Source organism: Lethenteron reissneri, chromosome 16 (genome assembly GCF_015708825.2).
Source record: "Lethenteron reissneri isolate LAM-NWPU_2019-01 chromosome 16, ASM1570882v1, whole genome shotgun sequence".
Classification (NCBI taxonomy): Eukaryota; Metazoa; Chordata; class Hyperoartia; order Petromyzontiformes; family Petromyzontidae; genus Lethenteron; species Lethenteron reissneri.
In genome coordinates, this window is record NC_083794.1 from 12,624,547 (window position 1) to 12,768,725 (window position 144,179).

General features: G+C 43.5%; 1 protein-coding gene and 1 long non-coding RNA gene across 4 annotated transcripts; one reads left to right on the plus strand and one right to left on the minus strand.

Annotated features, from left to right (window-relative positions):
* Window positions 1-7,556: 7,556 nt before the first annotated feature.
* LOC133343005 (uncharacterized) lies at window positions 7,557-16,138 on the minus strand. Its single transcript, XR_009755213.1, has 3 exons — window positions 15,925-16,138; window positions 13,599-13,655; window positions 7,557-9,114 (listed from the first exon to the last, which is right to left on the minus strand). It is a non-coding gene; the product is annotated as an uncharacterized LOC133343005 (long non-coding RNA).
* Window positions 16,139-39,585: 23,447 nt separating this feature from the next.
* On the plus strand, window positions 39,586-101,986 carry LOC133342997 (protocadherin-9-like). Of its 3 annotated transcripts, XM_061552418.1 has the most exons (5): window positions 39,586-39,950; window positions 41,381-44,988; window positions 72,378-72,702; window positions 79,853-79,886; window positions 97,440-97,646. In XM_061552418.1, the coding sequence occupies exons 2-5, from the start codon at window positions 41,497-41,499 to the stop codon at window positions 97,474-97,476; spliced, it is 3,888 nt and encodes a 1,295-aa protein (XP_061408402.1). In that variant the 5' UTR covers window positions 39,586-39,950; window positions 41,381-41,496; the 3' UTR covers window positions 97,477-97,646. The 3 variants fall into 3 exon arrangements, with proteins under 3 accessions (XP_061408402.1, XP_061408400.1, XP_061408401.1); XM_061552416.1 differs by lacking the exon at window positions 79,853-79,886 and having other exon boundaries at window positions 97,440-101,986; XM_061552417.1 differs by lacking the exon at window positions 79,853-79,886 and having other exon boundaries at window positions 41,388-44,988; window positions 97,440-101,986.
* Window positions 101,987-144,179: the final 42,193 nt, after the last annotated feature.

Consider the following 144,179-nt stretch of genomic DNA (forward strand, 5'->3'; position numbering starts at 1 on the left):
TGCAGCGGTTGGCACACTGGACTATGCACCGAGTATTGAGTTTGAGTTCTGGTCATGGTTAACATCAGTGGCATATAGATCAACCCACACCTACCATCCTGAAGAAGCAATTTGGTGTGGCAAGGAGACCTTTAGTCGGCAGTAGATTGGCAAAGGTCCATAGATTATTATTATTATTGTGAAAATAAGGGTTATAAAATCGCATTGTTATTGATGACAGTCACGTAAATATTTAATTTGCATGCTGTTGAGCTATTTAAATAAAATAAAAACACGAGATGTGTCTATTATAATTAGATCACCAAACCTTCCAATGTGCCAATTCCATTCTCTGGACGCCATCCTGTGACACAAAGATAATTTACAAGTAAAATAAATGTGTTGTGGCTAGAGGTGGCAATGAGCCTACACGAAGAGATAATCCCTTGATATTTCATGGTGACACGAAGTCATATCCACCTCGTTTTATTGCTGCGTCTCCCACACATCACCACCACGTTTTTTCAGCCTGACAACCACGATCTTCTTTTCCCGTTGGTAAGTCCCAAGTTGTTTTATTTTCGTAGACACACACAAACAAAAAACACGAATTGAATAGTGATGAAATGTGGACATATTTATAGCACGTAGGTTTTGGAGCAAGCATTGCCATTAATAAATGAATTTTGAGAAATGTCACGTAATGATCTGACCATATATATGTCGTCAACACTCCTCCACACAACGCAGCCAAACAAAAACAAAGTATCTATGAACCGCAAACCGCAATCTGTAGAAGTTGGTGAAGCTAGCGCAGAGCTGCAGGAGCGGACCATCAGGGAAACGTGGAGGTAAGGGTTTTTGTTTTACTATCTGTGCTGAGATGACTACTTGTTGTATTTTTGTTTACATGGATATTAAGTATACAAAATAGAGATTTTTTTTTACTTGAACCCATATGGCAGATTTGCACTATTTGAGTTTTGGAAAATCTCGTCACCTCATAATCTGGGAATATTTTGTTGTTTTATTTGCGGCATACCACTTTGGCGCGAATGTGTTTTTCCATATAATAGAACGTAAGAGGTGAGACGCGGATTACAGGATTCAAGACATGGTCCCCCCTGTATCTAAACAAATTAATTTTGAAATAATTTCCAATGTATTACATTTCTTTCAACAACATAGTATCATCAATCAGCAGTCATAAATGTTCAACATACCTCAAATGTTTCTGTTAGAACCCCGATTATAATTAAGTGCCTGTACTTTTTATTTATTTGTTCGCCATGTACTGCTGCATGTCTCTCTATCTCGTCTTTCGTTTTTTTTATCCAGAACACTGTCATGTCATTTTTTTTCTCTCTCCAAGATATATAATGAATACAAAGCAATTCGTAAAAAGCATAAAAAAACCAGACTCATCCGGAAAATTCAATGCACCCGCAAAAGTGAGCTATTCTGCAAATGTTCATTACAGTGGAATAATGCTGCAGCTAGACCAAGGGTCGGCAACCAAAATAACAAGAAGAGCCATTTCTTTCCAATTCGGTACAAAATTCAGTATTTCAAGAGCCGCAATGCATCTGAGTACATACTGTACGTACGTACATATCGTCAAGAAGCAGCCCGTAAAGAGCCGCATGCGGCTCCGGAGCCGTAGGTTGCCGACCCCTGAGCTAGACCATGCGCTTTCGAAAATCAGCCACGAAACTTTCAAAAAGATCCACTGCACAGTTGGTGTTGTCAATGTCCTCATGATGTGTCATACATTTGCATGTGCAAAGGTGAATGTTCGTTTGTTTCCATAAATTTAGTAAATAAAATAAAAACGCACACAGCCATATAAGGAAAGTTCATGATATTAATATCAAAGATTTTGTAAGCAAATTATTTCACATTTCCAGCCTATGCTAATGTCACATCTGGCAGGAATGTAATAATGCGTGCATCCAGTTCTATTAAATGTCGGTGTGCTCTTATTCACACATTTATAAAATATATATTGCCTTTTCCTCCACACTGTGTTATTCTACTCACCCATATAACCCGGTTTTTAAACAGTTAGGGACACATTCTGTGACTCGGAATACAAATTTATGTTTAGCTGCCATGGCCTCAATTAAAGGGTCATATGCAGGGAAAAATTTATGATAACCATCACAGGTAGATAAGCAGTAATAAGATTTTTTTTTTGCTCAAGATTTAATGGAATGGGAGATGGTTTAAAAGCTAGCCATCTTTGGCTTGCTGGCAAAATGCGTCATTCCACATAGCATAAAGCCTCTCATTAATAATAGAGCTATGGACCAAGTCCTGCCAGTTGAGGAACATTCAGGCCACGAGGCCTGAGCAGAGAGCCACGAACTGGCATGCGCATTACAATTATGGGGGCATTCAGCACTTAACACAAGCGTTACAATGCATCCACAGAGAGGACGACATTTCAAGGTTTTTTCTTGAAAATGCCTTGTAAAACTTTGCGCTGGCACAATATTATCAATACTATCTGGAGTTGGGAATATGTGTATGATCATACAACTGTTTCAAGGTTAGAAATCGAGCCGACCTTTACATGTGACCTTGTGTTTATGCACGCTGCCACCTGACACACCATTGAGTAGCGAGGTGGTGCCCAAACACGGATCCGCGAATGCTTTACACGACCTCTCTCTCCGCTCTCGCCCTCCCACTGCAGCTGGAATGAAGGCAAATTGCAATTCCAGAGTCTACGTACAGAGGATCCACAAAAATTAACGGCGCTATGATTGTGTTAGTCTTGAATGCTAGCATTTTAATTCGCTAATTGGTATCCAAACGTTAGAACAACTACAGTATGATTGTTGACGTTGTTGAATCCAAGCAAGGACGTCATGAAATTGAGCCGATTACATTAATCGCGCATGCGAAAGATAACCTTTGCCCAAGTACCCAATAGACGTTGCCCTTGAAATACTGCTGCTCTGCATCTTATCTTCCTTATAAGTTAGTCCCAATGATCTTCCGGGCGTTTTCCAGAGGATGGTCCAATACGGTATTTAAAATATTCCTTAAATGGACCAACATCCTCGCACTAAAAAAGTACGCTCTAACCTTCATGTGAAATAATATATAATTAAAATAACAATACACGGCTAATAAATGGTTCTTGATAAAAATGTAACTCAGTTAATGTTCCATATCGTGCTCATCGCATGCTTGCCTTGTCACAGTTTTTTGCCCCCGCCCCTGTCCACTGCCCTCACCGTGTCATGCGTGAATTCTAGGAACGTGATTAATCACCTCCACCCACCAGCCCCCATCGTCCTACCCATCTCATCATTGTAAGTTTATGAGACGATAACCCCCAAACACCGCCCACCTTAGCTTCAACACTTCTGAGGCTATTAAATAAACATCAAGCGCTATTATTTATGGGCTACCTATGGCTGCCAGATATTTAGTGGCGTCAATGCACTTCTAGATTTGAAGCTTTCGTGACTGCAAGGATTCATACTCTTAGTTCTTTCGGTAAAGTCACGTAGGTAAAAAATTAAATTAAAATTAATAAAAAAAATTAACCTGTAAAAACAAAGTTTTTCACTATAAATCCTTTATATGCGTGGTGGCTAGAGTCCTCTCGTCTTCTGGCTTGAGATGGCTGCAACCTATGGGTCAGATGATTGCCTGCCACCATTAAGCAATTGGTAATTAAATATAAAAAAAATCCTAAAAAGTGTAACATTTTGGAAAAAAAATTTCACGAAAATAAATTGTCACGCACAACGAGTCTGTGTGCAAAATGTCAGCTCGATTGGATAACGGGAAGTGGGTTAAAAAACGACCGAAAGATTTGCACGGTCGTAAGCGCGCAAGCAAGCAAGCAAGTGAACTTAATATAAAGGATTTAAAATGCAATAAAATCACGACGTGACTTTACCGAAAGAACTAAGAGTATGTGTCAAAGCACTTCTTTAGCACGAGTAGAAAAGAGAAAAGCTGATGATGAAAACACGTTTGCTGGGCCATTTCTCTGGCCCAGCGAGAACCTGCCTGCTCGTCAGGTTTGACAAGAACAAAAGATATGCGTTGAAATTCATGGCTGAGAAAGAGGATTCCTACTCTTAGGTTTTTTTCGGTAAAGTCACGTAGGTAAAAATAAAAAATAAAATAATAGAAATAATAGTAGAAATAAAATGATAAATTACGACGTTTCGGAGGCAACACAAGTCTCCGTCATCAGGTGGGACCGTCACAGCTAGATTTACTGTATCAAGTGGGGCAAAAATTCCAAGATACAAGTTCTTAAATACAAGTTAAGGGGGGAGGAGGGGGGGAGGGGCTTATCTGAGTGTGGTAGCCAATGAATGGAACGTATTGGGGGGGGGGGGGGCTAAAAGAGAACAACAGGTGCACACAGCGTTGGTGTACAGCAATATTTTGCTGTCTTTTCTTGGATTTTCTGTTTGCACTTAGTCACATATTCACTTTAAGATGTTTTTGTTCATGTTTTTGTTTTTTGTTTGTTGCGGTTGCACCCGATTCAAGAGCCGAATGGCTCACAGGGCTACACCTAATACATGAACTTGAACATGTTGTTTTACCCAGTGTTGGTTGACAATCCAAATACAAAAAAGGAGAGTACTGTTAAACGCTGGGGATGTCAACACTCGGTAAAGTAGAATAGTACCTGTCAAATAAGATGGTCCAAAAATGTGTAGTTAAATCTTTTTTGCATGGTTAATAACATATTTCCAATGATTACTCAGTTTGTACCCATCATCAACAAGGCAGGGCATTCAAACAGACTCTCGACCATCCTTTCAAGAGCGTGGTTATTAAATGTTATAGAACACTCCGGAAACATTTACCAGCCACACACAGTAGCAGAGGGACAACAATGTAAACAAAAACTTACACCAGTAAGGGATGCTCACCCACTTTGGGTGTCATGTGTGTCCAGATGCCTCCATAATTTTTTTTCCTATGACGAAAAGACACCCAAAAACTTTTGGGGAAGATATATAATGGTTAACATCAGAAAACACAAAAATGTACGATCCAATAATTCGCCGCCTCCTTGTAACTTGCGGATTGCTCGACGGTTTGCGACTGCCCAAATAATCATCGGCACGCTGCGCGGCAGATTGAAAACGAATCGCAAACCGTTGATGTGGGAGACGTCGCGGCACGGTTCGAGACGAGACGAGCTGCAGCAACGGGCAGGGTTCACGGCAAGGCCGTAGCCATGGAGTCAAGATTGGGGGGGACCAAATCTTCCAGGGGGTCTGGGCCCCCCCAGAAAAAAAAATCGAAATTTGAAAAGAATTTCCTGCCTAAAAGATTAAAAAAATCACTAACACAAAGGATGTTTTTTTGTTACAATAATGTCTAATAGTGTATTGTATTACATTTCTCTGTTTTTTATTTTTTACCTTTTCTTGTTTTGTTGTATGTAATGGCAGAGATTAAGGATTAATAAAGTACAACTATAACCACAATAATATAACCAGAAATCTATTTTATAGCAATATATTGGGGGGGACATTTTGAGCATATTTGAATATTGGGGGGGGGGGGGGGTGCTGTGTGTGTCCCCCCCCAATATATATTATAATTACGGCCTTGGTTCACAGAGAGCTCGACAGAGAGTGAGTGGGAGGCCCGCGTGTTCGCGGCCGCGGAAGACTTCGGGAATCGGTTTTCGACTCAGCCGGAAAGTCTCTGAACCATACTCGACCAGAATGTCACCCTTTCCCCAAGGTTGAAAGTGTGGCTGTAGCCCTGGGTGTATACATGGCCAGCTGCCCTCCGAACCAGTCGTAAACGTCTTCTTGGTTCTTTCGGTAAAGTCACGTAGAAGGGAAATATTAAAATAATAAAAATAAAACATGATAAAATAATAAAAATAAAACAAAAAATATGTTTTATTTGTATTATTTAATTACTTCCCTTCTACGTGATTTTACCGGAAGAACCAAGAAGATGAATCCCTGCAGTCACGAAAGCTTTAAATCGAAATTCAGTCGTAAACGGTTCACCATTGTTCCGCCAATGAGGGGGAACCACAACTTGCAATGCGACAAACCCGAGGTGGTCATGGCAGGAGATGAACATCGGAGCCTGTGTTATAATGAAGGCACGTCTGCTTCCAGCATGAAAAGTTTAATCTGTTATTACTTTTAAATGGTTAAATGCTATATATGATAATTTCGTAATTATTGTTACATAGCATCAATACAATTTTGCTTAAAACGTATAAATATTGGACCACATACATAAATCCATTACCAAATACCACCTCGCATTAAATACGTGCCCCAAACGTATTTTCTGCTATCTAAACTTAGTGTTGCCAGCATCATATTGAGTAATTACCGCTAAACTTGTGAATAAGTAATCTTATCTTGAATAGCATTCTAACAATGTTTTGAAATAAATTGCCTTTTTTTTTGCTTGAACCAGAACCACCTTAATCGAGACACTCGCTCCCAATTTGGAGCACAAATTACGTCTCCGATGGCTCGTCAAGAAGTGCGGCGTCTGCTCTGTGATAGAGCGACAAAAAAAATTTTCACGACTCGTTTTGAGGGATTCTGGGTTAGTCTCTGTCCATAAACAATGTCCGAATTACTGGCCCAAGTTAATGAATACGTTGATGAATAACTGAGCCCAGTTCAATTTCCATTTAAAGCTTTCGTGACTGCAGGTATTCATATTATTGGTTCTTTCGGTAAAGTCACGTAGAAGGGAAATAATAATAAAAATAAAACAATAAACTTATCGCGACGTTTCGATTGCAACGCAAACAATCATCATCAGGTGTGAAGAACCAGGAATATGGGCCCAGTTAATGAATAAGTTAACGAATAACTGGCCCAATTCAGACCAGGGGTGAAACTGGTCAGGCTCTTAGCCTGAGTTATCCTTATGCCTGAGGCAGTGTATAAGGATAACACTGAGGCAGTGTATAAGGGTAACGCATTAAGTGACGAAGGCAAGATACAGTGTAACTGTATTTAAAAAAGAAATAATTATCGAAATGCATCTTAATGCACGATTTTTAATGAAACATCTGCACATGTCGTATAAAGCAGTTGATGTTACACAATATGGAAATACATTATTTTGAACTCAAAAGTACGTAATAGAAGAAGAAAAAAACCACCTTAACATTTCCTTGCTGTGGGTAAACCGTTTTGCTGGTTGCATATACACACACACACGCACACAGTTCCATCTAAGTAATGAGAATGCAAATTAGCTGATTATTTAGCTATTGCGACAGGCTAGAAAGATTTGCTCCGAAACAGCCGAGAGACGTTTTTGTAATTTTCAGAGTCAAAGAATCAAGAAGCATGATAACGAAATTTTTGCGAAGGGAGGAGGGGTGTTTGGGGTGAAAAAATATCCCATGTTCAGGATGTGCCTTGAACACCCAGTGGCTCCGAAGAACTCATTTGATGGCTTTGGCGCGTGTCCCAAACAGCAGTGGTTGTGGCTCAGCACAAATTAGCCGTGCAGCAAAAAAAAGAGCAAGGGGCCTCTGACAAGACGGAGTGATTTTTATTTTCCAGCTCAAAAAAAAAAACCCGAACCACAAATCGCAGTTTAAAAAAGAAAGGACATCCAAAAATAAATCAGCGGCTTCCCGTCGACACAATGCTACGGCATCGATCACTTGCCATCCACGAGATTGCGGGCAAGACACATCTTCCCACGAGTCGTGTCATGCGTGAGCGTGATGTGCTGCCCTTACAATGCATATATTATATATATTATGGAGGGAACAAAGCGACACAGTGGCGTGCTCTCACGATTCAGGCATGCAATCGCGTCCCTTCAAAAACGCTCGAGAAAGGAGCTCTCAATAACCGTGTCAAAACGTTGCCATCACGTGATGGATCAATAGCGACGGAAACGTATTATTCCGTAAAGAATGTCTTACAAATGTGTATGGCCAACGGTAGAGTAGTTTATCCAAAGTGATGATTAGCGGTGACTTATTTGAAGTTTCGGATTCTCACGCTGGCGGAATGCCTGGGAGAAAGTTAGTATTCTATTACCGTTCTCTGCCAGAGCAAAGCAAAAAATACAGTTAGAATGACATCCACATTGTTTGTGACTAAAATGTTGACGCCAGTATTTGAGGCGACGGATACACGTTTCGTGCAATTAAAGTACAAAACACTGCAGTTGGATGCCTCAGTGAGCTACCCCTCTTGTTCCAGAGCATGATTTCCTAACTTCCCAGGAGACCTTACGTTTAAATCCAGCCCATGGAGGCACGACTGCAACTCATTCCCCTCTGGTGGTTGTTTGATTCCATTATGCTACGAGCATTGTGCTCTCATCCAAAATATATGTGTACATAAGCCAGGCATGAAAACCATTTTCAGCTAAAACTGTTCTCTACTTACACTTGATATGGCATGCACAACACTAAGCAGCTTAAAGCGCAGGGCACTGCAGACAATTGCTAGATAGTCGAGTGAAAGACCACTCTATATGGATATCCAAGGTAAGGCTTACTGACTGGACATTAGGACAATCTAAAATAAACTTGGTCCGTACGTAAGAATGACGTGATATAACACCTCGATTGGGGAGAGGTCCTTGAGGTCAACTCTGCTTCTGCATTGTCACTTATTATTCATTCGTAACCAATGGGTCTGGCACGTAAATGTAAAGTGCTGTTTCCATAGTGTTGATTACGTGGGGATACAAAATACAATTATGGCAATACATTTAATGAAATGCAAATTTCGCTGCACGTTAATAACGTGTTTATTTTGCAACTATTTGCTATTTTAAACGGACACACGCACACTTTGCGTGCATGGCGTGTGTGTGTGTTAATGTTGTGTGGAGAGTGGGAGTGCAGCGGTTAGCACGCTGCCCAATGAACCCAGAAACCCATGTTCAATACCCACTAATAATCAACAACGGTGACGATTATCCGAACCAGTCCGTAGCATCCCATAGATCGACTTGGCCTTAAATGGGTACTTGGTGCAACGTGTAAACATCACCACTCGGGAGACAAAGGTGACCGGGCATGGTGCTGGCCACACAACCTCTTTGTGTGCCGTGCCGGCCTCCGTAGGTGATCGCGAACAGCACTCGCCCCGACAGTCTTGTTAAGTCTTCTTGGTTCTGTCGGTAAAGTCATGTAGAAGGGAAATAATAAAATAATTAAAATTAAACATAATAAAAGAATTCTCACGACGTTTCGGCCACAACGCAAGCAGCCGTCCTCAGGTGAAGAACATGTCTGTCGGGGAGACAGCATCTTCAGACACCGAAAGAACCAAGAACCAAGAAGATGAATCCCTGCAGTCACGAAAGCTTTAAATCGAAAAGTCTTGTTAAGGCTACACGGGCGAGCTGAGTCTTCGTGCATGCACTTCCAGCGAGATGCTTTCCTTTTTCCACTCTTATCCGCCCCCCCACCCATCCTCCAAACAAATTACAGGCATTATGCATCATTACAGAGCACATCAAAAAAATGTTCCAGGACTTTGAAAAGTTGCTGACATTTTTATCTGACCGGAGCGCGATGACATCTGCGATAACGGTCTCGCTGCCGAGGGGTCAACCGAGCGCGTCCTGCGCGTTTGGCTTTGGTTTTCATCACATCACAGCGCTCGCACGGGGGAGAGGGGGCGGGGGGGGGTGTGAATTTCGTTTTGAGGCTTACAGACTGGCAAGTGGTCCTGCTTGCGTCTTCCATTGAGCGAAGGAGAGCTGGCAACGATAAAATACAGTTCGGCGGATGCTGCTGAGGTCACCCAGATCAAAGCCAAGCGGAACACACCACATTACTTTTATATTGCAGTGTCACTGAGCATATCAATCTGCATTGTGGTCGTTCGGGGAGCTGAAACTGTATTACATTGCTTTTTTTTTTCTTAGATCAAAGGGACATGAAATGGAACAAGTGGCTACATATATTTTTTTTATAAAGTTTCAACCGCTATCAAGCTGTCTACATTCAACAATGAATTCTGCGGTACAAGACCTATTTTTGCGGGAAAGTATTTGCCCGTCACTGTCGACCGAGTAGCCAAGCATGCGAGTTTGACGTTCTGTCTGGACCCCGCTATGTGCCTGTCTGTTTGTCATTGCAGCGCCCATTCCTGCACCCCATACGTTTTGTCACTTCGGGGGGCTGCATAGTTGCAAGTTTTGTTGTTGGCGGGAAGCTGTACAGGTAATTTTGACTTAAAACTGTACAGGTAATATTGTGATGAGGCTGCGATGAAAAAATTCGCAATGCCAGTGTATTGTAACTCTTGTGTGTTTAAAATAGCCGGGGTTTAATAACATTCGAAATGAAAATAAGAAAGGTAAAGAACCATTTTGAATCTTGGTAATGTAGGTAATATATTTCTGTGTCCATATTGTGAGAGCCTAAACAAATGATTCTTTAATAATGCTGTGTTTCATTTTTAAAGACCTATGATAAAATGAGAATTTTTATTGCTCAGCACAATTAAAATCGTTACTCACACCTAAAGGTTACAATGGTACAGAATTGGTGTTGGGGGGGGGGGGGGTCTAATTTAACGCATGTAAAACATATACACACATTCATAAACAGCAGAAAATACATATTGAGATGATAATAATAATAAACACACTAATCTGGTTCAAATATATTGCGTTTAGAAACATTGCAAAGCCACTTGAAGACCAGTAAATATACCAAAACTAAATAAATAATAGGTACGATCACCTCCAAAATTACTGCAATATTGGGCTTGTTTTTTTCTCCCTTTTCCACGATAAATTATTAAGCAATTTTTGTGTCACCGCTGTAAGATCCTCCACGGCATTACAAAAATTGCCCACCAAAATGAACACCATCCCCTCCTCACACAATTAAACCCATTATTCAGTCTGAGGCGAAGTGCAGAGTGTGTGCGGCAACGCGATGGGGAGGGGAACACACGGAGTGCAGCAGGCCATTCATCATCTGGCTCCCCGCATGTCTGTATGAGCTATCGTGAGCTTCCGGGGCACCCGCCCCTCTGTATTGTAATTTAACGAATTTCTTAATGCGGACATTAATCACCGCGTGTGGCTCTGGGGGGGTCAGATCTTATGGGCGTCGGATGGGAGGTGCGCTTGTGGTAAGAATTGCACATTTTTCTTGGGACACTATAAAATGGTAAGATTCCGTCCCCTCATCTCCAACAATGAAGAGATTTAGCAAAGCTTGCGCAAGAGCGGCCGTCTGGAATGCTCTTCCTTTCGATATTCAAAATCAACTGGAGCTAGGCACTTTTAAATCATCCACATTGAAAACTCATTTGTTTTTGTTGTGTTTAGTTTCTTGTCTTTCCCCAACACCTCCGATTAGCACAGTTGGCTATTTGCGATGCGAATGAAGTTCAGCATACGTACACACACGAGCTAAATACAAAAGCAGCATGCAACGCCGACCATGTGAAAGGAAACCATATATTATACATTATATTTTATTGTCAAAAGGATTTTTTTAAATCCAATACATGTTTTTTAAGCCACACGTGCATATGAGTGTAAATATAGAATTATTAAGTGTGATTCTTTGAAAGATGTACTTTTTAAATATAAAATAAAGAATGGACATCTCAGCTCGGTGGTCTCCATTGTGAAAAACATAAACGACCAGTAAGTCAATATTTTGAGTCCCTTTGTGATTTTGATGAAAAGATAATTCCAGCTTATTTGTTTCATTCCAGTTTATTTGCTGCTATCAGTATGCTATCATTACAGCAACAACAGCTTAATTAAGTGCTGTGTTTATACCACACGGAAGTTCAATGGCTCGAGAACTGCGCTATTAACCTGAATTCGATTCCTGGCCACGATGAACATCACATTAGTGATGTGTGATATCTAAACCAGTCCTACTGCCTCCCCACTTCTGACTCCCCCCCCCCCTCAATCTCTGCCCCCCCCCCACGCCCCCTCGCCCTTCCCTCCCTCCCCACCTGCCCCATCTCTCTCTAACTTCACCTATAACCACTGACCAGAATTGCGAAGTCTGGTCAAATGAACATCCCCCATGACTGATATGGCGAGGGAAGTCTGCCATCATCCAGGAGTGATTTTACAAAAAGGTCTGTAAATTATTATTTTAATTTTAAGTCAAGATGATTTTAATTTATTTTACGTTGACATCCCAGTATTGCACATTCGGGGACATGCCCATCAAATTGTCACATTGGCAGGTCAAACTGGGGGTGACATGTTCTGCACCCACAGGGAGGTTAAGTGGTTAATTAATCCATGTGTCCACGGAGTTGACATTACTGTGATGATGTCATGTAATAAAAACCCATAGAATACACAATGTTCGCATTGCAAAGACGTCCTCCCAGGATCAATGTATTATAACTGTGCTTATACGTAATATAATGCATTCTATCAGTTCATTATCATCACAAAACCGTGATCCATGCACTGCTGGATGAAGGCCTTGCTAAGTCATTGCCATCTCTCGTGATCTCACAGTGAAATAGATCCTTATAACCCCTGTATATGGGATGATCTCGTCACTGCAGTAGATGTCCACTTGGCCATTGCATGATGTCACTTGACCAACAGCCATCAACCCTGCCTAAAGAACATTTGCCTTTATTACTAACTAGTATATCTCTAACTTCGTTCAGTGTCACAAACACTGACATTTTTTTCTAGTCTTAATGCTTTTCCATGTGCTTATATAGACCCATGGCCAGCATTCAAATACAATCAAAGGTTTAATCAGCTCCGCTTAACTATTTGTGAACAACATTCTGTATATGTGTTATTTTAAAAATGCTACACATGTAGGTCATTAGGTGGCCCTTCAAAAAGCTGAAAAACATGAAAATCTGTTTGATTCTAGATTTGTGCTGTACGATGGATGGGGCAGCACAAGCCACCTAAATGGTGCAATTACCTTGGCAGTTCTTGATCTTATGTGTATTCTAGCATTGCTGTGTTGGATGATAATTTCTGCCATATAAGTGTCTGTCCTCATTTGCCAGAGTCTCAAAGCAATGTGTGTGTGTGAACAATTTATAAGGAAACAACAAAGGCTTGCTGAGACGAAACTAAAAGTAGGAGCCATCACTTTCGGCTGTCACTTGCACGTAATAATTTTAACACGGTTTGTTTATGTGCTCAGGTGGTGGGATCACGAGGAAGGGCGGAGGCCTTTATCCACCAGCGGATGGATTGAAGGTGATGAACGATGATGATTTTACTAATTCTAGTTATGTAATGATTGATTGAATCCTCGATTAAAAGTTGATTGTTCTTACAGTGAAAAAAATCGGCGATGTACAATTCATATGGAAAGTGTTTGCTAATTTATTGAGCACAATTGGAAAAACGAGGCACACGTTTTTTTAAATGCCATTAAAATGTAAAATAGAATTAAGCCATTAATACAATATCATCCTACAATTGTGACTAATCATAAAATCACAAGTATATTTGATGATATTTTGTAGAAAAAGTAGCAACTTTGCGATGGTGATTTTCATGTAAATGTTCTCCTATGTGGGAATATGTATACATGTGTGATAAGAGACAACCCGTATGTTTGAAAGCAGGATTTGAAAAGCCTCGTGACAAACATTTACAAATACCAAAAAAATTACCTTCCAAATGATCACACTCTTATTCTGGACCGATGCATTCACTGTAACACTAAAAATCTGTGGAGACACGAAATTAATCATATCACAGCTGAAACGGGCACCAAAGTGATATTGTGCGAAAGAAAAACCGCACCTCACCTCATGTGGTGGATTATTAATTGAATGCTGCAATGCTTTCATAGCGGTGAGTGTTGTGTTGGCCAAACGTATTTGCACATGAGACGATGCCACGGCTAATTAGTATTAGCACGGCGTGGCTGTTAACAACTAACCAGGACAAAGTTGTGTCATTGTAATTGTATTTAATTAAAGGAGGCTCCATTGTCCACTACACTAAGCAATGCAAATGTATCGAAAAAGACTCAGTGACCGTGATGAAAACAATGCATAATACGCTCAACTTCGAGCACAAATTAGTTTCCAATAAGCAGGGCTTTACCAAATGCTTTTTAAGCTGCCAACATTTAAGGATTGAATCGTGGTATTTTTAATGAAAACTTTTAAATGCTATGACATATTAAAGCGGACACCTTAAACATCCTTAATGTCAACTGCGTAACAAAGACTTTAATATCCTCAGTGCAAACACTGGGCCCAAACACTCATCAAAAAAATATGGAGCAGAAAAGTGTAAGGCTGAATGCTTAAAGCATGTTTTTTGATAATTTAAAAAAAATCACAAATACCAAAGGGAAACGTGTGGGTGCTATTTTTTGTGATAAAGATTTATTGATAAAAAAGACTCATATTTATGAATCAATAATACCTTAAGGTATAATTGTACAGTTGCTTTTCATGCTATTTCGGTGACTCATATGCTCATCCCATTATGGTTAGAGGCGAGTTAGGTCATTCAGGGATGAGGATACGCTGCGATTATAACATTCTACACTATTTCCTAGGTTTGCCGTGAGACAGGCGGGCGGGGGTGGGGGCAGGGGCGGGGGGGTGAAAAGCAAAACAAAGAATAAACACCGTTCATTTTGCACCGTTGTAATTTGAGGGCAAAGCTGTCACCCAACGGGGCATCATGCAGCAGTGTGAACATACGGTTGGTGACTCCACTGCTTCCAGGGGTTGACTGGCTCGTCTCCCGACAGCACGTGCGTCGTTGCACGAGCGCGCGTTTATCAGTGTGTGCATGTGTCAGCGCTTTGGCGCTTTGCCAATACGGCCGATCTGTCGTTGGGGAAGAGGCCTGACCTGTGGTATGACCTCATTGGCCTAGGGGCAGGGCAAGAAGCAATGCTGGCGCTTCTCACATGACGCGAATCAATGAGACATCCTATCAAGGCCAATTAAAACCCTCTTTGCTACTATCCTGCCTAAAATGGCCCTTTCCACCAAAAGCTGCACTCGACCTGAAATGCTTCGCCACACACACAAAGGCACAGTAACCTTATTGCATTTTAGTGATACTGTGGACAAAAATGTATTAAACCTGCCAACCCTGCTCATGTCCTTTCTTTTATTGCTGATATACCCCTACAAGCGATGTGCAGCCAATAGAAGCCATGGAAACAGTAAGGTGGCAGATTTGCAAAAGGCAGCTAAATAACTATCAGCTTCTGGAATAGGATTTGCATGCTGTGCACACTATGTATACTCATCAGTAACTGACAGTGTAATTTTGGGGCTTGCTGTAATGGGATTTTTTGTGATTTGCAATTTAAAATGCACGATGTGGATGTTTGAGTTATTGCTTTATTATGTTCAAGTCTAAACACCACATTTGTTCAGCCTATTATTAGACGGGAAAAGTTTTGCTCACGAGCCCGACTAATGAAAATCATTATATAAACACAATTATTACAAAATGATCATAATATGCAATTTTTTGCCGAGAATGTTTTATTTGCTGATATTTGCAGTCATCAGATAGCGATGCTCAATTTGCTCCCAGCTTGAAATGCGACATTACACGCTTAAGTGTTATGACTCAGGAAAGACAATAACCCATCAACATCAACAATAACAGAATCAGCAGCGGCTTCAACAGCGTGCAGTTTTCAATCCTCGGGACGAGAGATTACAGTAGTAATCCCCAAATATCCTCTTATGAAAGCCATCAATAAATGCTGGCTGATTGAACAAAAGGTAAATTGTCAAGTCGTGAGTTCCTCTTGAAATGTATGAATGACGCCCTAATGGCCCACCCAGAGCCCCTGGCAGTGGGTAAATTGGTATATAATGCACGGTGTCTCAGGCTTGGCTGTTATTGTTCTAACTGCCTGGGGATCGATGGGTTGCGACAGAGACATATGCGTGCGGCCTGCAGGAAACACAGGCAATCGATGAGCACTCAACAAAACAACATTCAACCCACCCTGCTCCTCCTTGCATCCAAACACCAACACCGGTGGAGCTACATGCCCCGCTCCCAACCCAGATACCATCCCCTGCCTTCACTGACCAGCACCTGCGAAAAATAACAAAAAATCCAGGTCACATGACACAAGCATGCCCATGCTGTTCCTTAAGTGGCAGCTGTGAGCACATCCCTTGTCAAGTTCATGGCAGATTTATGTTTCAAACTTACAACATCAGATTGAGCGCTGTTCACAAATTAATTTGCATAAATGCTACAACGAAGTATTTTTTGCTGAAAATACAGCAAACAGCGGGGTGAGTGCACAGGCCGATACAGGGGTCAATACCTTTCTGTTCGTATCCTATTAGCTGAGGATAGGTTGGTTTGGCAGATAACCATCATGGCGAGCATGAGGGGGAAGAATATGGCTGAGACAAGTGATCTCATGCATAATCCAGTTAATGGTTTTTGAGTGACTTCGACAGAACTGGCTGAGTAACCCGCGGTGCAGACCCATCCCGCCAGACTTCCCCATTATGTCCAGTGATGTGCTGACCGCGGCTGTCCATTAATGCCAGAAACACCATGGCAAAGGGCCCAACACTCCAGGGCCCACAGCGAGCAAAGGCTGCAAAAGGCCTCCCCACCACTCCGTGAGATGATGAGTGCGGGGGCCAGACCAAGGGCCCAAAAAAACCCCACCCATCAGGGCCCAATTACCCAGTAGCCAGACTTCTACCTGTGGGCCCAAGGGGGTCCAGGAGAGGGGCGGAGGTTGATTGCAGACTCAAAGGTATGTGAAACGGGCTCAAAATAATGTAAATTTAGACCTTCTGGCATGGCCGAGTGGAGAACAATGGGAAGATTATTTTTTTTTTTACAAACCTTGCAGCATAGGAGGTAATGTCAAAGAAAGCTTATTGAAAGGCTCTATTTGGGCTTCAAAACAGGTTGTTTGCCTGCAGAGGCAGAGGAATGTGCTCGTGAAATATAAAATGTTATTGTTAAACTTTTGTGCATAGGCTAAAAATGAATGAAAACATTAAAAGTACAGTAATTGCAACAATATACCTCTCCATACATCTTTGTGCAATTTAAAGCTTTTCTTAGATTTTTTTCCAATGTATCTGTCGTTGCCTATACTTCCTTTGCCAAACAATGCACATTGTTATAGCAGGTAACATATACTGATCAAAAACGTTTTCCTAGGCAAAACGATATTTTCAGTTTTTTTTTTACAAAAGCACTCCTATATACTCTCATCCGCCTGTCATCGTTTTGATCCTGGTTCTCATTCAGTAACTGCCCTAGCTATGCACACTGATGTGTGTTTTTACACTTGTGTTCTGCTGAATAACAGCTTCAATCGTTTGGATGAACTTGTGATGCGTGACTTTTGTTTCTCTCTCTTATGTATTCTGAGCCCCGCTAACCAGCCTTGTTTATGTAGTCCTATCATTTTGCGTAGTTCATATCCATTGCGTTTTATTGATTTGGTTACGTCTCAATTCGACACGAGCCGGGTACAAGACGGGGGGGTCTGGGCGCTACAGAAATTCCGCAGACCGAGGTCCGAACTCAGTGCTCTTGGGTTCTAAGAGGAGGAGATTGAGCTCACTGGTCCCTCGCACGTGGGCACTGTGTGTGACGAGATGTTAACTACCTCGCCTGGCACACGGGAGGACACGGGTTCAATCCCGACCCTGACGATGCCTGTACATTTGGAGGTTGCATGTTCTTCCCATGGTCACGTGGATTTTTCTCCGTGTCCTCTGGGTTTTCCCTCCACATTTAAAATCAACATCACGCATTTAGAGTATTTGCCTGCTATACATTTCCGCATGATAAGCCACTTCGTTGAGCTATCATTTGTGGCCAGGTCACTTCTGAAAAAAAGCTACATAGCTCAGTGGGCCTTACCTGGTCAAATAAAAAATTGTTATATTGGGAAGGGAGGACAAGGCAAGAGGAACTAAAGTAAAGGAAGAAAGGGGTGGGGGTGGGGGGAGTGTACATCACAATATCTACCAAACAAAATAACCTACACGCGCATATGCATTGCATTTTAGAACAATAATTGCCAATCTCCAATCTGAAATCTATAGTTAAGAACTGACACTAGATCTAAATAATCGAACCAAAAATAAACGAATTATGAATTTACAAAATGGCTATTCATGTAAGCATTCATACTGATTACATTACTTTTCTCACATATACATTATGGGGAAAATATATTTTAACGTTTCTATGAAAATCTTTGGAAAAAAAAGTGTCCGATTCTCTTCATAAATTTTGATTTTACTTTCTTCACGCAACCCTATTTTACTTCTTAAGTTTCTTCATGTAATAAATAATTGTTGTTATGAGAGCATGACAAACTGCATCAATGTCCACTGAGTTAGTCATGAAGACATGCATGTTTGGCATCGTGTAAGTTAACTATATTGTTACCTGCCTATATGTTGAAGTTTGGCTCCTACATTTTAAGTGTATGCTCTTATATTCACTAATGTCCTATAAATAGTTGATCTGCAGGCCACGTGTGGTGGGGTAAAGTGTGGGTTCTCCCACCTATCCCAAGAGGTATTGGGATAGGTTCATTCTAGTTGAGGCCCTTCTGCCAGCAGTGGCGGAAGAAAAATATTGTACCCTTGCATGTTATCACGAACTATGAATATATTTTGAAATAAAAGTGCCTGTATTTGGCAAACAAGTGCCCTTGGCCGATATTTTTAAAGAACATTTTTTTCCATGATTGGGCCACGGTTCATGCCCCCGGTCTTGTACATCCAATATACAACCCATTAACTTGTCCAAGCAGTGTGGAGGATGCACATCAGTAAACAACAACAACTCACTCACTCACTCACACCCACCCAACATCCCTACCTGTTTTCAATTACATGCAAACAATGCGTCATGATGGCAAGTGGCCAACGAAGGCCATAGTTTTTTCACGGATGTTTCATTTTGTAACGGGAAAAAAAGGTAACCGATAGTATTATCAATAATAATAACAACAACAACAACAATGCGAATCAGGGTTTACTTCCCATTATTTGATATTACAATCGCTCGGCCCTGTGAGAATGTAGCTTTAAACCAAGGCTCGGGCCCTCATTTGCGATCCCCTAGTGAGGATTTTCATGCTGCCCTAAACCGTTTAGGCATTGGTAATAAATCGGGTTAAAAATCTCCAAGTTCCCGCTCTGTTCCCGATGCGATGCATGCCCGGTGTGCGTAGCAATCAGGCAGGGGATTATCCCGTGTGTGCTTGTAATTACAGACTGAAATGAACCAATCTAATTACGTGGGCTGCTGTTATAATGCCGACGCACGATTCAATAAGCACTACTGGGATAAACACACAACTCAGCGGGAGGACCTTTGCCTTTCGACACTCACGCACAATTGTACAAAAAGGAGCTGACAATTACCCAGAAGTCTGTACACGCAGCTGTACATAAGTGACCATGACAACACAACACACGCACACAAAATCTGTCTCTTTGGTCTTTCAGCTGTTCGGTGCGTTTGATCTCGCAAGAACACAAGGGAGGGGGCGTGGAAAGAAGAAAAAAAAACTCATTGCATGCGATGCATACGCAACTTATCATTATGGAAAAAAAAACATTCAAGGTAGTGCCGTTAAAACGCAACTTTAACGCCCCATATTCCACGTATCTCTTTCGGAAAATAAAACGAACTTGCATTTATTGTTGTTCGAATTGCATTAGGATACCTGGCAGCGTTTGACGGTTACTTCATAAGCGGCAATTGGAAAATGACCGCTTTTATAAACCCGTTGAATGTGAGCGATACAACGACGCGCGCGGCACATTTTCCTCTCCTTGACGGTTTGTGTTCTTACATATGGAGGTAAACGTACGTGCCCTTTACACTTAACCCATGATGGGTGGCCTTGTCATTAATGTTTGCCCGTGGGTTTGGCGCACGGGAAGATGTGCTTGGAAAGTGAGGAAGGCGGCTTGCAGGCAAGATGAAGTGTGGGAGGAGGGAGGGCATGCGGTTGGTTAGTTAAACTGGCATCTGGCCATGCAGCGCCGAGGTGAAGAGTGATTATTGGTGGATTTGCACGGAGGGACATACGGCACGCTGCGCTGGTCACAGCATGAAGTGGTTGGATTTACTCCGCTAAAAGACTTTTTGCAAGCAAAAGCGGACCCCACCTGATTTAAACGCTATGACTGAATGTCCCATTGTTGACTGGCCTCTTTACGTTGCTGTTTGTCTTCTGTGCTGATGCACAGCTGAACCTTATGGCAGCACCCCGGGGTCCCGTAAGCCCCCGGCTCTCGCATAAACTGCGTTGCGACGTTATTTTATGTCTGTTGCAGGCGAACGATACGGCAAAATCTATTCCTCTCGACGAGCTCAACACGATGCGCTAATCAAAGTTTCAAATTTAGATGTAAAGCTTTCGTGACTGCAGGGATTGATATTCTAGGTTCCTTCGGTGAAGTCACGTAGAAGGGAAATAATGAAATAATAAAAATGCTCACGACGTTTCGGCCACAACACAAGCAGCCGTCCTCAGATGAAGAACAGAGCTGTCGGAAAAACAGCGTCCTTATTGTGCTGTCTTTCCGACAACTCTGTTCTTCACCTGAGGACGGCTGCTTGCGTTGTGGCCAAAACGTCGTGAGAATTTTTAGTATATTTCGATTTAAAGCTTTCGTGACTGCAGGGATTCATCTTCGTGGTTCTTTCGGTAAAGTCACGTAGAATGGAAATAATAAAATAATAAAAATAAAACATAATCAAATAATTCTCACTGTGAGAATTTTTTTTAATGTTTTCATTTTTTTTTTATTATTTCCCTTCTACGTGACTTCACCGAAAGAACCAAGAATACAAAGTTTCAAAGTTGTGTTTCTTCTGCGCATTCGTCCTCGCTGCTGCGCTTGGACACAACACGACACGACAAAACGATCCGCGCCACGTGGGTCGCGACGTTAATGTACGCGGTGGGACGGAGTCGCTGAAAATAAATGCACAGTAATTGCGATTTTGACTTTCGTTTATTCGGGACCCCGGGGTCCCGCCATAAGGTTAAATTGACCTCCCTTGCAAACTAGCTGGGTAACTGGCTAAACGGGACTTTCCACTTAATACGTAAATATTGATTGATGTTAACACCTGTGGTGTGCTGTGTTTTGTTAACAGGACTTACAATAAACGCCATATCGCCACGTGCTGTGCGTTCTGTCAATCAGTGATGATAGAAAATGCACTTTAACTTTTCATAAGCATGACAATTGTTCGGTAGGGACTGTTTCCTTCATTCTGTCTGTCTGAACATGATATGTTCTGGGTCATTCCTAATTAAAAACATTCACGACTTGTTTACTTGGCTTCCTCACACGATGTTCCTTTTCCCCTTCCTGCCGACTGCGATCCCACCCGAACACCCGCCTCTCGCCGCGCACAATATATTCAGTAAGGTCTCTAACGAGGTTAACTTAATGATGCTGTCAGCGTGAAAGTGAGGGGATGCGATGAGCAGAAAGGATGGCGGGAGAGGCGGTGATCTCGGCAGCAAGCAAGGGAGGAAAGGGGACAGATTTTATTGAGTAATCTAGAGGCCTATTTGATTTATTTTTTATTATACCGTGGACGTTATAAATGCATTTTGTATTGATTAACCTTCCGAGAGCCTGGATATGTTGCAAAACTAAAGATCACAAGCTTCAAATTAGCAAAGGCGGATCTAATTGTTGACAGTCCAATATGGAAATGATGCTCCATTACTTTTAGTATACTGTACAGTACTTCTTGGTTCTTTCGGTAAAGTCACGTAGAAGGGAAGTAATAAAATAATAAAAATAAAACATAATAAAATAATTCTCACGACGTTTCGGTCACAACGCAAGCAGCCGTCCTCAGGTGAAGAACAGGTTTGTCAGAAAGACAGCGTCTGAATGAACACCACCAGGCTTGGCAGCGTATATTTAAGCTGGGTTGGAAGGGGAAGAGCGCCCCGACAAAGGAATTCGCATATCAAGAGGAATCTAGCATACCCATGGGAAATGCAGGTATGCGACCAGTACCACTTATGCCCGTGCATTATGCAGGAATAGCAGCATCAAAGGGAGGGGATATGGGAAATGCAGGTATGTGATTAGCATACCTGCATTTCCCATGGGTATGCTAGATTCCTCTTGATACCGAACGAACCAAGAAGATGCATCCCTGCAGTCACGAAAGCTTTAAATCGAAACTGTACAGTACTCTTTTCAAAGATTGGAGACATCATACATCTTTATTTGGTTACAATAATTTACGTTGTACTGCACATATACATGCTTAGCCGAGTTGTGTAAGAGAAATCCTGTTGTAAATAAATCCCACGGCGGGGAGGGCGGGTGTAATGCACATTAAAAAATGTCTTTTATTTGTGCGAGTAAAAGAAAGAGGGGTACACGTAGATTAGAGATTGTACAGAGGTCAATGTAACAATTCAATATGTTCATAAAAGTGAGCTTGGGCTGAACCAAAAAGGACTCGCGTGTTAAACCACATTGCCTTAACATAAATAAAAAAAATGTATGTTTAATCGATGCCATTTTTGGGATATGGCCCTTCTTCATAGCACTAGTTTATGTGCTATGAATAAGGGCAATTGTTGTCAAGTGTGTTGTTTTTGTTGTTAATTGCGCTTGTGCACCAATGCCAACGCAGCAGCGTCACAAAATAAATGTGTTTAATATTGGGCGTAGGAGACATCGCTGGAAGATATAATGGCCGATAGCCGAGGATAATGATGGAGAGGCAGCCAAGGAAGGGAACGTGTCCGATCGCTCCATCTCCTCGTCCACCGAGGAGATGGAGCCGTGAAATCGGCTCGTGTGCGGGTGCTGGGTGGATTATTTCGAAGTCAGATTGTGAAATATGGCGATGACTCCATGAGGATAATAATGAAGAGAAAAAAAACTACTTTATTAAATATAAACTGCAAATGCATAACGTAACATAGCCAAACTGCAACAACATTTTAATTGCACTCTAAATATATTTTATAAAATATAAAAGCATACTGTCTGTAGATGGTAAATCGAAGCATTGTGGAATTTTCTGTCAATGTAACTGATAAACCATAATACATCCATCATACATTTTTTGGGGGGTTAGATCGCGTAAATATATAAATGTGTCGTTAAGCCCACCATATTTACGTGATCTAACCCCCAAAAAAACCTGTATTATGGATGATATTGGTCGCGAAAGCCTACGTGTTAAAGTAACTGTGAACATTCATTATACATTTTCAGCACGTGTAATGAGTATTTACTGCTAAATTAATACCAAATTTTCACTCACATTTTTAACGATCATATCAGTGTACTTGCCAAGAGGAGAAATATTTAACTGGTCCCATGTCAATTGATCCACCTTGAGAAATGAGAGTCCTTCATTACTACGGCACACAGACACTGCGACATCACTGAGCAGTTTACAGCTCCGGGCAACATGCGGCCAGAGAACGAATGTGCCCAGAAGCAGTGAACTACGATGGTCAAAATGTGCCCGGGTCCTTGTGGTCTGTCTGCCCGGCGTGCCGGAGAAGGATATCTCCACTTTACAGCTGGGTTACGAGCCATAAACAGGCAATGAATTATTTATCGGTTACGGGAAGGCTGTCAGCACTCGGGGCGGGTGGATGGCCCGGGGAATTTGAAAAAGAAGAAAAAAATCCGGCACATCCTGCGCCCCACGCGCGAAAGTCGTGTGCCACGTTTTCGGGGGTTATTCGGCTCTATGCGCCAGTTGAAGTGGCCTTCAGAGGATAGCAGATGTACACGATATTATTGCTCTCTCTAACGCTGCTCTCATTTTGTCCGACCGCGCACTTTCTGCCCAGGCTGAGATTATGCCACTGGCATTGCTAATGCCGTGCAAAATTGAATTGCGCCGAGATTAACTCGACGGCAATGGCCATCCTTCCGTTATATTAAAAATACACAATGAAATCCAATAATTGACAGTCATATCAAAGCTTCCGTTTAGTCTTCATTTTGCAATATAAAACTCCTCTTATTAATATATTGCAGCGATGGCCGAAGAAGGCGGAGGAGGGGGGGGTTGGTGCGCGAGCGAGTGACATACAGTTAAATAAAATGTGCGGAAATCATTCAGGACTGTGAGAAAATATGTTCCGCACAGACATAGCATAAGTATGGAGTTGGTCTAGAGGGAAGTTTGTGACTAATGATAACTTCCTCTTAATGCCCCCCTTGAGAAATCACTTTAATTACAGATCACAGCTTAAGGTGCTCCTCCCCTCTAAGTGTTTTTGTTAAACCATCATTAATATTTAAGACCTTTTCCGCCCTCCTAGCTCTCTCGATCTCTCTCCTGTCTCTTTCTCTTTCATTGTTTCCCTGTGATTTTTTCACATCCATCCTTTCCCAAATTGCTATCATCTCCGCCACTCTTCTTTTCCGAGCGAATTTATCCTCACCTTTATCGCATTCCATTTATTCGGTGCACAAACACATGCTCCTCCGTCTTGTATGCCATATGTTTTCATGCTGTGTATATACATTATAAATGCTGTCTGATGTTTCATCAATCCTTCATTCTGCCCCCCCCCCCCCTCACATCAATGTCATCGCACCCGCTGAAATTATTTGATTTTCTCCTCCTTACAACTTCAGCCTCTCCTTTCGTTTCCATTTTTCATGCTTGCGTATCCACGGCACACTCTCCATTGTAGTCAATCTATGTTAATGTATTCTCGTTTATTAATCCCCTATCTACAGTTCCCACTTCCCTCTGCTGATTCAATGACCTCATAACCCCCATACCCTCTCCAAAAACCTCAGAATCCCTTCGGCATACAGGTGAAGAATATGAGAGTATTTGTTACCGTCACGAGCCTCAAAGTCTCCCAATTCACGGCAAACTCATTCACCAAATCGAGATGATATGTTATGGAAACGTTGCTGCACAAATGATGGCATGTAGGACATTATACATGCTCCATCCTCCAATCTCTTTAACGCAAGTGGCTCCCCACTGCACATTAGGTAATATGGGAATTGACTTCCAACAAGGCGATTTAGAACAACCCGGCATGAGCCACAACCCACCCGACACCTGCAGTCATAACTCACTCCTATTCTGCAACAAACAAACAAAAATCCTGTTACACCAGCATTGCAGTTTAACACGTAGTCGGCAACTATCGCCAACCAATGTTCATAAGAGGTTTTTTTGGGTTAGATCGCGTAAATATATAAATGTGTCGTTAAACCCGCCACCACCCGACCCGGCCAATTAGTGAAGTTTGTCATTTAAACAGAACCTGCCAATTCTAGTACAACACACCGGTGTGTTGAAGAGCAAATCCACGACATTTACAATCTGAGTACAACGTTTGGCCAGTAATTACTAGTCAAAGCGCACAGGTGTGTTGTACTAGTAGCGAATTGGCATGTTCTGTTTACGTGACAAACCTTACCAGCATTGCATGTTCCTCTTTCAACGAAAGCAAACGTGTTGCTCTTCTAAATAAATATATATAGAAGCCTGCAAGAATTCGGCAAATGATCCGCCCAGGTGAAAAATGTGGCTTCCATCACATATTATATTAGCAAACAAGGGATTACGAACAAATCAGTTCAGATGTAGCTACGATCTCAACACATGAGTCTGTTGACACATACACGTCCTATTGTGGTGTTCTGGCAAGCAAAAGGGCAGACGAATAACGTGCCTTCAATTTGTGAACTCATCGAGTGCTACGCAGTCAATCAGGTGATCGTTTTATATAAAACGAGAGATGCTAAATAAACTAATAACCGCGTGTAAAACGCGTAATTTGAATGGAGAAAAATGGGTATAAATATAGAGATGGAAGAGCAAACATGGCAACGCAAGCTGGTCTTACATTATCATCTGTACATCTGCACATATGGCTACGGACTCCCCGTGGCTAAGGGAGGTCCCCACAGAGTGCACAGAAATGAAATAACCAAAAGGCAATTTGTGTGCCAATGAACAAAAAACTAGCGGCTAGAACTCACCCTCCGAATTTAGCAAACACAGCTGGCAATGCCTTTGCTGATGGAAATTGCGCACCAGTCAAACTCGACACAAAATAAAGTGCCAAAGATCTAAGGGTGGTGGCCTGAAGGATGAGAACACGACCAAGATGAGAACCGTTGTGGAAATGGAGCCTCGATATTCGCTCATTGCAGAACTGAGACAGATTATGGCATCACAGGTCAGCGAGAGGTGGCAACGATGGTGGGGGGGAGGGCGTTCGTTCGACGGTAGATTTATCGACGGCTCTCGATGTATATTGATTGATGATTATGATGATGATGATGCATTTTCAGGCCTTTGTTAATCCACTGCTGGATGACAGCTACCCCATTCTGTGTCGGTAATGGGGGCTGTTTGGCCATACTTGACGATGCTGGTCAGTGTGGGTTGAAGAAGGAGTCAGCCAGACACGGTTCATGTATCAATAACCACCGATTCCAGCCGTGGCCAGGAATTAAACTCAGCGAGCACAAACCACTGCTCCACTAAATGTTTTATATGCAGCATATATAGGATGGCCCAAAAGGCAGGACACAAGGTGATTTCATTTATTTTAACACTAGCATAATATGTTACTTCGTTATTCTTTAAGTTTATATTTCATCGGTGATCATTATTAATATCAATTTGTATTATTCTTCCTGTGGGGTCACTTCAAATCTGTCATTTAGAAAATTCCACCAAGAACCATGAACGTATCGAGACACCAAAAACACAACGGACGAACGTTTAAACATTACACCTCTTTTTAAATTCTTAATTTCAAAAGATATTTCATACTAACATTCATGTTAATGGCAGTCAGTTTGAACATTTGTTAAAATAATGAAGCAAAGCAACGTCTTCAGGTGGCAACCGTCACAGCAAAATTACTGTAATTTGCTGTGACGGTGCCACCTGAAGACGGAAGCTTGTGTTGCCTCTGAAACGTCGTGATTTAATTTATTTTTATTTTATTTTTTACCTACGTGACTTTACCGAAAAAACCAAAGAGTATGGACCCTTGCAGTCACGAAAACTTCAAATCTAGAAGCAAAGCAACCCTGTGTGTCCTGACTTTTGGGCCATCTTGTATATACTGTTTTTTAGTGGAGCAGTGGTTTGTGTAAGCTGAGTTTAATTCCAGGCCACGGCTAAAATCGGCGGTGGCTGGCCCCTTCACCTACTCAAACTGACCTAACTAGTCAAGTATGGTATATAAAGCACAGGCACAAGTCCACGTTAATTGGTGTGATGGAAAACAAATAAAAATCCCCACAAGAATGTTGAGGCTGTGCAAGCTTGGCTTGGCTTGATGAACGAATTCTCTCTATGAAAGATTGTGGGAAGGACAAAGTGGAATGCCCCCTTTAATCACTCGATCTGACCCCCTGTGGATTACTTTACTGAAGGGTCATCAAAAGTCAGTGATCTGTAAGAGCGACCAGACAGCTGAGGACTGAGAGGACAACACTGAAGGGAAAAGTGGAACAATTACTCAAGCTGGCTCAGAAAAGCTCTCTCAACCTGTTTTCTTTGGCCAAACTTCCGTTACTTTTTCAAAGGCGGTGTTTTTTTTCCCTCAGCAAATATGCAATATTTTCCACGTGCATCGGCCTAATTTAATTTGTACAATTAGTTGCGAAAAATATATAAAACCTAAAAGATTATGATTTTCATAATGAGAGGCTTAGTTTTTAAGTAGGCCACGTATTATATTTGATAGCCAAATGAAGCTCATTTAAATTGCCGGGATAGCCACAGGCTGACAAGTCACGTGGCTGAAAATAAGATAAAATACTGCAGTAACGCAGCCTAATTTTCTATTCAGCTCGAAGGCAAGCCACAGCCAGTCCCGTTTCAAAGCTCTGCCATTAGCTGTGATGTACTGCTGTATACATTAGCAGGGTTAAATAAAATTCACGCTTTAAAAGCCATCCTGTCAGAAGGAAGGAATGCACTACACTGGAGTCAAGGTTCCACTGCAGTTGGGGGTCTGTGCCTTGAAGTCGGATTGTGCTCAGCTAAATCTGTGATGTGGTCTACATGTACATGCATTTAATAGCATTTGCATTTTCCCTCTAAGCAATAGACAAAACGCGATGCTGATATCGGTGCCTGTAGTCTAGACTTGAATATTTTTTCAAGCGTTAACGATAAAGATGCACGTCATCGTGTCATACATGCGCTGCGTTATGCTTTGACTTTCTCACGCAGTAAATTTACAGCAAATTACTATGAAGTAAATGAGCTTCTTCAGGAAGGCGTAGCAAATGCGCTGTCCACGACAACACGTGCACACGTTGTATTCCTGACTGCGTGTGCTTACACCAACAGGTGTATGGAGCTCCAGTCAGTCAGTGCGCCACAGAATGTTTCGGATCTTTGAGTAATTTGGGCTCTAATTTGAACGGTGACATGAGTAAAATACATCTTCGGTGGGGAGGAGGTAATTTTCGACATTACCTGGAAGGCCAGAGGCATTTAGCTAAACACTGCACATCTTTCCACGCTGACGAATGAGTTGGGCACTTAGCTAGAGAACCGAACGTGAATGCGACTGTACGAAGAAAGAAAACTCGGTACTCTCATGAAAAAAAAAACATGGGTTTTACATTAAAGTTTCTCAACGATAATCTTTGAAATTTTATTGAAAAAACGTATTCCCTTTCTTTTCAAAAGACACGAAAACTATGCACTCTAGTTTCTCAGGGTGCATTACCTAACCAATTCATCACCACTTCTTTCACCACCATGCATGTCTCGGTTTTTCTTTGGTCATGCAAACTCAAGCTGTGCAGAAAAAATGTCAGACGCATATTATTATTATTAAACATTAAATTTAAATGTAACTAATTTACGTGTTCTAATGTGTTGAAAAGCCCATTACGCTGGATGTCGTGCTAACGGTGCTTGCTGCCCAGGTATTGAATGTATGGTTGCCCTTCTTTCGCACCGTACGTTGCCAACTGTGCTAATCGGAGGTGCGGAGAGAAAAATGTATTAGCAGAGAAACATTTTTTTCATTTAAAGCTTTCGTGACTGCAGGGATTCATATTCTTGGTTCTTTCGGTAAAGTCACGTAGAAGGGAAACAATGAAATAATAAAAAAATAAAACAATAAAATTCTAACGACGTTTCGACTGCAACACAAGCAATCATCATCAGGTGTGAAAACCACAGCAAGAAAATTATTTTATTGTTTCCCTTCTACGTGACTTTACCGAAAGAACCAAGAATAGAGAAACTATTCTTCACAAATATTCCCTCTGCATATCCTCATGCACGTCTTCCCATCCACCAGGATTCTCACCGCCACGGGAAGTCACACAGCAAGGCCTTTAGAACCCACTCGCTTAACCTTCAACGATGCAACTGCAAGCCTCATGCTGATGATGATGATGCTTGGGAAAGCCCAATGGAGTTCACGAAAAGTAACAAATACCTCGTGAGAGACCCGAAGATGAAGAAGATCCCTGGCATCGATCTGCCACAAAGATTATGAACTACAACCCATGAACCCGCATTCGCACCTCCGATTAGCATGGTTGGCTACATACAGCGCGAAAAAAGTTCAACATAATACATACATCAAAAAAATACTTCATGCACAAATTGAAACTTCAACATTCTGTGGGTGTGTGACTGTGGTCACCCAGAACAGACCGCGGGATATTAAACGGCTCAATAGCCCGGTTCACGAATAAGAAGGAGGCATAATCACAATGACACACTTTGCTACTCCTGTGCAATCATCTTGGCTCAACCACCTCAATGTAAATGTATAGTTGTTGCTCTACTTCAACGTCAGTCGTAAGAAGAAGAAGAAAGTTCAGCATGATGTCCAATGCTTTGCTGGGAGCTTACATTTTATGCTCTTCGATTCCTGAAGAATCTCCCAGGAGCATGTCGTGAATCATCGAATATTATGCTCAAATTCCAACAGCTTCTCTTCAAGCTGCTTAGTTAGCATTCAGCTCTCCGAGCCACACAATAATACAGACACTGCACGGTGGGAATTTCAGCGAAATGTTAATAGCATCAGAGAAGGAAACTGGCACTATTTGGACACACGTACGATGGGCAACAGCAGGAAAATTAAAAGTGTTTTTCGGAAAAATGGTAGGAACTGGAAAGAGAGGAAGATCTCACAGAGCACGGCTTGACGACGACATCACGTGTTCCTAAGTGTGTGTGTGTGTCTCTCTGTGTGTCTCTGTGTGAGTCTCTCTCTGCTTGTGTGTCTGTCTGTGTGTCTCCGTGTCTATGTTTTGTCTCTCTCTCTCTCAAATTTTGCAATCTTTGGAAGAACGTTAATCAACCAGGCGGGGTGTTGACTGTTGTGTTGGCCGACTCTGTGTTGTATTGCATTATATTTCCAAGTTTACTATGTTTTTTTATTCATTTGTACCTGATGATGGTTGCTTGTGTTGCAATCGAAACCACGTGTTCTATTGCTATTTAATTAAATTTCTTTCTACGTGACTTTACCGAAAGAACCAAAGAGACATCACAAGAGATTGGTGCCAGAAATGCGTGGCCAACTACTTGAGCACATTGGCACAAGACAGAGGAAAGTGGAAACAAATGACGAAATGTATAGTGGACTTCTAGATTTGAAGCTTTCGTGACTGCAAGGATTCATATTCTTAGGTTTTTTCGGTAAAGTCACGTAGGTAAAAAAATTAAAATTAAAATTAATTTATTTTACTTTTATTAATTTTTATTTTTATTTGTTATCTACGTGACTTTACCGAAAAAACCTAAGAATATGTATAGTGGACACCAACGGGCTATCTGCCCATGGATCCTGGTGGTGGTGGTGATGATGATGAAGAAATGCCACCAAGTAATAGCCTCACTTTACAAACAGCTAAACAGGATTAGCTTTGTCTAAACAACAATTGTTTTTGTTAATCTCGTGCCAACTGTTGAAGGTAAAGGGGGTGAGCAGGGGGGAGGTGGCCATGTGGCGCAGCGAGGGGCAAGGGGAGAGTGGGGAGGAGGACATAGCAACCGATGCCATGGGGGGGGGGGGGGGGGTAGGGGGGCACACGTGTCAGCCCGGAACCACCGGTCGTAGAAATGTGGAACGAACTTCCATTCGAAATCTCATGGACTATCCAGAAGCTCATTAAATAACGTGACATACCCACAGTGCGAGTAAAGAATTGTTAATTTAAAATAGACAGGCACAACTACTGCCCCTTTATCAATCCATTAATCCATTGTTGGATGAAGGCCACCCCAGACCACGCGGCGCATGAGGGATTATTTGACAATATAGCTACTTCCCTATGCTGATCAGTGTGGGTTGGTGAAAGCGGGACCATAGACATAGGAGCATTGTACTGTACAAGGGATTTTGCTGAACTGGATTCTGCTGTCAGCAGAATCTGCAGCAGGCTACAGCAGCCGTAATGCTAAGTGGTCACCCATTCGTGCGCTATCCGGGTCCAATACTGCTTAGCTTCTAAGAAGTTGACAATGTCCAGTGATGCCTACTTTATTGCGGGCGATATTGGCACATCAAATAAAGATTGATTGATGTGATTGACAAGACAGGGTGCTTTAGTTATAAGCGGAACATTTGTGCACGTGTACTTAACGTGTACTTTAAAAGTGTACGCATATTAAAATGTACATGTTTACAATCTCACAGTTTTGATTTTTGTCTTGAAGATTCCCAGTGCCGTGAGTGTGCCGCAGATCAGCTGTTCCAGCGCTGTCCACTCCGCATGCTCTGCACCCTGTGGAAGTGACAGCGAAAATGCAGCGAACGCAGAGACACGATTTCTATAGCACGCCGGTGGCAAACAGAGCAGAAGGGATCAGACGTAAAGTGCTTTTCTCCATACCAACATGCCATTTTGCTGGGAAATGTAACATATATATGTGTGTTATTGTCGTAGTAGCCTCATGAATGAGAAGTTTCAAGTTTTTAGTTGATTTTGTTCAACCAGATGAGAACTCAAGAGGCCAGCATATTCTCATTTGCAAGAATGGCCTGGAAAAGTGAGGTGATGGGGGTGAGGAATAAGAGAAGAGGTGGAAAGGATGTGTGTGTGAGGGGTGACTTTTTCATATCAAGTAGCCTAGAGGCCGGGAATTTTTAAAGGTCCAACTGAGCTCTGCCACTGTGTGCTTGTTTAGCCTCTGGTGGGCTCCCAAGGGAGGTTCGGCTAAATTTGCTCAACCTCCTCCTCCTCCTATAATTCTGCTTTAAATTAATAAAACCACAAGGTGAATGAAATGCAAGAGGAAATCGCATTGTTCTGACGAAAGCTCTGCAGAGGAATACAAGGAAAGAGTCAATAATGTTGAATTGTCATTCGTCAGCCATGGTCGATCCACTGCTGGATCGAGGCCTTCCCAAATTGTTGCCATCTCCCCCCGTGAACCTGTAATGCAACAATCTTAGTCAGAAGCTGCACGTGAGCTGATTTCGGCACTCCATCTCCCCAACGGACTATCCTCTAGGAAATGTTCCATTACTTGGCTGTCAATCCGTCGTTATTTATGAGCATTGCAGCAACAAAAGAAAGTATGTATTACGTTATGAAGTCACAGGAGAAATCCCAATCAGAGAAAACTACAACTCTCGAGAAGGCCAAGGGGCTGGTGGTTGTTGTAAAAAAAAATACTTGAATGTTTGTTTAAACTACTATGCTACATATATTCGCCACAATGATGTTATTGATTCGTTTGTTTGTGTTGTGCATTTTATCATTTTGTGGAGAAAGAGTACACGTGACGTCTGGCAGCTCACGAGCATTGAATCGAACAAAGCTTGACTGCTGATGAGGCACTGTTTGACAAAACCGGTCCTGAGTTTGACTTGTGTTGAACCCCATGCCACTGAGAGTAAATCACTTTCAGAATGGCTGTGGGGCTGATGGGTTGTGGAATGTTTTTTTTGCCTGGAGAGCCAGATGTATAAAAACACATATTGTCTGCTAATCTTATAAAAAAAATGAAACAAGTGCAACATTTCCGAACAAATCGTGTGGTCATTTAATTATAGCATTTACATTGTTGTAACGTGCTATATTCAATGTCCTTTTAATTCGAAAATCTGTAGGATAAAACTGTGTGTTGGGACATTTAAGCCAACAAAAAAAATCAAGTCCTCTTTATGTTGTTTTCTGTGGCCAAATTAGTGGCAATAACAAGTGTGGCACAGACAAATGGTGTCTGGGCAAACTTTTCAGCCCCCGTAGACAGGGAACAAGATAACCCCGTGGCTGCAAGCCCAAATGAGTGGATAAACGAAAGCACACGCGACATACACTTACCACCAACCCCCTAAATATCACACCACAAGGTGAAAGTGTTCTACCACTTACAAACCACGAGGTGGGGGGAAGGTGGGGGGGGGGGTCTGATTTGTTTACAATGCTTAACTTTGTGCGAGAAACGAGTTGGCAAGCCCTGTCCACCAGCCCCTCTTTACGGGGTGGGGGGCCAGGCACAGTCAATGGGAACAAACAAACTTGAAACGAATCTTAAATGCTCACCAGAATTAATACCATGCATGATCTGCTCTTGTTTATCATGTATTCTGATGTAGTTTTGAGCCCCCGCTGTTCTGTTTCACAAGGAAAACTCGCAACTGGTATCACAAAAATAATGTGGACTATTTTGTGACTTTACTCGTACAAATTGAAAAGCAGGTTAAACCCAATCACTATTATGATACAAGGCTGCAGAAACGGTGTGTTTTATAACAGATGCAATTGGTTTACATGAATTTAGAAGGCTAGGAGACAATCGATTACTGCATAAATCTTGACTTCAAGCTTGAGTGACTGCAAGAATTCATATTCTTTGGGTCTTTCGGTAAAGTCACGTAGATAGGTTCAAAGAAAAGAACAAAAACTACGTCGTTTCGATCGCAACACAAGCGGTCGTCATCAGGAAAAGGGGGTTAGCATATGCAGGTTAAAGACGTAACAAACTATTAATTAAAAATACGTGGGCTCGAGCAAAGCAAGTTGCTAGAAGGGGAGATTTGTCGATGGTCAATAACAAAGACCGGCGTGGTAGCCAATGAATAAAAGGCATCCGAGGGTACGGTCATCGATGAGATGGAGCGCTAAATTCACTCGTGTGCAGGTGCTGCATGGATGAATTTGGAGAATGCAGCATCATGAGAGATGCCAACAGCTTGGGGAGGCTTTCATCCAGCAGTGGATTGACCATGGCTGCTGTTGTTGCTGATGCTGCTCGGAAGAAGAGGTAGCTTATTTATTGTACTTATTATGCGGAATGCTCCATGATAGTACTCGTTGAGCTTTCATGCACTGCCTAATGCTTGCTTGCTTATGCGTTTTGAGCTTAGTGATCGACATTCTAAAGAGGTTCACATAAACCCATCAGGTCACAATGATCTCTGCCTTTACATGACAATGCGATAAAACCCCGTCAGTACAGCACCACCCCAGACATCACGGACATAAAAATCTCAGCAACTTTTATAATTGCATTGAAGAAAGAGCATATACACACCGCATGGTTATAGTGGCCACTTAAGCCGTGTGTGTGTGTTTGTGTCCAGAGTGTTTTTGTTGAGTGTAGAGAAATATACGAACCTTAATAAAGTAAAATCATGAGACAAGTGAACAGATAATGAAGACATCATGCCAGAAAGCAGTTCAGTCACACCAATCGTGTTAATGGCAGGGAGTGTTACGCTGCAATGCTGGATGATTTGTTTGACGTTTTGATTTCGCATTTTCATATTTTCTTCTTGAAGAAAAATAAATATAGTAAACAGCGTTTTGTTTAGTTGACACGTTAGTGTGGTGAGCTCCTGCGTTGTCCAAGGCAGCTCGCGCTTGTTATTTCCAAATCTGCTGCAAATCACCGTTCTGTTTTTAAAACGCGGTGTGATCTCTGAAAGTTCAATTTATCATATCTCTGTAAGCTAAGTTCAGTGGATGAGGTTCATGCTGTGCAGCATGTTTGTGTGTACGTATGTGCAGTTTGTATGTCATTTGAGTCTACGATTCATCCTCGAGAGCATACGAAATAGATGGATTAAAAAACCCATCATATTTTATAAGATTAAGTACTTTGGAATGTTTTTACTTCATTTTTCATGATCAAACGCAGCTGTGTCCACTCGTTTTAAGCAACCAATCAACAGATTGCATTCTTCTAGGTTCTTTCGGTAAAGTCACGTAGAAGGGAAGTAATAAAATAATAAAAATAAACATAATAAAATAATTATCACGACGTTTCGGCCACAACAAAAGCAGCCGTCCTCAGGTGAAGAACAGAGTTGTCGGAAAGACAGCATAATAAGGACGCTTTCTTGCAGTCACGAAAGCTTTAAATCGTCTGACGCTGTCGCCTCGACAGACCTGGTTTTCACCTGAGGACGGCTGCTTGCGTTGTGGCCGAAACGTCGTGAGAATTATTTTATTATGTTTAATTTTTATTATTTTATTACTTCCCTTCTACGTGACTTTACCGAAAGAACCAAGAAGATAAATCCCTGCAGTCACGAAAGCTTTAAATCGAAAAATTGCATTCTGCTTGATATAAAAAGACAAAACAGCTACACGTAAAAAACTAGAAACATCAGATTGCTACAAAAGATGATTATGCCTTGGGAGTCATGCCCACCCTGTACGCACCCCTATTTATTTTAGACTTTTCTACAGTTATTGCACATTGGCTACATGAAAGAGCGGTGTATAAATTTAGAAATAATAATAATAATCACACGGTAACCACCTATTCCAATTATTTTTGCATTTTAGAGAGAGAGAAAATCATCACCTACTAATCAGTGGTGAGCACACGTCGCAAGAAGTCATAGACTCGCTTCAATCTTCTGCAAAGCTTATGGCCACAGCCTTAAAGCGCATTCGCTGTACAAACTTGTGCAGATACTTTACGTGCAAATTGATTCACAAATGGGCAATAAAAAATGTCATGGAACGTATAACAGCTCAATTATAATTACTCAATTACAACGACTCAACGTATAACGAATCAATGTATAACGAATCAATTCCCGATTCACAAATATGAAGGAGACATCATCATCACAGCAATACGCTCCACTCCAGCACTCCTGATGCAATCATCTGGCTCAACCGCCTCAATGTAAAATCGTGGTTGCTGCTCTACAACCAACATCGGCACCTACGAGGACACAACTTATTGCAAAACAACAACGAAAACGAACCGCAGATGCTGCAAACGTTGATGCGGATATTATCAAGAGCGTTGTCGCAAAAAGCAACACTAACACACACAAAAACAGTCGCTTCGTATTCACATCAAAACAAGCCCATGGGCCAGAAATGCATTCACGACAACGCGTAGGATAATCACGGTAATGAAACCGCCACGCGTAACACGTCCTGACCCGGACGGTGAAGGATGGAGCGGCTCGTGGACAAAGTGACCCCGTGAGGAAGTCCGCACACTCGTCCACACGGAGCGCTATTTGCGCACTCCACCCCATCATTGAGCCTCCCGTATGAGTTCCTGTTGCTCTGTTTGCTCTTCCTATCGACGCCCATTGTTCTGTTTATTGAGGTTTTATTTATTCTCCCAACCGTGTTGCATATACCAACACCTGGGGAGGGGAGAGAGAGAGAGAGAAGGTGGGGGTGGTGGTGGTGGTGGTGGATCTCCACGTTTACCCACGGTGACTTAATTTCAATTTCTCGTCTGCAGGGGGCGCTCTGGCTCCTGCCAGCGAACCTTGGACGCCTCCAACTCCTCGCTCTCTCGCTCGCTGCGTGCGTTTGTCCGGGACCCCCCCCCCTCGCCACATCACATAACTGTTCTCACCAAGCGCCGGGATTCTTCCGTGCTGTGGCAGTCTCTCTATCCATTAATGGCCACCCGCTCTCTGATTCCCGTTATTTGTCGCTGTGGTGGTGGTGGTGTTTTCTTCTTTATAGAGAGCAGCGTTAGATATGTGGGCAAATGACAATGGGGCTTCCGCGAGACGGCTGATGTTGATGTAGGGCGACACAACTTAGATACCTTTACACCAGGATACGGTGTTCGACTAAGTTGTTGTTTATCGCTGTATAGATGTACCCGTCGTTGTCATTGCAACGTGGACCCGGTCACGGCTAACATCGGTGACGAGTTGCCACTTGACCAGCGTGGTGAAGTATGTAAAAAAACACACACTCCCCTTGAGTGGCACGGCATTGGAGGGGGGGGGGGAGGTCGTCATTCAAGAGATGAATTGACAAAAAGGACATTGTACATTAGTATTGTTATTACTTGCATGAGTACTATACCGCTATTGATATAATCCGTAAGCCGTGCGCTTTTAACCTTGCACGCAAAAGCGCAAAGCTTTCACTTAATAACGAGCGCTCTTTTAGTGTCGAGCGTGTTTTCTCCACCCCTGCCCCGCGTATAGCACAGTTGGCTACGTACGGTGCGAAAGAAGTCTAACAAATGCATAGCACCCAACTCAGTGGAAAAACGGATTGCGTTCATAATCATCGCGGGACGGTGTTCATAACCGCGACCCCCACCACTGCCAAGACAAAGACCCCCCGTATAACCCTAACAGACTGTTGGGGCAAGTGCTGTTAGCGAGCAGCACCCCTGAAGGCCGGCACGACACACGAGGGGGTGGGTGGCCAACAAACAACGCCCGGCGATGTTTACACACCGCACCAGGTACTCATTTGAGGCTGAGTCGACCTAGGGGATGCCCAGGACAGGTTCATATAATCGTCACTGGGTGTTGGCCGTGAGCGGGAATCGAACTCGGGTGGCCAGGTTCGTAGCGCAGTGCGCTGACCGTTACACCACCGCTCCCCGCCGCCTCTACCACCACCACCACATTAAGCATTCCGATTACGCGCTAACAGCAATGCAGATCGGTGCTCATATTTGTCATTAACCGATAATTAGATGCGGTGTTACTATCGCCGGGCTTTAACACTCGGCACTCTGCTATGTTAACGTTGATGTCAGGTGTCTTAATACGGCGATTATGTTTCTATAGTTATTAACAACTACTATATGAATAACGTGAGTATGAATTAAAGGAATTACATTCCACGCGTTTGTTACTGGTACATGTTTTGGCTATGAAGGTATCAACCGATATTAAACAATTGGAGTGCGCAGTTTGAGCTATATCGATCAGATTATACACACGCACACGCATTGGCGAGATTAAATAATCGCACTAAAGCGTACATATAGAAAGCTTTGGCTGCGCTTTACTGACACCGAGGAGTTACAGTATATATATTTCCCGACGTTGCCAATCCCAATCTCTTCCAAGTCGCATCCTCCACGTGTCACGCGCGCGCGTGCGTGCGTGGGAAATCGTAACGCCGACTGTCGGATCGAGCGGACTGCATCGGCGTTTCATTTCGATAGCGAGCCAGAGTCCAGATGTGCCATTTCACCCCGTTGCAAGCTACATTTACACCCAGGGTAATCTTAATACGAATGAGACCTGTATCCGCAAACAATCAAAACTCAAGTTGAATATGTATCGAAGTAAGCACGCATCCATCGATACGGAACTATGTTGTGTGTGTATGTTTTTTTTTAAACGTGATTAATAGTATTTCCCGTTATTGAACATTAATGGTTTGGACTCGACAGCGGACACCAAATCAATGCATTTAATATTTATGAAGTTGTCTCGTGCAAGGCTGGCGAAGCATTTCAAAAGTTTGGAAGTAGGATGATCAAAACTTCTCGCGTGGGGAAATGTTCGATAAATAATTCAATAAATACAGAAATAACAAAATAAGGTTAGACCTAGAGGTGGAAGCCAGGGGACATTTTCGCAATGAAAATGAACTCGGTCTCCAGGAGAAGATTTAGAATGTGTACTTACTACTCCGGCGGGAATTGGAATTTTACCAAACAAAACACATACATGCAGCTTTTGCCAGCACGCCAATTTCTTCTTATAAATTACTGAGCACGCCTCTCTTCAGACTATACGCGCAAGAGAATGCCACACAGTCTGGGATTTTTTTTTTAAAAAGCAGCTCAAAGAAAACGCGTCTGGAGAATTATCAAATCCACATTCTAGCCGTAGTTAATGTTTTGAAAGCTGGCCTCTGGTTTTTTAAAAGCGCCGATCAATTCCTCTCCAGCCGCGTTGAGCCGATGGCAAAGCAAACACGGCGCTATTTGCTTTTCCCAGCGGGGAATTTCGACTCCCCGGACTCTCGTCTTTCCAAGTGGCACCAGGACCCGTCCCGTCGCCGCCTCTTCCTCCTCCTCCTCCCAGATTTATCAATCGCACCGCGCCTCATCCTGACGCGCTCCTTCGAGCCAAGCCAAGGGCCCATCGGCCAGTAGCGTCGCGGGCTCCGTTAATGCGCACTGATGCCGGCCGACAGCCGAATGCATTACGTAGTCGCCGCTTTCCTCCAATTGCTCCACTACGTGCTGAAGTCACCGGCGAGATGCCTCGCCCCGGCACGCAAACCCCACCCCCGCGAGCCCGCGCGCTGCACGCAGCTCCCGTCACACCCCCCCCTCCCCTCCTGCGAACCGCCGCCCTCTCATCCTTCCAACTCCGCACACCCCCCCACCACACCCGAGCATCCACCCCCTTTCGCCTCCCTCCTCCCTCTCCTCCTCCTCCGCACCGCACGCCCAGCGCCACCCCCCGCGCACACGAGCCCGACTCAGTGTGCGGAGAAGTGCGTTCGGGCTTAATTAAGCAGTGGCCCCGGCGTTTGGGATACAGAAAAAGCGTGAGAGAGAGAGGAAGGGGGGGGGGAGAAGCCACACAGCCCCGGCGCCTGCTCGGCGCACAGGCCCGGGGATAGGGAGAGAACCCATACGGCAAGAGGAGGACGGAGGGAGGCAGGAGAGGCAGCGCGTCCCGCGCGCGCCCTGGAGAGATAATGTGCCGCGCGTTCGGAGCGATCGTTTCGTCCACTCGTGGCGCCCATCACCACAAGTGAGGACATTTGCGCGAACCGGAGGGGAGCACACGCCGGCGCTGCTGCTACCAGGTGAGACGATCCCGCGTTCATGCGCAAAGGCGCGCGTGTGCTTGCGAACCGCGTGAACACTCGTGCGTTATCTTCATTATCATCGTCGTCATCGTCTGTTACCACAGTTCACGGCGCCGTCGCATGTGTTACACACATCTGTTACACATGTGTGCAACACATGCCATCGGTGAAATACTGTATCGGCTACCGTTTCCGTTTAACACTTTGTTAGCATCACTATAATAAACATCGTCACCATCATCATCACCATCATCATCACCATCATCGTCATCTCGCACCGCACCCCGCGGTCGGGATACAGATTCCTCCCCACGCGTCTGGGCGCACATCGCTTGCGCGGTGTTTTCGCCGCTCCCTCAACTCGCCGCTCCTTCATTCACAAGCCATCCCCATTAACGTCTGGCTCCACGACGAGAAATGCGCTGATGTTCGTCGTCGCGAAGAAACGACCCTGTCGAATAACATCACGAAAAAAGTTGAGGTGGGGGGTGGGGGAAAAACATCGCGTAAAGGGACTTACGAACGAATGCGTGTTGCGTGAGCCGGCGAATTTATATTAAAAATAAACGGCAAGTTCGCGATTCGCGAGCGCGGAGGAGAGCGGCGTCGATGATAAATTCTGTGCGGCTAAGCGAAATTACGGGGGGCGTTATTGATGGTGTATACTTACACGATGGGGGGAACGGGGGGCGTTCGTTGCCGCTTCGCTGATGGGGGTTCTCCTCTCTTTTAGTCGGCGCGCGTGAGTGTTTTTAATCGCTACCTTTACATTCCTGAGATTGTCTCTCGCCGTGTTGGATGGAGCGCACGGTTCGCGTTACAATTATCATCACAATCATCATCATCATCACTAACGTCATGAGCATCGCTCGGGTCGATAGCTCTGTTAAATTGCGCCTCTCAACTCAGCGATACATTTCCTTCCTACCTTAAAATAAGAGAAAACAAAAAAAAACCCACACGCACACACCTTAGCCTGATCTTGATTTTCTCGTCTGGCGATTCCTTACTTATCATTTACGTCTCATTCGAAAGGCACGTGTAGCGCAGCGGGCACGAGCATAATTGGTAAAATCGCAGACATTTATTTCCACCCAGCGTAGACGCAGCACCCGCGATGATGATGATCTCCGTGCCGCTGCCTCTAACGCACGCGACGTCCGTACGACGCACGGCGCATGGCAATTAAAATATAACGCATACAGTGCGCGTGCATATGGCTTTGCTTGCGTTAGTCCACAAAAAAACGGCCACGTGCCATCTGCAATAATTGACGGCGAGAGTTTGGCGGATTTATAGTGACGCAGGGCGAACGGTGCTTTTTGACTCGCCCCGTGTTCCCGGAGGCGCGGCGTCCGTGTGTTGTGTGCGCGCGCTCAGATGAGCCTGAGCGCACTGGATGAATGTCCACACCGTCTCTCGCTCAGTGTGCAGCGCGCGTGAGCAGACAGCCAAGGCAAGGAGGAGCGCTACTCTTCGCCCGGTTGGGGGGTCTGGGAAGGGCCCCCCCCCGCCCACGCACACACACCCTGAAGTGCCGTGGATGCTCCAGCTGAGGTTCGGAAAGTCGACGATCCTCCCCCGCTGGGCCGGAACTGAAAGCGGCGACCAGCAGCCGGTCATGGCCAGCGGGTGCGGGGCGTGGGCGGCGCGCCCCGGCTGGCTGCCGCCGCCGCTGCTGGTGCCGCTGCTACTGCTGCTGCTTCTGTCCAGGCTGTCGAGCGCCGAGGAGTTCAAAGTGAGCTACCGAGTCGCCGAGGAGCTACGTGAGGGCGCCTTCATAGGCAACCCGAGCGTCGACCTCCGCCTGGCGGACTACAACCTCGAGCTGACCTACAAGGTGATGTTGTCCAAAGCCGAGGACGCGGCGCCCCCGCTGGTGCGGGTGAACCCGCGCACGGGGGAGCTCTTCGCCGCGGGGCGCAAGATGGACAGGGAGGCCCTGTGCGGGGGTCAGGACCCCGGCGACGAGTGCCACGTGGACGTGCAGGTGGGCGTCTTGCCCGTGCTGCCCGGGCCCTTCTTCAAGCTCATCGAGGTGCGCATCAACGTGGAGGACATCAACGACAACGCGCCGGCCTTCGCGGCGCCCGTGCTCACGGTGTCCGTGCCGGAGAACGCGCCGGCGGGGAAGCGTTTCCCGATACAGCCGGCCAACGACCCCGACAGCGAGGCCAACGGCGTGCGCCGCTACGAGCTGCTGCCCAGCGACCCGGCGACGGTCAGCACCTTCGAGCTGAGCGTCACCGAGACGGCCGATGGCGAGAAAGTGCCTTACCTGGTGGTGCGCAAGAGCCTGGACCGCGAGGAGCGGCAGCTGTACGAGATGAATCTGCGCGCCGTGGACGGGGGCTCGCCGCCCCACTCGGGCTCCGCCGTGCTGCGCATCAACGTCACCGACACCAACGACAACAGCCCCGTGTTCGACCAGGCGGAGGTGAACGTGGAGATCCCCGAGAACTCGCCGGTGGGGACCCACGTGGTGCAGCTGCACGCCTCCGACCGCGACGCGGGCTCGAACGCCGAGGTGGTGTACCGCCTCGGCACGAGCACAAGCGGAGCCGGGTCGGGCCAGGGCGGAAAGCGCCTCTTCCGCCTCGACCAGAACAGCGGACTGGTGACGGTCAACGGGCTCCTCAATCGCGAAGAGAGCCCCGTTTACCGCATCATCATTCTGGCCACCGACAAAGGGCCCGAGCCCGTGCCAGCGACAGCCACCGTGACGGTGACCGTGACCGATGTGAACGACAACTCGCCCACCATCGAGATAAGGGACATCGTCGCACCCGTCAACGGTGTGATCTACATCTCAGAGGCGTCGCACGTCAATCTCCCTGTGGCGCTTATCACGGTTTCAGACCCAGACATTGGTGCCAATGGTGCAGTGACGTGCTACATCTACAATCCGGAAGTTCCATTTCAGCTCAAAAAGTTAACCTACCCAAACCAGTACCTTCTGGAGACACGGGAGACTCTGGATTACGAGACAAAGAACGAGTACGTGGTGCAGATAAAGGCAGCCGACGCAGGAGCGACAAGCCTCTCTCGGACAATGTCGGTCACAATAAAATTGCTTGACAGCAATGATAATGCCCCGGTGTTTACAGAGCCAACATACAAGGTATCCGTCCCTGAAAACAACGTGATTGGAAAACACCTGATCACTGTCAGCGCCACTGACAGAGACATGGACAAAAATGCAGAGATGGTTTACTTTTTGGGACCAGATGCACCCACGATGTTTCACATGGACCCAGAAACGGGCATCATTTCTTTGACCGAGCAGCTGGACAGGGAAAAAAAGTCGAATTACTCTTTCACCATCCTGGCTAAGGACCAGGGTATACCAGTGTTGGAGGGCAATGCGACCGTCATCGTGAATGTCCTCGACGTGAACGACAACAGGCCTCGATTCAGCCTGGCCGAGTTTGACTTCTACGTGAACGAGAATGTGCCCAAGCACAGCACCGTGGGCATGGTGACGGTGGCCGACTCGGACGAAGGGGAGAACGGACGCGTCCGCCTCTCCATCCTCGGCACGGACAATCGGCAGCTCTTCAGCATCGACCCGGAATCCGGCATGATCCGCTCAAACGTGGGCTTCGACAGGGAGCAGAGGCACTACTACGTGCTGGAGGTGCAGGCGACAGACGGAGGGGAGCCCGTGAGATCCTCCACGGTCAAGGTGGTCATACACGTCATGGACATCAACGACAACTCGCCCATCGTGCTCATGCCGCCTTCCAACACCACCTACAAGTTCGTCGTGCCGCGCACGCTGCCCGGCACGATCGTGACCGAGGTTTCTGCCGTCGACAACGACGCCGAGATCAACGCGGAGCTGCGGTACCACATCGTCGGCGGGAACCCGCACAATTTGTTCCACATCGACCCCGTGATAGGAAACATCACGCTGATGGAGCCCCTGACGGAGACGCACCACGGCCTGCACCGGCTGGTGGTGCGCGTGAGTGACATCGGGATCGCGGTGCAGCATCACGCCGTGGCCTTGGTGCACGTGTTTGTCAACGAGACGCTGGAGAATGCCACGTACATAGAGTGGCTGATTGCCGGCAGCCTGCAAACACCTCTGGACACGGACGTCGCTGGCTTTGGCAGGCGGGAGCAAGAGGACAATAAGGTGCTGCTTTTGGCAGCTGTGTTGGCCGGGGTCCTGGGAGTTGCCCTCATAGTGTTACTGGGTGTCCTGGTGCACCGCTGCTATTGCAACCGGCGCAAGGGCGGGGGTGGGGGCATCGTGAGGGCCAAGCACGGTGGGCAAGAGTGGCTCTCCCCAACGCAGGAGAAAAAGCACAGCAACGGCGGCAAAAATAACAAGAAGTCGGACAACAGGAAAAAAAAGAAGCACGCGAACGGCGCTCCGTTCAGCATAGCGATCGAAGCGAGCAAAAATTCTGAAGACCCAACGTATCAGACGATTAACGAGGCCATGAGTTGGGGGCACGAGTCCGATGCCCCCAGCCCCATCTACGGGCTCGGTGGCGGAGGAGGCGGTGGCGACGGGGTGGCCACGACCTTCAAGCCCGGCTCGAGCAGCGGCACCGTTGGTGGCGGCGGCAGTGGAGGAGGAGGAGGGGGAGGAGGAGGGAGCAACGGCGGAGGCGGCGGTGGGTCCGAGAGCCCCGACCTGGCGCGGCACTACCGCTCGACCTCGCCCGTCACGCCCGTAAGCCTCCCCCAAGCCACGCAGCAGACTCCCACCGCGGGGAAAAAGTACGGCGTCATCCAGGAGCTCCCAGTGGCCAACACGTTCGTGGGCAGCGGCGGAAGCGGCGTCGGGGGCGTCGGCGGCGCTGGGAACGGGGCCTGCGCCGGCGGAGGCAACGGGGGAAACGACTGCATGTCGTCCAAACGCTCGTCCATCAGCTCGGAGCACTACAGCCACTCGGAGACGGAGTGCAGCTCGCAGAGCGGTGGGAACAACAGCAGCGGCGGTGGCGGTGGCGGCGGTGGCGGCTGCGGCGGTGGCGGAGGTGGCAACAACAAAGGCGGGGGTCAGCGCTACAACAGACAGGTATTTAAAAGCGTTATTACAATGCCACGAGCGCGCACGCACCCCCGCGCCCACCGCATCTCACGCGTGAGCGGCGAAAATAGAAAGGGTTACGGATCGTCGGCTCATGACCCAGGGCTGCTGTACCATCGACCGCTTTGCCGTTATTAATGAGCCAGTGAGGGATAATAAAGCAGAGGCAAGGCAATAAGTATGTAGACTTGTAAAGGAGCCGGTTCAGATTAATGTGCCGATTTAATTTTGTTACACATCCCACGGTCATGGAGGCCTCAAAAGCTGAACATCGCTCGCCAAAAGTGGTGACAGAAATGGCCGCTCAACTGAGAACGGTGACCTCACAATTTCACGCGAATAACTGCAGGCGCAGTACATTATTACCACGTGGTAAATAATGCAGATGGTACGTCGTGCAACGTGTTAATGGCAGTTTGTGTTTTGACCATGAAAAAAAAATTACGCAATATGTTGCTGGATTTAACCTTAATAAGAGCTGTCAAGTCGAATTACAATTAAATGACCATCGTGGCATTCTTATTGAGGTAGGCAGAGTAATTCCCTCTGGGATCTGATTCACGGTGCAGCAGGTGTTAAGTGATACTTTGGCAAGCTTATAACGGTTGCTTTGAATGGGATTGACACTGAGTATAATTCATTCAAGACATCACACCCAATTTTGTAAATGTCAGTCGTACCGCTGTGCACCTTATCAGTTCCAAAACAGTGTTGGACACGTGCATGCTGACCCTCTTCTTTATGTTACACCAACACACTTTTTCAAGAAGGAGTCTTACACGGCTACGGGTGAAAGGAACTAGTCAAGATGACTGAAAGGCATTTGATCCATTTGCAGCACAAAGGGGAGCTTGAATGGCGTGATGGATGGCGGGAACAATAGATTATGGAGCTGTTACTTTGCCTGATGAGAAGATTTTTTTTTCGTTTCCCCATCCAACAAGCTTCCACCTTCTCAAATTGCTATCGCAGCCGAACAAAGACACGACGAACAGAGACGGTGGAACAAAGAGGAAGAGAATAATTAAATTAGGATTTAGGTGAGAGAGAGAAAATCTTGAAATTACAACAAAAAAAATTGGAATGCTGCCTACATTTTTTGTTTCCCTGCAAATAATTTGGGGGGTTAATGTAAGGCAATGCAGAGATAATTAATGTCATCAGTGTTGAAGTGAGGAGGAAGGGCATTACGAGAGGGCTCCTGGCAATGTGCGGCAGCACCGCAGGAAGGGCGTACGCGAAGTGGATGGAGAGAGCAGCGCTCGGCATGTGGTGGTCAGAGGCGGCGTGAGGTCACACCACCCGGCTGTGACGCAAGCCAAATAGCCTGACCCCTGGAGGATTTGGAATTGGTGGTGGGGGGGGGGGGGGGAAGTGAGTGGGTGGGGTGGGGGCTGAATTGTTGAAATAATCGAGATCATCACGACGTACCCACAAACAATATTTGCGTTTTCCTGCTCCCAGTTCCTATACATCATCGTGATAACATGTAGAACATGTTACTGTCATATACAAAATCTCCAGCAGAATGAATGGCGACACCGCAATTAGTTGATTGGCATGTCATGTGTGGTGGTGGTTAAGTGTAGGATACCTACACCTCCTCGAAGACATCTGGCAAATTATGGAACAATTGGCCAAATACGCTCTCGGAGAGCGCTTTCTCTCGAGCTGTCTCTTGACCTCCCTTCTAAGGGAGATCCTTCCGCTGGCAGTGGCGTGAACAAGATATTTCAGGGCTGCACCTTTACCTTTCATGCACAATCCACAGCGTAATTTAGCCATGCTCTCCTCACATTCTGATTTCCCTGCACATATTAGCATACACGAGATGGTCACTGTGTGTTGTAAAGGACTACATTGCCTTTGTAGAGGAGCAGTCTCATTGGAATAGTTGAATTGCTCAAAGTACTAACTGCTGGTGCCCGTTTTTTTTTTCCCTGCAGAGAATTCACGGATAATTTATATAAGGCAATGCAGAGATAATGAATTTAATCGGTGTTAAGATGAGGATGAAGGGCATTATGAGAGGGCACCTGGCAATGCAGCACTCCGTGTGACGTTCAGACGTTTGATGTAAAAATGGATGGGAGCAGTGCCAAAGTGCTAAGCGCACTTCACGATAAACCCAACGACCTGGGTTTGATTCTCGGTTAATTTGGAGCTTTCGTGATTGTAGGAATTACTCTTTGGTTATTTCGGTAAAAGTCACGTATAAAGAGAAAATAATAAATTTAATTAAATACTAGCATACGACGTTTCGATTGCAACACAAGCAATCATCATCAGGTATAAATGAAATAGAAACACAAATCTAGTATACTTAGAAATGTAATGTAATACAACAGAGAGTCGGATAACATAACAGTCAACACCCTAGCTGGTTGATTACGTTCTTCCTGAGAATGCTGATGATGATTGCTTGTGTTGCAATCGAAACGTCGTATGCTAGTGTTTAATTTAATTTATGATTTTCTCTTTATACGTGACTTTACCGAAAGAACCAAAGAGTAATTGATTCTCGGTGTTGGCTGTCGTCGGTGGCGAGTGACATTGGACACTGGTTCTATCCACCCCCCCACCTTCCCCTACAACAACCAGTACTGACTAGCATGGTGGATTGGCAAACAACAACAATATATTGTGATCATTACCGAGGATAAAAAATGTGTACGATAAGTATAACATTTACAAGCCTCTAAAAAATGTTGTGCCGCCATTGTCAGGAAGAATACATGAATTATACGTCATCACAAAACTGTTGATCATCTAAATGTACATACAATTCCCACTTCCATAACTAAAAAACCAAAACGTACAATAATGCTCATTTAAAATAATGCTGTGTACATAAATACTGTCTCATTGTTTATGTATAGTATATAGTATATTTATCGTGTGTTTATTAAACCGGGCTTCCATTCGAAGGGAGTGGCTGACAGCAAACATTATTTAGCGCGCGCATCTCCTACATTTCAAGAGCAAAACTGCGGCTAATGGACGGCAGTTCGTAGTATATTTATTGCATATTTATTAAATCGGGCTTGTCATTAGAGGGGAGTAGTTGACAGCAAACATCGTTTGGAGCGCGCATCTCCTACATTTCAAGAGTAAAACTGCGGCTAATAGACGGCAGTTACCGGTTGCTATGTTCAGCCTTCACAGTTGCATACTGCTGCTCCCCCTTAACCCCTCGGCAGCAGAGCTGTGATTTGAGGCCAAATCATGCAGAAAACGTCCGCCGGGGATGGGCACAGAACAACACCGGAGAAACCGTGCATTATTTGACTGACTGCCTCGCAGGATTTCTGACTGTTCAGGCGTGTACTTGTGCGGTTGTAAGTGCGTGCCGCGTACAAGGGCAGCATATTTCATTCATGGACGCAATCAACATAAATGCGGGGTGGTCGTACGGGCCTCGGTTTTTGGGGCTCGCGCGAGGGGTGGGGGGCCTTTCAAAGGGCCCCCTGGCCTACCACAAAGGGTTAAAATGTATTCATAATTTTGGCTCGAATCAGCGGCCTCTAATTAGATCCCATGCACTCGCTTCCTGTGATCCGTCCGCAATTTGCGCAAGAGATGCGTCACCGCTCTCGCCAGGGATGTTGCGGACGGCTGTCCATTAACCTCATGGGGAGCGCAGGGGAGTTTGCTGTGTCTGCCTCATGAAACTATCTCTCTCTACATTTCTGTTTTGTCTGGTTTTTTTGTAAACGATACTTGCAAGACAAAACTCAAAAGCTTGTTTTATTTACTCTGATGTGGAGCATTGTGGCACAATGTTTGTTGCAAGTGTACAAGAGGTTTGGGAGGAGTAAAAGTTCATGATTAGGTTCAGTGTAACATCCACAAAACTTTGTGTTAAAATGCATATGGAGCAGTTGGGTTTTTCTTCGCTGGTGAGCTTTATGGGATTATATTGGAAACCACCTCAGCCGCATGTGTAACGAAAGGCAGATGAAGGTATAGATGTAATTTAAAAAGGGTTGCCACTTTAAAGCATGGCTCGGTTGACTTGCCAAGAAGAAAATTAAAGCCCGCCAGGCTTGAGGTTAAATTGTCTGCCAGTGCACCAGAATGATATCACGCTCACACACATAGACAATGATGCCCATTTAGCTTCATAGAAGAGGGCAATTTGCCAACACCTATTTAGGCCTATGTAGTGGCGTGGTCAGCACCAAACCCAGCCATGTTGTCTCCGCAATCCTCAACTTGACACACTGTTCCAAGTACTTTAGTCTACGGAGATTTAAGTTGGCTCAGGTCTGGTTCACACGTGAATTTAAATTGGCGTTGTGCATAGCTAGGAACTGAACCTGAGACGTTGAGATAATATTTCGGTGTACGAACCAAGACACTGAGCACCAATACATATATCCTCCTAAGGGCTCGTCCATAAATGACGTCACGCACCTGGGGGGGGGGGGGTCAGACATTTGTGACGATGTGTGACGGGGGGGGGGGGTGAGAAATGTGACGTCACATCAAAATGCGCAACTTTAAATAAATATAGACAACACGTTCTACTTAATCAAATATACTTTTTAATAAATGTTGTCTCCACCAACATCAGAGTGCAGCGCCACATTAAATACGCACTACAATGACAATAGTTTAAAGCGATTTGAAGCACGTTTTATATTTGTGGGGGGGGCAGGCAGAGCTTTGTGACGTCATATTTGAGGGGGGGGGTCTGACTTTTTGTGACGCCGTGTGACGAGGGGGGGGGGGGTCAAAAATCGTCCATAATCGCGTGACGTCATTTATGGACGGCCCCTAAAGCCTTTACCTTCACTCCTGGGGAGAGTGCTCTTAGCGTGCACTTATGAAGGCCAAAAAATAATGCACAAGACGGGGTGATGCAGTCAGCACCACACCCAGCACGAGGGACCTATTTAGGGCTGAACCAACCTAAGGAAGGGCCCAGGAACGGTTCAAATAATCGCCACTTGTGTTGGCAGTAGCGCAGTGCGATAGCCGCACCGCCGCCCCTTCGCCCGCACTGATTACATCTACACACACCGATACACACACACACAAAAGTACTTGCTAGCATCTTCACTGCTTCTTGAAAGTCAATGTTTATGGGCGTGGCGTTTGCCATCCATTGTTGCTGTCCGCCAGACGGCCCGAGTGCTCGCTCAGCTTATTGATGCATAGCCGTCTTTATTGGGTAAGAAACAAAAAAAACAAATTCCACGACGGTGCTTAACATTTTTTTTGCTAACAAATATCTCTTCTTATTTTTTTTCCCCCTCCTCCATCGTGTGGGTGTTGGCCTCAGTAGTAAAGTCCTGCCTTCCTACGGCGCAAGCGTTGTTGCGTGCAATCCATCCTGCGCTAAATCAATACTCCTGTGCAGCATCGTTCATAGGCAGGAGGTTGGCTTGGCCGGCTGGATTGGTGGTGGTGGGGGTGAATAAATAAACTTGAAAAAAAAATTCGACATAAGCCTGGATTGCGGAGACACTGGGCAAGTAATTCCCCTTGCCATTGAGTCAAGTTTATACGAGCAATTGGAAACTATGCTCTCACTTTATTGACTGGCCAAATCATGCTTGGTCCGCGAAAGAAGTGTTATTAATTAATGTATGGTATTAAACCATACCGACATTCGGCATATATTTTGTATTGTTACACAGTCGCGAGGATTTAACGCTCTGGTATTTATGTAACAGTCATACTTAATGTTTTATTAACAGGCAACTTTATGTGTAATTACATATGCTCGTATGTATTGTATCATAAATACACTTTAGTCCCAGGTTTTTGGGTCCCTTTGCTATCAGAAATACATTTAATTGAACCTTATTGTCAATGCAATCAGGCAAATACATTGCAAAGATGCAGCCCTGCAATTGCTGGCTGATGTTACTGCTGGCAGAAGGGCCACCACTAGACGGAGCTTTAGAGAGCCCCGTGAGAGGGTACTTTAGCCTACTCTTAGTTATTTCGGTAAAGTCACGTAGGTAAAAAATTAAATTAAAAAAATATATTTTTTATTTTATATTAATTTTAATTTCATTTTTTACCTACGTGACTTTACCGAAAGAACTAAGAGTATGAATCGTTGCAGTCACGAAAGCTTCAAATCTAGAAATACTTTAGCCTACTCTTCCACGGCTGGCCACACATCTTGGGAGAGGTGGTAGTTACCCACATTTTACCCCACCACACGCGAAGTTGCCGATCGACTAACTGTGCTGTGCCCATTTATACTGCCGGGTGGATCGAGGCAGCGGGAGGGAATTAAGAAACGTTCCTCTTCGTTTCAACTGCCACGCTGGGCGATTGAACCAGTGACCACTGTATTGCAAGTCCAGTGCAATAGCCGTGACACCACGGCAACGTGTAATTTTTTTTATTGTAATTGGTAACAGTTACATTTTTCCCCCATTTGCTTGAGCCCATTACAGTATTTCTTAGCGGACAGCTTGGCTGCTTCTGCTGCACATGTTAAGCATTTCTCTGCTGGACATTCCTGTGGTTTAAGCACTTCATATACACTGATTAGACACAAAGCTCTCTCTTATTTTATTTCCATCTCACAATCCCCGTGCTGTTTCACTTTCTACTGGAATGTTTATACAAGTGAAAACTATTTTTTTAACGGCAGAAAGAAAATAGCCAAAAAGCTAGTTGGACTGGCATATCAAATGTTTCCTCAGCTGGTATTTTTTTTTCCTTTTCTCAGTGTTGTCCAGGAGTAATTCCCGTTTTATTCACCTGCTTTTAACGGCCATAAAACCCAGTGTCCTCCGCTTGTGTCCCTGCAATTTCCTTGCCAGGAACACGTAGTGATACGGTGTCAGATAAAGTGGTGGTTATCAGAATCACAATGCAGGCAAGACAACAAAATGATGATTTTGGATGACACATTTCACTGCTGTACTGTGATTGACTTTGATGTATGATGCACATGTAGTGCACAATACTAAATAACTTACCAAACAATAGCAGTTTAATTATGAGCAGAGTCAGCTGTAGCAGCCTTTGAATGATTTTAAGGGCAGGGGGGGATATTTTAATTGAAGAATTGTAAAATATGTCCGACTGTACCTATGCCAATCAAAACTCCGCTCATCAATTTGTGAATCGCCAAGTGCTTGAGAAACACTCCTAACATGCGTATCATGCAGTTGCACTCAAAACAAACACGCGTGTGATTGGCTAGAAACATAAAACGGTTACCATATGGTGCGGTCTGTGTGGGGAAGACGGACTACAGCCTGCGGATAGGTCACCTTTAAAAGTATGGGCAGCACTGCTTTGGGTAGATTCACTCTGTAAGCGCAATGAAGAAGCCCTCCAGGGTTTTTGGCCATTTGTACCTCAGGACCACCAGATAATCCATGTGTTTGTTTGGTGCTGTAATGTTTTGGGTTGAAAGAGAATTAAGAGAGGATATGCAAGATGGGGGGAATATAGAGAGGGGGGAAAGCAAGCCAGAATTGAGTTAGTGGATGTTCATTGTAGTCAAGATAAACACTGATCAAATGGTCACAGCAAGAAAACATTAACCCCCTTTTTTTCCTGAGTGTTCTCCAATAAACAAGAAAGATTTGTTTTAATAATACACAAACTTCAAAGCAAACCGAGGCGACAGCCGTATGCAGCGCATCAATATAACTTTAATTTCTAACCCATAAAACACTTGTATTAATGTGTCAGTTCTGTTTAGATTGCTCGAGGAAATGAACGTGACCCTTCGTAGGCCAGGATGTAAAATGTGCTAATGCAGAAATGTTATTTACAAATTCCTAAGTTGCAGTCGGGGGGGGGGGGGGTGCTTTTCATTTCTGTGCTTATGCAATTTGTTTGAACTTTCATGGCATGACAGCCCTAAAAAAAAAAATATGGCAAAAAATGCGAGGTGGGGAAAAGTCATGCTGTGCACGCAATTGCACCGGTCCCGTCGTGCGTGCAAAGTTTTTTTTTCTGTGACGAGCGAGCGAGCAAGGGCATTTTTCTTCCGGCACGGTGCTCTTCGCAAACACATTAATCAAAAATCTCACAAACCATTATGACAAGCCCACACACACACACACAATAGCCCGAGTGATATTTAACACTTAATGGGGACTCCCGAGAACAATTACCAAGCAACACGAAATGGCATGGCGTGCATTCGGAATACATTACGGAGTCACCCAGCTCCATTTCAGTAAATAATTAAATAACTTTTGTAAATACGTGCTGCTTGGAGTTTTATTATCACAACCACACAACGGAGGAAATATATGAAACGACTGCAGATTCTGACAAGTAGTTTATTAGCCTGCTTAATATGTATTTTTAAATATATCATCCCAGTTTTTTGTCATGTTGCAGATACTAAGCACCACTAACCACTAAGAGTTGGAGAATATAAAAAGTACAACATTTTAAGAAGTTTTTTGTTCTTAGGCTTTTTCTTTTTAATAATAAATGCAATCTGATTAACCAATCACGATCCATTGCTTTTACACAATTAACGTTTTATCATATAGCTCCATAGATGCCTGTTCAAATGTTATCATTTTGCCACCCTTTCTGGCGTTGTAGTCATGTAGACACCACACCTGACATTGCGTTCTGCTGTTGGTGTTCGAGTATCCGCTGCTCGGCAAGGACCTCTAACATTCTCCTCCATTCCTTCCTTCCCGTAGATGACCCTGTCCAGAAATGCCCTCCAAATAATTTGATGTCACCAAATCGTACCGTTGGAGCATTTGATATTGGTGCGATTTTAAGAGCGTTTCACAAACCAGTATAGTCTCCCATTAGGGGGCGATGTTGCTTTTTAGGTTTACGCAATTACGTGACTTGCAGACATATTTAAAATTAGGCAAATTTGGACCATGACGCCAGAACACATGGTCTACTCTTATCCAAATCACGCCATGGGATCATTAACGTCCGCTGTAAATCAGACGATATGTATTAATAGTCATACGCCCGCAGTATTAACCAGGGTGACCGCTGGGTTCCAACCATGAACCGCTGAAAAACAACGGCGCCACTGCTCACCCATGTCTTCTTCTGCCTGCTAATTTCACCCGTCTCTCGTCGGTCATTCTCACGACGTGGCCTGCCCATTTCCACTTGATTTCTCTTGCTTTAACAACAGAAACCAAGCATACTAGTCGAAAGCAATAATGATCCATCTAACCTGACATGACAAGCTAGATGGAACTGCTTGCATGAAGGCATGTCATGGCAATGTATTCTGATACATTATTCCAAGCTGCATGACCACTTAATTGCATTTAAAGTACGTGGGTAATTGCAACACGCATAAAAAGTTACGGATAAAATTATATATTAATTTCCAGTCTGCTATTTCGCTGATGGTCTGGCCTTTTCCCACACCCCTTTTAATTACATAATTGGCCAGTAAAAAATCTGTGCTCATATCCAGCGAGCCGCGGATTGCACACACAATGGTTCCTTCAGGAAAACAGATGCAAATGTTTAGCCTAAGGCCATCGCAGTAGCTCCCACGAGTTGGACCAAGAAGAGAACAATCCCACTTTATCTATTTTGGAAATAATTTCCATTCTCAGTTTTTTTAGTTTTCTTCCAGCCAAGACGGCATATTTTTTTCAAAGTTTCAGATATAAAAGATTATTGTGACAGTATTCTGTCAAATATTTTCCCTCAATTTTTCACTATTTAATTGCCATTCTACAACATATTCTTTCAAAATGTTCTTTCAATTCTCAAGTCTATAGAGTGGAAAAAACGTTGACTGGTAGTTAAATGGTAAAAACTGTTTATTTTATTACTTATCAATCTAATAAAACGTATGTTATAAAGGTCATGAAATGGGGGGGATGTTTTTTGTGCACGTGTCTGTACAAAGAAAGTATCTAAAAGGCAAGACTTATGTTGGACTACTGTATGCTTGGTAGATTTAGTTAAAAGGAGAACTGCAAAAAGCCTCTAGTTGTGTGCGAACAACCAGTGCGAAAATGACATGTTTGTTGTTTGCTTTTCCTTTGTGGCATTCTTCTCCTTGAAAAGTGAGAGCCTTGCAGGCGAGGTTGTGCATGGCAAATGGTCCATTTAATGGCCAGAGGGAGAAAGGAGGTTGACACAGACAGCTTCTTTTACTTACACTTTTTTCCTTTACAAAATTCCGCTGCTTGCTGAAAAATGTTGTACATAACAACGGGAAATCACTAAATGCTTTTGAGAGAAAGCATTAAGCATGGGTTTTAATTTCCTGCCGGTTGAAATGTGAAAATGGCGCAGATGTTAGCTGGTGAGTGGCATTGCTCTGTCTCTGGAAATAAGAATTGCATGCCAAATGCATTCTGTGTTTTCTGTTTTGCATTTTACACATTTAAATCCCCTAATGTTACGTTTTAAATTGGAGGAGTAGAAAAAAAATTGAAGGAAATAAATCAAACTGAGTGAAGAATTTTGTCGGGTATAAATTGGCTCTCATCTCACAATAATGGGAATATTGCTCAGTTGAAACAGCCGGCTACCAATTGCAAATTTTACTTTTTCAATTAAAGGTGTAAGTGAAATATATGAATACGTAGCACAAAACTACTTCAGAAGCAACCAAGTATTTCACTGTATTCAATATTTCTAACAACATTTTTACCAACTTTTGTCTCAGATTAAAATAAATGTTTACGTGGAAAACTGCATAATAATAATTTAGTATTATACATTTTATCTGGTTTGCTTGATATAAATAAAGTGGATGAAGACAACACATTATTTGTAAAACTCTCAAAGATGTGGTTTCAATTCACTTTGATATGATTTGAAATGGCTTTTAACACATAACCGGCCTCATTACTGATTACTATTTATTTGTATTTTACCAGATAAGCCTCACTGATCTATATAGCTGTTCTTCAGAAGGAACCTGGTCACAAATTATAGCACAATGAAGTGGCTTACCATGTGGAAATTTATAGCAGCCAAATACTCTAAACGCATGTTTCTAAACATGTGGAGGGGAAATCCGGAGGATCTGGGGAATGATTCCAAAAAATCAACCCAACCATGCAGAGAGAGACATGCAAACTCGACAATATGCGGGCATCAGGGTCGGGATCAAGTCCACGACCTCCTGTATAGCAGGCGAGGTAGTTAACATCTCGCCACTGCGGCGCCCCTGAAAATTACAATTAGCAAAGAGGACGCCACACATTTTCCCTGAGCTTTAATTGTGCTTTTCAGAAATAAGTTTCAGGCGACAAATGTACCCTTTGATTCCATCACGTACGTGCCAACCCTGTGGGGAGTTTCTAGAGGGGGGGGGGGGGGATGCATAATTTCGAATGCAGCATTGTGAGCCCGGCCACAGGGACGTGGTCGTTTCTTCCCGTAGCCCTCGTGAAACAGCCAGCATGCAACACAAGTGATGTGGCAATGCTGTTCTGTTGTCAGCGGTGCAAAAGCACAAATAAGTAAAGACACTCAAAATGTCTGTCATCAATAATAATAATAATGTGGCTTTAAAAGAGAAAAATAGAGAATGGGTGACGTTTTGAGCACATTACCCTTCTCCATAGAAACTAAATGTATGGGCACAGCTCTGAAAAAGACGTTCAATATTTTCCTCGTGGAGAGAAAAGATAAATGTTCTGTACAGTGCAGGCATTGTTTATAGCTAATATGCAACCTCCAAGATTTAAAAGTTTTTAATAGATGTGAACTAATTGGTGTGGCACTGGGGAGAAGAAATGTGAAAAGAGAAATAATAAATAAATAACATTTTAAAGCCATGATATGAAACAGCCTCTAGCCCAGGGCTATGGCAGATAGCATCGCATGATGGAAAACAGATTTTGTGAATGGGTCCTTTTAGCATTGGCTGCCTTATGACAAAGCATATAGCCAATCTGCAAGAAACACACTTTCTGCCCTGTTTCACTGCCAATGCATCTATTGTGCTCTGTCGGTAGTATCAGTCTGACCATGTTTCTGTTTAATAGAAGATTTGCCTGTAACTTGCAAGTGGCTGACATGTCACAGTTTGCCCATACGGCTTCCAAAGCAGCTTTGCGTTAACGTTGCCTTAGAGTAGCAGCAAGTTTAAATATTTTTGCCTTTAAATTATACCCCCTATTAGGCCTGATAATTACAGTGCTCCATTTTCACATGAGTCTACAATATAAATGCCAAGTTTTATACAACATACACTCTGCATAAGCATTGGATATAACAGCTTTACACTTTTATTAAATACATTGGCTGACAGTTGCAATGAACATTCTGTTTTCTTTGTAATGCAACTTCTTTTGGTGTCAAACAAAATATTAGAAATTAAAATTAATGTTCCCGTGGATTAACAGCTGCGCATACTGATAAGGGTTTTTTTTCGTCAACGTTTAGTGCTAAGCAGCATTGGAATTCGGGAATCCTCGTCTGGCTACCCTTAAGGAGGGGATCCACAGAGTGCTATTCAGTGAGGGCTATATAAAGCCTTGACATCAATATGTTGGTGTTAATAGAAACGATTACGTCTTTGCTGTTTAAAAGCCACACGCTGTCCATACAAAAACAGGTAGTAACATAGACGCTCTGTCAGCTGGTACAGATTCCCTGAGACGCTTGTCACAACATATGCGAGGGTCAAAGACCCAGAAGCCAAATACACTCGCAAAAATTCCTGCTACTAAAGCAGCAACAGTGGCAGGAACAACACGATATCATACTTAACCAAGGGTGAGGAGGGTGGCCACATTGCTTGGTTCCTGCATAACTGATTAAGTGCTTGCCACAAATGAACCTCAATACCTCGTTGATTTCGTCAAGGAGCACAAACCATCACGCAAACTCCGTTCATCCTCGCAGCAACAGCAGCAACAGCCTTTGACTAGCCATCGAACGGAGACAGTTACCACTTCGGGCGCTTTCAGATGCCCTTCTGTGGCCGTCTGGAATGCTCTTCCTTCCGATAGTAGGCAGACACTGGAGCTATGCACTTTTAAACCTAGATTGAAAATGTATTTCTTTAAAACTGCTTTTTGTGTGTAGTTGCCCTTCTCCCGCACTTCCGATTAGCAAGTACGTATGGTGTAAAAGAAGTTCAACGTGCATACATTCGTACGAACATACGGAACTGTCTTTTGCCTGTGCTTTTGTTTGGACAATTGACCCAAACTGCCCTCCCCCCCACCTCAACCTAAATCCATCTCCTCCCTCTCCCCTTGTCCCTGTTCACTGCAGGCCATTTCCTATTTATTTGTGGGCCCTAAACGTGGCGTGAATAGGCACCAGACAGATGGGTTGCTCGCACCTTCTGAGCAACAATGAGGGCCCTTGTGAGTGCAGTGAAAGCAAAGTGGATGGAAGCTCATCATCACGGGCTCACACACAGGGGGAGAGAAAAAAAAACGGCCGACCGGTCTGAGAAAAACACACATGCACACGCAGGCAATTACCAACACATGCACACACTTTGCTCTCACGCTCTCCTAAGCAAATGCTGCTCCGAAATGAGGATCATATGGCCAATTTTCAAATACCTCCAGTGTCCGTTCTTTGCGCAGATTAAAGTCAATATTCAAAAGCAGCGAACCCTCGGCAACTGCTTTTTTTTTAAGTGCACGATGCCAACGGCAAACGTTAACAAGTGCATTGCTGTCCCCGGTGACCTCAAATCTTTGCGCGATCGCCAACAGAGATGAAACAAATGTGTACGGATTATGGCCCGTTGTCTCGGAATAATGAATCACGGTGGTTGCAACGGAGTCAATCAATGATCATGGCAGAAAATGCAATTAATTTCTCGCTGTCTCGCTGTTTGCCTCATTTACAGCCTACACAAACAACTCGATTCCTTTGCGTGAGGGCAACAACAACAACAACAAAACAATCACGCAAACAAAAACAAATGACGGAATATGTATTTATACTGCAGGAAGAATCCGATGAGCTGTGAAGCTCTTTTTCACAGATGTCCAACATCGTCAGCATTTTCTTGGTTCTTTCGGTGAAGTCACGTAGAATGGAAATAATAAAATAATAAAAAGAAAACATAATAAAATAATTCTCACGACGTTTCGGCCACAACGCAAGCAGCCGTCCTCAGGTGAAGACCAGGTCTGTCGGGGAGACAGCGTCTGAAATGATCACTTCCCTTCTACGTGACTTTACCGAAAGAACCAAGAAGATGAATCCCTGCAGTCACGAAAGCTTTAAATCGAAATCGTCTGCATTTCCACATGTATCAAGCGTGAAGTTGTGGGAGGCTCTGCATTGGCGAGGAATTTCGGGGAAGGATGGGAGGGGGGCGCTAGTTGCTTACACTGCTTTGAATTTAAAGTGTGCGGAAATGCACCGGCTCTCAGATTGAAAATGAAAAACTCACAGTGAGTTGTGAAGGTGTTGACCCCAATTCTCACAACTGCAGCTAAGGAATCAGTGGATCAGCCCTTGCCACAAGAGGCTATGACAAATGAGTTATTTTGTTAAGCGCACCCTTTTTCTTTGTTTAACAGTCGTCTGCAATGGTGCAGAAATGGATGTAATTCCTTCAGAGTTATTGTAACCGCCATCGTGTTATATATTTATATAAAAATTCCCATTTTGTTTTAATACGGCTTCGTCATCAAGGTGTCGTGTGCAAGACATCCACACGTACAGTGCAAAGGCACTCCTACATTGTTTAAAATAATGGAACTGAGGTAACAATAAAATTACGTCTCCTGTTGCCATGTAGAGGCGTATTTACAGTACATCAAAACAACGATGCAATTATTAAAAGCAATTACGCAGATGGCACATTCTAACGGGAAGGTTAAAGAATAGAAGCTCCAATGTCACTTTGTCTGCTTCAAATGAAGCATAACCAAGACATGATTTTTTTTTTTAGGTGGCCAATTTATTTGAGGCAAAGAGGCAATTAACTGAATCAGTCATTACAAAGAGGGGAACTGTAGCGGTGAACGGATTCCATTTTGAGCTTGGCAGGAAATGCACGGTCTCTTGACCAAGCAGAATTGGCCAACAAACCTTTGTTTACCAATAGGTTGTTTTAATCAGTCACTGACGATAGTTCCCAGGGTGCTCTGGCTGTGTGATTGCTCAAATGGAGCATCAAGTAGGGACATGCCAATAATTAGTACATGACAATTACGGGCAAGGCAAGCATTACGCAATAACTGGCCCAAGAGATGATTTGAAGCTCTCTACTGCAATGGGCCTCCAATTTAATCCATCTTCTTTTTTATGTATTTAATCTTACTCTCACCTAGCAATTACGTCAAGAGTCATTAGACAAGTCAGACAGCAATCATCTGAATTGGCCCTGCTGTGGCCCCTACTGATTATTATTATTTAGTGGGGGGTGTTACTGACTTTACATGAGACAGATTGCAGTCAAGTTGTGGTGCAACAATGAGGTTAATTATGCGCTCCGTGCTTTATCTAAGTGGTCTTCTTGTGATCCAGGTAACAGGATTGTATTTTTTGTTTATTTACTTGGCAAGGTGGCCTCAACTACAGTGGTGTTAACAAGCGAGTCGATTGGACGGTACGTTCTGATCAAATTAAAAATATCATCCTCAGAGTGCCGGCACAAATGTAACGAAAAATGAACACCAGACGACGAGATACAGAAGAACATTGCAGGCAGTATTTTCCGCTGAGCCTCAATGCTCATGCTGTGTCGATGGCAGGGCAGGTGAGTAATGATCAAGTTTTGGTTGCATGACATGAGCCCAGTTACGTCCCAAATGCTGACTCTTCACTTTAAGCGTTTCTCGCATATGCGGCCTAGGGGAGCGCAAGTGCACTTGTGCGTGCGTACACATGTGCACGTACACACATGCCCGCACGTGTGTGTAGGGAAACGCGCACGTGTGCGCACGTGGGTGTTGTGTTGTCAGCTTTCTAGTGTACGGACAATCGAGCTCAGTTCTCCGATGTGGCTTTGGGTTGCTCCGCATGTAGTTCGGCACGATACTTCGACTTTTTGCCCAATGCGCCCGGGAGCTTCTTCAGAAATGAACAAAAGCAATGTTTTCATTTATTTTACCAGGTAAAGGCCCACTGAGTTATCTAGCTTTTTTCAGAAGCGACCTGACTATAACAAATGGTAGCTCAACTACGTGGCTTATCATCATCACGTGGACATTTAGAGCAGCCGAATTACTCTTTGAACGCTCGTACATTCTAAATGTGGAGGGGGGTGGGGGCGGTGGAAACGTGAGACGTGGTGGCGAGCGACGTGCGGTACCAGCCCCAAATCACAACGGAGAGCGCTGCGCAGCAGATCTGCGAGAAAGAGAAAAAAACGTACGCAGTGACACGTTTTTGCGCGTTCCGGCACAACTGGATTTTTTGGTTGCTGAAATGAAAATGGCTAAGGAGGCTACTCAGGAGTCATACCATATGGGCTTCCGTTGGGATGGCTGCACCCTTATTTAGCGGAACCCCACTGGGCCCCGTGACAAATAACCGCTCCTTTATTTCTCCTCTTGCTTTTTTTGCTTTCCCCCTGCCCATTTTTATGAGACCGCCGAGAAATGAGAAAACGAACAAAAGCCAGATAAAATAAAACCTTTACCGATGCAGTTTATTAAAAGCAGGAGGGAGGGAGGGGGGGAGTTCAGAGAAAGTGACAGATGTTGACAAGATTATCCCCGAGGCTGGGGTATGCCCTGCATTGGAGAGAAACGAGGTAATGCGCTCAAATGGCAGGGCCTTACACGTATCAGCTTTATGTCCATCCAGAAAAAAAAAAAACTTTTCAACTTTCTGTGTTTTCAATGCAATAACAAATGTATTTTTTAAAATATAAATAAATAGAAAGCAGCTGAGCGATGGTGGCACGGAACTTCGATCGTATCCATCCGATCGCGATTAAAAGATGCTGCCAAGTTGGGTTCAAGCTAAAGATGAGCAAAGCTTGTTGGAGGGGCACATGAAAAATACATCGGATTATTGATGTACTCCTAGGATAGTTATTGAAGGTGGATCATGACGAAAAATATTAATATAAATGTCATCGGGGGACCAGGTTGGAGTGCTTTCGGAAAACCAAACTTAAACAATGAAAAACAACACAGCAATGTGCCCACAGACGGAAAACGATTAAATCAACTCGTGTGCAGGAGCTAGATGGAGTATTGCATCACCAGACTGTGAAGGAGTCCTTCATCCAGCAGTGGATAGATTATAGCTGCTGCTGATGATGACAATGGCACAAGATGTGTGGCCAGGCCAAGTTAGCTTAGCGAGTTGGTTACTGGTTTCACTGGCTACCCCTTTGGTCATTCAAGCCACACATATTCAACAATGTTCTTGCATTTTGATAAGGCCAAGAAAGAATCATTACTCTCAGAATCAGAATCGCTATTTAATTGCATAAGAATATAAATCCCGACAGTTATAAACAAGTGGTTAATTCTTGTACTACTACGTAGTTTTTGTGCGGTCGTGCTGTATAGCTCGCTGGTGCGTTGTGTCATGTGTTGTTTGACATAATGTCCAACGTTTCAGTTCCCAAAGAAAGCTCCGAGCACATGGAGCGAAACGTTGGGCACCACGCCGAACAACAATGTGGTACAACCTGAAAACACATATTTAATGTGCAAAAAAGAACAAAACATGAATATATGTTCATGACATTTTCATGAAGGTTAAGCCGAGAGCAGTAAATAAAACACTAACAGCTATACATATCTCAATTTTCACAAAACACACACACTCAAATTTGGCACACAGCCTAGGGAAGCAGATCTACACTTTGATGTCGTGGCTGCCATTGCGATGATTATAGTAGCACCGCTGATTGGACATTTACTCAAACACTGGTATTGTACAAAATGATTCTTAGAGCGGCAATCTAACAAGTTTCGATTGCCAAGTTGACTGCCGCAGCGCTCCACTGCATTTCCTTCCTATCGGTAATGAGAGGGGGTCCAAAAGGCAGAGCCAACTCACACGACCACATCACCAAACTCCACGACATTTCGCGCCCTGCTGTGAATCGGGGCCGACGGCCTCCGTGCGTGTCGCAGATAGCACCACCGTGGCCACATGCGCTCACAACTAAGCTGAGTTTATCTTCTCTAACACTGCAAAACGACCACAACTAGCGATCGAGGGGTGTGCGTCCAAATAACTCAAATCAATTAATGGACAAAATTTGTAATGCGTGTTGTTTTAAGGACATTTTTGTTTTCTGCAACGCAAGATATGTTGGTGCACGTGGGGGTATAGCACATCAGATGTAATGGTATTCGGTCGTGAGTAAGTCGTAGAGAATGTGTGCGTAAGTTGAGCAGTGCGCAAAGCAAGGTTGGTAGGCATGAATATTGTCTCCACTATCCAGAGATCACCACAGGCAAGGGTTCAATGTTGTTTGAAAAAAGGATTTATCAATATTTCCAAATTCTTTGCATAGCTAAGGCATCAAAGGTGTGCGGTACATTGTCATTTTCGTGACCCAGGTCACTCTTACAAATTACACGTTGTGGTCTCTTGAGTTCTCATCACCTGGTTCACTTGAAACTTGGTGCTTGGGAAGGCAAATGTTACATCTAACAAATGTATACGTGTGCGTGTATTTGTGCCTTATGTGCTACTCCACAAAAGCAGATAGGGCAAGGACCTTGTTTAGTGGAGGGGGGGAGCAGGAAGGGGGCTGGACAAGGGGGTGCACAGGGAGGGGAAGGGGCAGGGAGGGGGCTTTACACGTACATATTTTACGGCACACTTACGATTTGCGTGGCGAAGACATTCTATCCTCCGAATTGACTGCTTGCTTACTGCAAACGGTTGGTTTTGAATGGTTACGTTCAAAGGAGAATAACAAAAACTGGACAAATTCGTCAATGACACTGTTCCGATGATGCAAATAACATAAATACATATGTAGAACAAAAATAGGCAACGTTTTAGGGTAATGGGCCTGAACAAAGAGATATTTTGCTACAAATAATAGCCATTGCCTGGTATGCAGGGGAGTGCGTGGGTTCGATCCCGACCCCATGGTTGCGTGGATTTTTCTCCCGTAGATCCTCAAGTCTTGCCCTCCGCATGAAACATGCGTTTATATCATTTGGCTGCTCCTATGAATTCCCACACATCATCAACCACATAGATGCACTTTCATGTGTGCCCAGGTCGCTTCTGAAAAGCAGCTAATGGCTCGGTGGGCTTTACCTGGTTCCAAAAAAAAATGTCATTCTAATTTTTGTTCCGTTTCGCAGACACTCTTGTTGACCAAAGGTTTTGAGTTTTTTTGTTATTTGGGCTTGTGCACCACTGTCCTATGCAGCAGCATCGCACCATTTCATGTTTTTTTTGTGTTTAACACGAGAAGGTGCGCTAGGGTCACTTGTGAGTGTCCCATCATCGCGTGCACTGAGAGGCTTCTGAAGAAATCACCTAATGGTTGCAATTGTCGCTAAGGTTTCAGATGAGCTAGCAAGGCATTTACACAAGCTCACTCTGTACCCACGGGATATCATGCAGATCCTTTGCTCGCAGAGCTCGCGGGGGAAAAAAAATCAATTTTCTACTTTCAACGCTAACTGTAGGGCGTGTCATTCCTGTGCCTAAAGCCGTATATCTAAAGCACTCTGGATAACCAGTGCTACACACCTCTTTTTTATACAGACACTGAGACTTGTGCTTTGGAGTGTTCTGCATGCTGGATGTGTCAGACGGCCGTTGCCCACATGGCTACATCTGATGTTCAGCACCATAAGAAGGTTGAAAATTGGATTAAGTCATGCAGTGGTGTGGCCACCTGCTTCAATACAGTAGGAGGTGCATTTTTTTGTAAAGAATGTTTTTTACCCTGTGCCGACAAGCCTTGAAACTACAATTCGTTTTCAGCAGTTGAGAATAAACTGACGTAAGCCATACTATTCATTTAATAATGCTATTGTTACTTACAGATATACAATTTAGATGCTCATTTTCCCTGCACTATTTCATTATTGCAGACCTTGCTGACCCTTATTTCCGGTAACCACAAAGCCATGAACTCAAACTCATGTTTTTTTCAACGTCTAATTCTGCAAATAATGCAATGCTCCCCTTCAAGAATTGTTATGATTCCTCCTCTATATCCATATCTACGATGTTGTGCTTACGCCAACATGAAAAAAAATGCATGCCCATTAAACTCGCTAATAACTCAAATTTATAATCCACATTCCATACGAGGATCCCAATGCGCAGTGCGTGAACAGCAGGGCACAACAACAGAACCAGGGCAACTGACCCGACGAAAGAGGGAAGGCCACTTTAAAGAGATGGGTTTTCAAAGCAGCCTTCAATATATCTACCGACGCCGAGGCGTTCCTTAGCTTGGGTGCCACGCTAACAAAAGCCCGATCACCAAAAGAACGCAACCTGGACCTGGGAGTGCTGAGCAGTTGGAGATCATAAGATCTGTAGGACCTTGGTTTAGCAAATGTCATCGTGTGAGCAAACGAGAGTATGCGACAGCCAGCTGTCTACGAGCTGCATGAAGTGCAGAGAGAAGCAAAAGTTCATTGACAGCCTTTGGCTATGATCATTGACTTTTCCGCGTAGGTTTGCAAGGAAAGCCATTGGAAATGCCGAGAGACTTCAGAGTAGTATCACTCACTGAGACCCATAATATGGCAAACTTGCGGTCTTAGTCAAAGTGCTATAATGAGAGGGCTCTTTGGGCCATGGCTCCGGTGGGGGCATTATCACGGTTGTGTATAACCTCATCCACCCCTCCAACCCTTATGAGATCGCTGCAGCACATCTCGCGTTAAGCTGAGCCTTTGCCTGCCAGTGCTTGCCCATCTGTGGTCACAGGTGCGCGTGCTTAAACTTGCGTAAATGATTGCGTCAAAGGGCTGTACGTGCAATTGTTCAGTCAAGCACACCTATGACATATTGTGCAACCACACAAGAAGCATGCCCGTGGACAGCTGTGATGCCATGCGCTACCTCTGTGCGTGTGTGCACACTTGCGTCTAAAGGTCTCTCTGCGAAGGCCGGTGTTACGTCACCCACACCAGCGCAGTGTTGTATAAGGGTGCGGATCGGACCTGGCGTGCGGCGTGTGCAACCGAGCACGTATTCTTGGGTTTTCTCGGTAAAGTCACGTAGGTAAAAAAATAAAATTAATAAAAAGTAAAATAAAATATTTTATTTTTATTTTACTTTTTAAAATTAATTAAAAGTAAAAGTAAAATTAAAATAAAATATTTTATTTTATTTTTATTTTACTTTTTATTAATTACAATTTTTGTACCTACGTGACTTTACCGAAAAAACGCCAAAAATATTAATCCTTGCAGTCACGAAAGCTTCAAATCTTAAACGAGCACCTGTTTGTGAACCTTTACAGACGCCTGAAGCGGACAAAAACGAAATCGTTCCCATGTTCGCTGGCTTAAGTACGTCTCTGTAATGCCACCCACGGAAACAACCGCCCCTTACGCTCATATATGCGTGCGATGCTCTCCACGAATAGCCGTTGAGTTGTGAAGTTTGGGTAACAAAATCCTGTTCAGTTGTCAAAGGGAAAATGTAATTTCCCAAAAATATATAATTGTTCACAGTGTAGCACTGCAGAAACATTATTAAAAGTGTGATTTTAATCAGACTGTGATGCACTGGTAATAAAGTCACTGGTTTATGATTGCATTTGCATGTGGTTTATAATGGGCTTTATTGCTACCCACTAAGAAGCCTGTGAGACAAATGCATTACGTTGCGGATTCTTTTTTCGTTACATTGCACCTCTTGTGTGAGCGGAAGCCATCGCAATGCCAAATCGTTTGAGCGTTCGTCCCCTGTGGATGCATTTTTCATTTGGCTGATCATTCGTGTATTTAAAAAAAAATCAAAGAAGGATTTCAAACAAGCAGTCGTCTGTAGGTCGCTTTGCCTAATAACCTTTTTGTCTGTTTTGCACAAAAAGGGTCTCACTATTACCAATCGAAAGGGAATTTTAATTACTCTAGCCTGTGGCACAGTCGACTCGAAGTTGCAGAACCGTCCCTTGCAAGCTGCACGCCGCCGACAATCTGAGAGCCTATGTGTGTCAGTCCGATGACCACTGCTCTAGCGCATTAAATGTCCAATATCATCGTTTTCCGAGCATTAGCTTTAAGCGCTCTTATTTTCCTCGTCTTTCTCGCTCCTTGTGCTGGTGGGGGGGGGGTGCGCAGCTTGCTAAATAATACATCGCAGCTCTTTAATATGACATGAGGGACACATCTAGAAAATTACTTTTTTTTTCTCGGAGGCTAGGTTGTGCACGCACGTATATACAATGCAATAATCGGTCGTATTTATCAAGTTAATGGCAGCCAGCTTGCTCTAAGCCTTTTTACCGTGTGCATGCAGCATTGAGCTATCTTTGACACCATGCTGGCAACACTGCCACTAAGCCCCAAATAAACTGCTAAGACCCCACGCCGTGACTGAGGTTGCTGTTTAATTACCACTTAGTATATTAGTGGTGTGTTGTGTAAGCTTCATTTTCGTTAATAGCACAAGTCAACCGTGCAAAACAAGGGCAAACACGAGTTCGGGATCGTCGGAATATTGATTTTTTTTAATACCGTACATCTCACGGCATCGACTTTAGTCACATTAATTTTGATTTACAGTGCCGCAGATTGCATTGCCTCTCCCCTTGATGAGTCAATAAGACGCGCAGACGGGCTCTGATACAACGCAACGATTTGTTCCTTCAGGAGTCGGCAGACTGTTTGGCGCGAATAATACAAGTGGATGCTCCCTATGTCCTTTGGCTATGTATTCTGGCAGTGTTCCCTCAGTTTTGCTCTCCTTTTCAGTGGCACGAAACTGACGACAGTGGAGGAAAATGAGCCTTTCTTCACACAAAAAAAAATAATCCCGGCTGGCCGAGCCATTGTACATGCCGGAGCAGCGCGCTCGTTAGAATGCAGGGCTCCACTGCGTGTTGGTCAGTATAATTTTCCGCTAATGGTTGATGGGGGGTGACAGGCAAACAATGGATACCCCGCCTTTCTTTGTCGGACTTTTTTTCTTAAAGTACTCTCTTCGAAGGAGGGACAGAAGCCGAGCGAAAGGCTTGGCAGGCAAATCAGATTCTTTCAAAACAACCAAAAGAAAAATACTCACAAGACAGCCGTTGGAGGCAGCTGCGGGGTTTTCTTTTTTTCACTGTGCGAAAACAACGCAATCAACGGGGGGACGTGCCACTTCGGCGGCGAGAGAGGTTACATAGTACGAGAAGATGTGGCTGATGCGAGAGGAGGCCTTTCTAGGCTGTTAGAGCAAAACACATGGGAGACCTCCGATTTCCAGAGCCAAAACCTGTTAATGTACTTTACCACGCAGGAGGATCATCCGCCGCTGTCACCTATGGTTACATTAGAGGGTCAGCAGTATATCTTGACACGTTCAGGATGCGCTGGGCAAGGCTGGTTGAATTATTTAGTTGCTTACTTGCATTCAGATTTCGGCCGTCAAAAAAGGTGTTTGGTAATTATTTTGCCGTTTCGTTTCGAAAATTCACGCGTGTGTGATGAACTTCTATCGCACGGTACGTAGCCAACCATGCTAATCGGAGGTGCGGGGAAGGACAACAGACTTATTTGATTATGAAAAGTAACCATAGCAGTGTGCCGAAAGAAGAAAGTGTTTAATCAGTGCTGACTACCTCCCTGCTATGGTTCAGAAACACGGTCGTGAACGAAAGAGAAAATGGATAAAAAAACTCAACAGTACCACAAAGGGGCATGGAGAAAGATGCACGTTTGGATTCACATTGAGAGACAGAAATATGCATATGTGGGTTAGAGAACATACAAACGGTAATGTGTGCATGTATGTTGAACTTCTTTCGCACCGTACGTAGACAATCGTGCTAATCGGAGGTGCGCGGGGAAGGACAACAAACTAAACGCAAAAATAAGTCTTAAAGAAATTAGTTTTCTGCTACCATGCAAAATGTTAAGAGACGTGAGCTGTGGAAAGACGTGTCATGGCTAGAACGGACGATGACCGAAGGTGAAGAACAACGACTTAGTGGAAGCTCAGAACGCACCGGCATCTGAGGAGATATCCACCGTGGAGATTGAGTGATGGGATTGGCTCGTGTGTGGGTGCTGCGTAGATTGATAGATCACGTGATAGTGAAATGCTGGTGACGGTGGCTTGGAGAGAGGCTTTCATGGCAGATGATGATTTTGAGCTAGCATCAACCTCAATACAGGAAGGTGAGAGGAGAAGATTTGGGCCCAGTGTCCACTCGAAATAAGTTGCAGCTGAAGTGTTTGCGTTGTGAACACACATTAATGAGAGCGGCTACGTTTTAACCGCACAGACTTTCACGTTTTATAATGAAACGCCACTCATTTAAGGTGTAGTCATTGAAGTTGTGAGAACAATATTTACGCGGTCAATGAATTACACTGTTCTTAAATGTGACGCCCCAAGCCTTAATTACAATAGATCGACACAACGTACCAAGTAAGCGTAGAGTGACACGAATTACAGCCGATGAACAAGACTCCTCTTGCTTTTATAACCCCAGTTTGGGCTATGGTTGTATAATGTGTAGAACCTGTGGTCTGGTGCTTACATTACACATTGGGTGTGGTGCCCAGCTCTGCAAGCCACAGCAAGGATCAGGCCTGGCCTCCAGCAAGCTCAGGTTTTAATTCATTATCAATCAATCTCTGCTGAGCATTTCCCACGAACAGGAAAAGGGTTCAGATTTGTGCACGTACCATCGATTACCTAGTTAACTAATGTTTATTTTATTTTACCAGGTAAGGCTCACTGATATATATTTCTTGTTTGCTCACTCCCTGCAACCTTCAAAAGGTGACTTAGTTCACAGTACAGAGGGAAAACCCGCTTTTGCTTGAGAGGGATGATATGAATACAAGTGCAGTAGCAGCATACGTCCATCCAGTGACAAAGAGTGGTCTCCATCTCACCATTTCGCACCGTGTGGTGTTACACCCACACGGTGCGAAATGTTCAATTTGTACAAAACGCGCAAAAATAATAGAAGAAACTGAACAATAAAAAAATTAATGGTTTCGAAAGGTGCGAAGTCAGTCAAATGAGAGAGACACGACTTTTGTAAAAAAAAAAACACGTTTTACCCAGAAAAAAACACATTTCTAAAGACTGTAAAAGGCTCTTTGTATAAAATGCACCTGGAGCAGCTGCCCCCCCCCCCTCTCCAAAAAAAAATGCAGCCCCTTTCAGCTGAATGACGGCTTAGAGTGTCATCCCATGCGGTATTAAATAATAATAAAAATACAATAAATCACATATCAATCTTGATTTGAAGCTTTCGTGACTGCAGGAATCCATACTCGTTGGTTCTTTCGGTAAAGTCACGTAGGTAGAAAAAAATAAAATAATATATCACGATGTTTTGATCACATATCATTTGGCGAATCAACTGTTGGGCGAAGGCATCCCCACGCCACTCTACCGGTCACGAGGGATGAGGAGGGGTGTTTCAGACCACACCTCACCGCTGGTCAGTGACCAGTTGGTGAAGTTGAGGGACCTCTGAGGACCGCTGCAGTTATGGCACGCCTCTCCTGTTTATAGCCCATGCCTGGAATGAGATTCAGTCAACGCTGGTCTGGCCGTCGCCCGGCGATGCTCGTTGTAGTTACTGGCAAAAGGTCGTACTCAGATCGTGAATGTTGAGGGACTTACTCTCCAACACACAACCGGTGTGCTGAACTAGTGACGACTTGGTGTGTTGTGTTAACATGACAAACCTTACCAATTGGCTGTGTCGGGTGTTGGCGGGTTTAATGTCGCATTTATATTCACGCGATCTAACCCAACAAAAAACCTGTATTATAGTCAACGCTGGGTTCGTGGCCCAGTCCCCAAAAAAACACTGAGCTGTTTCATTCCCCTCCCCTTTCCCGCAATATTTATCGTAATTTTAATTTGTGTATGTTGAACTTCTTTTGCACTGTACGTAGCGAACCGTGGAAATCAGTTGAGCAGCAAAGCCTCACCTCAACGTCTGATCTTTAGCAATCTTGCTTAAAAACAACAAGTGCGAGTTTTGTCGCTTTTTTTTTATCCACCACGGATAACACGCATCACGCACTATGAGTTGCCAACAACTACAGATGCGTTCTAAGCGTAACGTATCATATAAAACGCTATGTACGCGGTGCACACGCACTTAATAAGTAACCGCGTTTTCCTCACTTGCGTGCGGATGCCATTGGTCAATGTATTCTTTTACTTGAGACCCAGCAGCCCTCAACTCCAGCGGAGCTCTGTCAAATCAATGCTGCATTAATGTGCCGGCTCGCGGCGCACCCCTGCACGCTGGCTCCGCCAACGGAATCGTAATTTCGCGATGTTTTATTCATGGCACGAGCCGTGACCACAAATAAACCTCCTCCTCCTGCTCTTGCGCTGCCGCTCTCTCTTTCTCTCTCTCCCGAGCCGGCTAATTGGAAATAGATGTGACAATTTTTTTGCGTCGCGTTTGTGCTCGGACGGCAAACTAATAATCGCGTTTTTACGTCCGCACGCACTTTCGGTCTGATGAATCGCATGGAATGTCACTCCGCAGGTATTCACTTGACAGGTCCTTCCCGCCCCCCTCGGAGAATGGGGGCAGACCGGGGTTCATGCCGACTGGCCACGCCGTTGTATTAAAATGAAGTCCAAATCGTTGCCGTTACATTTGCCGCTCGCGTATATCCCACGCGTTCAAGTGTATACGTGAGACATAGTAAACATTCATAATGGATTCCTCGAAAAAAGTACTGAACCTGCAAAAGGTGATATTGCTGAGTAGGTTGCTTTGTGCACATTTCTTATTACATCGCAGTCCATTCTGCAGAGCAATGCTGAATTGAACAAACAAAAATTTGTCGGGGTTATTTTAAATGTCCCCAATAACCAAACAAAGTGCGCTTCATCTGTAATTTCGAAATAAATAAATAGGCGTCCCAAAGTAAACGTGCGCAGGTGTTCCCGTGAGATCAGAATACGTCGGCAAATTTCGCGAGTGCGGATTTACAGCGTGGGTATTAGGCACTATTCATCCACCGGCTCTTTTTTTCGCAAGCGACCTGGCCACAAGCAATAGCCCAATGAAGTGGGTGATCATGTGGACATTTATAAGCAGCCAAATACTGTAAACGCGCGTCGATTCTAAATGTGGTGAGACAAACCCGGAGGAACCTGAGAAAAATCCACACGACCACGGGGGAGAACACAAACGCATGTGCTCTACCGTGCCCCCCAGTCCTCCACTCCACGCTTCACAAATACCAACACAGTAGTCACAACGTTCACTGTCTTGCCAATCAAATTTGCTCGTTCACGCGAACCCGCGTGGGCCAAAGTGTGCGTGACCGATGCGTGCGCTCGAAGGTGAATAGACAGCAGGACGTGTAATGTGCGGAACGTTTCAGCCCCAGCGCCGTGTGAAATTCACCCTGGACGGGGAGTGCTACGGCTCGTCGCAGCAGAGCTGCGCCGACAGCGGCCTCGGCGACACGTCCGACGGCGGGCCTCCGCTGGGGCCAGCCATGGCCTACCGGCCGGGCGGCATCACGGGAGCTGCCATGGAGCTCGGCTCGGGTCCCGCGGGCTCCGGGGGAGGGGCCGAGCACGGCCCCGGTCTCCCGGGGGGAGGAGGCGGCTGCTGCTACTACCAGCTGACGCCGCTCACGGACGAAGGGCACGAGAGGAGCACCCCGGACGGCAGCATCGGGGAGATTGAGCACCTGGAGCACGGTATGTCCTGCGAGCGTTTGGCGGCCGTCGTGTTATTCGCGGGTGCAACACCGAGTTCCGCCTGCCTCGCTGTCCCTTTCGTAGAATTTCGCGTTGAGCAGTCAGGTTTATTGACAGTTTGGCGCTCGCCTACTCATTCCAGTCACTTTCTCACCGGTGGGCAGTCGCCTTCTTATTGCGCTTCTATCGCGACCACCATGGTTCCCGCACCTCCGATTAGCATGTTTGGCTACATACGTTGCGAAAGAAGTTCAACATGCATACATACACGGTTACTATTGCAATGGAACGCCACCCATGGCTTAGGATTATGTTTACCAGACTGTTTCGTCTCATCCACGCTGTTTTCAACCACTACACTCCAGATCACAACACTTCTATCCCTGCTCTTTTCAACGCACTGCACGGCGACTTTGGAATTCTCTCCCTTTATTTGTTCTTCCCAAGTTCTTATGATAACCTTGTTCTATTCACGACACACGTCAACTCTTGTCTGCGACACCTTCAAAGGTGCTGTTCGTTGATGGCTACTTGCTATTTTAGGCCTTCGGGCCTATCCTCATGGACAGTGATTTTAGAGAAAAAAAATCTCACCGCAGATGATTGAGAGCTCTTTCCCTATTTCATTTGTTCCCGCGACACCTGAAACATAGCTGATCGCACACCAGGGGCTCATGTCGTCTGAAACTATATAAGTGCTCCCAATGTGCCTTATCAAAACTTTAATCCCCCGTATTTATTCAGCCACTAAAAATCTGAAGGCTGAAACAAAGTAGGATCTGAGGCCTTTTTATATAAAAAAAAATATATATCCCATTTCATACTTGGCCGGTTTCATTGGGACCTCATGGGTTGCATTCTGAGGAATGTGTGAAGTAATCGAGCTTAAAATGAATCATCGTGGATTATGTTTTTTTTCTTTCAATTTCGCATGTTGTTATTAAAAGCAAACCATAACATTGTCTTCGGGTTACCAATATGATAAATATAATGTGACAAATGTGGGGGGAAATCTACAATTATGAGCCAAATTACTCCCTTAATAAAAGCCGTAAAACATTGAAAGGTAGCTTGGTAATACATTTATGGTTGTTAACTAATCTTATTTAAAAGTGAGAAGCGACTGTCAAATGAGCACTCATTGATGGCTCGTGCTGTTTCGTCTCAATGTGAGAAAGAAAGTTGCTAAAAGGCAGGCAACGAGTGCATGTGCAGTGTATATAAGGACCTCGTCTGATTAATTGGCATGGGCATCATGGTAGCAATATGTTAACTACCTCACCCGGTATGCAGGAAGTTATTGGTTCGATCCTGACGCCTGTATATTTGGAGTTTGCATGTTTTCCCCGTGGTCGTGTGGATTTTTCTCCAAGTCCTCCAGTTTTTATCTCCACATTTTGGAATCAACATGCGTTTAGAGTATACGGCTGCTATACATTTCCACGTGATAAGCTACTTCGTTGAGCAATCATTTGGGGCCAGGTCCCTTCTGAAAAAGAGCCATATAGTTCAGTATGCCTTAACCTGGTAAAATAAAGTAAAGTCTTATTCATATTCGTAGGTTTTTTCGGTAAAGTCACGTAGGTAAAAAATTTTAATTAATAAAAGTAAAATAAAAATCACGACGTTTCGGAGGCAACACAAGCTTCCGTCTTCAGGTGGAAACGTTGTGATTTTTATTTTTATTTTACTTTTATTAATTAAAATTTGTTACCTACGTGACTTTACCGAAAAAACCTAAGAATATGAATCCTTGCAGTCACGAAAGCTTCAAATCTAAAATAAAGTCTAGTTTATTGCTGCAACAGAACAGGTGGCTGACAAAGATGCCAAAAAAAGTTTTTATTCTATCACTTATTTGTCTCTTCCTCTGGTCGTTTTTTGTTATTTCCTGCTGCTTTGCAACCTCCCCATGGTCTTTACTCATTCACGCACGACCACCAGTGCAGGCAGTGAACCGTGCCCTATCATGGGAGTACCCCATGCTTCACCTCACCTCTCATCCCTTACCCACCCCAGCGCACGCATATAATTAAACCAAAAAAAACATCATCCAGCAAACACGCAGCGGTGTGTTCAGAACTTGCGTAACCAACCACCACCGGCTACCACTACGCATGAGGCAAGTCACGGGCCATTCGCATCTGTCACCATGGTGAACAGGAAGCCGGTAGCTTGGGAACAACCCCCTTGCATGTTATTCCACCGCAAGCTAATTAAAACCTCCACCTAATTAGGTACAGCCCGTTATAACGTTTGCTGCCTAAGGGTCCTGCTTTTCAAAAGAAATGCTTGATTTTTTTTCAGTGTTTCCTTTTTAAAAAGTACAGGTAAACTATGTTGTAATCATTAGAGAGCTGAAGGTAACACGTGTCTTGGAATGCCTTTGGTATAATGCGTGCAGCACACTCCTGCTTTCACCGGTGCAGCATTTCTCCCTCTCTCCTAATCCCACATCAAACCATTTCCAAAGGTGACTTGGTAATGTGTGTGTTTTTGTACAACGTTCAACTTCACGAGATGTTATGTCAGAGGAGAAACGATTCGTGTGCGGCGTGTCTTATCGTGTGCGAGAGCATTGTTTCCGTGCGCGAGTTCCATTGGTCACTCCGTTTTTTTGGTAAGAAAAATACGCGAGTGAAGAACAGCGCAGTAGAGTAAGCGCTCTACGCAATTTTACAACAGATTGTCGAAGTATATCACCGTTAATGTTGGAGGGACGCAGCTGGAGGAAATGCCGCTTTGTTTATCTCGACAGCAAGCAATTGAAGACAGGTCATTATGACTGGCAAAGGTAAAGGGTAATGCCAAAGGAGAATTTGAATGTGTCTTTTGTGAAGACTGAATTTTATCAACGAGGGACTTATCAGATTCGACTTCTAATTGGAGGGTTCTGTTAATAAAACAAAACCCTCCGAAATTAACGATGAAAACTGAATGGCAACAATTCTAGTTTCTGTACACATTAACGAGTGAAACGGGTCAAGGTGTTCTGTTTCTAGATTGGCCGACATTCAATAGATGTTTTGTGTCAAGCCATTATGCCTACAATCTGCAACAACAACAAAACGGTGCATCACCGCAATGAAATGCGAACTGCATGTGGCAATCCGTGTCGTTTTGAAATGTTAAGGAAAAAGTGGGCTTATTTCAATTTGGTGTGTTTAATCCATTAAGAGAAAAAAATGTGCCTGAAATTTTGGTTGGGTGACTTGAAAGCAGACGAAGCTCACATTTTTTTACGATCTCTGCTCTCATGAAGGGCGGTCCATAAAGTTTCAGAAATGAAAATTCCCACCGCTAGAGAGTCCCACGATACAGCGTGCTTATGCTTGCTAATGAAAGAGCCAGCTCATAGTTGCGTAACATCTACGCAGCGATGTGCACGCAGAAGCAATGAGTATTAAACAACACTTTGTAAAATATTGAAAACACTTACAAAAACACATCAGCATTTACTAATGGGCGAGGAAATATACGACTCAAACAAATCACATTCCTACCTACCCTGCTGGCATACATCGTATATAACACTCTAATGGCAGTGTTAGAAACATGTCTATTCCCAGTTATTTTACTTGTGCAAGAAAATCATTGACTTGTTACCAATTCACCAATAAATGGTACAAGAGTGCTTATACAACGAACATTTAGTCATGCGTATTTTAGAAACATGTATTAAGAAAGAGTGGTGGGCTACTGGCACAGCGGTGAGCACAATGCTCTTTGAACCCAGCTGAAAATAATTATTAATCCAAAATAATTGTACAGTTGATCCGTTGCTGGACAAAAACCTCCCCACGCCGTGTCAGTCACGAGGGTTGATTGACCAGACATTACCACACTGGTCAATGTGGATTGGTGAAAAGAGCAGGCCAGGGCCAGCTCAGATATCTCTCACGACAAGCGTTCGCCATGGTCAAGAGTCAAACTGGGATGAATGGGACTAAAGCGCAGTATAATAACCACCACGCCACTGCTCCATCCAGAGATTAATAATAATAATAATAAATATATAAATTATTATTTTTGGTTCTTTCCGTAAAGTCACGGGAAATAATAAAATTAAAACAATAATTTATTATTTCCCTTCTACGTAACTTTACCGAAAAAAACCAAGAATATGAATCCCTGCAGTCACGAAAGCTTTAAATCGAAATTTATATAATTATTGTTTCATTTAGAAAGAGACATGGTTTAATAATTTGTCTTTTCCCCCCAATTTCTAAGAATACATTTATATTTCTTTCATATAATTTCACTCACTGCTTTCTGATGCATGCATAACAAAGTGGTGTACACGAGAGAGAATCATTCATAAGCATTCCGCTGTCGCCATGCTGCATGTTTTTTGAGCTTGCACCACAGTCTGTATTTCATATTGGGCTTTGGTTATGCTTCACATAAGTCATGGAAGATTAAGTGAGTGAAATCAGAAGCAAGCCAGAGCATATATTTGTTTGTTTTTCAAAATAAATGCCTTAACATTTTGAACAATAAAGTATATATATTTACAGGACAGCCTACCATTTGCTGCAGGAAATAAACACAGACTGTTGATCTCTAAGAGAGGGAGGGAAGCTAAATGTATAAATATTTGGAATAAAACAAGGGATTGCTCATGGGAAGAAAATGTAATACATGAACAATACTAATCAGTCCAAAACCGGTTAACCTCATGCTAAGGGTCATTGTTCCTCATTAACCATTGCAGGGGCGAGAACATTGGCTTTTAAGCTCGTGCCACTTTTATTCAAATTGCGCACAACTCATTTATTTGCATTTCCATCAAGATTAATACGAAAGTAAATGGCGTGCATTCATGTGAATTAAGACGTATTAGTGAATGGTTCAACGGCATTCACAAGTCAATCTGGGGTAAAAATGTTGCTCTGAGCATTAACTTTTAAGAGTATGTTATATATAATTTCCTTCTGGTTAAACTTTTACCACGGCTAATGGGGCTGCCAGCAATCCCGGGCTATGTCAAGAAGCCCTTTTTTTTGGTGTTCTTCCACTTGCAAGGGAGTAAATTAATTTGACTTCGGAATTTGACCTCTACACCCTGACCCAGCATATACTGAAGACGCATAATTTTTGTTTAATGGAGCCACGTCCAATGACAATCAAGCAGAAACGTTTTGACTTTAAATGTTAAATTGTTCGTGTGCACCGGAGGCCATGATGGTTGCTTGCACCTTTGTACAAAAGTAATGCAGCGCTGTATTTGCAAAAGCGGGGGAGAGAAGGATGAAAAGTCATCTTTTGTCATAAATCCAAGCTTGGAGTTAATCCATCGACCAATAAGTCCAGTGTTTAGTTCATCGCAAATACAAAAGGACCTTCAGTGCACAAGGACCTGAATTTTAAGAAGTGCACTGAAGTAACAAGATTAGAAGAACAAAGGAAGCAACTACTTTCCTGCCATCTTTGTGAAGGAAAATTAGATTTAAAAGGACAAAGAAGAGAAAGCAGTGAGTGTCGGGGTTGTTTTTTTTTCTTCTTACCACGGGTCCAGTTTTTTTTTTTCTTGGCTCGAAAGACAAAGACATGTGTGCAATAGTTGTGAATGCAAGTGCCATGAGGTGGTGGTATATGTTTAACAAAAGCAAGTTTCGACTCTGGCATCTGTCACAACATTTAAAACGTTATGTCAATGAAATAAATGTTATCACAAGCAAAACAAAAAAACCCCGTCTGCCAGAAAATGCTCAAGTAATGGTCTGTTTTCCTTCAACCCTGTGCTATTTTCTCGATAATCTAATCCCAGATAACTTTCAGGGCTCGCAGGCAGTCTAAAGATCCTGTGTCGCAATCTCTAATGGGCGCGGAGAGTTTAGGGCATAAAAAGGAGCATTCCGTTTAAACAACTCCCAACTCCAATGCGCCACGGCTCACGCCACTGCTCACGCCACTACTCATTAGAGCGCACATGTCAAATATTCACGGGGCTCGTTTAACACGGCAGTCCAGGTCAGTGCTAAACAACATTAGCGTGCAGTCAACGGCGAAGAATTTCGACAACATTGTTGTTGTTGTTGTTGATGCCTTTAAACAGCTCACAGAACGACGGAGTCAGGTCCGACACCTTTGGGAATCGCGTCGGCTCAAAGATCTGAGCAGAATACAATATCTTCATTTGTGTGTCGAGCAAAGCAATTTGTAATATGGGTGCCTGCCTGCCTGCTCACTCGCGCCAAGCGTTTCTGCTGCGCCCGCGAGATTTACCGCACAATGGAGAGGTGCGCTGCACGGGGCATGCTAATGGGCAGCTGCATTCGTGCAGGTCTCCAACGCTCCGCACACGCGCCGTCTAATAATGCACAATTTTAGCACGCTTGTACGGAATATTCAGCCGTGTTCGGGAAGAAATGATGCTGCCGTTCCGTTTTGAATAATGAGTGTTTTTGTTTCTTTTTTTTCTCCATTTCCTCGCGCGTTCAATTTTGCACAACAGCAGCGTGGCCAGTGCAACGGGCAACCGGATTGGAGTGTGCGGTTAGAGAGCGGCGTGAGAGTGAAATGTTTGCACGTAGAAGGACACGACTCGGGTGCTAGCAGCTATCCTGCAGATAGGTCTGTTCTAAATACTGCTGCAATGGTGCACTGTTCGAAATGTATCACGTGTGTATTGTAGCGATTTGGTGGCATGGTGGTTATCACGCTGTGTTGTAAATCCAGCTCCCCGAGTTCGATAACCTGGCCAAGGCGAACATCGTTGGCAAAGTGATATCTGAACCAGCCCCGGGTACCCTGGCCCTTCACCAACCTACACTGACCAGAGTGGTGAAGTATGGTCAATCAACTTCACCGTGGACTGACATGGCTTGGGGAGGTCATAATCCAGCAGTGGATTGACAAAGGGCTCTTAAAAGAAAAATGTGCATCGCCTAGATGTTGACTTGACCAAAACGTGCATATTTAAGGAACTTTATAATACTTGAAAAATATTTATGCTGGGATGTTTCCATGTGTGTGCTGTGTCGTTTATAAGCTTTCTTTATTAACTCTATCGCTCCTCCTGTCACAATGACGCATGCCTACAGACCAGTTCATATGCAAATGACAATGATTCAAATGTTCCTGCCCCCCCCATCCTGTCTTCCCTCGCCCCGCTCTCCTGCTGTCCTTCCATCTTCCACAATTCCAGGATCTTTGGGGGATTGGAGGGCAGGGATGCTACAGTAAGAAATCAAATACTACATCATTCCATGACCCCTAACATCTAACCCAGTGCTCCCATCCTCTTTTTCTCCCCTGCAAGGGGGGGGGGGGGGGGTTGTGCACTCATCTAATGACAGCACAAATATTGTACGAGCACCTCACTAAGTGAAAACAAACACTGCCCCCTTTTCCCACCGATGCACAAACATTTTGACAGCCCGTTGAAACGTGCCCTTTACACTTCGCAGGGGTCCTGCGGGTTAGTGGCGGCGGCAGCGGCGGCGGCGCTGCTCGGCGTGGTGCGTGTGGAGGAGTCGCGAAAGGCTTTGTCCAGTCAGACAGAAGGAATCACAGACAGCAAGCCACAGTGGCTCAAATGTGTTTTGTGGGTTTTTTTTTTTGCGCTTTTGTCTATCAGATGACAGAGTAATCTCCAGAAGTCTTAATCAAACATCCCTGTTTGCTTTTTCCTTCTTCGAAAAATCAGCTGTTTACTTATCCAGGCAGGTATTCAATGAGGTTAAGCATTCGTCTGTCTCCTCTCTCCCCCGTGTTGTTGGACCGTGTGTGATATATTTTATCAAGATTTTCTTTTTCTCTCTCTTCAACTTACCTCCTTTGATGATAGTGCGTGACTTTTAGATGGGATGCTTAGATGCAGAAAGACGCATAATAGCTAGCAAATGCCAAAAGGAAGAACCTCACCTTAATCCCTACCTCAAAGACTAGTCTAAGCTCATCCTAGAAAGTAATCTTCGCAGAAAGAAAATCAGATCGAATTAGATTCGTGAAAATAGCTTGGATTACCTGAGATTACAGTGCAAGCAGATTTGAAGCAGGGCTTCCCTAAGCTTCTGGTTATTGGAAAAAAGGCAGACAAGTTCATACACCCTCTATGATTGTGCAAGTAGAAGTCATTTTGTTTGCCGTCTGGCTACAAACACGACGCTGAAGAAAACGAATCGACCACAGGGACGCGACGTTGAGATAGAGAAGGCAGCAGTGGGCGATGGAGGAGGCCGTGTGCTCGGTGGCAGATGACGGGGAGCTCTGCATGATGATATGAGCTACCCGTCCGGAGGTCGTCGGACTGCGAGAAGGGCTGCGTGCAGAACGAGAGAGTGAGCGAGAGAGTGAGCGAGAGATGCAAAGTAAAAAAAATACGAAATGATGAACGAAGCAAAGTGCCGACTACACCGAGCATCTTCTTGTTTCCACTGATCGTAAAAAAAGAGAAGGCAGCGGTCCTCCCCACATCCGCCGGCGAAGCTCAACAACCACGACCCAAAGCCCTCCGTATCCGCGGCGCGACTCAGCAAGCGAACGTCAACTTCCGCTGGCTTCTGGCCAGCGGTGTTACATCTCGTGGCAGTGTCTTGTGCGTCACTTTCAGAAACACGGGCACTGGCCTGCCTTGCAGACAGCTTTTGCTACGCGTCCACTTTGAGGCGCAAGTTGTTCGTGACCAGCATAGCGGAGTCTGAGCCGGTCACTCGTTACGAGGGAAAAAAGTTAACTCTCTGAACGCGTTCGTCAATAACAGTACCTTGAAAGAAAAATGAGATATCGGCGACGTTTCAGGCAATGGCTCTTCTTCGTAGCAACACGATAGAAAAAGAGCCATTCCCCAAAACGTCTCCAGCAATATTCTTCTAGATTTGAAGTTTTCGTGACTGCAAGGATCCATATACTCTTTGGTTCTTCCGGTAAAGTCACGTAGGTGAAAATAATAATAATATAAAATTAAAAAGTGAAAAACAACTAAATTAAAATGTTATTCCCAGCCTTGTACACTACCATTACTAGGGAATTTGACGTGCAGTGTTTCAATCGTGCAAATTTGTCCCCCACATCCCACTCTCCCCCCCCCCCCCATCCAATGTACAGGAGCAGAATGAGCAGTATGCCCAGGAGCATTACGTCCACCCTTAGGATGAGCCTCTCCAGCCCACGCCCCGCGCCCACACTCACCCCGCCCTCGTCCCCCCACCCTCCTCAGCTATATAAACCCTTGTCAAAGCCATCTCTTTGGCATACCTCAGCAACTGTTTTCGCTGTGGTGGTCCCCACCTGATTAAGGACGCTTGTGTTGCGCCCGAAACGTCGTGATTTAATTTAGTTGTTTTTCACTTTTTTATTTTATTATTATTTTCACCTACGTGACTACCGAAAAAACCAAAGAGTATAGCAAGTCTTGTTTTTCTTTCGAGGCAGTGCTTATTAGTTGTGCCTGTGCACCACCGCCATCGCGGAATCACGAAAATAAACCTATTATTCGGGTTCAATTGTAATGAATTATCATTTATATCTTCTTGACTCTTAACTGGGAAGCTGCCATGGTAGAATGGTTAGGGGTTTGGGTTGAATTTCCCAGCACGGCAGTCAAAACGACGGGGAAGATTTCTTACATCCATGGTCTCTGGCGACCCTGCTGTACAAATGGGCACTGCCACAGCAGTTGGCATGTGGTGGGGTAAAGTGTAGATAACTACCCACCGCTTCCCAGATGTCGGCCCAGTGTGGAATAGTAGGCCAAACACCATCTGGAGGAGCCCTCAATGGCTCTGTAGTGGAGTCCCTTCTGCCAGCAGAGGCATGGGCACGCAATTGTACGGCTGCACCTTCACCTTGTTGTATCCTGACACAAAAAAAAATTGAAGGTTCAAAATTCAAATCTCGGTTGGGTGTCATCTCGGTAATATCATTCCTTCTGGGTCGATGATATCGCCAGTCGTTTTACGGGAAGTTAGAGGTGGTTGTTTGTATCCCGAGGATCTCCTTCGCCACGTGAATGTGGAAATTCCCACGGTGGATTAGGAGCGCTGCAGAGAAGAGGACTGGTCTATGTTAGCTTGAGCCTGAAGACGACACTGATTTTTTTATAGTGTTTTTACATTCATCATAAATCCCTCAGGGTATTTACGTTTGGACAGCAAGAATAGTCAATCTAATTCACCCCTTAATTATGGAGCTTTCGTGACTGCAGGAATTATTCTTTGGTTCTTTCGGTTAAGTCACGTCTAAAGATAAAATAATAAATTAAAATAAAAGCATATTACGACGTGTGTTGCAATCGAAACGTCGTAATATGCTTTTATTTTAATTTATTATTTTATCTTTAGACGTGACTTAACCGAAAGAACCAAAGACTAATTCACCCCCTCGTTCTTTTCAAATTGAGAACGTAAATAATTATACACGGGATCCACCGTTGTCAGTAAACTTGCATGTGCGATCCCATGGAAACATTGGCGTTTTACACATGTAATTAAAAAACAATTGCTCCTACGCACTTGGAATTCACTTGAAAGAAACAGATTACATTAAATTTGCTGCCCAAAAGCACTTTGTTTTTTGGGGACAGAACACACAGTGCTGCATGCTGGACGTAAGGCACTTCCAGAATGGTGACCTCACCTGGTGTAAATGGGCAACAATATAATATTACACATCACCCGTCCTCTTGATTTATTCCTTTTTGTTTATCCGCACGCGATAGAATGCGGCGACAGCCAGAGGTTACGTTGGCTTGGTGCGAGTGAGAAGCAATCGCCAAGGCTGCGGCGTCACATTCTAAAGAGGTGGCCATGACCTTGGCGTCTTGAAAATGATCCACGAAGAACTGGAATGTGTACTTGAAGATTTAGTCTGTAGAATGTGTGGCAGTGGCAGTCGTGGTGTGCAGTAGAAACTTGCCTCTACGACACACTACGACGACGACTACCACACGCATCATGGCTGTACACGTACAGCCCTTTTGTCAGCCTACGGCAGGGATGAGGGCCTCTCCACGCCACCCGAGTCATGGGGGGTTATTTGACCACACTTCGTCATGCAGGTCAGAGTAGGATAGTTAAGGCGGGGAGCATAGAAACGAGCATGGTACAGCGCAACAATGGATTTCGCTGCACCATCCTCTGCTACTCACCACGTAGTGCCACAGCTTATAGTTGCCTTCCAAGCACTCTTTAGTCTCGATGTTCCTTTGCTTGAGAGATATAATGAGGTCAAATGCATTCCGAGTGATTTGTCCGAAGGCCATGCGAATGGTATTGGAATACGATGCACTATGTTGGAAAAAAATTAGTGCCAGAAAAGCTCTGGATTATATTTTCCAAAGATTGTTATTAGAAGAAAAACATCTAAGAAGGGAAAATAAAAAAAAACGATTTAACAACGTTAAGGGATTGATTTTGTGAACACAGTATCAGAAGAGAGCCTTAACAAAATTAAAGAAATGTAAAAGCACATGCACATCCACACATGCATATACTCACTCACAATGGCTATATTGTTTGAGCTCTTTACATGGCAAGGGCAGCTCTAATGCGTAGATATCCACTGGGAGTTCCATGCAAAGTTGGAGTATCTAAGGACGCAGTCATATGAAAAAATAAAGTTTTGAGATGTATCGCTTGTAGAGCCATTGAAGGGCTCTGTTTTTAATTATTTTGATGGAAAGCACTGCAAGTCGCTGAAAACTAATAGTAACGTAAACGGCCGTTCTTGCTCCTTTTCACGGTTTAATAAAGTCGGCGACTGTGAAACCACAAAGAGAAAGGTTCATCAATAATTTACAGCCCACAAATGACAAAAAGATTAAACAAGCAAAAGTTGTAATATTTTATGGGACCAATTCTCGCCCTGTCATGATTAATAGCATTCAATTTTCCACCGTCGTCCCATTTTCTTGCTCACAACTGAACGCATGAGACCGTTCATAAAAAAAAGGAGCCATGCTGTATCATTTCAAGGAGTCCTGGCAATGTCCTTGCAAAACATGATATTAGTTGTGCATCAAAGTCCGAGACGGTTATTGCTATAGGCAGAGGGAAGGGAGGAGGAGGGGGGACAGAGTAGTGTTTATTGTGGGCTAGGAAGTATAGCTGGAACTGTTTGTTTCTCAGTAGCCCTCTCTCTCAGAACTGCATTGGTTGTGTGTGTGTGTTATTGATCACGGCTGACACTACCATGGCAAAGCGTTTGGACAGCGAGGCTTTGGCAGCTTCTGGCATCCTCCTGCCTCCCCTCCTGCCCCCAACTCCCCAACCTTTCTTTTCCATCATTCATTCCCCATGAAACTAAGTGTCAGAAATTTTACACTCTGAAATGCACCTCACCCATGGGCTGGAAGGTGTAGAAATACATGAGATGGAGAGGCAGACATACTGTGAAAGACAAGCAGCTTTCCCTACGCACGCACTACACACTTGCATGCTTTTGCCAACTATCTCCTGACTTACAAGCAGGAGGAGAGGGCATATTTCTGCTAACTTGCAGTGCATGCAACACAATGCATTGTTTGAGCACGTTATGTAACTGCAATGCATACAGAATGTCCCCAATAGTACTGAGACCAAGATGTACGATCTGGAGCTTCAAAGTAATATAATAGCATGATTGTTGGTCGTATCTACATCATATTGAGGCGATGATTTTTGCGCTGTGTTGCTGCCTTTCATGATGTTTGCAATGAAGCTTGAGATGTGGACATAGGCAAATTGACGAATTCATTAATACTGGTGCCAAGCAGTGATTATTACAAAGGCAGCACAAGTTATTTACATATTATTGAGCATGTGACCAAGTGTTAGGCAGACAAACCTCAGCTGCCAGTAAAGCGATGCAAGTGTGGGCTGCCTAATGAGATGGTGTATTTCCAGCATGCGTGTCTGTAGTGCCAAATTACAATGCACATGTGTTTTTACCCGCCATGAAACCCAACACCTGTGATACATATGTATGACGATGTATTGCACGGCCATCCTCGTCATCATCTGTAGACACGACATATCGAACGCCGAATGAAGTTCTGCCAGAACCATCGCCGACCCTCGTGGTGATGCGATGCACCGATCTACCGTCTAGGCTCCTACACACGAGCCGATCTCATCACTCCATCTCCTCAATCAATCTCCTCCCGGGCGTGTTCCCTCCCTTTAACTGTCGTTCCGTGGTCGGTATCTACCATGGGCTATCAGCCCTTCTCGAGAAATGTGTCCAGCCAAAGCCCACATACTTTCTCAACAGTCAGTACGAGGTCTCTTGCTTGCATTCTCTCTCTCTCTCTCTCTGGTCCATGTGTTCCCCTTTCTGTGGCTCGGTGTAATCCCGAACATGCCCTCCCAATAGCTGCCTCGCGCACCTCTCCTTGTTTCTGATCCATACGTCTGAGCAAGTAATATGCACCGATTGAAAACATTCCTCTTCAGACGCATCGGTGTGTTACTCTTCATAACCGAAATTTTGTTTTCCAAAAGCACTCCAACCTGTTCTCATTCACCCATTAACTTCCTCACTTTCGTTCCCAGTACTAGTTCAGCCACTGCCGTGGCTATACCTGCAACGCTCCGCTGTGTTTTCCCCAGGTGTGGGCTCTGAACAGGCATCTTTATTGTGTAGCGAACTTGTTGTGCCTGACTTTTGTGTTGCTCACCATCTACTCGATTATAAAAGTGTCCACTAATTAGCTCATGAGAACTCATGGTTTGCCACAATATTCAAGATACAAAAGTGCGGCTTTTATAAGTCAGCCAATGCGTTTGATTAAATGCCTATGCTGGAGCCATTTCCACGGTGATTAACACCGGTAGAACTAATGGCTGCACCAATTGCTAAATTATTCATATAAAGATGGAATATATAAAAAGGAGATACAGTTAGAAAAAAATTGACAAATAAAGAGGGAAACAGAATATGAATTAGGAACTTGCACTACAGACATAATTACCCACACATGCACGATGAGTCACGAGGACTGCCTATTACATGTGTAGGTGGTGTTGATGATGATTCGTCATTTGTGGTGATTAACCGACAACCCCCATCAATGCGAGAGATTATTACACCGTTGCTGTTAAAGTAGCTGCGTGTGGAATCCAGAGTTTGTATAATCTCCATCGATTAAATTGCCATTTAGTGTGTGTTTTTTTTCAAGGTGCAAGAAATTAAATTGAACCGAAAAACACAAAAACACCAACATCAAGTATAAAACCACGCTGCGAGCTTCCGCAACTGAGGTACATGAGGGAACTTAAATAGGCATAATTTGCTTTTGTTCAATTATTTATTTACTATGGACTTGTTTTTTTTGACAGCTTGTGAGGCGAAGGCCGAAATTTGATTCGTTACCCCTTTCCAACAACAGGCAACATTTCCTACGCAGCGTATAATCGCAAGGGCTTTGAGAATCTTATCGGGAAGAGCTTTCCCGTAGTTTTCTTATTGGGCTCCTGCTAAAAGATCTGATCAGAAGGGTTTTTCTTTAACCCTTGTGCATGCAATGCAATAAATGCAACAATTGTAGTATCACGTGTCACAGCAAAACGCATCTCTTGTTATCCAAATGGTGGTTCTGTGATTGGTTGTTATTAAATGATACGCAACAAATCCCGCCATTGCAACATTGTACAAATAACATATATACAGTGAAGGCTGTACCATTATCCAAAGCATTTATCTTGCAGACAATAGTACAGGAATGCAATTCAAGAATGGGTTATTACATACCGTATAGTTTTTTTGATTAAATTACACTTTGATGGATGTCTAATATCACATTGTGTAAAATAGTATTATAACTCCTTTCTTTACTCAATTTTGCGCATATGAAAAAAATGGCCATGACGTTATCAGGAATGTGAAAGCAATATATATTAAAAAATAATAAGAGAAAATAAAACGGTTAAATGACAATAATAGGGAAGATATATATATAGAGAGAGAGGTGAAAGAGAGAGCACTGCCAGGTTTGCCTGGCGTTTTCGGCGCGTGATTGACGGGGTGGGATGGGGTTACAGACACCGCAGTGTCAATGAGTCCAGGGGTTTTTCTGCACCTGACTGCACACACACTCACTGCAAAATGGCCCAAAAATGTAGCTGCGCACCCCAGGGACTTCTGGCTCCCTCCCTCCATCTCTCCACCACTACACCACTAAACCTGCTTCTTCTCTAAATGCACCCGATCCCACCCCCGGCCCAGACTTTGTCCACCCACCGCTAACAACATCGCATGTACATTTGTAATGCATTAAGAAGAACACCTCTGTGGTGTGCTACCATTCACATTTGTTTTATTTTCATCTACATTTCTCAATTTTGAATTACAACATTAAAAAAAATGATGTTAAGCGCAATCTTGTCATTTACTTATTTCATTAAAATGCATTTAATCGGTTCCATGGAATTATTGATTGTACTTCCATGAATAATGACGTCATATTGGCAATATTGCTCAGCTGCCATGTAAGCAGTTTTTTTTTTGCCTGGTAATAAAAATAAACACGCTTGTTTGCTGTGATTTGGTGATGGAGAGAGGTCGGTGTTCGACTTCTGGCCAAGTCTGCTTACAGAACAAGCCGGTAGTGATCATCCGTTGCAGACCGATCTCGTATAATTAACAATCGATCACGAATACCAAGATGTGACTTGAATTTACATCAGGGCCAATTAGATCCTATCCAGATCTATTTCACACTTACAGATTGTAAGATTGCATTGGGAGTCGAGGAAGACGGGAGGGGTTTTTATTTTTGCCAAGAGGAAAAATGTTAAATTGAGAACACATATTGCTAAATTGACCCCACTGGACATGCTGAACTAAGATTACTCTCTAATTACATTAAAAATGTTCATCTGGTGCACTGCTTAGACTTATACTTTATCAGTTATTGAGACTAACATTACGGGGGGGGGGGCAGTATTAAGTAATAATTCTTTTTGAAAATGGAGTCCTTATTTTCTTAACTAATGAATGTCATCGTGAAAAAACGAAGGATATTAAAGTAACTGAATGTCACACAACGTAGAAATCCAAATTTTCAACGTTTCACTTAATTATGTTCGAACATATTGCTGCAAATTCTGCAAACACGCTCCAACGTCAATCTTAATTGGCACAGATTGGCTGTGACTTTGCCATAATGGGTAGGAATTTATGGAAAATTGCCTGGGTGTAGAGCAAAGTAAAACCTCATGTACGCCGACATTGCTGGGTTTATGTGTGTTTTTGCATTAAAAGCAAGCTATGGATAAGGCGCTTGATATCACAGGGAAGTGCATGGTTTGAAAATCCCTTGGAGAATAGGTGTGCTATAATCTGTTTTAATGAACCTCAATTGACCGTGCAAATTGGATGTCACTACGTTTTGTGCCAGCTTCGCCTTGTCACGTCGAATTCAAATTTTCATTGCCGCTATCCTGATTTGGTGACGAAACGACTGAAATAATGATAGGGTACTTTGCGGCAACACATTGCGCCGTTTCGAGCAAAATTTGCCTTCGATTCATTGCGATGAAACCTCGTTGATCTGGTCGTATTTCATCTGCCCGAATTCCTGAAAATTGCTCGAAACTACAATGGCAACTCAAATGCTCATTAACAATGATTAGTCAAGTGCTGCAGCCACTTCTGTGCTGGCAACAATACCTTGCACAATAACTTCATGCACCTGTTTGGAAAAGGCACTAGAGACATCTATATCTGAATTGAAAGTCTTGGTCCTCGTATGTCCTAAGCATGCAAAAACGGCAGCGAGTGGCCATCATCATCCATGTGATGATATATATATACACACATACACACATACCATGTCATCTGCCATCATACTTCCCTTGCCGACACTCCACGCTCAGAGTGATTCAGTTTCGGGAGTGGGGGGTGGGGGATCCTGAATGCATTTCTACTGCATACAAGAGCGCTTTGATTTTGTAGGTAATGAATGGTAAAAAGCTGCATTTGTCAGACTGTGTGACAGAAACGGGTCACCCTCATTATCGTACTGGCGACAAATCCCGATGACGCGGGCATGCTCACGGTCAGTGTTGCACTCTCCTGGGAAGGCGCACGACATCCACAGAGCCGGCAGTGATGTTTGAATCCCTTGCGCGAAAGACACACACACACACATACAAATGCGTGCGCCCCGCTTTCTCTCTCTCTCTGAGCCAGAGTGTCTCTGGGTAACCCTCCGGGCTGCCCTGCCGATCCTCCTCCTCATCCTTCAGTGCACTCGCCACGCAGCCCCATTCCCCCCAAACAAGAAAAAATAGGCGCGACGTTTGCCGAATGGGTTGAGAGGGATGAGTAAAGGGGGCAAAAGACGGAGACTGGGAACATCGTCCATGATTACCTTTGGCTGGACCGAGCGACAGTGTTCACGCCCGGGTCAAATGTGGCTTTCTAAAGCCATTTATATAGGTTTGCTTATTTAAATTAAAACGTCTAACATGTTTACGTATTATTTGTATAGCTCAGATTAACATAGTGTACACATTCCATTTTGCTCAGTTAAAGCTTTCGAAATATGTTGTGACACAAATCAATGTCTAAATAAATAAAAAATCCCATTTAGGTCGCCGACTTGATTAATATGAGCCCCCCCCCTCTTTTCTCTAAGCATGTTTATTCTCTGATTATCTCCTGCAAATCCCGATTTCTCTCAATTTTCACTGGCGTTGATCTCTGTCTGTCATACGAATCTCATTGCACATGTTCTGCCGTGCTTGATAATTAATTGACTGGGTCCGTTCAAACAACTACATGCAGTACTTGAACGCAAAGGATGCCTCACGCAAACCGCCATACGCAATTGTTGACAACTTGTGCAAAACACGAAATTATCATTCCGCGTCAGCACTCGTGGTGCTCGAGACCAAATTGCCCGCTGCCCATGATGCTAAATGCAAAGACATGCCGGCTGTCGGGGCGTGAGGGAGTAGATATGGAAAGGTGCAGAGATAAGCTGCGCAATGCCTTCCCGCGATCATTAATCGTGTGGAAGTGTTTCCCACAAGGTCCCAGAGACATATTTTAACTCGTGGGTTACAAATGTATCCCGATTTTTAAGCATTTAGTTTTTTAACGTATATAAATTCCATGTCGGTTTTTTTTTTTGCTCTTGGTATTCTGGGTGGCTAGTTGTCCTTTATCTTCCCAATGGAATGATGCCTAATCACTTTTCACACCCGGCCAGATTTCTGTCGCTCCGCAGCTACGGCCTGGCATATCCCAACCTCTCATCAATTCCTCCTCATCAGTCCCTCTTGTTTTACTGCCGTCAAAACTACACCGCCACTTACAATAACCCAATGCTTCATTTCAAATTATTCTCGTGCTATGTACAATTTTACGAGTGCTGTAAAGCACCCTCGTAAAGGTGCTTTATAAATCTCATTAAGATAAGGTTCAGGATCCTTGTCCGAGTTCAAACATCATCTGCTGTGCCATATTTCCAGGCAACTTTCACCCACGTGATTATGGGCTGTGGAGACACATTTATATATTGCAAAGGGGGTTTTGTCTGCTTTCGCATGGATATGAAATACTTGCAGCGCTAGTTTTGGTTTTTACATCACATTGCCCCATTGTGCACAAATGTCCTTGCATTTTAAACTCACTTGGCTTACATTCTGCTCTTTAGATTTCATATACAATTAAAATGTATTGTTTCGTACAGCCAAAGCATGGCATGTGAATGTAAATTTGTTATCCCAATTTTTGTTGCCAGCAGCCTCAAGTCCCCCTATACAAATGCACGCATCTTTGTATCCTCCTATCTATGTATATAGTTGGTTACCCATTTCCATAATATATAATATAAAATTGCAATGTTCACCACAAACAACATTCTCATAATTTGCAATATATGAAAAGCTGTACATTCAGTTTACTCGTTTGGGTTTTCTTTTTGTTTAACTTTGGAATGCATTTTCAAATGGAATTCCATCTCTGCTTGGGCATAAGCTACTAATGTAAAACCGATTGGATACGATATATGTCAACAAAAGCTGATGTTCTCACCACATGAGAGGTTGCAATCATCTCATAACATAAACCCATCGGCCAATACGTTTTCAAATGTGGCTTTGATTGCAGACAAGATAGCATTGCTGGGAATAAACAAGTCCTGAGCCATTCATCAGTATCAAATTTCAGTTAATAAACAAACCCAATCACACTTTTGCTTATGTCCCTTGTGTAATTAAGGTACATTTATCTCTGTGTTCATGAAGGCTTTTGATCTGCTGTTATTTTTCTTACCAGTACTTCATTTCGGCAGTGCCAGGTATATTGTAACAAAAATAATAATCTTGGATTTCAGAACAGACAAAAAAAACACGGAAGATATTTTTAACAAGTGTCCTTATTTTCAGGGAAAAAAATGATATAGACAAGTCTGTGCCTTATTAAATGGTTCGTATTAGCATTCAAGGGAGCACATCCTAAACATGCCTACACTCTAGATTTGAAGCTTTCGTGACTGCAAGGATTCATATTCTTGGGTTTTTTCGGTCAAGTCACGTAGGTAAAATATTAAAATTAAATTAATAACGTAAAATAAAAATAAAATAAAAATCACGACGTTTCGGAGGCAACACAAACTTGAAGACGGAAGCTTGTGTTGCCTCCGAAACGTCGTGATTTTTATTTTTATTTTACTTTATTAATTTTTATTTTTTACCTACGTGACTTTACCGAAAAAACCCAAGAATATGCCTACACTCCACAGGAAGTGGAAAAGTTATCACACATCTCATGCCTCCAGTTTAGTGAGTCTATCCGGCCCCCTTCAAAGCTCCTTCCTTGTCTGCGCAAAGTAAACAGCAGCGACAGATCAGGAAAATAACATTTAGTTTCTTTGAACCTATCTACGTGACTGTACCTAAAGACCCAAAGAATATAGTTTAGTTTACAATTTAAAAAACATATGAACAATGGTTAAGCCTGGCTATTGCTTGGATGGGCGGACACCATGCAAACAGGTGTCAAGAGAGATGGGCCTGTGCTACGCGATAGGCAGCAGAGGGCAGTGCAGCCATATTATTGTTGTACTATACCTGCGTAATGAGTCACTTCAGAGCCACTAATAGTAGGAGGCATACACGTTTATTCTACACTTTCCACAGTATAGGGGATAACTATATACGGGTCAGGACAGCCGGCACACTTCCTGCACCCAACACCGACGAGGAGGTGAAGATGACGGCTTGCATTCCCAAACCGCAGCAGCCCCGACCCAGAGTCGGGGCCTCCCTTTTATCCTCCCCAGCGTGGCCTGGCTCCGCCCTCAGCCACGCCTCCTTCTGGAACCTACCAACAGGATCTGAGCTCTGCCCCACGTGTCCCCTCTGTCACCTTTACCCTACATCCGTGCCTATCACGTGCCCTACTGGCAGACCTGCCGCTGTGTATCCTCAAATGGCCCTTCACTGCCAGCAACCGGCGCTACCCACTCCAGGGCACACTTCACCTGCCCTGCTGGTAGACCAGGCTATTACACCCACGATCCCACTCTCTACCAGTAGCCAGCGCTACGTGCCGTAGTGACACATTCTATGTCACTACACCTGTATCCCACATCTATGGTGCCTACTTTCAGAAACCCATGCAGGCCTATTATGTTGCATGTAGTCAAATAACCCCTATGGTAGTGGACTGACAAAGGGCTGTGCATGTAACATATAACATGTAGTACTGCTGTTCTGCACTTGACAAAACAAAAACATACCTGGAGAATTTTGCATGTCAGGTTCCGCATTTATTGTGACCTGGCATCTGTATAATGTGATTCCGTGCATGTTATAGTCTTTGTCGAGAGGAGACTGGTAGAAACAGAGGTCTTCACGAGTCGTCCTGGTGAGCGTGGCAATTAGAGTGCACATCAATGTCAGAACCAGACTTTGCTGCTTCATTACTGGGCCGAGTTAATTTTTCGAACACAAGGGCCATATGGTGCCAGGTTGTTTTGTGAAGTTTTAATTACCTTAACTCCACTCCTGTGGTCCTAAACATTTAGCAAGGTGAAGTTTCTCATTGCAAGTGTCAGTACTCAACGGACAAAGATGAATAAGAAAACCGTAACCGTTAAAAGTGCACGCTTATTTTAATGACTCGTGTGAATAGGTTGCCAAGCAGAAACTGATGTCCTGACAAATCCATGAACGTGAATAATTTGTTAGATTGAAACTGATGGAAATGGTTATTTTTTATGTAGTAAGTATCGATATTGTTAATATCTAAACAGCAAAAATGCATATGTACAACAACAATCATTCCCCTTTGAGCATTATGTACTAGTGAGAACCAATTAAGGTCAGAAATTATGAACAAGTGGATAGTGTACCCATGAATAGCGTTTGTTGTTTATACATCACTCCTTATCATCATACCTTATCATCGTACAACGTCAACCTTAGGGAGGGCCCAGCCAGATTAATAGATAACACACCAATTCTGGTCAGTATGCATGGTCAAGGAATTCAATGGATCATAGTCTACATATATGTAAATACACATACGATTACACGCATTCAGCTAGCAACAGTTCCTCAACTATAAGCTAAACTATTTTTTATTTAACCAGGCAAGGCCCACTGATCTATTTAGCTCTTTTTCAGAAGCGACCTGGACATTACAAATGATAGCTGAACGTAGTGGCTTATCACGTGGAAATTTATAGCAGCCAAATACTCTAAAGGCATGTTTCTATATGTGGAGGTAAAACCGAAGGATTCGGATACAAATCCACGTGACCGCGGGGAGAACGCGCAAACTCCAAATATACAGCAGGCGTCAGGGTCGGGATCGAACACACAACCTCTTGTATTCCCGGCGAGGTAGTTAACATCTCCTAGCCACCGTGATGATGATGAGAGAGCGAGAGACACGCAAACTCCAAATACACAGCAGCAGGCGTCAGGGTCGGGATCAAATCCACGACCTCCTGTATACCAGGCGAGGTAGTTAACATATCCTAGCCACCGTGATGATGATGATGATGAGAGAGCGAGAGACACGCAAACTCCAAATATACAGCAGGCGTCAGGGTCGGGATCGCACACACAACCTCTGGTATTCCCGGCGAGGTAGTTAACATCTCCTAGCCACTGTGGCGCCACAATCGCGCCACGGAGTGCTTGTTCATAGATGCATCGATTACGCTTGATCAATGGGTGAAAGTTTGGTTGGGCAGGTGTGTGTGCAGCTGGCCCAAAAACAAACCACCGTGACGCTTCTCTGCTGATATACACAAAGCCAAGACACCTGCTGGAGGCAAAGGCTTTGGCGAGTGGCATTTTTTGATGAAATAACTTTAATCGCAGCATTCGTAAAATAATCAAATAAACGCTGAAAGCGCATATTAGATATGCACATAAAGCTGTATTTTGGAACCAACAGTTGGTGTATTTTTACGAGTAATAGATTAGATTTTTTTTTCCCTTTACGCATTAGCAAACCAATTTTAAAAAATATACTATCAATATGATTGCTTCAGCCAAGAAAATGAAATAAGGATAATAAAAAACCCATTCAATTATATGGAACACCCATCAGAGTAATATCAAATTCTTGTACACTTGTGATTTTTTTTAAAGACGTACGATTTTGCCAAGTGAAGAGCCCATACTTGCCCTTTTGAGCTAAAATATTCTAACACAGAGTTGGTCAACACAAATAATTAAAGGTACAGCAGGAGTCAGTGCTACTTCACTGTACTTTGGAACTGGGTGGCTAATGGGGTGGAAATTCCTAGAGACAGCAGGATGCTACCATCACGAGTGATCACTGTAATTCCTGGCATCATAAAAGACTTTGTGCGGTTTATGTGCAGGCTTTGGCGGCAGGGTGACATTTGACAGAAAAAGGATCAAGGTAATGTACCTATGAGATCATAAGATGAGAGGTCCCATTTTGAAGCCCTTAGTTGCCTCTCTGGAGGGCCTTTGTGTTTGCTTGGCAGGGCACTGAATTGCGTAAATGGGTTTCAGTTTTGAATTTCCTACCACCTCTGTTGCTTCACACCTGTTCTTTATACCACACAGGGAGTTTATAATTAGTCTAAACACAGACCTCCTCATTGCCAGTAATGGAGGGAGGGTTTAAATAGGCAAGAGAAGGGGGGATAGCAATGAGTAAGAAGAAATGGAGAAAATTAAAGGAATAATTATTCTGCATCAGGCAGGTTAAAGGAGCAATCACACCCGATCGTTTGTGGTCTCCTCCTGCTTGCTGCCGGTAATGTGGGCATAAAAGCATAATGAGCTGAGATCTGCTGATGATGCTCAGCGATGGGCCCTTTGTAGTTGAAAGCAAAATTGGTACCATGACAATCGGAATATTTGCTTGGCTTGCATGCTTGGGCAGGTCATACAAAATCATACTTTTCCAGTCTAAGAATAAAAAAATGTATTAAGAAATATTTCTTTACCATGAAATTACTCATTAGTTTACATATTTTAATGGAAGGGCTAATTTGGTCTAATCAACGTGCATACATTTTAAGAGTTTAGCGATTGTCAATGGTGAAAGCCACAGCGCGTAGGAAGAGAGAGTTCTTAGTTGGTGATCATGAGAAGCAGAAATGGTCCACGATGCCAAATTTAGTCATCGTCAGGTTTTTTATTTATTTTTTAAAGAAAAGTACGTTGTGAAAACCAAGTAGAGTAATTATAACCATTCTAATTCCAAACTGAATGTTTCATTATTATTATTATTGTTCACCAGAACAAATAATTTGTGGATTATTTTTATTTATATAAATATCAGGATATGAGGTTGGTATTGCGACCACAGGCATAAAATAATGCAGCATCTTGCACAAGAGGTGAATGCGGTGCATGAAACGCACGCACAAAATGCAGAAAAATAGCTTACTCATTGTGTCTAATAACATCCCTCGGAAATAATGGTTTTAGATTACAAAAAAAAATCACTTTCACAAAGTGACATTTTTATAGAACAAGGAACTCTAAAACAACTTAAAATTCTGGGCCATGTGCACATTCCATAGAAAAGCATATTGCATATTTAAGGAAATTCTCAAGCAGCTCCATCACATTAACATAGCAAACCGCTAAAGAACAATTTAATCTGGGCTGAGGCCCATATGGTACGTTTGGGCATATGGCTGGATAAATAAGGACAATTAGATTTGTGGGCATTTTGTATTATTTTCTAAATTATGTTTATGTTCCACAGGCCTTTTCTTACATATTAATGTCGTATGATAATTCACCCAATGATGTTCGGTATTGCAAGATTATAAGTTCGCATTTTGTATTTTAATACAATTCCATTTCCATGGAAGGAATCGTGACATTATTTTTGGAGTAAACAAACACGCATTTTTTTTCCAAATAATGTACTGAACAGATAGTTTGCTAATTTTCTTATATTCGATACTCTTAGGTTGTGCATTTTTATTCTTTTATTTTTTGCCTTTTGAAGCCAGGTTTTATAACTGAAGAGCACACACATCGTAGGATAGCGGTCATACCTTGAACATTATTTCCATCAATATTCAGCACATGGCAATCGTCAGCATCCCAATTTCTATCCAAGTAAGATCATATCACCACAATAAGAGCATATCATTTGCACACAACACATACTTGCCAAAGCAATGAACTTAACAGTACATCCATTTGCTATGAAACTAGTAAAAACCATGGATACCAAAACCATCTAGTCCATTACTTTCACTCACGATGCCACAGAGGCAATGCATGCACGGACGATAATGTTCTTTGCAACTCGCCTAACTCTGCTCCCTTATTTGTGTTTCCTCCCAGGCTGCACAGCCCCAATGCTTCCCAAGGACCTGCCTGATGTGACTGTGATCGCGTCGCGTTGCACGTCCGACTGCCAGCGCTATGGCCACTCCGACTTGTGCTGGATGCCCCCGGAGCCCGAGACCGCTCTACTGCTCGACAAGTCCATGCCAGCCGCTCCCACCCAGCACGTGCCCATCTCCCGTGCCCGCTTGCCCGCCGTCAACGCCGTCCCACTGAGCGCGGCCGCCGTGGCCTCCAACCCTAACGCCGCCGACCTTGGCACCAACGCCCGAGGCGTCCAGCACCCGGCACCGCCGTTCTCCACCTTCATGGGTCCCACGCGAGAGCGGGCCTCCAGCCGTACCCCCACCCCGGCCGTGTCCCCCACCTCGGCCAACACCGCTCCATCTGTCCCAGCTGCTGCTGCTGCTGCTGCTGCCACTGGCCCGTCCGATGAGCACGCGCCACAGGGGAACCTCTGGGAAGACCGAAACCGAAACCACCTGCTACTGCGACAGGCTGCATACGCCGCGGGTCTCGGGGGCGGCCCTGGCATTGGCATGGCAGCCTTCAGGCAGCTTTCAGATGGTGACGGTGGGAAAGAAAAGGAGTCCATCCCTCTGACGGCCACGGGGTCTTCCCAGCCTCCTCCGGCCACACCGGGCAGTGGTGGCAACAGCAGCAGCAGCAGCGCCAACCCGGCTACCAAGTATAAGCAGGCCACCGTGTCAATTGCCCCGTACAGCCGTGAGCACTACCTGTAAATGCTGTATTCCTAAAAGAAAGAAAAAAACTGCCACATATTTTGTCGTCAAGTCTGGATACAGACACAAGATCAGTGCCTGTTGTTTCAATGACAGAGAGGTTTCAGAATACTATATACATCTTGAAAATGGTTTTTCCATTATGTAGAGAAGTGTGGGTTTGGTGTGAGTTCTGAGTTTAAATATGCATTTTCAGAATTACAGGATATTCTCCACATTTACAAAAAAATAAGTGTGGAAATGCTAACTCGATTCAGAATATCTATTGAAAAAAGATGTGCAAAGCCATAAAAATGTATTCTGAAATGATATATATGTAAAGGAAATTACTGTCCCTTTTTAAATAAAACACAGCTCCACCAGATTTGTACACAAATGATAATTCATCGGTGGCCTCAGAACTGTAAAGGTATGCATGCTGTGTGTATGGAGAACATTAGTGATCTGTAAAAGCTTCATGCGTAATAATGGGGCTTTTAAAAGCACCCTTCACTGCACCTGTGGAACTTGAGTAGATTAGCAAAATACTAATTCCACAATCATCTTAATTATGTGATTGTTTAAGTATTCTGGTCTAGATATAGACAGCTTTCATCTATTCATCGTTCAACCCACATACGATTTATTGTTTGTTAAAAAAAAATGTACTGTGGCAAAACCTCCCATCGTGTAACTACAGCTTTTATACATTGTACACAATGTGTGCTCCATAATGTCCGCAAGTTCTATTTCAATTCATTCTTTACAAAAAATATATATGTATACTTGCATATATGCGAACGATCTTTAAAACTGTTTTTAACGATTCAACATTTTTGCTGCAATGGAATAATATAAAGCCACACGCCTGGCCCAAAGAAAAACTAAAATAGGAGAGTGGTGGATGTTAACACAGAAACACGCTGTGTGTAAAGAGCACATCTTTTGTCGCGTTAATGAACTATTGCCGAGAACATGGACCCAACGAATCATGAGCGAACAAAAGTGCAGTCACCTCCATGGGATGGAACGCTTCTCTGAAATGAGACGGAATGGGATCCGAAGGAAGCTGAGATGGCTTAATAGGCTGTTTCATTGCACCGGTGTGTGAAGATCTCACAAGCGTCTATGAGTGGCGAGTTTATATAATAGGCCCATGTACACACTACTTTGAATGAAATTAAATACGTTAAAAAAGAAATGAAGAAATGGGTAACTGTATATGTGTAGGCTAAAATTGTTCAAATAGTCTAAAGGAAAGTGTATAAATGACATTGAGAGTGCAGTGCTGTATAGTTCAAGCGTTGATATGCCTAACCTAGCCATCAGTTGTTGTAAAAGAGCCATTTAACTGTTGTTATACTGCTTCTGATGAATGTTGCATTCATCCTGCCCTATCTATAGCTGTTGTGCCTTTTGAGATGTACTTTTCATTAGGAAATTAAATGGAAATCGAACAATTTACAAACTGCATATATTGCCCATTGTTGATCCAATCCCTCATGGGATAGTTTGTGTTATTTTGCAAAATCCTTTTGCTGAAAGAAATGGAAAAGGGGGATTGGTAATATCCAAAACCAATTGGGACGTAACGAAACAGTTTTTATATAGCTGGGATTAAAAAAAATTATCTAACAAAAAGTTGAAAGGGTTATGGTACATTGAAACGATTTTCACAAGTCAAAATGTTTCATTTAAACTGGGGCTTGTATATTCACAGCTGTGACACATTTGGCGTGAGGGCTGCACACCAGACGTGTGTTAATATTGAACCGCACAGTTCAAACTCCTCGAAGATTTACAGAATTCTAGAGGTGGCTTTCGGCATAGAGAGATAAAAGAGAAGGCTTGCTTTGTTGTGCCCTCTTTAACACCCTGGACATCGAGGTTTATCTAAACTCTCAAGCATAGAGCACTGCATTGTTGCAGTGTTCCATCTCCTTAAGCTATCCAATGTCACAGCATCCTTTTTATACTTCCGCACATCTAGGAAAATTATGAACCATGGTGGTTGAGCGATGTCAAGGTAGAAAAGTTGTGATTTTACACAATGTCCTTTCCGTTGTGAGCTTAGGCAAATCGCTTCAACCAGACTACAGGGTACTAAACTAGTCTTTGTGAAACATGTGACTTTGATTCCGTGATGTACGCGCCCATACTTTTTTACACAAAAGACATGATATTTGCCAGAATGAGTTGGTATTGCTGAAATCATTAATCCCTGTGCATTGGCATTAATGGACAATCAAAAAATGCTTAAAACAAAACACGTTATTGCTGGGTGGAGTTGACTGAGCTTCATTGTGATCGTTCTTGCACGAGGGCCTCGGCATTATGAATGACGAATTTATTATGAGCGTGGCTGTCAATCATGAAATATTTCACCGTAAATATAGTGCATTAGGAATACAATGTGCAGACATCAACCCAAATGCAAAAGTTAATAATCCCACCCGAACATGTAATGTATATATAATTTAGTTTGTTTTGCATTGTTAAATTAAATATGTATACTAATAGGTTAGCATCCTTGGTTAAATAAAGGATATATTTAAATTAAATAAAAATCGTTGCATAAACATTGCTATTTTTTTATTAGCTACAATTTATTAAATAGTGGCTGCCGTTCTATTGTACCTAAAACCAATTTGATAATAGCATTAGCCGTTTATCGGAGGCCAAACATAAAACGTGTTTACATTCTCATTACATACTCTGGTTGCTTTTTCAGTGCGTTGTAGTTTACTTTAGAATTAAATATTGATATGTTGTGGTTTGTTGCTATTTAAATTATATACTTTTTTAATTAAATGTGTTATCCCAGATGATACATTTCCTATAAGGTTGCCTCTGGGACTTAGTATTACATTAAATTGTATTTAATGGAGCTTTAGAAGTGCATTCAAACACTGGTCAATCAAAATCAATGTAGAAACCGAGAGAAATACGGCGTTAAAATTCAGTCCTTACGCATTTCAAGGTAGTAGTTAGGATTTAACGTTCGTCATAAATGTGAATAAAACAATGCATTAGCACTTTTCATACACATCGGTAAAAAAAAACAACGAAATATTTCTGAAGCCATGCTCTTAATATTGGCCACAATCAGAGAAGCAGGCAGAAAGAATGTAGCATGTAAATAATGCACGGACATTTTTCAAATTTGACAGCCACGCTCCGTGTGGCCACCGTGTCAGCGTTGCTTTTTTATTTTTTAGTTTTGCATGACGCGGTGCAATCCCTTGGCCACGCTGTCGCCAAGTCTGGCAGGTTCCAGGCCAAACGTTGGAGCACTTGTCACGAGCACAGAGCATCAACAGCGGATGTGCTAAGTACTCATACTACGACTGATGTAGAAGAATACTGTACCCGAGTGTGGCGAATGTAAAAGCCAACACTGCACTGTATTTACATTTACTTGCAATGGTATTTTACGACAAAAGTTATAACATTGTTGCTGGTTAGTTTTAAATTAATGTGCGCGTGTAATGACATTTTTTTGGTGAACATTCCATCCCGGTACGTGAAAATAAAATTGGTCCTTTGTTGCCTGAGCATTGATAAACCTTACGATTTTTTCGTTGCATCTATAGGTGAAGGAAATAGTTTTGTTTTTTTAAACAAAAAGAAAAAAAGAGAAAAAACCCACAAAAACTGAAAAAAAAACCTAAAAAACATACCAACAGATGTGTAAACACGGCAGAAAAAGGCTGTCCAGTCAAATCTCTGCTATCGCTCTAATAGCTGATGTTTTGTTTGTGTTTTTTTTACCGGTATGTCACAAACCTGCTTTGCAAGAAACAATAAAAATGTTAAACCTGTTTGCGTGAATTTCCAGTGTGGAGACTCGCTGTGTAGTCGACTAAAAACGCGGTGCGATGGACAGCATCCATAGCAAATTATTCCTGGCCACACAGCACCACAGACAGAAACACCAATGTCTATGAAGCAAAAAAAAATGTAATAACAAAGATGCCCTTGAGAATTAAAGCCCCTATTTAAAGCTTAATTAAAGAATGATGGCTAAATGGCCATTTTTAATAAATAAAGACAGATATTCAGCGGTGCTTTTAGGAATTGTGCTTTGGGTTATTAGTTACCGTAATTGTTTCAAGTTCTCAACGAAACATCAGTGAACCTGCAAATTTAATCCGCACACATACCACTATTTTATCTCATCCACCAGTCCTGGTGGGACACTGTTAAGCTATAAAGTAACTGACGTGAACTGCTTACACGAGTGACCCAAGTAATCAGGCGACTGTTAAAAAGGCAGTTCGGGTCAATTGTATTTTGAGTCTCAAACTTGATTAGCAGTGCTGATGATGTAAAGGGCACAGCTCTCTTTCTTGTCGGACAAGGCTGGCACCTCACCCATGAAAGGTGCATACCTGCCAGCCTGCCAGCCTGCCATAACACACAATTTAAGTTCAACTTGCAGAGCTAAGGCAAGTCTTTTTAAATCCTTTATATTAAGTTCACTTTCTTGCTTGCTTGCTTGCACGCTTACGACCGTGCAAATCTTTCGGTCGTTTTTAACCCACTTCCCGTGATCCAATCGAGCTGACATTTTCCACACAGACTCGTTGTGCGTGACAATTAATTTTCGTGAAATTTTTTTTTTTACACTTTTTAGGATTTTTTTTTATATTTAATTACCAATTGCTTAATGGTGCCAGGCAATCATCTGACCCATAAGTGGCAGCCATTTCAACCCAGAGGACGAGAGGACTCTAGCCGCCACGCATATAAAGGATTTATAGTGAAAAACTTTGTTTTTACGGGTTAATTTTTTATATACTTAGTGGCAGAAAAAAACGTCTATAATTCATGGGAAAGTCTCGACAGCAGATATTGAGCACCAAATGTAAACAGAAAATTAAACTAAACATGCAATTGCATATTCTTGGTTCTTTCGGTAAAGTCACGTAAATAGAAAATAGAAAACAAAAAATAAAAAAGCTCGTGTTGCCTGCACAGCTCTTTCCCCCGCCCACTCACTTTTGAACTCTTATAAGCAGCTACATTTGGAGGCTTGCCCCCTCTTTCCTCGCCGCCTGATGAAGACCGCTTGTGTTGCGATCGAAACATCGTGGGTATTTTGCTTTACATTTATTTTTATTTTTAAAAAAATTTGTTATTTTATTTACAATTTTTATTGTGGGGTTTTTGCTTTTATTATTTTCAATTTATTAATTTCATTTTATTTGTATAATTTTTATTTAGAATTTTCATTGTATTATTTTTATTTTATTAAAGAAAATTTCAATCTACGTGACTTTACCGAAAGAACCAAGAATACGAATTCCTGCAGTCACGAAAGTGTTAAAGCAAAATGCAATTGCATCTCACGATGAAACATTCTGCCTCCAAGTCGCACATATTTGGAAGGAAAAAAATTCCATCGAATGTAATCCGCGATTTTTTTTCTAATGTCCTTCGAGAAAAAAAGAGAGAACTCTCTTCCCTGAGCCAGTGAGTGGTGCAAGCGGATGAAGCTGGCAAAAAAACAAAGAAAGTAAACCAAACGCCAGAGAAAAGACCTTGTTGTTTATTTTAGAATCCCCTGAATGATTTATGGAATATGCTCATATTTTGTAAATTTTCAACATCTGTTGGGGTAATATATCGTCACTTTTTTGGTGCAAAATAGCATGCAAAAGGCCAGATGGTACACAATTATTATGAGAGCATGTGTGAGTGCCAGATTTTACATTTATGCCACCGAGCGTACTTTGGCTGCAGAGACGGTGGATGCTTGAAACACTGGGCCATTGACCAGACTTGAAAAAAGAAGAAGAAGAAACCCCAACACAAACGCAACCACGAGCAATGCAATTAAACAAGTTCAAGAACACGCGAGATGCACGCACAAAAGCAATATCGAAAATGTTCGGAGACATCGTCCAAGCCTACGTGTTGAAAAGGAGGCATCGTGTTTACAAGTTGTTTTTCAACAAAAGGAGCCTGCAAAAACGTTACGTGGAGCAAAACGTGACGACAAAAATTTCAACGCGACTAACCTATGGCCTGTACGCGCTTTGTGTTCGCAAAAAAAAATGTTTTATGCTGTACTAAATTGGGTTGTCAGCATGATTAATGGGAATTATTTCTAAGTTAAAAGGGATTTCTCGAGCGTGCAGTATTTCTGCAAGGAACAGTGCACCGGTGGCTTTGCCATTCGTGCTCAACAAGCGTGTGCAGTAATCGAGGCCGTTCGCATCTCCATCCACCGAGGCAGACAGTTCTACCTGAGTTTGCTACCTGCTGGGATAAGCGCGTTCTCACAGGCACTGAAATGACTGCGCACCGTCAGTGAATTAAATACTGCAATCGCTTTGATTGGGGGGTATGATTATACGCAATTTGGATGCATCAAGCAATTGAGCTTCTGACTGTTTGGCACCCTAAGAGATCACACAGAGAGAAAGAGCAATGCATGGAAATACCTTTTTGCCGCACTCTGCTGCGCTCTTGCTGTGCATGGTGGGGTTCAAATTTGCAGCTGTTTGTGAGATGGCCAAGTCCAATTACATTGTCCAGGAGAAGGAAAACCTGTATCACGGGCAGCAAAACAAGTCTCGGGAGAACGCGCGTTGATGGCCACTGCCTGCAGCCTCCCAGAGTCACAAAGACACAACTCACATAATGGTAATCCAGCCTTTACTGGATGTAGCATTAAATGTGTCTCGAGAGTGAAATTCTCTGCAGACTAAAGTCATGGGCACTTGCAGCCTTTCTCCTTGCGAGTGAGTCACGCTTGATTTTGATACATTCGGTTTTGAGGAAAAAAGCAGGTTGTGCGATTCTCAGCAATGAGAATAATTTACATTTGCAAGGCGCATGTCATCCATACATATCCCAAATGCACCCGTGCAGCATTGGATTTATCCACATTTGGAAATAATCGGCAGCATTTAACTGGATAGCGTTAAATTCGTAATGGGCGTCATACTTTAAACAAGAAGGCAAAAGTGTAAACATAGTTGTTCATTGGGCCTAGTGTCAGGTATTTTAAAAAAAAATACAGGGTGTTTCAACCTTTTGAAACACCCTGTATTTTAAGTGAGGTGAAGGGCAGATTGCCTAACGTGACTTTGTTGATACGTAAAATCAAATGCTCACACCTGGTCAGCCTAATATCACGAAACCACCGTTGGTTATCCCAAGGTTTCTGACCAGCAATGCGAATAATAATAATTACGGTTTTTTATCGTGCCTTTCATTTTACAATCTCAAGGTGCTATACATCAATGGCAATGGGTGGGAGTGGGGGAGCACGACATAATAAGTGGCTCAATACTATTCTTAGTTCTTTCGGTAAAGTCACGTATATAGAAAATAAAAATACAATAAAAAATCAGTTACATTAAAAATAAAAGCAAAAAACATACGACGTTTCGATCGCAACACAAGCGGTCTTGAAAATAGGATTTTCATTTTCAAAATAGAAAATATGATTTTTTTTTCTCTCCGCTTGATGAAGACCGCTTGTGTTGCGATCGAAACGTCGTGGGTTTTTGCTTTTACTTTTTTTATTAAATGTATTCTTAATTTTATTTTTATTTTCTATATACGTGACTTTACCGACAGAACCAAGAATATTAATTCCTGCAGTCACGAAAGTTTTAAGTAAAGATTTCGCTCAACCACTGCCAACTATTTAGACATGTCACCATTGGAAAATATTGTCATATGTCAATAACGGAGGTTGTCGTGGTGTTATGGCTTACACACTGGACTTGCAATCCAGAGGTCCCCCCCCCCCCCACTTTGCGCAAGAGCGCATAAGTGTGGTTACCACATCTACGCCTCTATGTAAGGAACAAATCAGGTGGACTTCTCCACAAATCTGGCTGTTGCCTGATGAAGCTAATTTTAATTACTGGCGAAACGTCGTACTCAGATTGTAAATGTTGTGGCTTGGCTCTCCAACACACCGGTGTGCTGTACTAGTGACGAATTGGCCACGTTCTGTTTACGTGACAACCCTTACTAGTTGGCTGTGTCGGATGGTGGCGGGTTTTAACGACACATTTATATACTTACGCGATCTCACCCAAAAAGAAAACCTCTATTATGAATCCAGAGGTCGCCACAGTTGGGATAACGGGCAATCATCTACCCCCCCCCCCGCCCCATAGTTTGTGCCCACCCAGCAGTATAAATGACAAAATGGATAAGCAGGTGATGTCTCGCTTCGTATATCTGTCTCTCCACGTCAACTAGTCAACGTGTTGTGTGCACTGCCCATCGGGCCCCGCCAGGTTGCGTGCGGTATGGGGTAAAGTTGTGGGCACGCTCCGACCTCCTCCGAAGTGGTCTGTTCACGCCACCCCTTCTGAATCGCAGCAGCCTCACTCCACGCCACAAATGCCAATGAATGCGAGGGATGGAAGCGAGAGTCTGGACTGCGGCCGACGTTACAACAACAAAAGACATCTCGTGCAGGACCCTACCATCGAACCTCCCGGTTTCAACCTTCCACCCGGCCAATGGATGACCATCAACCGAGCCAGCAACGGGGCATGCAACCAATGCGGCCACCTGATGCACAAATGGCACCATCAAAGATTCGGAGTGCGGCCACGAACCCCAAACCATTGACCCACATCGCAAACTCTCTGCTGCTGCCGCTGCAGTCTTCACTCCGTTAAAGGAGGAACGGACGAGACTCACTCTGCTTCAGAACAGACAATTGAGTGGATACCAAATCTGAAATTACATCTTTAATCTGATGCAATTAATCCATGCTAAAGAAGGAATACGTGTGGAAGGGAAGGCCGCGTAGGAGACTCCCTAGAGCTCCCTCTAATGGACGCCCCTTCCACCAGCAGTCGCGTGAGCAAGCAATTGCCACGCTGCACCTTTACCCTCAACGGTTTGTGTCGAAATAGACCATTGTAGGATAGGGTGGTGGCTCAGCGGTTTGTATTCTGCAATGTAAACGCTGCCACCTGCGTTCAATTTCCGGCAGTGGCAAATTGTATCTGAACTGGACCTGCACTTCACCAACCGCCACTGACCAGCGTGGAGAAGTATGGTTAAAAAAAAACCCTATTACAGGGGCTTACCGTGGGAATGCCTTTACCCTGCGGAGGATTAACAAAGGGCTGTAAACACATTACAGTAATTATTTGTCTGTGAGCTTATGCAAGCGCCGGCCACGTGTATTGCATTTGCAGCGCTGGTGAAAAATATAAAATGGAGCAAGCTGCATTACATGTGTTGGACGAATTTATACACACGTGACTATGTGCGTAAGTGTGCGTGTCCGTGCACTGCACACATCCTGTTAAGAACCCATCCGGGAAGCGATGCGAGATAATGTGGTTAAATAGTGGAGTGAAAGAATATTTTGCCTTTTTGCTCCAAAATGCATTCCCGTAAATCCAGAAAATCACCCGGAGAATGTTTCCATGCCAACTAATGTGAGTGAATGGTTACTGAATTGATTATCGTTCTTTCCCATCCCACATTTTTAGGGTAGTAAGCAGCACTTTGGCCACGAACAAAAATGCTTTCAAAAATAATCCTGGCAAAGACCTTGCAGAGACTGCACTTATAACAGCAAATAATATTACTTCCATTGGCTGAAATTATTAAGCCATTCTTTAGATATATGCATATATATATGCTCGATTTCAGAAGAGCTTATAACACGCGATTTAACAGGGTTAAACATTCATATACTTATTACGCAGTGTTTACTTGGCAATATGATTCCTGGCGCAATATTTCTGAACATTTCTCAGATTTAGTGTGACACAGTAACCATTCTGGGTTGTTTTAAGAAAAAATATTTGAAAATGTAAAAAAAACATTTTAAGAAAGTCTTGCATCCACAGAAAAATAAATGAGAAAATAAACACTTTAAAATGGGATAGCAAAAAACAGGGCTTATGTATAATAAAAGAAAGTATATGCTTCCCATGTAACCACCAAGCAATTTAATAATATATTGATACTTTTATTAAAACAATAAAAGTTTACAAACACAATTATAGTCATCGACTTGTGCACGTACTTTAAATATGTACAGGTTGTACATAATTTGTTCATGTAAACCGTGCGTCGAATTTTAGATGCTTATACACACAATGTCAATAAGAGATATATTTTCTTATTTAATCGGGATCCTGAAACAGGTCAAATCATCGACCCACGAGGATGGGTGTTAGGTTTGCAAGCAAATTAAACACTGACCAGATTGTGGAGGGAAAACTAATCCTTTCACAGCCAGACAAGAATTCACACAACCCAAACGTATATAAAGCCAGACACATCACACCTATTGTCATCGTTTTATATATATATATATACAAATATCACCTGAATGAAATAGTGACTTCATATTTTTTACAACCATGAACATGCATTTCATCTTTTAATACTGTTTTTAAACAGGCAGCCACATCTATGGAGCATTAGATTAATAGCCACAGTGCTACAATTTTGCCAGGGGCTAACCATGCTTTGTAGCTATATCCTGGATTCAAGGCTGCCTTCGTGCCATACTTGTGGCCCCTTGTCTCCAGCAAGGTCGTGTTCTCCCTCATTCATAATTTACCACGTACAGAGGAGAATGAGCGAGTAAATTAAAGAATAAGCTATAGGGACTGCGGCTATGGAGCAGCGTAGTATAATCATCAATGTCAAAAGCAATGAAAAGAAAAAGACGTGCACCCGTTGAACGATATAGTGCGTCGGATTACAAGTGAACCCTTTCCAATGCAATTAGGTGCTGTATGAAAGGGTAACAAAAATTTGATAATGTTTTTTTTTTACAATTGGTATTATAAACGTAATACATTTCAAGTGCAATACTATATTTTTTACATCGCTTTGCAGCGCACACAAAACTGCGGTACAGATGATAACGCAAGCATAATGTCGTGATGGTGATTGAAATATAAATAATTGAACTAAAATCTTCAAGCCAATTCTTTTTTTGCAGCATTTGCATTACTAACTACTATATGTTGAATAAGGACCAAACATATGGAGGTTACGCATAAAACTTAGGAAAGGATGGTTTATTGACAAATGTTTATGAATTATTCAGTTTGCCCAGAGAGAAGCCAAAACAGCACATGCATGGTTTTGTTTCGTGTAATGAGTTTATACTGCCTCTGCCCCCTCCGGCAAAAGCAGCAATGACACGATGCAGAATGAAGCATCTGCTATTCTGTGTTTTTCCATTCTAGATTTTTGCCTTTTCTGCTGTTAAAATGCCAAACAAGCAGAACGCGAACACGCCGCCCCCCCCCCCCCCCCCCGCACAAAAAAAAGAAATTGTTCAGATATCAGCCCTCCCTACAACTGCCCCCTGGCCACGCGCACGAATTTCCACAAATAAAGCGATCATTTACGTAATAGATCTCGAACGAGCGTAACCGACTCGGGACAGATAAAACAAGCGTGGTTCGGATCAACGCAGCATTTTCAAAGGCCGCACTCTATGCGCCTAACTTCACTGTTTCCAATGCGCATTGCATTTTAAAGGGCATGTTGTGCACCCTCACTTCATTGTCTCCGCGTAGGTTGGGCATGTTTGCCGTGCCTCTGCCTCCATTAATGTTGTACGTCTCGGCATCTGGCCCGCGCAGAAGGGGAAGTTGGCTGGGCTGGGAGCCCCCACCCCGATAGCGCCGTGCGCCTGCACATGACCTTTTCATTTGGCAGCCGCGAAAATAACGAGGAGAAGTGTGCAGCTTACCAGGCGTCTATGACACAAGTAATTGAAGAAAGTGTTCTTTTCAGAAATGCGCTTCATTTACTACATGTGGCAGATGCTTTTTTGATGAGCATCGTATGTGTTGACGAGTAAAAAAAAAAAAGCGCTAATAATTAAAGAATAACTTAATTGTTTTTGCACTTATACTGACCTGCGGCAAATGAGAATATATTTTCATGCATACGAGTCTGAAACGAATGTATCCTGAGAACTATGGGGGAGCAATTGGTCTGGCGGCTTGTCGCACGACTACAATTATGCCTCGCGTCAAAGTGCCGAGTCCCAATTGGGGAGATTCTCTGTTTGGGCCCTGTCTACTCACGTCCATGGTTAAACAACAAAAATCTCACCTTAACAGTTCTGATCATATCCGCCGGTCACTGGTTACTCATTTTACTCTGTAGCTCCCCTTGTCGAAAACTCCCTCCCCACAGTGATCCGTGTTGTCGACTTGCCTCTCCTGTTAAAGTCCAGGCCCAATACCTCCGTTATTTTCTCTGCCTATGACCCACTGCATCACTCTCTTTTAAATAAAATGTCCACTGCTTCTGCACAGCGTCTTGAGCTATAATCGCAGTTAGAGACTACAGAGATTTAAAAAAAATCGTATTGTAGAATTGTATTCTATTGGTTAGTAAATTTGGTGAATTCCATCCGCCAAGGTCTAAATCGTCAAATAGTATAGCTTCATCCTGCAAAAGTATACCAAGGAAACCATTATCATATGTATGTATGTTGAACTTCTTTAGCACCATACGTAACCAACCATGCTAATCGGAGATGCGGGGTAAGGACAACAAACTAATATAAAAAGCGTTTCTCAAGAAACTCGTTTTGAGCTTAGAGCACGGTTTAGTACATGCCATAAGATTTCACCCAGGATGGATAACTGACAGAGGACAGTGAGATTTCCAAAGATGGGAAAGGATATGCTTGAGAATTACTCAATTGGGACTACACATACCAATCACTGCTCCCTACTGGCAGACTCATGCCCCAGGTCACTCTTGCAAAGGAGACTCATCCTAGTCTTTTGGGTTCTCGCCTGGTTAAAACAAATCTACTTGAACTTGATTGTATACACATATTCTAAATGTACACAAATCAACATTTGATTGCGAGATCTGGTGAAAGATGTTGAAACACACGAGTGGATCAAGCTCAGTAACCAAACTTCATAATGTATGTATGCATACTCTTTGGTTCTTTCGGTAAAGTCACGTAGGTATAAAATAAAATTAATCACGACGTTTTGGGCGCAACACAAGTATCCGTCATCAGGTGGGAAATCATGATCTGTATGCATGTTGATCTTATTTCGCACCATACATAGTCAACCGTGATAATCAGAGGTGTGTGGTAAGGAGAACGAGCTAAACATAAAAAGCAGTTCTAAAGAAATTATTTTCAAACTAGATTTTAAAGTGCATGGCTCAATTGGCTTCCTAATATCGGAAGACAGAGCGTTCCAGACGGCCGCTGAAGCGCACGATGCAGTGACTGCCTTTGTTCGATGGCTTGTTCGATGGCTTGGTCGATGGCTATCATATGCTCAAATTCAGGCTCGTGTCACTGGTGTGCAGCTGTTGACGTTCTACAGTGTTAGTCGGTGCCAAACATTGCAGTTTCATGAACATGACGTCAGGCAATATGTAGGCGTTCTTCATTATTGGTCTCCGTCAATGTCAACAGGGATAGTGCTTCAAAGTAGCTATTGTAAATAATTATATTTATTTGTGGTTGTCATGCCTCAGAGGCCAGCTCATTCGATCGTTTCAAATAAAAAAAGCAGCTTAAAAAAGAAGATCGTGTGAGGGTTTTGGCAGATTTATATTATTCGGGAGAAAAAAAGGCAAGATGCCACAGCATCCTCCTAATGCTGGAAAGGGGCCCAGCTGACGCAACAGTTTGAGACCTTCCTGTGTGCTCAGTGGGCATACAAATGCTTAAATGTTGACTTAAAGCTTTCGTGACTGCAGGAATTCATATTCCTTGGGTCTTTCGGTAAAGTCACGTAGATAGGTACGAATTAATAAAAATTATAAATATATAATTGACAAAAAAACTACGACGTTTCGATCACGACACAAGTGATCGTCATCAGGAGGAAAGAGGGGGGAAAGCTGCTGAATGCTGTTTTATAGGGTGTAGTCCTCGGGTCATAAACGAAGCGGGCGTGGGAAGTGAAATATACGCGTGCCGTGTAGTATACATCTAGTAGGGTCGCCATTTAATAGATTATCACTTTTATTTATGACAGAATTGTGTTTGTAGGCTAATCTGGTTTCAAAGTATTACAATTGACCCGAGCCACCTACTTCTTTTCAGTCAAAGTTGCCTATTTTCATGCATTTAATTACTTAAGAGACATATGAGGTGGCTCAGAAAGGTGCTCTATAATTTGACGAGGTGTAATAGCCATCAAAAAGGTCACTGAACATCCAAATATTTCCACACTATAGTTGCGGCCCTCGTCTGGTGCTTGCATGGCCTTGCCACCACAGTGTACGTACAACAAGATACGTGCCAGCTATGTTTACTTCGAGGTCCAGACAGAGCATGAAAACGATTTGATCGAATGTTGTTATTTTAAAAAAACAATCTTGGATGAGTGGAATCATACTGCTACAATGTGGGGTTCTTTTGCGCTTGTTCCGTCTCGTGCTCTGAAGTGTTTTGAGTTGTAACCGAATGCTGATTTTAGCCGATGTCCAACGTTTCACTGATCGTGCTAGGAGGCTTCTTCAGGAACTGAATAGATACAGCATACTTTCCTTTTTTCCCCTCGACGCTATAACGTTTTCGATTACTGTGGTGTTTTACACAGATGATCATCGATTATCCGGCACTGCGCGATTATCCGACTGCTTCCAACATTATCCGGCGAAACCGGCAAAAAAACATTCCGAAGGATATAACCAGTCCGGCAATCGGCACAATGTGCGTGATAAAAAGAGTAGATATGCTTGATTTCAGTGTCAAATATTATATACAGTACATTATACACTACATACAACTTAAATAATGAAAAAACTGCACGTATATACATCACCCCATGCTGAGTCTTCGAGATTGCAGTGGTAAGCACGGTCCAGTAAATATGGTAACTTTTTAAAGTAGGGTCTTTCTTTTTTGTCTATTTGCTTGTTTATTTATGCCAACGCCTAAAAAAACACTGTCATACGAGAATGTGCAAAAATAAGCTATGTTGAATAACGATGCAATAATCCGTCGTTTTTTAAAACCCATCGCCCCCTCCCAAACCTGAAGCCTCCGGATAATCGATTATCTAGTGCATATCCAGTTGCTGTTATGTATTAGTCTCTGTCACTTGTGCATACACGCTCACGACTCGTGCATCAGCTGACCTACATATGAAAAAAACACCAGCAGCAACTATACACAGTCGATGGGGAATCCTTGAGACGCTCCATTTACTTCACTAAACAAACTCCCCCCAAGAACAGCAACGCCGTTGGACGCGATGCCGAACACCATGGAGTAAAAGCCCAAAACCACATCACACAGCGGAATCATTTCCCCTGTTTATTTCCACAAGGTGTGCCCTGCTCAGCAATGCAGCTGAAGTGCTTTTAACCAGGTTGAACCGCAATCAACACTTCCCTAGAACATATAAATCCCTACAAGCTGGATTATCCAACAGCTCTGCCCCACAGACAACTAAGCTGATACATCTGAACGTTCTACGAGTCAGTGGACAGCTGTTTTAGCCAAACACCTTGCTCCCACCAACACCCCAGAGTCATTCTTGGGTCATGATCTGTTCGGCCCAAATAATGTGCTGCATAAAAGCAGCTCCACGTATTGATCAGAATAACATTTGGAGCGAAGCAAGAACTTTTCTCAGAACTTATTTCAGTAACGGACACGATAACTAAACATTCTTAGTGCATTCAAACTCTTTGATCTTCGCTATGACACTAATATTTATAACTTGACTGCTACTTTTTCAGGTTAAGCATTTAAATAGCTGCTTGACATCAACTCCTTGCCATATATGTTTTAAAAGCTGCCTCTGCATTCATCTTCTGTTCAGGTAACTGTTGACAAATGGGTCAATCACTGGATCTTCCAAACAAGATAGTACAGTAAAATCAAAACGTAAAGCTACGAACGCTAAAGGAAAATGAAGTATATAATCAGACATCTGCTTTGTGTCTCCAAAATGGACTTACAAATATTTATTAGGCCAACATCCTCTTGGCTGCATATATATTTTTAAACAAACCCCGAACAATTTTTGACCTTCTGGGACTCATCAGCAAAGTCAGGTTAGTTAAACAAATGCCACTGGGTTACCAGGCATTATTGGTAAGAGCACTCCGTCTAATGACGATGCCCTCTTCAGTGAATATAAACAACACTGTATACAACCTAAGGGGGTGGTGTTTCAGCCAGCTGCCCTCTAAGAGTACTTAATGAGATAGCTTCAGTGGAGAGGTACAAAGCAGACTGGAACACTAGCTCATCTGTTCCCTTTTCACCGAACTACACGTCAAGATCTGAAGAAAGTTTTTTTTCATTGAAAATATCGAAATTCATTCTCTCATTTATGCCATTTGCCTATGATCAATTCGCCAGAAAAGCACCTTATTTCATGAGATCTCGGAAGCTAAGTTGGGGTTAAGCCTGATTATTGCCGAGCCAGTTATATTTGTGAAATTGCAAGATGGCCAGTCGATGGCAGTGCTGAGTGTCACCTCCCTGTATGACATTGTTTTCTGTGGTTACTCGCGTTTCCTTCCATTTGTCCAACGCACAATAATGATGTTTTTCAAGTATACCATTCACAGGAAAAAAGTTGTCCTGAGACTTGATGACGAGTGAATAATTGTGATACATGTATTCTCTTTTTCGTCAACTCAACAGCTCCCAAGCTGTTTGTTGGGATCTGAATAGAAATGGCCGAAGATGGCTCTGGAATCTATACATAACACTGTGTAGCAATTTGTTTTTGTTCCTGGGTATTAAGTGCTATTTCCTTATGCCTCAAACGTACAGAAAATGGCTATTATTCCCCAAAAACTTTGCTTTTGTGACCAGGACATTGATATTTTTAAATGTACCTATTTTCCAGAACATTCCAGATAGATTCAGTGCTGAGTAAACTTGTAGTAACTTCTAGAACATTCTAGAACTTTCCAGTAATATAAATAGTAAGATAAATACAGGGAACTTAAGGCCACCAGTTCAGTTTAGTTCCAGCTGCCTAAGTGGATACATATCTGCATTTTTCTGAGATGGCATCAAGAGGCTGCAAGCATCTGGCAAATGCATTTTTCTATGTCTGCAGCCAATTTATCAAGACAAGATCGAAAAAGTACACAGTACTCTGTGGAAGTATCCGCTAAGATGTGTGAGGCGTACACGGCATATTTCAGCATGCCTATCAGGGATCATAACAAACCCTGGACACCTCATTTCACTTGCGAGCAATGCAAACAAATTCTAGAATGCAAGATGGACAATTGTTGCTCGGAATTTTATGTTACTTAGTATGATCTGCTACAGAATTTCCACGAAAAATGGTCTCCGGTGTTGGGGGCACGTCAGCATCTGATAAGAACTGTCAGTGCAGATGAAAGGACCCTTCATGAGGATGTCCAAGAGTGCCACCAATAATTTTCACTGAGGTGACCGCGACAATTGGACTGGAGGAAATTGTCTTGAATGCTGCTCGAGTCAAAATGCTTAGGGCATTTATAGCCCCTTCCCCCCTTGTTGTTGAGATTTGGGGAATCTCTAAATTTAGAATTCGCTTTTTTTTCCACCTTAGGGAGATATGGGTGTCAGTAAGCAGTGAAGTGAGATTATCCATTGTAATTGCCTGTGGCGAGTATTCAGGCATTGTCATGCAAAGGGTAGAAACAATGCACACAGCTCACTGGCTCAGAAGAGAGAGGAGCCTCTTCGCTGAGACATTTGAACTATCAGTCAGCGCAGGCACGGTCATCGGCTTGGGTGCATTACGAAAGCAGTGAGGGACCACAAGAGAAAACGGTAATAAATATGCAGGCAGTGTGTTTATTTTCCCACAGGAAGTACAAAGATATGTGTACTTTATTTTTGTTTAATGCCCCCCCATTGTGACGCTTGCTCAACAAAGCTGCGCATAAAATATTTGATGATGCAGAAACTTTATATTGTGAGTTAACAAAAACATTTGGATACATGTGTAGTGAGCGACTTCCGACACACGTTTAGTAGAAGGCTTCATATTTATTAAGTGCACACAGGGCGATACACTTCGTAACGCGGCTACACCCAGGCTGTCCAAACACGCAGCCCATCTCCGTCCTGCGCTACGCTGGCCGGTTGACGAGCGTAGCGGCGGCGACGGAGCTGCTCTTGCAGAAGAACAGCCACGTGGTCGAAGACGAAGAGATGACGACTGCAGCGACGCAACCAGGACCCAGACCTCACACTAACAGCTCCGAACCAGAGGTTCAGTGCTCTTTATATCCGCCTGGCACGGCCAAGCCCCACCTCTGGCCACGCCTCCTTTCCAGAACCTTCGGGATGGTTCCCGGAGCTTCTCGACTGACTCCGCCCTTGACCTTTACCGCAGATATGCCCCTTCATAATGAGGCATTATGTAATGCAGCCATAGCCATAATTACCCCTACAGGCCGGCAGGTGTCACCCTGTCATTACACATGTGTAGTGCGAGCGTAAATGGGGTTGTTGCTGGGCTCGGGTCCAATCACACGGCCCGGGGTGTTGGGGGGCGGAGCCTGGTCTGCGGGGCGCGTGGGAGGGGCCACCGTTCACCTCGGCTCCAATGGGAGGCGAGGTGAATGTGGGCGGAGCCAGCGGGGTAGTATGGGAAGGCCGGATCTGAGGATCCGGAAGGGGAGGAGTCAGGGTCACGTGGGGGGGAATGTATATAAGTGGGAGCCCGGAAGAGATCGGGGCAGTCGGGGAAGTTAAGAGGCTGAGCCACGTTGAGTGGCGAGAGAAAGATCCGCGCCATCGGCCACGTGGCCGAAGGACCTCAGCACGCCGTCGGCCAGCGGTGTGCGGAATGCAGGAATAGAGGAGCTAACGGAGGAGCGTGCGGGGCACGCGAGAGAGAGAGAGCGTGCGTGGCACGCTGAGAGGGAGTGTGCACGGGGTGCGCGCGAGACGACACTGGTCTGAGAGGAGGCCAGTGGGGGGGTGCGGAGAAGAACTTAAATAAAAGACAAGCAGAGACCAGCAGTGCCTGACAGAGTATTTTATTACACATGTACCCGGTATGGTGAATATCGACTGCAAAGTTCAGCTGCTCTGACTCTTCGGAGTGAAATTGCTGTAAAGTTGTAATTGTAAGGGCCATCAACCTTCCTATGACACTTATGTGTGCCAGTCAACACACCATTCTTGTCGGCACTGTAGTAATGGGTGTGAGTGTATGGTGAGCCCAATTTACAGAGTTGTGTAGTGGTGTTAACTACTCGCTGTTCACAAACTGTGAGAGAGCGGATCGTAAACAAGGTTTTCCCGCTCAATCAAACGATCAGGATCAAAGGGGGTGAGGTAGGATCCAAACGCCAGATTGGGAAGGACCAATCGGAGGGTCCCACAAGGTGGCCCGGGGATTGGACAACCCGGCCACGAACAGGTATAAAAGCCAGAGCGCTGAGAGCTCTTGGCCAGTTCTGCTGCACGAAGACCCAAGTCGGCCGAAGAGATCTAGGACCCTGGACCAAGCCCTCCAGCCCTTATCAGGGCTAGGGCTCAGTGTAACCAGTGGTCGGGGAGAGATCCCCTAGGTCCAGCCAGAGGACGCTGGGAGAGCAGGGAGATTAGATAGCCTGCAAGGTCCGGAGGCTGTGCCTCCTCAGGGTAACGGGTGAGGGGACCATATACCCCCTTTGTGTGATAGGGACTGTGTATTAAGATAATAAACAGTGTGTGCCATAAAGAAGTTTAGAAGTCCGTCCTTTACAACACTACATATATATATCCATTAACAAACTACCAAAACATATAAATACGTATACAACCATTCACAATATAGAATGTATTAATTCACTGCTTCTCATTAATAATAATAATCATCATCAAAATTTTCAGGCCTTTACAATCCAGTGCGAGCTGAAGGCCCTTCTTCCGATGTCGTGTTTCAGTCCCCTCCGATTAGCACGGTTTGGCTACGTACGGTGCCAAAGAAGTCCAACGTTACATCCAACAGTCATGGGTTTGTTTCGTGGTGGGGAACCAAACTCAGGTCCGTGTGGGAATGTTGTTTAATGGTAAGTGGTAACCGCTGTTTCTCAGTTGAAGGTAAGGTACAAGCCTGCAACTGCTGGCAAGAAGATCCTCCACTAGAGGGAGCTCTATGGGGCACTGTGCCGCATTTGGTCGACTCTTCCATGCTGACCAGACGTATTGGAAGAGGTGGACTTACCCATGCTCTAACCCACCACACGTGACCTGCCAATTGTCTGACTGTGGTTCTACGCATATAGTTGATTGAGTGGACAAAAGTGGAGGGGGGAGGGGTTGTAGACCTTCCCGTTGTACCACTAGATGGAATCAAACCAGCGACCTATCGGTTGAAAGTCTGTCATCAGGTGGGACAACCACAGCAAGAAACAATTGCTGTTGTGCCCAAAACGTCGTGATTTAATTGATTTTATTTTCTACCTACGTGACTTTACCAAAAGAACCAAAAAGTATGGATCCCTGCAGTCACGAAAACTTCAAATCTAGATTGGTTGCAAGTCTAATTTGCTTACCATTACACCACGGCAGTTCCCTTCGCTAATCAGCGAAAAAAGTACAAATGCCATGTCCATTGCTCTGAATATTTCTATATGTTGCGGAAAACCAATAGCCGGGTTTTGTTAACTTTTTTTTTATCAGTCGCCAGTAAAGTAAACAAAACAGCTTTGAGAGTTAACTAAAATAATTGGATGCATGCAACTCTTGTGGGCAACAGTTCCAAATTCTCTATTTGTAAAACAAAGATGTAATTCATAATTATTTTTGTTATTATTTGGATCTTGAATACCTATACATTTCGAAATAACTATAAACCAGCAGGTATAATCCTGAACAGATCCTCGGTGTTTTGTAGCACACAGTAATATGACAATTACAGTGCTGCTTACAGTTTCCAGAATAATTGTTTATACGTGGTTGCAGAGATGAACTATGAGCAGATGTAAAGAATAATAAGGGATAACTGCATATGCAAGCTCTTTTGGCTTATCTGGTACATGGTGTACTCTATAGCCGAGTCTTGTAATTAATTCCATAACCCGTACCTTCACATCGACTCGGGCTTCATGTCAGCCGGTGAGGTCCACAACGACGACCACAACCCGAATCTGTCGGCAGTGGTGGCAGTTACAGGGCAATGCAGCTTTGGCAAGGTGCAAACAACAGCAACAGAATTAAATAGATGGATGAAAAAAAATGCTCGCTCACCGTCGTATTAAAATAGCTTTTGTGCAATTTGCTTTTAAAAATGGTTAACCTCAAACAGGCGAAGGGCCTGTAAAGTGAAAATTGTTGCTCCAGTAATCAATTTTGTACTTATTATTAAGCACCTTATGATGGATAGACAGTGATTTACGTATACAAATCTGAAAATATAGCTTACAAACTGTTTCCACAAGCAAAAACACAGGTCACAGCCCCACAAATATCGTTTTAAAAACCTAACTAATGCCATGCTCAACGATTCACCGCTGTCCAATTAAACGGCCGTTGCTGCGGTAGCACAAAGCCATGTCTATGAAAAATGTATGATAAATTCCAGCCCATTTTATCTGCACACCTTTGTGCTCACAGGAACTCTCATTTTGCCTTCAAGTGGATATGCAACAAAGTGGCACATAGCGGGCATATATATATGTGCGTGTATATATATCTTCTTTTTTAACTGTGACTAAGTGTCGCATTCATCGCCAGCACCTGCTCCCGAAGGAGCAATTGCACTGGACTGTGGGCGAGCATAATGCAAGTCTATATTCTGGGTACAATCTGCACTATTGAATAACGTGATATATCTTACAAAAAGAAATTACGACAAAAATGCCTGCCAGAAAAGTATTAGTTTGGCATGAAAGACATGCGAATGTACATGTGTATCAAGGCTGACAGAATGATTAAGTTCTAACAACATTGCATCTTTCATTATTCCATGTCAAGGCATTGGCAAATAATTTAATCGAGCTCAATAAACAAAAAAAATGGGACTTGCAATCTTCAAATGAGCTGGCATAATTAAAATCGCTTCAACCCACGATGTCAGCTGAACAGGCAATATGTGTTAAAGCCACGGTTCACATAAGATACCCATTTGTAATGGTGTATGCAATGCTTGACCCACAAAATCCAATATAGCTAGAATTAAAACATATTTGGGAATACATTTTATGGGTATTTTGAGGACATGGCGGGGTTTTTTTTATTCTAAAAGGTCATTTGTTTTCGTAAATGTTTACGCAAATCAATAATGGATGCACATTACACTTTTTAAACGTAAATTTGAAAAAAGTTTACAAATTCATCTTTCACATTGAGGGATGTGTTTTATGCATGGAACATATACAGTAAAAGCGGAATTTCGCCCAATTTTTTTTTCATAGCCATATCTGCATTTCAATAAAAAAAATATTAAAAGTTAATTTCAGCCATTCTCAATCCTCGACATGGGGTTGTTGTTTTTTTGACGATACTTCACATACCGGTCCGTGGGGGTTGGTGAAGCGTACGGGTGGTGTGGGATGCCAGGGAACCAGATCTGATGTCACTCGCCACTGATGTTAGCTGTGGCCAGGAAATCAAACTCAGGTGGCCAAGTTAAAAGTGCAGCGAACTCTCGACCGTGGCCAAATATACATCTGAAAGTATATTCAATTCCATATCTTTTTGGTGGTGACCACCTACGACCTTGTTTTTGGGGGTGGCTGACCGTGTCGCCACGATAGCCGCAGGAAAATAACCGATTGCCCTCTCACTCGCCTCCCACTGTGTACCATGGGCCAAAAAATGTGAACGGAGATCCATTTCTTACTGTGCAAGTTATTGATCACTTATCAACCACTTAGGGCCACATATGCTCAGCGGTACATGCAATGACGATGCTGATAGTAGAAACAAAGCACTTAACTATGCAAAATATTGAACAATTGCTCTGCTGCCTAATTACTTAAGTACACGATTGACTGAATTGTACTGCAGTTATTCCAAAATTTAATTAAGACATCAGTAGGTTTGCATGTTCCAACACTGCATCTCTTTTTTAAAATCGCTGTCCAGTTGAAATAAGTTGCTGTATTCAAGTATATCCATGCAGATTCCATTATCCAGAGTCATGAGCAGCTAAAAGACACAGAACGCTCAAGTATGTCCTAATTTTAATTCATCACCAGCTCTTTCGTGTACCTGTCCTCTGCATTCTCTTCCATGGCTGGCACTGTCAATCAGCGACTGTCCTTAATAAGAATATGCTCTTTCCAAGTATATGTCTCTTTCACAATTGAGAGTTATGATTCAAGAGTCCTGTTAATTCTACCATTTACCACATTGTATTGTATTTCCTAAACTCATAAATTAGATTGACATCGTGTCTAAATCTCTAGATGTTGTATACAACACGGGAAAAAAGTTATCAAGGTCAATGTAACATCAAGCACACCATTTTTTTTAAACGTGTCTTTCAGAGTTGTGCCAGGTATATACATTTATAATGTACTACTTGACAAAATACTTTTCCATAAAATAATTCCATTGGAAAGAACCGTAAAAGAAGCCTCTTTCTTTAATTCTAACAATCACAATTTCACGTGTTGGCACCAGCCTGACACTTTCTGTCACAGTGATTGACAGGAACGGAAAAACTATCTAGAGAGAGACCGATATTTTTAGTAAGTGCTAGGTGTTGAGCCAAATACTTTTTTTTGCTTTGTGGAGAAAATGCCACAGTGATGAGAGTAAATGCACCATTACCCACCGAGCAACTCCAGGCGGCAGATCAGCCATGAGAGTGCCACATACTGAGCTTGGTAATTATTTCATAGGATAAAAAAAAAGTGCGCACAACACTTAAATATTTCTCACCGCAATGTGACAGTACATCGTTCCAGCTGACTTGGTTAAAAATGGAGAAACTACTTTCAGCTAAAATTGAATGGAACAATCGCAATTTCGCTGTGCTCGTTTGTGCTCCCTTTCTTCGTTGTTGGAGGTCGAGCAAGCAGAGGTCACGTGCGTGGGATACTACCCTCTTGATGCACATACGTTATTTAATCGTCGTGCATTTACGAACTGAAAATAAACTCTTTGTACGAGTTTATAAGCAGCATCAAGTCTTCATGCAAACAATGTTGGACCAAATTCAGAGATACAGTATTCGGGGTAGGCCACGTGATAATCTGACCAAATATGTGTTGATAGGCATATCAGATAAGTGGCAGTGGCTGAATCGCTTAGTTGGTAGTTCAGTTGTCAGTAAGTGAGAGTATTTACAGTTCTGTACCTATATTCTTGGGTTTTTTCGGTAAAGTCAGCGGCACCAACCTTACCATAATCATAATAATAAAAAAAACTCCTATACAGGGGCCTGCCCTGGCTCCCCCCCCCCCCCCTCAACCAGTATATATACGAGGTCGGATCTCTTGGAATTTCTCATTTACTTGATACAGCAAGCGTGCTGTGACGGTTCCACCTGAAGACGGAGGCTTGTGTTGCCTCCGAAACGTCGTGATTTTCATTTTATTTTAATTTAACTTTATTAATTTTTATTTTTTACTTACGTGACTTTACCGAAAAAACCAAAGAATATGAATCCTTGCAGTCACGAAAGCTTCAAATCTAGTTCTGTACCTACAATATGCCCATTGGTTATGTAATGACATCTACACATGTAACAAAAGCAGATCGATGTGGAACGGTACCACAACTAAGTCCACAAAAGCATAATTTTATCTCCGATCAGCTGTTGGGAAGGGGAACATAGTTTTCCAGTCGGCGGGTTCGTAGCGCAGTGCGCTAACCATTGCGCCACTGCTCTCACAATCTACCTCATATACACACACACAGACGTATACATAAAGAGAAGCATTAAGTTGGAATTCAAACAAAACTTCCTTTCTCTTTATAATTCATGAGTGCACTACCAGGTCCCCTAACGATCATCATTTTAAATTTTTCATTTTATTTCCCGGTGTACGGATGACTGCTCAGCCATCTGTTGAATTAATGCAGTGTTAAAAATGTGTTTTGTAACAATAAATACATCACAGCCTTAATATTCATAATGATTTAATTATTTAACCATCAATTTTTCCAATTTCCTGCGAGCAATATTTTCACATTCACAACGGCGACTGCATCATTCGTAGTTAACTGCTGAACAAACACATGCGGTTACATTTCATCGTCATCGTCATCATCATCCACCAGTTGTGATCCATCTACTGCTGGATGAATGCCTCCCCAAGGCTGTCACCATTTCTCACAGTCGAACGGTGCAACAAAATACGTGGAGCTCCTGCTCAAAAGCAAATGTCACTCCTCCATCTCGGCGATTTGCGTTCTGTCAGGCATGTTCCCTTCTTTGACCTGCAACTCTTTTGCTAGTCTCCGCCACCAGCCAGCATGACTTCCAGGGAAACGTCTTGTCCAAAGCCCACTCGCTGAACTTGCATTGATTTTCAAAAGTCATTTTCCAAAAAAATAATCTGTATTTGGAGAAATAATGATGTAAACACATATGGGGGAAATATTAGCATTCCCAGATTTGCTGATGACAGTGATTACAACCACCAATAAAAATTAATTAAATGTAATGATTGCATAATTTGTGAAGAAGGGTGCAAATCTGGGCCTAATATCAAACGTAAATACGTGTCTACATTTTACATTTGCAAATGAATGAATATGCGAATGCACACATTTGCTAAATTGTTGATGTTTCATGTCTACCAATCAACCCATAGCTAGACCTAAAAAAATATTCTGGAAATTTCAAATATGTTCCATAAATTAAAGAACACCATTCATTCAACTCCACATGCCTCCAACTTTCCCCCAAAAATATTCTATAGGGCTACTTTGCGAAACTATATACCCAGACTCATTGAATTTCCTTCGCAAAGTCTACACGCTTTATTTTACGAGTGTCAATGTTTCGAAAGCTGATAAAAGGCATTGAACTTTATTCTTCCCAAAAAAATGGCGCACGTACTTTAAGTAAAACAAATATTTGATCCTTCCCTTTGAAAGGAAATGTGAGGCATCGATACAGAACTTGAAACATACATCCAGGCATGGGCTGCAACCAAAGGGGGTGGAAGATTAAAAAGCATAAGGACAAAGTAATATGAGGACAAGCACTGGCGAATGCCATTGGTTCTGCCACGTGTGTGAACCCTCCTCCAACCCAAAGTCCCCTTGCTCATTCTCACTTTCTTCTTGGACGTAATGAAATTCCCTTTGCTCCATCACAATCCAGCTGTCATCCTCTCCTTTACATTTTATTGACTGAATTTCTTGTTTTAAAGGAGGCACGCTTTCTCTCATGCCATCGGCCCATCGTCCTTCCTTCTTTCTTGCCTTTGTTGCCATCGCCAAAATCTTGCGTTGACACACGCCCGACAAACATAAAATGTCCCAAAAATATACACAAGATGAGACATGCTTCTCCCTCCGCACCCACAAGCCTGTTCAAAAAACACACTCCTCTCCTTTACCCACCCCCTACCCCCCAACTCTCGCCCCACCTCTCCCTCCTCCCCCGTCAGCCTTTCTCGCCGCCTCTCATCGCTGCTGCCAGCAAAGGGCAAGCCTCATCCAGGGAGACTTCTTGCCAGACTTCTGAACCAACAAGTGACCTCCCCCCTCCCTGCCATCCCCCCAAGAAACACAGCCAAGAGTAAAGAGGCCCGCATTCAAAAGATATCAACGGTATTGTGTTTAACATTATACAGCACGGCGTGAACTAGGTATTGTGTCTGCGGTAGACACAAAAGAGACTTCAAAAGACAGGGGACCGTGGTGACAGTCACTCCTGGGCCAGGTATAATTCAAGAGACTGGGTGAGGTTGAATGAGCTGGCTCGTGTCCACACGAGAAGGGGCTTGGAGATCTTGCTGAGGGAGACAACGGGTGTCCCCATTGTATGCAGTCAGTCCAAGGGACACTCAAAGCAGTGGTCCATATGTTAACCTATGCATTGTGTAAAATAGTTGAAAGCAAAAAAAACCTTAAATGATGATGACGATGACTCGTATTATTTGAGGCATACTGTGAGGTTGGCTTTTTTCAGTAAAATGGACATGTAAAATAAGAAGCATTTAAAGGCGTCATTAGAATTTGGAACTACATTGAGAAACGGAAAGAGTCACACGCGGATTAGAAGACACACGTAGGTTAAAGACATCGTTAATTCTGTAATATCGTTCACGACTCTTGACACCGGAGTTGGAGGCACACGGGTTTATTTGACACAGCACGTTCGTGGCATACAGCACTGGAGGGGGTATCGGCCCCCTCACCCGACTAGCTAAGGATACACGTCCTAGCTACTCCTAGCCTGCCTCTTAGTCCTCCACTAATGGGCTAGGGGAGGCTATCTGGCCCGACACTGGTAAGTCGGGCCCGGTACCCGGAGTCCCAGACCAGCTCTTACAAGAGCACCGGCTCTGGCTTTCGGGACCACGCCGCTGGCTCAGTCCTGTTCGGCCCTGATAAGGACATCGAACTAGGGGAGTCCAGGGCTCTATCTAAGACGTCTTCAGTCTTCTCTGGTTAGCTTTTAACATAACTCCCGAGCCCTTTGATACATCCCCTTTTATACCCAACCCCTCCCTGAGGGGTGGGGCCCCGGGGGATCATAACGTTCGAACCAGCCCCCCCCCCAGGGTGCCTGGCTCGGACGTCGTAGAGGGCACCTCCTCGTGCACTTACGTAGCCCCGCCCACTGTGTTTGTTTGCCATAGGCTGTCATGCATAACGGGCTCTCTCTCTAACACCCCTACAATACTGCTAAGAAAAGTAAGTGGGCTTGGGCAGGAGACATCAAGAGGTGAAATGATGACCAATTGTCCAGAATAACGATGGACTTGTTAGCCAACTCATAGAACAGGGTCGAAGAGGTCGTCCACCGGGGAGATGGGACGTCAAAATCAGCTGTGTAGATGCCTGGTGGATCATTACACCGCGTGTCCCTGAAAGACGGCGGTGCTTTAGGAGATTTTCATCCATCAGCAGATTGACTCTGACTGCTGATGGTGCTGATGATGATGATGTTGGCGATGGAATTAAGTCACCGTCGTCTAATTGACTAAAACATATAATATGTGACGGAGCTGATGAGGGCATGTTAGTGAAAAACAGCAAAGTTACTTTTACTTTACCTATTTCATTTTACTTAACAACATCGTAACTCATTTATCTACGTCCAATTTTGTGACAGATTACCAAGGTGAGCGGAATACATTATAAAGCATAATTACATTACTGTGCGTGTTTTTTTTTTAGAGAGTGGGGCATATTTATATCATATTTACCGCCGATGTAAAACTACAAGTCAGGTAATGTTACATCGATTATGTCACAAGAGCTGAGGGTGCAGCATGAACGCTTAATGGAGTTCCCCTTGTTCTGGTGCCATGTTTGTCCAACTTTTTGAATTAGGTGACAATATTTACCACGCATGTATGGATACACTGGCACGTGTTTCCATATTCAGAGAAAAGGGGCTCACGCCAGATGTAAAGAAATACAAATGGTATCTAAGGGAGCACAAAATGAAAACACAGAGTTAGAGAATAACAAGGATAGCGCGGGGAGAGGCATTCAAAAGATTAGATGAAACAGAGACAGACTGCGCCACGATGCTACACACACGTACACGTAAGCAGAGAAGGCTTTGAAACAGCAAAGCATGACGGACGATAGAAATATAAAAGATCGGGGGAGGGGAGTGGGAGCAGGCAAGGGGCCACAGGAAAACCGACTCGCTTGTCCACGCAGAACTCAATAATCATATACATTCCGAAATAAACATCTCGCAAAGCGCAAAGCCTCGTTCTGTATCTTTTCAAGGAGTGCTCTACAAACGCGAGCTTGAACAGCACAAAAACGGGTAAGGCAGCACGTTAAATTATGCATGTGGCTACGGGTTCATTTGTTCAACAACGAAAATCAAACTCTTGGGGCAACTGCTGTAAAGTGGGCACGAATTAAAGTTGGGATGGCGCGCACAAGTGGGCGACATCCCACGCCTGGCCGTCTTTGTCTTCCCCAGCGCTGAGGTTTACACACTGCATAGGACACTCACTTAAGGCCGAATCAATCCGGGTGAATACAGGCCGGGAATCGAACTCAGATCGCCAAGTTAAGAGTGTAGTACACTAACCACGACACTACCGTTTGCACGTACATACTTCGCGCACGTAAACCTCCCTAAAGTTTTTTTGTTTAGTTTTATCCATCTGAAGTGCAAGCGAAGTGATGGCACCAGTGTGTATCACCTTCTGATGGGTAAAGGTCAGCGTACAATCGTCTTCAAACAGACCAAACAAGCAAAAAATACACCACCCCTCTCGAAAACGTTTGATCTCTGACCAACCCATAAGTGAAGTCTGTGTAGCAAAGAACGATGGAAAAATCATTTTTGTCAGGCTGCCCCGCTTAAATAGTGCAAATTGTTGAGACCTGCCCATTCATAATTTATTGCAGAAAGCACATTGAACAAACTGCGCACATCCGGGAAAACGTTTTTTTTTCTTTTTTTAAACACTGAACACACGTACACCATTATGAGTTTCTGTAGCCCTGAAGGCATACGGAGGCCAGCAGCGTGGTCTGCTTTTAAACAGCCAGCTGGGTAAGGTCACCAGGTTGAGCAAGCCCAACATCGGAGAGATTTAAGGTCAAACCTGTGAAGGCAATATTCCAGTCTGGTGCCCGGCACCACGGCCAATTTTATGATCAACCCCCTGGGTACTGGAGAAGATATAAAATATACAGGAAGTCATTTCCGAGCCTTGAAGGTCATAACTGTATACATAAAGCGAGATTATTTGACAGATAGGCACTACCGGCAGAACTTTATTGCGTGGGTGCCGGGCCTCCGAGAGCATATTGCCTCCCTTAATATGCAATCTGTTACACGCATGAAGCATGGGCTCGGGTTTTATTCCTTGTGCCGCTAATTAAAGCGAGCCCCCACCTGCTCTGTCTGCCACATCGTGCCAATGCACCGTTCGCATATCTGCCAGCTCCACTGCACCTTCACCCTCCCACAAGAGGGATGAATACTGCAAACAAAAGCGCATTAATCAGTTTACGGTGGGAGGCGGCAGGGGCATTCCCCCTGTAAGCTGCGTGGATATTACACTCCAAAGTAAGAGCATGGGTATCAAGAAGTGCAGGCGAAGCCACTTGAGCATATTTTCTCACCCTCCTTTTATACTTTTTTTTAGCATTGCTTTGCATGGTACGGCGGATTCGCTTGTGGACGAAAGTTATGGAACCATTTGATTGTGTTTGTTTACTAATTAAATTGGCATGCGAGCTATTTGCAACAATAATGTTATACTGGTGGCACTCTGCCGTTTGTTGTTTGTTTTTCTTACAGTATAATGGAGAGGTTATGCAATACTAATCAGCTGGCTGATGAAGCAACAGCTGCAAATTGTGGTTCTTTTGGCACCATAAAGCAGGCGTGTGCGTTTCTGCACGCATCCTTAGATAACGCATCTACCTGTGCAGATATACTGGACACATTATATATTTAATACGTATGCATCTCTCATACATATTCAGGGTGGTGCAATAAAACCACACACACCTTTCTAAAAACTATTTACAGGTGTTTCTACCCACGTATATGTATGCTGTATTAAATAACATTTTTATTTAAAGCACTTTGACAATCCACAGCTGTGAAGACAGGTCTCCCCACCCCACCCCCGTGCATATATGTCACGGGGACATGTTTGACCATACTTCACCACGGTGAGTCAGTGCGGGTTGGTGAATGGGGGCCAACCGAGAAAGTTCTGATATCGCTCACCACCGATATAAAGATAAAGTCATGGCCGGGAATCGAACTCGGGTGGCCAGGTTCGCAGTCTTGTATTACCATTCTGATATGCTCTATGGCAACATAAGCGGCTCAATGTTTTTCCTACATACAGGAACACATGGGTTAGCAAACATACGCAAGTTAGAGATATCATATAGATCGTTATGGAACGTGGGCTGGGGCAGTACACGACGCTAGTAGGGGTGATATTAATAATATGCATTTATATAGCGCCGGAAATCCAAAGATTCTGAGACGCTTCAAGATTCTGATGGCCGGTGGTCTAGGACAGGGGCCAGCAATCAAAATAATAACAAGAACTTCTAGATTTGAAGCTTTCGTGACTGCAAGGAATCATACTCTTAGGTTTTTTTCGGTAAAGTCACGTAGGTAAAAAATAAAATTAAAATTAATAAAAAAAATAATAAATCACGACGTTTCGGAGAGAACACAAGTCTCCGTCATCAGGTGGAACCGTCACGGCTAGATTTACTGTATCAAGTGAGGCAAAAAATGTCAAGATATGTTCTTAAATACAAGTTAAGGGGGAGGAGGAGGGGGGAGGAGTTTATCTGAGTGTGGTAGCCAATGAATGGAACGTATTGGGGGGGGGGGGCGTGGCTAAAAGAGAACAACAGGTGCACATGCTAAAGGTCACATGCTAATTTTATTAGTCACATGGTTAATTTTATTGTTTATCTACGTGACTTTAGCGAAAAAACCTAACAACAAGAACGTTTTTTTTTCGAATTCGGTAAAACAAACTCAATGTTTCAAGAGCCGCAATGCACGTGACTACGAGACGGTGGGTACCTAATAAATAACGGTCACGAAGCGGCAGTCCTTAAAGAGCCGCGTGCCGCTCCGGAACCGCAGGTTTCCCGACCCCTGGACTAGGCTAGCAATGCAGTGGCAGCCAAAGGGGAGAGTATGTCCAGCATTAGAGGATGTCCACCATGCAAATGGAGCTTGTACGGTGGAGCCAGACGAATGCGAGGTAAGGATGGCTTGGGAAGGCCTTCGTCCAACATCGAAGTTCAAGTTCATTTATTAGATATAGTCCTGTGAGCCACTCGGCTCTTGAATCGAGTGCAACAGCAACAAACACAAAACAAAAACATGAACAAAAAACATCTTAAAGTGAATATGTGACTGAGTGCAAACAGATAATCCAAGAAAAGACAGTAAAATATTGCAGAAAAAGCACCGTACACAAAAATGTGCAAAAATCCCAGTGGGATGCAAGTCAAACAACAACCACAAGACAACTTAGATTAAGGCCATCAGTCTAACTCTGTACAACAACAAACAAACATGGCCAAACCAAAAAACGTATCGAAAATCACCAAAATAAAGACATAAAAGCAATGAAACAGTGGTCATAGGAACTGTGACCGAATTTCCACAATAAACGATGTAAACAACATGTATTACCAAACTCTGCAGCCATAGCTGGCTGCATGAGTCACTCCACAACAGTAGGAGCATCAATCCAACAGTGGATTGAACACGGCTGATGGTGATAGTGTCATGGCGTGTTAGCAACACTCACAGTGGCATTTACTTACTGGAGGTTTCATGGCTAATCACTCTTAACGCAATCCTGCTTCGTGTACTCCTGGGAATCAGCAATGTCATGGTAGAAATTATGTGGTGTTTGTAACTTTGCTTTACAGGTGCACATTTCTGGGGAATACGCTATTCCATATCTTCAGCTTTTCACGATTCCTAAAATGACCATTAAAATACGATCTTATGTTCATTGTAAATGTATAAAATAGCACATATATGAATGTATTATTTCCAATGCCATGTGCATACCTCTATAATAGATTCACACGTATGTGGATTAAATATGTTATGCAAAAATACATGCGTAAAATAAACGCCGATCTGGAATTGTGACAAGTCCTTTTAATGTGGAGGGAATACGTGTTAATAGATATTACTTCTGAAAATAGAAAAAATTTGTGTTCTTGTAAACTAATTGTCAGTACATATGTAGTGAGTCACTTCTGAGACACTAATAGTAGGAGGCAACACACGTTTATTCTACACTTTTGGACACTGTTCACACACGGGATAACGATAAATGGGTCAGTACAGCCAGCACGCTCTCTGACCCACGACATCGGAGATGAAGACGTAGCACCTTGGGTTCCATTCCACCGACAGACAGCCCTTATCCAGCCTCGGGACTTCCCTTTTGTGCCCCCAGGCGTGGCCTAGCTCCGCCCCTGGACACGCCCCCGTCTGGAAACTACCAGAAGGTTCTGGGCCACCTTCCGCGTGTCTCCTGCCTGGCTACGCCCCCTTCTGTAACCCACCAGAAGGTTCTGGGCTATACCTCACGTGTCCCCTCGGTCACCTTTGCCCCACATTCTTTACCCCGGCCTATCACGTGCTCCACCAGCCGGCCGGGGTGCCACGTCCTCATATGCCCCCTTCTGCCAGCAGCCACGCACCCTGGCGATCCACTCCGTGGCAATGCTCTGCTGCAGAACGGCTGCCACACCCTGCTCTGCCGGCAGATAGGCCATTACACCCACATTCCCTCTCTATGTCAGTAACCAGCGCTACGCGCCGTAGTGGCCCATTCTATGTCACTACACATACATGCAGTAGTTGGATCGCTTTTCTTTTTACTTCGCAAACATAGTCCAATGCAAGCTAGCCTTGAACACATTCAATAGAATTACTTAATTAGCTTCATACCTGCTCCTATGTCCTCTCAATGGGTGCATCTCTGTTAAAGGGTGGTTTGATATGCGGTTTGTAGAGCTGTCTCGAGGGTGAAGCATTATGGGTAATTTGCCCCCAGGCCTCACGCAGAAAGGAGGGCCCCACAACAGACCTGTGCTTTTTTTCTGATGCTTGCGCTAATGAATAAGTGGGTTCCACAAGTGGTGTCTGTACTCGATAACGGAAGCTTGTGTTGCCTCCGAAACGTCGTGATTTAATTTAGTTCTTTTAATTTGTATTATTTTTATTTTCATTTACGTGACTTTACCGAAAGAACCAAAGAGTATGGATCCTTGCAGTCACGAAAACTTCAAATCTAGAATTAAGTGGTGTCTGCCCTAGGCCTTCCAGCCCACGGCCTCAGGCACCTGTGACTCTTCAGAATGGAGTGTGTTTACTGTTCAAGGTTTTACATTTTCATTTCTTTAGCGTGCTATTGTGATTACAGGCTCCCTAATGGCCGTTTAAAATGTAGAACATTTCTTGCATATTTGGAATAGACAAAATATTTTGGGAATAAAATAAACTGCATGATGCTACATTTATTTAAAAAAATTACATTCTTGCTATTTTTTACATTTTGAAGGCAATTTTTTAAAATACTCATCATAACATATTATCGATTGTATTCATATTCTTTGGTTCTTTCGGTAAATTCACGTAGATTGAAAAATAAAGTGAATAAAAAAATTAATAAGCCACTAATGTAGACTGTAGCCTGATTCTTCATCGGAGTGAGTGTACTGGCAGTTTATAATGTAGACTGTAACCTGGTTCTTATCCTGAGTGAGCGTACTGGCAGTCTATAATGTAGACGTATTATTTTTGGTTCTTTCAGTAATAAAAAATAAAAACCACGACGTTTTGATCGCAACACAAGCAGTCGTCATCAGGAAAAGAGGGGTTAGCCTCTAAAGGCAAAATAGTTTTTAAGGTTTAGAGATGGGCGTAGTCAGCCCGCTGCCTCTTTCATTTATGTTTGGCATCATCGTCAGAGGTCTGTAGATTGCCGTTTAGGCATATGGCAACTAACTGGTCCTGCAAAATACATCTGCCAACCAAAATAGCCTTGCCTGTCCGAAAAGCATTACACCTGATACCAAACATCAGTGTTGCTCAGTACACACCCAAATTCCGATAATCCAACGGTGAAGCACATGCACACCAGCCTCTACATGTTACAATGAAAAATGGGCCAACACAAAAATCTGTGCAATGTAAATCCCAATACATTATGTATTTGCTCATATGTATTGTGCTAAACTACTCATTACGTAGATACGGCAAATTCATCCTATTACCCACGGGGTTATCCACAATGTTTAACCCTGCAGATTAGAGGGGTACAATTGCCGCACAGTATTCACTCACTCTCGGACAGAGAACGACACAGAAGTGCGATGAACCGCAGGCAAGCGGCAAGTCAGCCATGTGGTGAATCGGAGTCAACAATTACTCAAGCTCTGCTGTCCTCTATATATTAAGATATTTCACCCCCCCCCCTCCCACTCTCGGGTCCCTCCCTCCCCTTCCCCCTTGCGCCTTTCCCCTCCCCATACAAACCTCCAAGTCGCGCCATGTGCTTCTCACTTGGGTGGGGCAGTGAGCCGATTTCTTCCCCGTTCACTGGGCCCTTGTCGCGCCGAATTCGGGCTGCTGCTCGCGGAGTTTCTGCTACCCCCCTCCGTTTTGTGCCGGGCTTGCGTTGAGTTATAATAAAAGCAATAAATATATATATATTCCGCCGATTAGCACGGTTGGCTACGTACGGTGCGAAAGAAGTGCAACATACATACGATGAATGAGCGTTTACGTGGGAGGAAATCGGAACACCCGGGGGAAAACAATACATCTTGCCTCATCACCTCAGTGTTGTACATCCTTGCTGCATGTCCAACACATTGATATATTTGTTGTAAGTCAATCACAATTCTGCTCTATGTGTCTTTCGGAGTAATACAACCTGTTTAACATTCACGTAACCTTTCACGTATGTGTGTACATGAATTCGTTTTCACCCTACGAGTCTCGAGAACAGATTGTCAAGTGTGCAAAAAATATGAATTAGTGCATTTTCATTGCTGTTGGCCAATTTGGTGGCGTATGGCGTGAACATCCTCTATTGTTCTACGCCTGCATTACAAGAGACTGCTGACACAGTGACACGAAACGCTGAGGCATGCTCTTGGAGAGAGCCTCTCCGCATTGAGCCCCATAAATGGGTTTGTATTGATGGTGGGCTATTTTCTTGGGCAAACTTGAGCAATAACTGCCATCATAATTCTGTCCAGCCAAGCATTAAACGCAGCTCGGAAATCACTCCGTTACTGGGCGCAGGTCACAGGCGATGTTCATTACAATAAAAGCACACAGTCATAACGTGCGGAGGAACAGTATTTTCATGTTTGTGAACTGTGAACGTATCTTGCTGAAGGGGAATATTGTGAGAATAACTTATAAAGGCTACAGATTTTTTTTTTAATTGTTGACACAACTGTTTGATATATTGAAAAAGTGTGGTGGCTGTGCTGCCGAGATGTTAACTACCTCGCCCGGTATACATGAGGTTGTGGGTTTGATCCCGACCCTGACGCCTGCTGCTGTATATTTGGAGTTTGCGTGTCTCTCCTCGTGGTCGCGTGGATTGTTCTCCGGGCCCTCTGATTTCCCCCTCCACATTGAGATAATGCCACGGACTGCGAAAGATCACGCATTCAACTTTAAACTAAAACCGTTAAGGGAAGTTACGTGGCAATGGGTAACAGAACTTGTCATTTCTAGAGAAGATACAATGTCCGATTGCCAAGAGTAATGACGGAGTGGCAGTAAAGGAATGGACGAGTAGACCAAATAGCCTCGAGCAAGGCGGCTGTTAGAATATGTGGCTGATATACATTTCCACATTGTGACACGCCAATTCGTTGAACTCTCATTGTGGCCAGTTTGCTTCTGGAAAAGAGCTATGTAGTTCAGTCGGCTTTACCTGGTAAATAAAATTGTTTAGTTTAAAAAAAGCCACCATCCATATATCCAAGGATCGAAAAGGCTCTTACCCTTTCTGGCATAAATAGAGGTGTTGAAATGTTCAAACACCAAATGGACACCTATTATACACGGCTTCAAGTCTGCATTAACCACATAGACTTGTGATACTGGCAAATGGTCCCATAGATATAACCGCTTAACCTGAACTCTTCATGCTTTGGTGTTTGCATTGTTCTCGTGCTGTTTACTTCGTAGTATACTTTTCTCTATCGCACCGGTGAGACAAAGCCACGAAAGAGCCCATCTCTGTCGTGTGGGCCAATCAGTTTCAAGGACAGTGCATAAATAAATAAAAACATATTTGTTTGCTTTTTTAACCACACGTATGTGTGGTATATGCAGACTCGATACCCTGAAATCTGTGTCTATTTGGTGTTTGCACATCCTAACACGTGTATATTTGCTAGAAAGAATACAACCTTTAAAAAAAATGCAATATAAAGCAATAGACATTTGTAATTTGTGAAGTTTCACACATACGGGGAGAGCTGCTATTAACACGGCGTCTAATAAACACGGAGAGCGAGAGACAGAGAGATCGAGGAACGAGAAAGCGAGAGAGAGTCATCTCTGTTCCGTTAAATAATATTCCATCGCAGCTCCGAAGCATTGCTGCTGCACGGCACGTTGTCACGGATGCTCCTCTGATTGGTGACAAAATAATGCATCGTGTTGTCGGTGGAGAAGTGAGTGCTGGATGAAAAGCGTGAGATTGTATCGTGAGCGATGGTCCTTGTAAAGGCGTTGCTTCGTGACAGAATGTACCACGGTATTAGGCGTAACAATGGTTAGAACAATTTGCATGTTTAAATATAGTGAAAGAATGGATGCTCAATTAAATACACCAATTGGTTCGGCAATATATAGGGTTGGGAAGGCAAAGCCTCATTTTATCCAGGTGAGGAAAATTCCACGTGAATATGATGACATTTTTAGGCACATGAATCAGGCATTTAATGTCTTGTTGCTAGCATCTTGTACAGAATATATGCTCCATTGACGTATAAAGTACTTTAGTGCAAATTATATTTTTATTTAGCATAACGCATAAAGATGCTTGAATGCATACAAAGTTTGTCAATTTAATGCACGTATATTCTCGCAGTCTGGAAAATGGCAATGTCCAATAAATTGTTAACTGCATACAAATCAAAGAGAGAATCACTTATAATCTAACACAACAACGATGTGTCAGTAAAACCCTGCTGTGGAAAAGAATACAATTAAGAAAATCGCGTGTGACTTGCGAAGAAGAGAAAAAAACAACGCAAATCGATTGTAACCGTTGAAGATACATTGCACCTTAATGCCGTTCTAAGTTTCAGGGCACAGTGTACGCCAAATAGGAATGAAGACCGAATATTAACTGCACGCATTACGTGATTGATGCAAAGAGCGCTGTCTCCGCTCGCTTGTACTGTATGCATGATTTTGGACAGACGGACACATTGCCTGTGCTTGCACAACAGTAATTCATGGCCTGTGCATTCTCTACTCTGACTCTCTAAAGCTTCTATCTGCACTCCCCCCCCCGCCTCTACCCTCCTTGCTCCCCCCTCCCTCCATCCTGCCTTGCTCTCCCTATTACTCTCTCACTGTCCACTTTGCTCTCATATAAACTCTCTCATCTTTAATGCATCTATCACCTTTCCATTTATCCGTCTCCCAGTGTCTCTGCCTGTCTCTCTCCATCTCTTTCTTTGTATTGTTCCCTTTTTTTATTTTATGGCTGCTCGGTTATTGTTTGCTGCGCTAACTAATCTGTCAATTTATCCGATTGCCTGCTTAATTTTCTATCTGCCTGCTTGCCGACATCGATGTGTGTTGAACTTCTTTCGCACGGTACATAGCCAACCGTGCGATCTGCATTGTCCTTTTTTTGGCTGTCTGTTTTTTCCTCGTCAGTCTGTCTGCCTGCCTTTCAGCCAGTCTGGCCTGCCTGTCTGCCCAGCTGGTTGTCCCCTTCTGTCTGCCCAGCTTGCCATCATGTCCTCACTATCTGCTTCCTCCCCCTCGCACTCATCACGGATATTTCCTTCCATTTCTATTTAGCCCTGGCTACAATACCAAAACCCGGTGCCTGTTATACAAGGCTCCTGGGCATTTTTTTTTCTTCCCACGGAGCCCAATTTTCAATCAGCACGGCTGCTCAGCGTGAGCATGATGTATGACAAACATCTTCAGAGCCTCCAGCGGGGAGCTAGACGAAGTGAAGCATCGAAGCAGCACTCCGACCATGGGACTGGCTGCATGCGCACAGGCTGCTTGGTATGCAACTGCCCCATTCCGTCTGGCCTTAACTCTCGCTGCTGTGTAATTATGATTTCCTTAAAAGTGGCGCACGTCATTCCCGTGCGTGTTTTGGATTAATGTTATAGCGCTCGGCCATACTGACTATTGCCTAGCATCAATGCTAACACCAACTGAGATTTTCATATTTATATTTTTCAAAAACACACAAAAAGGTGCCTGCTATTTTTAAAACTGTTAAACGTTTTGCTTTGCTATTGATCGATATGAGGTTCGTAAAATAATCATTATCGATAGTATGACGAGACGTGATGTTTATACTCGAAACATCCTGGGAATGTAAAAATAGCCACTGCCACAATTGCCAATGGGTAGTGCATAAACATGATTCACGGTATCGAACAAGGTGGCTAATGGAACATTTATTATGCTTTTAATAACACATTCAAATATGCACGTGTGTAATTTGTATACATTTGCCTTTGATTCTTTTGTCAATAAACTATAAAATTGCAGCCGTGTATTTCGGTGAGCTATGGCGCTCCTCTGTGCTACACTGCTGTTAAGCGCCAGACTATGAAGACACTCACACTTTTGGCTCTGCGAATATAAAAAACAAACGACAACTACATGATGATTATTATTTTAGTAGGGAAGGCCAACTGAGCTCCATAGCTCCTTGCCAGAAGCGACATGCCAATCACAAACGATGGCCCGACGAAGTGGCTCATCATGTGGACATTTTAAATGTACCCTCAACGTATGTTTCTAAATGTGGAGGGGAAAAACCGGACGGCTCGGAGGGGAAAACAAATCCAAGCGACGACGGGGAGAACATTCAAACTCCAAATATACAGCAGGCGTCAGAATCGGGATCGAACCCATGATCTCCTGTGTGCCAGTAGAGGAAGTGAGCATCTCGCCACCGTGACACTGACCACACACGTGTCTAATTTTACCATCTACTCACACTCCACCGCTACTCGTTGCTTCTCTGTTTTTTTCTAGATGTGATGTTTTCGTGACTGCAAGGTTCTTTGGTTATTTCGGTAAGGTCACGTAGGTTAAAATGAATAATAAATACATTAAATCACGACGTTTCGGAGGCAACACAAGCTTCCGTCTTCGTTGATTCTCTGTAACCTCGAATTTCCTCCTCGTGTGTCCATTCCCTCATTAGCGGCGTGCAGTTAATGGGAAAACTGATGACGATGCAACAACGTGATATTGCATTGATGTCATAGTCCCGTTTCAACTTGTACACTGCAGTTGTTGAACATAATAATAAAACAACAACAAAGTGATTTGTTAAATAACAGTTATCTATCAGTATCACAAACTAGAACCCAGTTGAGGCATTGTGTAATTTTACTCTTCATTTTTTTCCAAATGGACTGTAAAAGTTAAGAAATGTATAACACGGTAATGAAAATACCAACTCATGCAAGGTTGTGGTACATGACACATTCATATCTTATATTGTATGTGCCATTCCCTTGGTTCTTGAATAATGAATCTTTTTTTTTTACAATTCTACATTTTATAGGTAGCTTGTTTAAAAGGTGCTCATCCCTAGTCTGCAGGAAAGCAATATTTTCCAAGGTGGCTTGAGGTTTATGCATTATTTACGAACTTGCTTCAGAGCAGCAAGGTGGCAGCGCGTGTGAATGGAACTGGCTTAGCTGATGATCTACACGAAGGCGAGTTAGTTGTCACGAGTGAAGCCTTGCCCTGCAATGATGAACGTTGACAGGGTGCGACACATTTGGTCAGTGTGTGGGGAAAACAAAGGGGGAGCGCATTCCACACAGAACGAAACAATGATGACAAAGCGCTACGAACACATGTCAACACGCGGAGAACGAGCTGCTACGCCCTAATATTGTAGGACTTGAAAATGTCACGTGGCAACGATAGCATGAACAAAGTGCTGCCGGAAACAGAATGCAACACTATTAACACGCAGTCTTTCGCGACTAATATCCATAATAGAGGTTTTTTTTTGGGTTAGATCGTGTAAATATAAATGTGTCGTTAAACCCTCCACCACCCGGCAGAGCCAACTAGTAAGGATTTGTCACGTAAATAAAACATGTGAATTCGTTACGAGTTCAGCACACCGGTGTGTTGGAGAGTAAAACCTACAACATTTACAATTCGAGTACGACTTTTCGCCGGAGTTGTCAACTCCGGCTGTCGACCTGCTAGCAGCAAGCCCACGACTCGAGGAGGGCACCTAACACAGTCTGGGGTGGAAGTGGCGGTGCAGTGGTGAGTGGAATATGGAGAGAAATTTCTTTAGGGCAGCATTGCAAAAAATGTTAATTCTACACATTTCCATGGCCAGATTTTAAGACAGGCTAAGTTGGAAAACAGATTACTGACGTCTTGCCCAGCATACGGACCATATCTAGACCATATAATTGCTTGTTCAAGGTATTTACATTGGTAGCTATATATTGTTGTAACAGTGCACAGTAGATGAGACACATTTCAGTGTTACATAACTGTAAACGTTCCGTACGTATATACAGCATCCAATAGAACTCACATTGATTGCAGAAAACGATGTACCATCTTCTAACACCAATGCATAAGGAACCGTTTTTTTTTATTATTCGTACTGTTATTTAAAACCTCAGAATAAAAACGACATTTAGCCAGCGCGTATATGAGGTAAGCTCCATCATTCGGCTATTGATACTTGGATAACATGACTCGAGGTGAAAGGTCCTCACGGATGGTATCACATCATCAGCCATGCCTCGCACGAGACGACCCTTCAATGATCAGCATTCCGGTCTTTGTCCAGGTGAGGGATCATTACGTGAAACATGCAGAAAGCTTGCAACTCCCATTAATTACAGAGCGCATCCACGGAAGCGACGGGCCAGCATCAATTACCGCTGCCCGTCACGCTATGAATTAATGCGACACATTCTTTACAGCCGGGTTCCAATCTGTTCCCTTTATTTAGTCCTGGCATCATGTAATTTACTGCTATTAATTTCAATTTAACAGGCGTCTAATTTGTTTTACAATCGTGGGGCTAGTGAGCCTCTTCATCCCTCAATGAGATGACCTCTTTAAGGTATAGGTGACAGGCCATCCGGAGCTTCGTGAATAAGACCTTACCCTAAGTTGAGAGATGCCAACGGTGAATAGACTCTTCATTTCTTCATCTGTAACGTTATTACAGTCTGCCAAAGTATACTTCCGCGGATTACATGAAGCTTTAGTTTCGTAAAGGTGTTTTGCTGTCTGCCGAACTGGAGGGATTTTTGCACCACGTATGTGCATTTTATTTCAAAGAGAAACACTGACAGAGAGCAATACAAATCAACTGTGTGTTGCAAAAACACATCAACTATGTGTCTATCATCCACCAGGAATATTCATGTCTTCTTGGTCTTTTGAATGTGCGATTTACCATAGCCTGCCTGTCACCAAGTCTACTTCCCGCGTCATCACGTACAATTCACAAACATGTAAGCCCCTTGCATACTGCTGCATTTGTTTAAACGATGGCGATTGATCTGTATTACTGATAAGCCCCAACTGACATATGCCTTGCACATGGTAAAATAATGAGGATACATGTCATTTCAGTGGGAACGTAATTACTAGAAATATTTTTGAATAAATCTTTATGCCAATTAAATCACTGTAAAAACCAACATTTATGTTATTGATGCCCCAAATTGCTTGGACCACAGTTATTTACAATAGTGCACACACACACAAAAATACAATTTAAATAGTTTATACAGAAGAATACCAATAACGTACAAGACTGATTGTGTATTAAATTGCGTGGTCTGGTTGGTCAGATTGTTATGTATTTGTTTAAAATCACTAATAAAATGCGCATAGAAATATACAGCTTTCATAACGTTTGTATTTTTGGATGTAAATTACGTTGTCTATTGGATTGTGTCATAAACAATTGGAAATGCGTCTTTGAACAATTGTAATGAGCGACTTCTGAGACACGTCGTGCAGAGGGCTTCGTCTTATTTATTCTCACACTGGGCACAACACAGGCCGATACACATATATACACGTCTCCACTTTAGCTACACACAGCCGACCTCTCTACATAGTCCCATCGCCTACATCCAACCACACAGCCGACTGACTAACGTGACGATGACGGCGATGGGAGCCGTGCAGAGGATCTTCCATGCGACCGGACGACGGAGAGAGATGGCGGCGAGCAGCGACGCAGCCAGGACCCGCGACCCCGCCGCAACAACTCTGAACCTTCGGTTCCATCCGCCTTTTATACCTCTCGGTGTGGCCAGGCCCCGCCTCTGGCCACGCCTCCTTCCAGAACCTTCGAGCAGGTTCCCGGAGCTTTCCGACTCACCCCACCTTTTACCTTTAACCCAGATACGCCCCCCTTCTGATTAGTTGTTACATTGCCTTGCCCATACCCGTGATTACCCTTTTAGGCTGATAGGTGGCACCCTGTCATTACACAAAAATAATAATAACTCTGTAAATGCCTCACTCTTACTCTTATGTTTTTTCGGTAAAGTCACGTAGGTAAAAAATTAATAAAAGTAATAATAGAGATAAAATAAAATAATAAATCACGACGTTTCGGAGGCAACACAAGTCTCCGTCATCAGGTGGGATCGTCACAGTTAGATTTACTGTATCGAGTGCCTCACTCCTCTGGGTCCATTGCGGGGTTGTTCGAGCATATGTAACCAGGGTGGTCAGTATGGGCTGGTAAAGTGGGAAAGAGGTGGGGTAGTAGACATGACTGGTTCTGATAGCACTCAGAGTACTGACCACTGTTATAGCCATTGCTAGAATTATGACTGAGGTTGTAGCTTAACAGTGTATTGGAGGTCCATTGCTCCACCTGCAGCAGCTGCATTGCAGAATTTATGCAATCATGGCGTATGGTTTTCATTGTTTAATTTCCACGTGTTGTGACCAAGTGTGCTTCAGCAGTCAGAAAAAAAGAACAGCATACACATATCTAATTCGTCAAATCTTTCAAATATGTAAGTATGCTAATGCAATATACGTAAGCATTGTCTTGAAGAAAGAACGAGTCATCTAAATTTTTCAGATGACAATCATAACAACAAAGGAAACAACTTTTATGAAATGATTGAAGAATTTCACCAAGAATGCCACAAGGTTGAACTGAAACTAAAAACTAGAAAATTCAAATCCATGTTCAATGTAAAGCAAGTTTCCTCATAAAAATAAATCATTGTTGAAAGGATGACTGAAAATGAAAGTATACATATACAGCAGATGAAGATCACAATGATGAACCCAATAGGTGAACAAGAGCAAAATATAGAGTGCTTTAGGAAATTTGAAATTGATGATGAAAGCCAGCATGACATTACACCTGAAGGGAGCACATTTACGTTAGTTGAAATGACATCGGTATCAGAAAATGGGGGTACTGATGAATAACAAGTAAACCCGTAAAAACTAAGTTTTTCACTATAAATCCTTTATATGCATGGCATCGGGGCGGCTAGAGTCCTCTCGTCCTCTGGCTTGAGATGGCTGCCACCTATGGGTCAGATGATTGTCTGCCAGTATTAAGCAATTGGTAATTAAATATTTAATTTGTTTTCCCTAAACAGTGTAAAATTTTGGAAAAAAAATTCACGAAAATTAATTGTCTCGCACAACGAGTCTGTGTGGAAAATGTCAGCTCGATTGGATCACGGGAAGTGGGTTAAAAAACGACCGAAAGATTTGCACGGTCCTAAGCAAGCAAGCAAGCACGCAAGCAAGCACGCAAGCAAGCAAGCGAACTTAATATAAAGGATTTAAAAACACTTTCCATCGGAGTGGGCAGGTAGGAACTTGGTTGGACAGCGCATTCATGCGATCAGTGTCACGCGGCGCAAGCTGCGTGGGGCGGCGTGTCACGTGGTGCTGAGCCCGCCCAAAGCGCTCTATGAAATACAAACCGAGGGCGTGGCTTTGCACGACAGACAGACAAATAATCCCTGGTGGGCAGTGTGGAACTGCTGTTCCTACCTGTATGAAACAGTCCACAGAGTGCGGAAAAAGGACAAACAGAGCTGCATGCTGGGAATTACGCTGAGAGATATTAACAGGAACACATGGCTTCGAGAACGAACGCAAATAAGATACATCGTGTTGACTGTTAGGAAGGAATGAAGGCTGATGGTTAAGACAGTTGATGATTGGCAGTGAGAGTACAACCAGCGTAGAGACGGAACGATGAGATCAGCTCAGCGCAGGAACAAGATAGATTGTTGAATGTTGAGAACTCGAGAGGTTGCAATGGTACTGTTTAGATTTCATCCAGCAGTAGATAAAGCATCACTAATGATGATGATAATAGTAATGGTACGAATGCACAATTTTTGTTAGCAGATGCATATTTTACATTTCTACTTACACTTTTTTTTATTGCCAGACAATCGCACAGAATTAAATACACTTTGCTCAAATTTCCTTCACACCCCCAGACATGGTTTTTTTTTATGATGCAGCTCTTATTCAGCCTGTTAATTCATCAGGGCTCTCCCTCCATCTACAGTGACAAAATTATCCCTCCCACCACCTTTTCCCTCCTACTGTCCTCCCAATGGGATCACAACACAAAGACTCCAATTACTGGCACAGGTTCATCCCTCATCTTTCTCCAGAAGGCAGAAAAATAAAGGGTTAGTGTCAAAGAAAGACTTTGACCAGCTCTCCATTCATTTAACACACTAGCCCTCCGTGATGTGTGTATTATTTTGCTATTTATTTAATGTTTTAGATGCGATTGTATTGTTCAAGTTGATGTTTTAATATTTGAAGTAAATATAGGTTTAAACAGCAACAAAATCTGTTGAAATTTCCCAAAACAAAAATGGAAAAGGTCAGCCACTTAATCTTTACCTGTGCCACATGGTCATTTTAGATTTTTTATTGGATTCAAACAAATTATAATCTGGTATGTTTTCCAGCAATGGAACGCTTCTCAGAGTACGTCTACCGAGAATATGAGGCAATTAATTCCACTCGTATGCAGGTGCTTGGTGGATTGTTACATCACAGAGATGTGAAAGTTGGTGGCTGGCTTGATGAGGCCTTTATCCAGCAATGGATCGCTCATGGGTGATGGTGATGTTGCTTTACAGTCGGATGGCATTTGAATAAAACAGGCATGTTTATTTTATTATTAT

Coding starts and splice junctions, on each gene's coding strand:
- LOC133342997 (XM_061552416.1), top strand. CDS start 41,497: ATGCTCCAGCTGAGGTTCGGAAAGTCGACGATCCTCCCCCGCTGGGCC. Junction 44,989..72,377: donor GTCAGCGCTACAACAGACAG/GTATTTAAAAGC, acceptor GGAACGTTTCAG/CCCCAGCGCCGTGTGAAATT. Junction 72,703..97,439: donor GATTGAGCACCTGGAGCACG/GTATGTCCTGCG, acceptor GTTTCCTCCCAG/GCTGCACAGCCCCAATGCTT.